Below are 140,133 nucleotides of genomic sequence, written 5' to 3'. Positions count from 1 at the left end.
CCCTATGGTGCCAGGACAGCAAAAAAAAAAACACATGGCATACCATTTTGGAAACTAGACCCCTTGTGGAACGTAACAAGAAATAAAGTGAGCCTTAATACCCCACAGGGGTTTCACGACTTTTGCATACGTAAAAAAAAAAATCACTAAAATGTGTGTTTCCCCCCAAATTTCACATTTTTGCAAGGGTTAATAGCAGAAAATACCCCCCAAAATTTGTAACCACATCTCTTCTGAGAATGGAGGTACCCCATAAGTTGACCTGAAGTGCACTACGGGCGAACTACAATGCTCAGAAGAGAAGGAGTCATATTTGGCTTTTTGAGAGCAAATTTTGCTCGGGGGGCATGTCGCATTTAGGAAGCCCATATGGTGCCAGGACAGCAAAATAACCCCCACATGGCATACCATTTTGGAAACTAGACTCCTTGAGGAACGTAACAAGGCCTAAAATGAGCATTTGCCCCCCACTGGTGTCTGACAGATCTTTGGAACAGTGGGCTGTACAACATTTTTAATTTGCACAGCCCACTCTTCCAAAGATCTGTCAGACACCTGTGGGGTGTAAATTCTCACTGCACCCCTCATTACAGTCCGTGAGGGGTGTAGTTTCCGAAATGGGGTCACATGTGGGGTTTTGTTTTTTTTGCGTTTGTCAAAACCGCTGTAACAATCAGCCACCCCTGTGCAAATCACCTCAAATGTACATGGCGCACTCTCCCTTCTGGGCCTTGTTGTGCGCCCCCAGATCACTTTGCGCCTACATATGGGGTATCTCCGTACTCGGGAGAAATTGCGTTACAAATTTTGGGGGGCTTTTTTCCCCTTTACCTCTTGTGAAAATGAAAAGTATAGGGCAACACCAGCATGTTAGTGTAAAAAGTTTATTTTTTTTACACTAACATGCTGGTGTAGACCCCAACTTCACCTTTTCATAAGGGGTGAAAGGAGAAAAAGACCCCCAAGATTTGTAAGTCAATTTCTCCCGAGTACGGCGATACCCCATATGTGGCCCTAAACTGTTGCCTTGAAATACGACAGGGCTCCGAAGTGAGAGCGCCATGCGCATTTGAGGCCTGAATTAGGGATTTGCAAAGGGGTGGACATAGGGGTATTCTACGCCAGTGATTCCCAAACAGGGTGCCTCCAGCTGTTGCAAAACTCCCAACATGCCTGGACAGTCAACGGCTGTCTGGCAATACTGGGAGTTGTTGTTTTGCAACAGCTGGAGGCTCCATTTTGGAAAGAGTGGCGTACCAGGCGTTTTTCATTTTTATTGGGGAGGGAGGGGGGCTGTGTAGGGGTATGTGTATATGTAGTGTTTTTTTTACTTTTTATTTTATTTTGTGTTAGTGTAGGGTAGTGTAGTGTTTTTAGGGTACAGTCACACGGGCGGGGGATTACAGCGAGTTTGAGCTGCCGCGCAAAATTTGCTGCATCGCAAACTTGCAGCCCGATACTCACTGTAAGCCCCCTGCCCATGTGAATGTATCCTGTACATTCACAGGGGGGGGACCTCCAGCTGTTGCAAAACTACTACTCCCAGCATGCCTGAGAATGTTTGGGAGTTGTGGTTTTGCAACAGCTGGAGGCACACGGGTTGGGAAACACTGAGTTAGGAAACAATGTTTCCCAACCAGTGTGCCTCCAGCTGTTGCAAAACCACAACTCCCAAACATTCTCAGGCATGCTGGGAGTAGTAGTTCGGCAACATCTTTAGAGCCAGATGTTGCCGAACTACAACTCCCAGCATGCTTGGAGTTGTAGTTTTGCAACATCTGGAGGACTACAGTTTGCAGACCACTAATACAGTGGTTCCCAATCTGTGCCCTTCCAGATGTTGCAAAACTACAACTCCCAGTATGCCAAAACTGTCCAGGCATGCTGGGAGTTGTAGTTCTGCAACATCTGAAGGGCCAGATGTTACAGAACTACAACTCCCAGCATGCCTGGACAGTAAGGGCATGCTGAGGATGTGTAGTTTTGCAACATCTGGAAGGGCACAGTGGTCTCCAAACTGTGGACCTCCAGATGTTGCAAAACTGCAACTCCCAGCATGCCCAGACGCCAAGGGCTGTCTGGGCATGCTGGGAGTTGTAGTTTACAGGGTCCTATTACAGCAATGCATGTCGCTTTACGGCGACGTGCATTGCTGTAAAGGGCCCGACCGCGGCTGAAGATCTACTCACCTGTCGCCGCCGCCGCCGTCTTCATCGTCTGGATCCGGGTCTTCAGGGACGAGATAAGTACCGGGGCCGGTCCCCAGCACTCCCCCGTCCCCCGCCGCGTCCTCCGGTCTTCCTCCCGTCCTCTCCGGACTTTCAGGGGCCGGGCAGGACGGGAGGAAGTAACCGCCCTCCCCCCTGCGATTGGTCGGTTAACTAACCGACAGATCGCAGGGGATCGGAGGAGGTGACAGGCTTGCCACCTCGCTCCGATACTTCAGCATGGTCCTGGCTGTCTGTGACAGCCGGGATCATGCGAAATTACCGGGTGGTCGGGTCCCAGAGACCCGATCAGCCCGGTATCGCCGCAGATCGCAAGGGCGATTTCCCTTGCGATTTGCGGCGATCGCCGACATGGGGGGCCTACATGGCCCCCCTTGGCGTTTGCCCTGGATGCCTGCTGAAGGATTTCAGCAGGCACCCGGTTCCGATCTCTGCCCGGCGAGCGGCAGAGACCGGAAAAGGCCATGACGTATGCATACGTCATGGGTCCTTAAGACCCAGGGTGTGATGACGTATGCATACGTCATGGGTCCTGAAGAGGTTAAATGAAAATCTACTATCTGATGATAAAACTTACCTTAAACTTTGTGGGGATCCCACTGAACCTTTTAAAAAAGAACTGTTGACTCTATTGGAAGAGGGGAAAGCCAGATCTATTTTGACCCAAAAATAAGTGGATTATATTTTCGTGCCTGCTCCAATTATTCCTATCTTCCACTCACTACCCAAGCTGCATAAGGACTGATTCACGCCGCCGATGCGTCCGATCGTGGCGGGGATCGGATCTCTTAACGAGCACCTATGCGAGTGGTTGGACTCAGTACTGCAACCTCTGGTTATGCAATGCCCAAGTTATATCAAGGACACTATGCACTGGCTAAAAATCATGGATGAATTCACATGGAGCGATTCTCTGTCGTGGCTTACTTGCGACATTGAATCGCTCTATTCCAGTATTCCGCAAAACCTGGCATTATCAGCTATCTCGGATATACTGATGAGATTTTCTAAATATTCTGTGGATTTGAGACATTACATTATTGAGGTGGTAGATTTTGTGTTAAAACACAATTATTTTATGTTTGGTAACAATTTTTATTTGCAGCGCACGGGTGCTTCAATGGGAGCAAAGTCATCACCAGCTCGGGCTAAGCTTTTTGTTTTTTGGTGGGAGGAGCAGTATATTTTTTCTGACACCAATCCATTTTCCACATGCCTCGCATGGTATGGGAGGTATGTAGACGATGTGGTCATCATTTGGTCGTCCGACCATCTGACCGTTGATGCATTCATGACATATATCAATAATAATAGGTTCAATCTTACGTTTACCCACACATGGTGTAAAAGTGAAACCCCCTTTGTGGATGTCATATTACGTGGCAACCCTGATACAAATAAAATTTAGGTTGATCCTTACAGAAAAAAGATATCAGGCAATACCATCCTAAGGGCGAATTCATGCCATTCCAAACAAACAGTAAGAGCCATACCAGTAGGTGAACTTATACGAATTAAGCGGAACAGTTCTTCCGCCGAGGTGTACCGCAGGGAAGCTGATGCAGCATGCACACGCCTGGCGGCTCGAGGTTACCCTGGATGGCTCTTGAAAAAAGCTCAGTCGAGAGTGGATCCTACGGATCGAAAATCCCTTTTTACAAGTAAGCAACCAACTGAATCCCAAGATTGTCCTACATTTGTCACCACGTACAGTCCAGAATGTAATGACATCAAACGCATTGTAATTAAACACTTACCTTTGCTATCAACAGATCCCACGGTAGGGGAGATTATAAAGTCAGGTGTGAGATTTGCAGCGAGGCGGGCACCTACTCTATCCAATCTCCTTGTTCCCAGTATGGTGGACACGGCTAGTGTTACCACCCAGTGGATTAGCACCAAGGGCTTCCACAAGTGCGGTAAATCGCGGTGTGTGGTATGTCCCTTTGCCGAAAAATGCCAGAAAATAGAAGGTACGGTGGATGGCAAATGCCATGTCATTCACAACTTTATAAACTGTGATAGCACTTTTGTTTTATATAAAATCATGTGCACACAATGTCACTTAACATATGTGGGTTCCACCAAAAGGTCCCTTAAAAAACGCATGCAAGAGCATATTAGACATGCTGCTGGCCCTTTAAGCTCGAACATTTCTAACATATCTAAACATTTTCTAATATGTCATAATTCAGACACCACTTCCCTCAGGTTCTCAGGCATTGAGAAGGTGACCCTAAATAAAAGGGGAGGTGACCATATTCGATCCCTCCACAATAGGGAAATCATGTGGATTTATCTTTTGAATTGCATTCAACCCCATGGTCTAAATAGCAAAACAGATTTAATATTACATTACTGACATGTCTCCGAATAATTTATCTGTGTTTGGTTCCATGTTTTTGTTTTAATCACGTGCACATGTGATGTGGACCTGTCCCTCCCCTTCCTGTGGGAATGGGGAAAATGCCCTGGAGTATATAAGGGTGCCTCATTTGAGGATCTACAGGCTATGAGTAAGGATCGATAGATCAGAAACGCGTCAGCCATGCCATGCCTCTGTTTGTGCAATATTTCATATTTTTCATATGTTCACGGTTTGTCTGCCACCGTGAAGGCTTTTAAGGAAGAACCCTGAATAAAGACGGACGTTTTACTTCTACTTGCTGGCTTTTTTAGTATTTTATTTTAGTTTTATCCACTGTGCCAGGGATGAAAATTATTCCAAAAGAACCTAACTCAACTGTCTATGCTCCCCCGTTGCTCCAATATTGGTGTCCCGTTCTATGTTCGCCGCCTTCTGCTTTTCCTGCAGGTCAGTGAATCACGGTGCGCTCAGTGTCATCATTGTTTCAGCACCAGTTTTACAAATCAGTGTGCCTCCAGTGTTACACCAGTGTTTACAAATAAGTGTGCCTCCAGCTGTTGCAAAACTATAACTTCCAGCATGCCTTGACAGCTAGAGACTGTCCGGGAATGCTGGGAGTTGTAGTTTTGGACCACCTAGAGAGACACTGTTTTGAAAACACTGCCTTAGTCAGTATTTTCCAACCTGGGGACTTCCAGCTGTTGCAAAACTACAACTCCCAGCATTCCCCTGATAGTCTTTAGCTGTCCAGACATGCTGGGAGTTATAGTTCTGCAACAGCTGGAGACACTCAGGTTTGGTAGGTAGGTCCTTAGTCCATTGTTTTCCAACCTGGGTGCCTCCAGCTGTTGAAAAACTCTAACTCCCAGCTTAAGACTGTCCGGGCATGCTGGGAGTTGTAGTTTTGCAACAGCTGGAGGCCCCCAGGTTGGGAAACACTAACTACGGCAGTGTTTTCGAAACATCGTCTCTCCATCTGTTGCAAAACTACAACTCCCAGCATGCTTGGACAGTCTTAAGCTGGAAGTTAGAGTTTTGCAGCAGAAGGTGGCATTTTGGTGGGTAGTTGGGCGCTTAGTCCAGTGTTTCCCAACCTGAGTGCCTCCAGCTGTTGCAAAACTACAACTCCCAGCATGCCCAAACAGCCAAAGCCTGTTTGGAAAACACTGGGCTAAGGGCCTACCTACCAAATGTAACGTGGCCACCCACCTACCAACCAAATATATTACCTACCTAGCAAATGCTTTTCCTGCCTACCTAACAAACGTATACCATACATACTCGAGTATAAGCCGAGTTTTTCAGCAAGATTTTTCGTGCTGAAAACACCCCCCTCGGCTTATACTCGAGTGAACTCTCCGCCCTCAGTGGTCTTCAACCTGCGGACCTCCAGAGGTTTCAAAACTACAACTCCCAGAAAGCCCGGGCAGCCATCGACTGTCCGTGCTTGCTGGGAGTTGTAGTTTTGAAACCTCTGGAGGTCCGCAGGTTGAAGACCACTGCAGCCTTCGACATCATCCAGCTCCTCTCACCCCCTTTAGTTCTGTACTCATCTCCGCTCGGCGCTGGTGCGGTGCTGCAGGACTGTCCGGTGAGGATGTCGTCCGGTGGGATAGTGGTTCCGGGCTGCCATCTTCATCGGGGGGGCCTCTTCTCCGCGCTTCGCGCCCGGAATAGTCACGTTGCCTTGACGACGACGCAGAGGTACGTTCATTACCAACGTCCCTCTGCGTCATCGTCAAGGCAACGCCTCTATTCCGGGCCCGAAGCGCGGAGAAGAGGCCCCCTGGTGAAGATGGCAGCCCGGAACCCCTATCCCACCGGACGACCTCCCCACCGGACAGTCCTGCAGCACCGGACCAGCGCCGAGCGGAGGTGAGTACAGAACTAAAGGGGGTGAGAGGGGGCTGGATGATGTCGAAGGCCGCAGTGGTCTTCAACCTGCGAACCTCCATAGGTTTCAAAACTACAACTCCCAGCAAGCCCGGACAGCCGATGGCTGCCCGGGCTTGCTGGGAGTTGTAGTTTTGAAACATCTGGAGGTCCGCAGGTTGAAGACCACTGTATCAGACATTGACAAGTGGTGATGATGATGACATGTGGTGATGATGACAAGGGGATGATGAAGGGGGGGGTGTGGGATAATGACAAGAGGATGATGACAAGGGGATGATGAAGGCGGGTGGGGATGATGACAAGGGGAGGATGACAAGGGGATGATGAAGGGGCTGTGTGGGATGATGACAAGGGGATGGTGAAGGGGGGTGGGGATGATGACAAGGGGATGATGAAGGGGGGGTGTGGGATGATGACAAGGGGATGATGACAAGGGGATGATGAAGGGGGGGTGTGGGATGATGAAGGGGGATGATGACAGGTGGTGATGATGAAGGGGGGATGATGAAGGGGGGATGATGACAGGGTGATGATGACAGGGTGATGATGATGAGGGTGTTAATGACGGGGGTCTGGATGATGACAGGGGGGATGATGTATTTCCCACCCTAGGCTTATACTCGAGTCAATAACTTTTCCTGGGATTTTGGGGTGAAATTAGGGGCCTCGGCTTATATTCGGGTCGGCTTATACTCGAGTATATACGGTAACCTACCTACCTAGCGGCAAACCTTTTACTTGCCTTCCTACCAACTGAACTTACTACCTGACTAAATAACTTGCAAACTTACTACTTGCCTACCTACTTAGAGAATGTTCTACTTACCTAATTTACTACTTGCAAACGTACTACCTGCTTACCTAGCAAACATATTACCTGGGTGGGGGGAGGGGGGCCAGGCATATTCTTTGCACAGGGGCCATCTGTTGTCTGTGTCCGCCCCTGTGCAGGGAACATTGCGAGAGAAAACCACGGCAAAGTTTAGAGTCCCCATCGAATTTGGACGGCAAAGATAAGCAGAGGCTGGAAGCGGCCACTGCGGAGGAGGTGCAGGAGCTGGCGGAGGAGATGATTGCTGTAGCTATGGTAGAAGCTGTTCTAGCATAACAGTCAGTTGAGACAGCTGATGGCCTTGTTGCGCTATCTGTTGCGACTGCTGGGCGACCACCGTGGTAAGGTCAGCGACAACTGGCAGCGGGACCTCAGCGGGATCCATGGCCAGATCTACTGTCAGGATTCGGCAGGCTGGAGGTGGATCCTCTGTGTCAGAGAGGGATTGGCGTGGACTGTACCGGTGGACCGGTTCTAAGTTGCTACTGGTATCCACCAGAGCCCGCCGCAAAGCGGGATGGTCTTGCAGCGGCAGTAGCAACCAGGTCGTATCCACCGGTAACGGCTCAACCTCTCTGACTGCTGAGATAGGCGCGCTACAAGGGATTAGGCAAGAGCAAGGTCGGACGTAGCAGAAGGTCAGCGCAGGCAGCAAGGATCGTAGTCAGGGGCAACGGCAGGAGGTCTGGAACACTGGCTTGGGACATACAAAGAACGCTTTCACTGGCACAATGGCAACAAGATCCGGCAAGGAAGGGAAGGGGAAGTGAGGTTATATAGGGAAGTGCACAGGTGAATACACTAATTAGAACCAGGCGCCAATCAGCGGCGCACTGGCCCTTTAAATCGCAGAGAGCCGGCGCGCGCGCCCTAGGGAGCGGGGCCGCGCGCGCCGGGACAGTACAGACGGGGAACGCGTCTGGTAAGCGGGCTGGGATGCGTCCCTGCTAGGGACATTATCGCAGCGCATCCCTGCTAGGGACATTATCGCAGCGCTCCCGGTCAGCGGGTCTGACCGGGGCGCTGCGAACAGGAAAACGCTGCGAGCGCTCCGGGGAGGAACGGGGACCCAGAGCGCTCGGCGTAACAACCACCTTGAATCTCGGGGCCCTCATATGCTTCAGGAGACACTCGGGACGTACACCATGTCTGGCTTTAAGCATTACTACGACTGTGGTATTTGGCAAACAGGATGGAATAATAAGACATTTTTCTTGTTCTTGGCAATAATTTAAAGAAAGCACACTAGAAGGAATTATTCTAAGCACAATTTAAGACTATCTAGGTTATGCACATATCTCCACTAGACAATCCTGACTGGAAAAAATAATTTGGAATGGCTTGCATAGCATTAGTGGCAACTGACAAGGAAGGTATTAGAATATGTAGTAGAGTTCACAACATAAGTCGGGCACATGTAAGCATTTTGGTTACTTCTTGGCCCAAGGCCAGGCACAGTTCTTAAACGTTGCAGGAACTTGTAATAGAACATATAGCAGTCCTGGGGCATTAATACCGAATGTCCTACTCAGGCTGGTAGTAAACAAAAGCAGGAACTGAACATATAGGCTTTGACACCAAAAAGGGTAATAGGAACAATACAAGAAAGGCAAATAAGGCACATGAAGGGGTGAGCATTATTGTGTCTCACCTTCCTTCACCATAAACAGCTTGCTTCTTTAATAGGGTGGAGGTTGGGGTTCCCACTCCAGTGGACAACTTTCCTTTTCCCTCTTCATCAAATGGACAAGGAGTCTCTGATGGAGTAACAATACTCTGGATGCAAGAGACCCTTGACATTTGTGAGCCAGAGATATGGGGGCTCACTGTGACCACCACTTGGATGGATGCAGCACCCGCTGCTTGGGCTGCAGATAAAACAGTTGGCGCCCGCTCTCCCGGCCAAACCTTTAGGCAAGGGGGCTGTGGTGCAGTAGCTGGATACCGTAATTTTTCTCGTGGCATTGCAGAAACTGAAGAGGCTGTCGCTGACTTTTCTTTTGCTGGTAAGAGAGCCAGGGCTTCCCTCATGTAATGTAGGAACTGTGGTTCTTCCCTGAAGACCCACTTTGGAAGCGGAGGTGACTTGGGCCTACCAGGGGCTTCTGGCTCTGGTTCCGGTGTAATGGCAGACACCGGTTCCGGACTAGAACAGGGTGAGGCGACAATCTCATCGGTGATGGCGCCCAGGATGATGCAGGAGACCTATCTTCAGGACTGCTGCCTGCCGACAGAGTACCCGATAACCTGCTGCCATCGCTGAAGCGGTCCTTCAGGACGATAGCAAGGGCAGAGAAGACTTCAGCGGCAGCCGCCGCTACTTGCTGTGGGCTTGCTTGATGTAGTTGCTGACATCCATGCTCCATCTTGCTACTCCTCTCCTCACAAGATGAATCTGAAAGGTGGAGTTCTGCTGCAGGCTTTATAGCAGGCTTCCCCAAAATGGCCACCAGGTGGAAGTAAGTAATCCGTGCAGCCTCTTCAACTGTCCCCCGTGCAACAAGAGGGTGGTCCTTTGAGTTCCACTTGAGTTCCAGGCTTTGGCACAGCACCTTGCTTCCCACGCCCAGGGGCGGGGCATTTCATCTGGCGGGAATTCTTTGCACGCTGAGTTAACCTCTGCTGGGGCGGACTGAAATCTGTGGTGCAGCATAAATTCGTTGCACTGCTTGCACATTCTTGAGACATTGAAACACACAATCTTTGGCAATCTTCACAAGATTTTTGGCCATGAATAAGGTGCACCCCCTCTATTTCATAAGCGCTGGTCGACATAGAGCAAAGTCCCGTACACTTTTCTGGCACATGAACTGTCACACGCTTTGTGCAGTTTCTGGACACAGTTCAGACTAGAGGGTTTAGAAGGCACACACCCATATCCTGTTCGTACAAGCCAATAACGGTTGTGGCGGCCAATGGGTGTTAGTAGGACGTACCTTGAATACGTCTTGACGCCAGGGCACCATTTATCCGAACCACGGTCCAAAGGTGAGAAGCAGTCTTCCTGGGCCAGACACGATGAGTCAATAAACACACCAAGGTAAGGTTACCATTGACCTTGACCTAAGCCCCCAACATCAGGAGGAGGCATCTATAGTTAGCACTTTGTGCATACCTCCCAAACATCCCAGATCCGGCGGGACAATCCTGTTTTTGGGGTCATATCCCGACATCTCAGAACGGCCCCCACATGTCCCGTTTTTTTACTTACATACATCGGGCCAATCACTGCAGCGGGACACATTCGGCTACTGGTCACAGCTTTCCTTGGGGGTGTGCTGGGGCCATAGCCACTGCCACTTTAAGAAAGCAATGGCTGTCGTGAAGTAGCATAGCGGGAAGTGCAGCGCACAGGCACGTCGCGTGCTACGTAATCATCCTTCCCCCAGATGTCAGAAAATGCAGGAGCGGTACATCTGGGGGGAGAAGACTGTAAAGAGGTGTCTGGCTGGGCCGGCCACAGCACCCGCTGCAGGTATCTGCAGCTTCTGTGCTCCATTGTTCCTCCAGTCGAGGAACCTACTCTTAGGGCTATGGCCTTTAGAAGTAGGTCCAGACCACGGACTGGATGAGCAGTGGAGCACAGGGAAGTATATTGCTGCCAGGGGGGCAACTATTTTTAAGGGGGTCTGCTAACTCTTGGGGTTATCTATCTCCTGATGGACTGGTACCAATGGGGGGGGGGGTCTATTTACAGGGGGACTCTGTTACCAACAGGGGGAGAATCTATAAACTGGGTTACTGCTACCAACAGGGAGGGGGAATCTATCTACAGGGGGACTGCTAACAATAGGTGGGGGGAACATTTATCTACAGGGGGACTGCTACCAACAGGGGGGGAGATCTATCTACAGGAATTCTGCAACCTACATATATGTACAGGAGAGGCATCTATCTACATGGGGTCTGCTACCTACAGGGGGCGGGGGGGGGGGGATCTATCTTCAGGGGTACTGCTACCTACAGAGGGGGATCTTAATACAGTGGGCTGTTACCTACGGGGGGCAACTCTCTACAGGGGACTGCTACCTACAGAGCAGCTGCTACCTAAAGGGGGGAGGGGTAGGGGGGCAACTATTACAGTAAGGGGATCTATAGGTCTTGAAAAAGTGCAGAGCCTAAAAAAAAAATTTCCTGCAGGTTCTGCAGAGTCTTCTCTGTAAGAAATCATCATGATGGCTTCAGCTAGATGGAGCAGAAAAATAAAAGTGAGCAATGCCAATCAGAGAAGACGTCACCTGATATGATGGTATGTGATCACTTACTGTATATGGTCTGTAGTGGAAACAATGGTTGTTGTCAGTTGTCACCCGTGTCGGAGGTCCTCCTAAACTCTGATGACACACTGAAAACATTATTGCTGTTAAATAGAGATGGGTTGTGGCCGAGGGCACGTGAGGGCATGGCTTGTCCTTCTTTTCTCTCAGCATAAGTTGGGAGGTATGCTTTCTGTGGTTGGGGAATCAGAAACTTCTCCCTAAGATGTCTGTCCATTTGCAGCCACTTGCAACAAGGAAAGGGAGATATTAGCACATATTTATACAGACACTTTTGGCACCTCTTCCACTTTGGATAGGGGATGAGATGCAGAGGCGGCTCTAGACTTTTTGAGGCCTTAGGCAAAAATAAAACTGAGGCCCCCCAAGCGCGATAAAAAAGAAGAAAAAAAATAAAGTAAAAAAAAAAGTTTTTTCCCCCCGCGGGGCTCCCCTACCGAGGTCGACGAGCAAAAAAGAAAAATAAATATAAAAAAAAAAAAGAAAAAAAATTGTTAAAAAGAAACAAAAAACGCAATGCACTATATCTATTTATCAGTGGGTATGTAGTTTAAAGTGCTGCTTTATACAGCAACTCACCAATGACGTCTTCTCTAATTTGTGTCGTTGCCTTCTCTTCTCCATTTGGTCTGGGCCATCCACCCACAAGTCTTCACCGTTAAACCTGCAAAACAAACCTATTAGGCTCTGCACTTTTTTTTTTCCCATGGGTGACAGAGGGGTGTAGAGAGGGGTGTAGAGGAGTGTACATGGATGAAAGAGGGGTGTAGAGGAGTGTACATAGGTGACAGAGGGGTGTAGAGGCGTGTACATGGGTGACAGAGGGGTATAGAGGAGTGTACATGAGTGGCAGAGGGGTATAGAGAAGTGTACATGGGTGACAGAGGGGGTCTAGAGAAATGTAAATGGATGAAAGAGGGGTGTTGAGGAGTGTACATGGATGAAAGAGGGGTGTAGAGGAGTGTACATGGGTGACAGAGGGGTGTAGAGAAGTGTACATGGGTGACAGAAGGGTGTAGAGAAGTGTACATGGATGAAAGAGGGGTGTTGAGAAGTGTACATGGATGAAAGAGGGGTGTAGAGGAGTGTACATGGGTGTCAGAGGGGTATAGAGGAGTGTACATGGGTAACAGAGGAGTGTAGGTGAGTGTATATGGGTGACAGAGGGGTGTGGAGGAGTGTACATGGGTGACAGAGGGGTATAGATGAGTGTACATGGGAGACAGAGGGGTATAGAGGAGTGTACATGGGTGACAGAGGGGTATAGAGAAGTGTACATGGGTGACAGAGGGGTGTAGAGAAGTGTACATGGAAGAAAGAGGGGTGTTGAGGAGTGTACATGGATGAAAGAGGGGTGTAGAGAAGTGTACATGGGTGACAGAGGGGTGTAGAGGGGTGTACAGAGGGGTGTACATGGGTAACAGAGGGGTGAAGAGGAGTGTACATGGGTAACAGAGGGGTGTAGAGGAGTGTACATGGATGAAAGAGGGGTGTAGAAGAGTGTACATGGGTGACAGAGGGGTGTAGAGAGGTGGACAGAGGGGTGTAGAGAGGGGTGTAGATGGGTGACAGAGGGGTGTAGAGGGGTGTACATGGGTGACAGAGGGGTGTAGAGGAGGGTACATGGATGAAAGAGGGGTGTAGAAGAGTGTACATGGGTGACAGAGGGGTGTAGAGAGGTGTACAGAGGGGTGTACATGGGTGACAGAGGGGTGTACATGGGTGACAGAGGGGTGTAGAGGAGGGTACATGGATGAAAGAGGGGTGTAGAAGAGTGTACATGAGTGATAGAGGGTTGTAGAGAGGTGTACAGAGGGGTGTACAGAGGGGTGTACATGGGTGACAGAGGGGTGTAGAGGAGTGTACATAGGTGACAGAGAGGTGTAGAGGAGTCTACATGGGTGGCAGAGGGGTGTAGAGGGGTGTAAATGGGTGACAGGGTGTAGAGGGGTGTACATGGGTGACAGAGGGGTGTAGAGGAGTGTACATGGGTAACAGAGGGGTGTAGAGGAGTGCACATGGGTAACAGAGGGGTGTAGAGGAGTGTACATGGGTAACAGAAGGGTGTAGAGGAGTGTACACAGGTGACAGAGGGGTGTAGAGGAGTGTACATGGGTAACAGAGGGGTGTAGAGAAGTGTATATGGGTAACAGAGGGGTGTAGAGGAGTGAACATGGATGAAAGAGGGGTGTAGAAGAGTGTACATGGGTGACAGAGGGGTGTAGAGGGGTGTACAGAGGAGTGTAGAGATGCGTAGAGGAGTGTACATAGGTGACAGAGGTGTAGAGGGGTGTACATGGGTGACAGAGGGGTGTAGAGGAGTGTACATGGGTAACATAGGGGTGTAGAGGAGTGTACATGGGTAACAGAGGGGTGTAGAGGAGTGTATATGGGTAACAGAGGGGTGCAGAGGAGTGTACATGAATGAAAGAGGGGTGTAGAAGAGTTTACATGGGTGACAGAGGGGTGTAGAGGGGTGTATAGAGGGGTGTAGAGAGGAGTGTAGAGGGATGTAGAGGAGTGTACATGGATGACAGAGGGGTGTACAGAGGAGTGTAGAGGGGCGTAGAGGAGTGTACATAGGTGACAGAGGTGTAGAGGGGTGTAAATGGGTGACAGAGGGGTGTAGAGGAGTGTACATGGGTAACATAGGGGTGTAAAGGAGTGTACATGGGTAACAGAGGGGTGTAGAGGAGTGTACATGGGTAACAGAGGGGTGTAGAGGAGTGTACATGGATGAAAGAGGGGTGTAGAAGAGTGTACATAGGTGACAGAGGGGTGTAGAGAGGTGTATAGAGGGGTGTAGAGAGGAGTGTAGAGGGGTGTAGAGTAGTGTACATGGGTGACAGAGGGGTGTAGAGGGGTGTAGAGAGGAGTGTAGAGGGGTGTAGAGGAGTGTACATGGGTGACAGGGGTGTAGAGGGGTGTACATGGGTGACAGAGGCGTGTACATGGGTGACAGAGGGGTGTAGAGGAGTGTACATGGGTAACAGAGAGGTGTAGAGGAGTGTACATGGGTAACAGAGAGGTGTAGTGGAGTGTACATGGGTAACAGAGGGGTATAGAGGAGTGTACAGAGGGGTGTAGGGAGGTGTACAAGGGTGACAGATGGGTGTAGAAGAGTGAACATGGGTGAAGAGGGCATAGGTGGTGACAGAGGGGTGGACAGGGGTGACAAGATGGTAACAGAGGGGTGGACAGGGGGTGGACATGGGTGACAAGGATGTGGTCAGGGGGGTGGACAATGGAGGGTGAACATGGGTGACAGGGATGGACAGGGGTGACAGAGGGTTGGATGGGGGGGTGGACATGGATGACAGGAGGGTGGACATGGGAGACAGGGGATCAGAGGGGTGGACAAGGGTGACAAGGGGGTAAAAGAGGGACAGGAGTGACAGAAAGGGGTGGACTGGGGTAACAAAGGGGCAGATGGGTGAACAGGAGGGTGGACATGGGTGGCAGGGTAGACTACAGGGGTAGACAGGGGGTAAACATGGGTGACAGGGATGGACAGGGGAGTGAACAAGGCGGACATGGATGACAGGAGGGTGGATATGAGTGACAGGATGATAGGAGGGTGGACATAGGTGAGAGGGGGGGTGGACATGGGTGCAGGGGCGGACACAGACAACAGAGGGCCCCTGTGCAAAGAATATGGCTGGGCCCCCCCCCCCCGTCAAGGTAATATGTTTGCTAGGTAAGCAGGTAGTACGTTTGCAAGTAGTAAATTAGGTAAGTAGAACATTCTATAAGTGGGTAGGCAAGTGGTAAGTTTGCAAGTTATTTAGGCAGGTAGTAAGTTCAGTTGGTAGGAAGGCAAGTAAAAGGTTTGCCGCTAGGTAGGTAGGTTACCGTATACGTTTGTTAGGTAGGCAGGAAAAGCATTTGCTAGGTAGGTAATATATTTGGTTGGTAGGTGGGTGGCCACGTTACATTTGGTAGGTAGGCCCTTAGTGCAGTGTTTTCCAAACAGGCTTTGGCTGTTTGGGCATGCTGGGAGTTGTAGTTTTGCAACAGCTGGAGGCACTCAGGTTGGGAAACACTGGACTAAGGGCCCAACTACCCACCAAAATGCCATCTTCTGCTGCAAAACTCTAACTTCCAGCTTAAGACTGTCCGAGCATGCTGGGAGTTGTAGTTTTGCAACAGATGGAGAGACAATGTTTTGAAAACACTGCCGTAGTTAGTGTTTCCCAACCTGGGGGCCTCCAGCTGTTGCAAAACTACAACTCCCAGCATGCCCGGACAGTCTTAAGCTGGGAGTTAGAGTTTTTCAACAGCTGGAGGCACCCAGGTTGGAAAACAATGGACTAAGGACCTACCTACCAAACCTGAGTGTCTCCAGCTGTTGCAGAACTATAACTCCCAGCATGTCTGGACAGCTAAAGACTGTCAGGGGAATGCTGGGAGTTGTAGTTTTGCAACAGCTGGAAGTCCCCAGGTTGGAAAATACTGACTAAGGCAGTGTTTTCAAAACAGTGTCTCTCCAGGTGGTCCAAAACTACAACTCCCAGCATTCCCGGACAGTCTCTAGCTGTCAAGGCATGCTGGAAGTTATAGTTTTGCAACAGCTGGAGGCACACTTATTTGTAAACACTGGTGTAACACTGGAGGCACACTGATTTGTAAAACTGGTGCTGAAACAATGATGACACTGAGCACACCGTGATTCACTGACCTGCAGGAAAAGCAGAAGGCGGCGAACAGAGAACGGGACACCAATATTGGAGCAACGGGGGAGCATAGACAGTTGATTTAGTTTCTTTTGGAATAATTTTCATCCCTGGCACAGTGGATAAAACTAAAATAAAATACTAAAAAAGCCAGCAAGTAGAAGTAAAACGTCCGTCTTTATTCAGGGTTCTTCCTTAAAAGCCTTCACGGTGGCAGACAAACCGTGAACATATCAAAAATATGAAATATTGCACAAACAGAGGCATGGCATGGCTGACGCGTTTCTGATCTATCGATCCTTACTCATAGCCTGTAGATCCTCAAATGAGGCACCCTTATATACTCCAGGGCATATTCCCACAGGAAGGGGAGGGACAGGTCCACATCACATGTGTGCGTGATTAAAACAAAAACATGGGACCAAACACAAATAATCCCCCGTACCTTCTATTTTCTGGCATTTTTCGGCAAAGGGACATACCACACACCGCGATTTACCGCACTTGTGGAAGCCCTTGGTGCTAATCCACTGGGTGGTAACACTAGCCGTGTCCACCATACTGGGAACAAGGAGATTGGATAGAGTAGGTGCCCGCCTCGCTGCAAATCTGACAGCTGACTTTATAATCTCCCCTACCGTGGGATCTGTTGATAGCAAAGGTAAGTGTTTAATTACAATGCGTTTGATGTCATTAAATTCTGGACTGTACGTGGTGACAAATGTAGGACAATCTTGTGATTCAGTTGGTTGCTTACTTGTAAAAAGGGATTTTCCATCCATAGGATCCACTCTCGACTGAGCTTTTTTCAAGAGCCATCCAGGGTAACCTCGAGCCGCCAGGCGTGTGCATGCTGCATCAGCTTCCCTGCGGTACACCTCGGCGGAAGAACTGTTCCGCTTAATTCGTATAAGTTCACCTACTGGTATGGCTCTTACTGTTTGTTTGGAATGGCATGAATTCGCCCTTAGGATGGTATTGCCTGATATCTTTTTTCTGTAAGGATCAACCTCAATTTTATTTGTATCAGGGTTGCTACGTAATATGACATCCAAAATGGGGGTTTCACTTTTACACCATGTGTGGGTAAACGTAAGATTGAATCGATTATTATTGATATATGTCATGAATGCATCAACGGTCAGATGGTCAGACGACCAAATGATGACCACATCGTCTACATACCTCCCATACCATGCGAGGCATGTGGAAAATGGATTGGTGTCAGAAAAAATATACTGCTCCTCCCACCAAAAAACAAAAAGCTTAGCCCGAGCTGGTGATGACTTTGCTCCCATTGAAGCACCCGTGCGCTGCAAATAAAAATTGTTACCAAACATAAAATAATTGTGTTTTAACACAAAATCTACCACCTCAATAATGTAATGTCTCAAATCCACAGAATATTTAGAAAATCTCATCAGTATATCCGAGATAGCTGATAATGCCAGGTTTTGCGGAATACTGGAATAGAGCGATTCAATGTCGCAAGTAAGCCACGACAGAGAATCGCTCCATGTGAATTCATCCATGATTTTTAGCAAGTGCTTAGTGTCCTTGATATAACTTGGGCATTGCATAACCAGAGGTTGCAGTACTGAGTCCAACCACTCGCATAGGTGCTCGTTAAGGGATCCGATCCCCGCCACAATCGGACGCATCGGCGGCGGGAATCGGTCCTTATGCAGCTTGGGTAGCGAGTGGAAGATAGGATTAATTGGAGCAGGCACGAAAATATAATCCACTTCTTTTTGGGTCAAAATAGATCTGGCTTTCCCCTCTTCCAACAGAGTCAACAGTTCTTTTTTAAAAGGTTCAGTGGGATCCCCACAAAGTTTAAGGTAAGTTTTATCATCAGATAGTAGATTTTCATTTAAATTGATATACATTCCCGTATCCATACATACTACCGAGCCGCCTTTATCGGCAGATCGGATCGTCAAATTTTTGTTTTTCTTTAATTTCTTTATGGCAGCAGCCTCCTTTTTATTCAAATTAGGACATTACTTTTGATTGTAGATTAACCAAATCTTTCATGATAAGGTCCTGGAACCAATCAAAAATTGCTGGTCTGGTCTGTATGGGGTAAAAATTTTGGTTTTTAGTGGAGAAGGTATGTGCAGTATTCACTTCATCACAAATAGATATCCCACTATTTTCAAGGAGACAGAGATCTCTAAAAGCAATTTGTTCTGCTAACGTATGCATTAGTGGTAAATCAGGGTTTATAGAAAGTTGAGGTGGGTCCGATGGTTCATCAGCATTTTGCACAAAAAAATGTTTCTTAACTGTTAAAGTTCTCACAAATTTATTCATATCCATAATTGTCCGATAAACATCAAAATGATGTGTAGGAGAGAAACCCAGTCCTTTCCACAGGACCGAGATTTCTTCATCTGTAATGATTTGTGCAGAAATGTTAATGACTTGAAAATCCTCTTTTATTACTTTTTCCGTTTGTCCTTGTTACGCTCTGAAGCTCTTCTTCCTATGTTTTCTGCCACCGCGCCTTCCTCGTTTTTTGACTGTCTTCTCGCATTGCGATTCTTGTGAGTGTTCACATATTGCGGTTCTGAGTCCCCGCTAGTGTCCGTGGTATCTGAACAATCTGAATTTTCAGTAAACTCCTGGTCAGAAGAACTAAATTCACATGGAGCGATTCTCTGTCGTGGCTTACTTGCGACATTGAATCGCTCTATTCCAGTATTCCGCAAAACCTGGCATTATCAGCTATCTCGGATATACTGATGAGATTTTCTAAATATTCTGTGGATTTGAGACATTTCATTATTGAGGTGGTAGATTTTGTGTTAAAACACAATTATTTTATGTTTGGTAACAATTTTTATTTGCAGCGCACGGGTGCTTCAATGGGAGCAAAGTCATCACCAGCTCGGGCTAACCTTTTTGTTTTTTGGTGGGAGGAGCAGTTTATTTTTTCTGACACCAATCCATTTTCCACAAGCCTCGCATGGTATGGGAGGTATGTAGACGATGTGGTCATCATTTGGTCGTCCGACCATCTGACCGTTGATGCATTCATGACATATATATCAATAATAATCGGTTCAAACTTAAAGGGGTATTCCAGGCAAAAACTTTTTTATATATATCAACTGGCTCCAGAAAGTTAAACAGATTTGTAAATTACTTCTATTAAAAAATCTTAACCCTTTCAGTACTTATGAGCTTCTTAAGTTAAGGTTGTTATTTTCTGTGCTCTCTGATGACACCTGTCTCGGGAAACGCCCAGTTTAGAAGAGGTTTGCTATATGGATTTGCTTCTAAACTGGGCGTTGCCCGAGACAAGTGTCATCAGAGAGGACTTAGACAGAAAAAAACAACCTTAACTTCAGAAGGTCATAAGTACTGAAAGGATAAAGATTTTTTAATAGAAGTAATTTACAAATCTGTTTAACTTTCTGAAGCCAGTTGATATATAAAAAAAAGTTTTGGCCTGGAATACCCTTTTAAGTCACAGGATTCCCTTGGTCCTAGTGGAGTTAAAAGGTCAAAAGATTAAAATATATAAACTAAGAAGACACTGTGAAGTACGGGGATATACTCGGCAGGCCTGGAGAAATATTTTTCCAAAAGATGTTTTTATGTACTTGATGTATTTCTAGGTGTATATTAATATATATATATATATATATATATATATATGTCAAAGAATAAAGCAGCACTCCTAAAGCGTGAGTAGGTGCCTCCAGCTAGGGTCCGTGTCCAGGATTCTGCATACGTAGTTCCAAGGAAAATGCTGTGGCACTCAAGGTATGGTGAAAAAATTAAAACTATTTATTCATCCCAAATGTGCAAAAAGCAACGTTTCAATGGTCTCACACCATCATTATCAAGTGGCTTCATAATGATGGTGTGAGACCATTGAAACGTTGCTCTTTGCACATTTGGGATGAATAACTAGTTTTCATTTTTTCACCATACCTTGAGTGCCACAGCATTTTCCTTGGAACTATATATATATATATATATATATATATATATATATATATACACACACAAATCAAAAAATATGTTGCAGTCTCTTGTAATACCTTTTTTATTGGACTAACAGAATTTTGTAGAGACAAACTTTCAGGATTCCTCCCTTTATCAAGTCCAATAGTCAAGGACTAATGATCAAAGGACTTTATAAATTATCAGGGAGGAATCCCAAAAGTTTGTCTCTACAAAATTCTGTTAGTCCAATAAAAAAGGTATTACAATCTGCATCACTGGACTAATATGGCTACTCACATTTACTATACAGATATACACATACCTGAAGATGGTTTAGAACCCTGTGATGTCACACATGCTTGTGATGATGTCACCGTAAGCTGTACAAGGAGGTGTGCGCCGGCTGCAGTCTCTTCAGTGTGTTTTGCATTCACAACCTGTGGTGCAAAGTGTTTGTTTGAGAGTTTCTATTTGCAATAGAGAATTCAAGATTTTGACCGTTCCTTGTCTGAAGAGAGAACCACAAGGTAAGTCTCAGCCTCTTCTATTCATACATACACAGGGCTTTTTGTTTGATTGTTTGACAGTTTTTTTTATTGCTGTTGCTTTTTTTTTTAGCAAAAAAAAAAACAAGAAATTAATTTCCAAAAGAAATAACAAAAGTTATATTCCTCAGAGCATTGTGACAATACTTGGCTTAGGCATTAAACATAATAAAACGCACAGATAGTATCATGACCAGAGCTTTTTCTTGCAAAACTGCTAAAATGCAATTATGCCCAAAAAAGCCCCCAAGAAAAAGAGTCCTAATTCATGAAGTTCTAAAAGATATAAGTCTATGAGAAAGATTTGGTGGTGTAGTAAAAGAATAACAGAAAGATTAGGGCAGAAATATAATAGTATATAATAGAATTCTGTGTGTACTAACAATAGAAATACTCTGGGTACTCCGAAAGGGAAAATTTTCAAATCAACTAGTGGCAGAAAGTCATATAGGGGACGGATAGATCCCAATGAGATGGGGTAGGTTCATTATTAGTAAATGTATATAGCAGGATAGCCCAATTGTATCTACAGTATGAAGTTCACATGGCCCAGTGACCATACAGCCAAGCCCCTATAATCCGCCATTACTAGGACAGATTCAGGGTTATCAGATATTACTATGACCGGAGAGGTTCAGGTTTATCAGATATTACTAGGACCGGACAGGTTCAGGGTTATTAGATATTACTAGGACCGGACAGGTTCAGGGTTATCAGATATTACTAGGACCGGACAGGTTCAGGGTTATCAGATATTACTAGGACCGGACAGGTTCAGGGTTATCAGATATTACTAGGACTGGACAGAATCAGGGTTGTCAGATATTACTAGGACCGGACAGGTTCAGGGTTATCAGATATTACTAGGACCGGACAGGTTCAGGGTTATCAGATATTACTAGGACCGGACAGGTTCAGGGTTATCAGATATTACTAGGACCGGACAGGTTCAGGGTTATCAGATATTACTAGGACCGGACAGGTTCAGGGTTATCAGATATTACTAGGACCGGACAGGTTCAGGGTTATCAGATATTACTAGGACCGGACAGGTTCAGGGTTATCAGATATTACTAGGACCGGACAGGTTCAGGGTTATCAGAAATTACTAGGACCGGACAGGTTCAGGGTTATCAGACATTGGTAACCTCAGGGAAGACGTCTCCATATAAAACACTTATAGAGAAGCCTCTTCTTCTGAGGCTGCGATGGTCTTAGTGTTATCTTGTGGTTCTGTGCTGGACATTTCTGCTCTGTATGAAGGATCTATTGTATAATGACAGGAATGATGACATGTTGTCTAATGTGTTCACTTATCTCTCTCTCTCTAGTGTTTTCAGGCTCTGACCTGTGACCATAGCCTCTCCACAAGACCCATTGCTGAAGGAGGAGGAAGAAGCAATGGAGGACCATAGTGATATGGATGTAGAAAAGGGCGATATCCCTGAGAGGCAGAACCTGCCATCTCTAAGCGTGATGTCCACCGCACGTTCCATCATCACCGTAGTGATCCTCGCCTTTGTTAATTTGCTCATCTATGCAAATCGCTCCAGCGTGGCGGGGGTGCTGCCTTATATACAGAAAGCATATGACACCAATGCTAGTCTGTCCGGCTTATTGAATACATTGTTCATTGGAAGCTACGTGCTGGTCGCACCAATTGCCGGATATTTGGGCGACCACTGTAATAAGAAATATACTGTTTGCACAGGAGTCATCGTTTGGCTGAGCATGACACTTACCCTGTCATTCATCCCTGACGGGTATTTCCTGCTCTTCCTGCTGACGAGTGGACTGGTTGGGGCCGGAGAGGCGACTTTCTGCACCATCGCCCCCTCCATCATTGCAGACCTTTTTACAAGTGACCAGCGGACCCGCATGCTGAACGTGTTTTACACCGTCATACCTGTAGGCTGCGGACTAGGATACATCATCGGGCCCAAAGTGACTGATGCAGCAAGGGGCGATTGGCACTGGGCGTTTCGGGTCACCCCTGGCCTGGGCCTCATAGCTGTGGCTTTGTTGATTTTGGTCACAAAGGAGCTTCCAAGAACGACTACAAACGGGAAGAAGAACAACAAATCCCAGAAGTTTGCCAAATGGGCGACAGATCTGAAAAAACTATTTAAAAATCGAAGCTTCATGTTAACCACCATGGGATCGACGGCTGTATCCTTCATAGTGGGAGCCATAGGTGTATGGGGTCCGTCATACCTGACCCACGCACGAACACTCCTACAAGAGAAGGACCCTTGCCGTGCTGAACCGTGTGACTATCACGACATCCTAATATTTGGTGTGGTTACAGTCGTTTCCGGTATTCTGGGAGTTGTAGCAGGGACGGAGATAAGTAAAAGATATCGCAAATCCAACCCACGGGCGGACCCGCTTGTGTGTGGATGCGCGATGATGCTCTCCGCCCCTTTTCTTCTGTTGGCATTGACTTTTGGCAACATCAGCCTCGTTGCCACCAACATCTTCATCTTCATCGGAGAGACGCTTCTGTCAGTAAATTTCACCCTCATATCTGACATTATACTAAAAGTAGTAACTCCGTGGAGGAGATCTTCAGCCCTGGCCGTGCAGATGACAATCTATCACCTCCTAGGTGACGCCGGCAGCCCGTACCTCATCGGCTTGATATCTGACACCTACGAACGAGGATATGCCAAATCCCCTCTTCTGAAATACCGCAGCCTGGAGTATGCCCTCATGACCTGCACCATAATGGCAGTCATCGGAGGGGCCTTCTTCATGGCCACGGCCCTATATATAGAGAGGGACGAAAAAGAAGCAGAGATGGAATCAGAACCTCCGTCATCCTCCTCCTCCTCACTGCTTCCTGCCGATGAGGACCGCGCATCAGACTGAGGAAAAGTCATTGCTTACCTTTATCTCGTTTACTTCATTAAAAAAAAATTAAGAAAAAAATAACTGCATTTGTTCTATGTTCCACTTTACCCCTTATTCTCTATGGGTGACAGGGGGGGTGGACATGGGTGACAGGGGGGGTGGACATGGGTGACAGGGGGGGTGGACATGGGTGACAGGGGCGGTGGACAGTGGTGACAGGGGGGTGGACAGTGGTGACAGGGGGGTGGACAGGGGTGACAGGGGGGTGGACAGGGGTGACAGAGGGGGTGTACATGGGTGACAGGGGGGTGGACATGGATGACAGGGGGGTGTACATGGGTGAAAGAGGGGTGGACATGGATGACAGGGGGGTGCACATGGGTGACAGGGGGGTGGTCATGTTATTATGACATTACGGACAGTGTACACACCTGACATCCTAACTGGCCATGGTGTGGGATGAGTATGGACTGGATCGGTGTTTCCCAACTAGGGTGCCTCCAGCTGTTGCAAAACTACAACTCCCAGCATGCCTGGACAGACTTAGGCTGTCCGGGCATGCTGGGAGTTGTGGTTTTGCAACAGCCGGAGGCACCCTGGTTGGGAAACACTGGACTGGATTCTTATATCATTGAGTATATTGCCATATCTACATCCAGAGCTACCAGAGTAACACCACTTAAAGGGCCCCTGATCCTCGATGGGCCAGCAGGGCTCCAAGGGGTCTCCCAACACCACATGAATGGCCATGGGTGACAGGGGGGTAGACATGGGTGACAGGGAGGTAGACAAGGCGGACATGGATGACAGGGGGAGTGGACATGTGTGACGAGGGGGGGCAGAGGGTGGACCTGGGTGACGGTGGGGGGGTTTGGACAGGGTTGAGAAGGGGTAACAGAGGGGTGGAAAGGGTACTGTACCTTAAGCAAGCTGGCCCGCGCAGCTTGCAATTCCACAGCAGTACGGTGCAAATGCAGCTCGCTCTGCCGTTGGGCCCCATTTTCGTCTCACTGCGCTGCAAGGGGGAGGGGGGTGAGGACGCAGGGGGACGCTGTGTGCTCAGTGTGCACGCAGGCTTCCCTTCCCCCCCTGCGCGCAGGCCAGGGCGGGACATTTGAAAAAAATAAAAATAATTCTTGCCAAAATCACTGCTCTAAATAAACGATTTAGGCGGCCGCGAGGCCCCTCTTAGCGCGAGGCCTTAGGCGGCCTCCTAGAGAGCCGCCTCTGATGAGATGCTAGGGGCAGAGTACCCCTTTAAGGCAGGAGCCTGCTCTACCGGTGCCATGACGATGGTTTACCTAACTACATAACTAGATACCTGGCTACCTACATAGCTAGCTACCAGGCTGCCTACCCTCATAGCTAGATACCTGCCTACCTAGCTACCTACCTGCCTACCTACCAACATATTTACCTGACTACCTACTTATTTACCTACCCACTTACGTACCTAGCTACCTACCAACCAACAAACCAATCCTGTACGGGGATTGGTTTATTCTCGGGGGAAGGGGGGGGGGGCACCGTCCTCCAGGCAGCCTTTAACTGGCTCTGATGGAGCCTATCCAATTCCTGCTACATCAGCTAAAGCAAAAAAGCATAAGGCATACACAAGAAACTATACATTATTCTTTAATAATAGCCTATGTTGCACTATTTAAGCAAAATAAAAACATTCCCAGAGTGCATCTTAAAGTAAGTTAAAGGGTACCTCTCATCAAATAAACTTTTGATATATTTTAGATTAATGAATGTTGAATAACTTTCCAATAGCATGTTAATGAAAAATATGCTTCTTTCTATTGTATTTTTCCCGATCAGTCCCGTCAGCAAGCATTTCTGACTCATGCTGGAGTCCTAAACACTCAGAGCTGCCAGCCTGCTTTGTTCACAGCCAAACAGGCGGTGAACAAAGCAGACTGGCAGCTCTGAGTGTTCTCCTTTGTGAACAAAGCAGACTGGCAGCTCGTAGTGTTGAGGACTCCGGCATGAGTCTGAAATGCTTGCTGCCAGGACTGGTAGGGAGACCCCTAGTGGTCATTTCTTCAAAGTGGAAAATGAAATAGAAAGAAGCATATTTTTTAATAACATGCAATTGTAAAGTTATTCTGCATACATTAATCTATAATATATCAAAAGTTTTTTTGATGAGAGGTACCCTTTAAAATGGTACTCAGATGCCAAAAAGTTAAACAGATTAATGAATTACTTCTATTTAAAAAAAATTAATCCTTTCAGTACTTATCAGCTGCTGTATACTCAGAGGAAGTTCTTTTCTTTTAGAATTTATTTTCTGTCTGACCACAGTGCTCTCGGCTGACACCTCTGTCCATGTCAGGAACTGTCCAGAGCAGGATAGGTTTGCTATGGGGATTTTCTCCTACTCTGGACAGTTCCTGACATGGTCAGAGGTGTCAGCAGAGAGCATTGTGGTCAAACTGAAAAAAAAAATGAAAAGAAAAGAACTTCCTCTGGAGCATATAGTAACTGATAAATCTTGGAAGGATTAAGATTTACAAATCAGTTTAGCTTTCTGGTACCAGTTCATTAAAAAAAAAATTTCCCCTGGAGTACCCCTTTAACTTCCAAGTTAGGTTACACAAGTAATAAAAGCATTGTTCCCATGTAAATAATCTTCCAGGTTTGCAGACTTTGAGGATGTTTATTAACATTATTTCAGTTGACAAAACAATATCAATAGCTTGCGAAGATGAAGGCATTTTATTGTGGAGACGTCATCTTCTTCCTTTTCTTTTTTTGTTTATACATCCTGTCTGTAAAATAGAATATATGAAAAGTGAAATAATTTCAATTTTACATATGATTAATATCCCTTTGAAAGTAATTGTATTCAGATTATACAGCAAGGATTCCAAGGTGTATAGATTCCAATTCCCCTAAGCTACTGTTTTAGCCAATGAGAAAGAGTTGCTAACAATTTCTCCAAATGTTGGAAGTCCCCTCCTAAAGGGTATGTGTAATTCTAGAGAAATGTTTTCTGTGCTCTGGAAAAAAATGATGCTTACCCTTCTCACTTTGTTTTGGTAGCGGGGAAGTGAGTTTGCTCTGTTATAATCAGTGGGATGCTAATTTTAGGTAGAGCCAAGGAGCGACTCAAAGTAACTAAACATATATGAGTAGACCCATCTTATGTAGATATGTACCCCATTTGCACAAAAATGTGCTACTTTTTACCGCCAAAAAACTGTGTAAAACGGATGACAAATCCCCCCCGATAGTATACAAAAAGTTTAAAGGAAAACGCTCATACCGTTCAATACACTGCTGGGTGAATTTGAATATTCATGGGCGATGGTCACGTGAAAGCTTGGTAGGCGTAAGTGCTCACATGACCTGCGCCGCATGAGTATTCAAATTCACCTTTAGGGACAAGGTGGACTGCTGAGATTACTGCTTGGAGGGGTATAGCCCCATGTCAACTGGGAGAGGAAGAGGACAGCAAAGGACAGGAAGGCTCTGTTAAAATAAAATTATGCCTTCACTATTAGTATTTTAAGAATAAAGGGCCCCAAATATTAGGTGCCCATAGGCTACTGACACGAGAATCCAGTACTGACCACATCTTTTTCCTTACCAGGTTCAGTCGATTTGATCCCATGAATGTTTGTTTAATGCATCCGAATAAAGAACGCTGGAATAAAAGAACATCTTTTAACATACATACAAAAAGATAATATCCAGTATACCTTTTAACCCCTTAAGGACCAGGCCATTTTACACCTTAGGACCAGAGCGTTTTTTGAACATCTGACCACTGTCACTTTAAACATTAATAGCTCTGGGATGCTTTTACCTATCATTCTGATTCCGAGATTGTTTTTTCGTGACATATTCTACGTTATGTTATTAGTAAAATTTTGTCGATACTTGCATCGTTTCTTAGTGAAAAATTCCAAAATTTGATGAAAAAATTGAAAATTTTGCATTTTTCTAACTATGAAGCTCTCTGCTTGTAAGGAAAATGGATATAGCAAATCATTTTTTTTTTATTCACATATACAATATGTCTACTTTATGTGTGCATCATAAAATGTACGTGTTTTTACTTTTGGAAGACACCAGAGGGCTTCAAAGTTCAGCAGCAATTTTCCAATTTTTCACAAAATTTCCAAAATCACAATTTTTCAGGGACCAGTTCAGGTTTGAAGTGGATTTGAACGGTCTTCATATTAGAAATACCCCACAAATGACCCCATTATAAAAACTGCACCCCCCAAAGTATTCAAAATGACATTCAGTCAGCATTTTAACCCTTTAGGCGTTTCACAGGAATAGCAGCAAAGTGAAGGAGAAAATTCACAATCTTCATTTTTTACACTCGCATGTTCATGTAGACCCAATTTTTGAATTTTTACAAGGGGTAAAAGGAGAACATTTATATTTATATTTGTAGCCCAATGTGTCTCGAGTAAGCACATACCTCATATGCCTATGTAAAGTGTTCGGCGGGCGCAGTAGAGGGCTCAGAAGCGAAAGAGCGACAAGGGGATTTTGGAGAGTACGTTTTTCTGAAATGGTTTTTGGGGGGCATGTTGCATTTAGGAAGCCCCTATGGTGCCAAAACAGGGAAAAAACCACATGGCATACCATTTTGGAAACTAGACCCCTTGAGGAACGTAACAAGGAATAAAGTGAGCCTTAATATCCGACAGGTGTTTCACGACTTTTGCATATGTAAAAAATAATTTTAAAAAATGTCACTAAAATGTGTGTTTCCCCCCAAATTTCACATTTATGCAAGGGTTAATAGCAGAAAATACCTCCAAAATTTGTAACCCCATCTCTTCTGAGTATGGAGGTACCCCATAAGTTGACCTGAAGTGCACTATGGGCAAACTACAATGCTCAGAAGAGAAGGAGTCATATTTGGCTTTTTGAGAGCAAATTTTGCTCAGGGGCATGTCGCATTTAGGAAGCCCCTATGGTGCCAGGACAGCAAAAAATACCCACATGGCATACTATTTTGGAAACTAGACCCCTTGAGGAACGTAACAAGGGGTACAGTGAGCATTTACCCCCCACTGGTGTCTGTCAGATCTTTGGAACAGTGGGCTGTACAAAATTTTTAATTTGCACAGCCCACTGTTCCAAAGATCTGTCAGACACCAGTGGGGGGGGGTAAATTCTCACTGCACCCCTCATTACATTCCGTGAGGGGTGTAGTTTCCGAAATGGGGTCACATGTGGGGTTTTGTTTTTTTTGCGTTTGTCAAAACCGCTGTAACAATCAGCCACCCCTGTGAAAATCACCTCAAATGTACATGACGCACTCTCCCTTCTGGGCCTTGTTGTGTGCCCCCAGAGCACTTTGCGCCCACATATGGGGTATCTCCGTAGTCGGGAGAAACTGCATTACAAATTTTTTCCCTTTTACCTCTTGTCAAAATGAAAAGTATGGGGCAACACCAGCATGTTAGTGTAAAAAATTTATTTTTTTACACTAACATGCTGGTGTAGACCCCAACTTCACCTTTTCATAAGGGGTGAAAGGAGAAAAAGCCCCCCAAAATTTGTTAGGCTATTTCTCCCGAGTACGGCGATACCCCATATGTGACCCTAAACTGTTGCCTTGAAATACGACAGGGCTCCAAAGTGAGAGCGCCATGTGCATTTGAGGCCTGAATTAGGGATTTGCATAGGGGTATTCTACGCCAGTGATTCCCAAACAGGGTGCGTCCAGCTGTTGCAAAACTCCCAGCATGCTTGGACAGTCAACGGCTGTCCGGCAATACTGGGAGTTGTTGTTTTGCAACAGCTGGAGGCTCCATTTTGAAAACAGTGGCGTACCAGCCGTTTTTCATTTTTATTGGGGAGGGGGGCTGTGTAGGGGTATGTGTATATGTAGTGTTTTTTACTTTTTTTATTTTATTTTGTGTTAGTGTAGTGTAGTGTTTTTAGGGTACAGTCACACGAGCGGGGGGTTACAGCAAGTTTCCCGCTGCGAGTTTGAGCTGCCGCGCAAAATTTGCTGCATTGCAAACTTGCAGCCTGATACTCACTGTAAGCCCCCTGCCCATGTGAATGTATCCTGTACATTCACAGGGGGGGGGGGGGGGGGGGACTGTTGCAAAACTACAACTCCCAGCATGCACAGTCTATCAGTGCATGCTGGTAGTTATAGTTTTGCAACAGCTGGAGGCACACGGGTTGGGAAACACTGAGTTAGGAAACAGACAATGTTTCCCAACCAGTGTGCCTCCTGTTGTTGCAAAACTACAACTCCCAGAATTCTCAGGCATGCTGGAAGTAGTAGTTCGGCAACCTCTTTAGAGCCAGATGTTGCCGAACTACAACTCCCAGCATGCTTGGAGTTGTAGTTTTGCAACATCTGGAGGACTACAGTTTGTAGACCACTAATACAGTGGTTCCCAATCTGTGCCCTTCCAGATGTTGCAAAACTACAACTCCCAGTATGCCCAAACTGCCCAGGCATGCTGGGAGTTGTAGTTCTGCAACATCTGAAGGGCCAGATGTTACAGAACTACAACTCCCAGCATGTCTGGACAGTAAGGGCATGCTGAGGATGTGTAGCTTTGCAACATCTGGAAGGGCACAGTGGTCTCCAAACTGTGGACCTCCAGATGTTGCAAAACTACAACTCCCAGCATGCCCAGACGCCAAGGGCTGTCTGGGCATGCTGGGAGTTGTAGTATACAGGGTCCCAATACAGCAATGCATGTCGCTTTACGGCGACGTGCATTGCTGTAAAGGGCCCGACCACGGCTGAAGATCTACTCGCCTGTCGCCGCCGCCGCCGTCTTCATCGCCGGGATCCGGGTTTTCAGGGACAAGGTAAGTACCGGGGCCGGTCCCCAGCACTCCCCCGTCCCCCGCCGCGTCCTCCGGTCTTCCTTCCGTCCTCTCCGGACTTTCAGGGGCCGGGCAGGGCGGGAGGAAGTAACCGCCCCCCCCCCCCCTGCGATTGGTCGGTTAACTAACCGACGGATCGCAGGGGATCGGAGGAGGTGGCAGGCTTGCCACCTCGCTCCTGTGCTTTAGCATGGTCCTGGCTGTCTGTGACAGCCGGGATCATGCGAAATTACCGGGCGGTCGGGTCCCAGAGACCCGATCAGCCCGGTATCGCCGCAGATCGCAAGGGCGATTTCCCTTGCGATTTGCGGCGATCGCCGACATGGGGGGCCTACATGGCCCCCCTCTGCGTTTGCCCTGGATGCCTGCTGAAGGATTTCAGCAGGCATCCAGTCCCGATCTCTGCCCGGCGAGCGGCAGGGACTGGAAAAGGCCATGACGTCGTGGGACGTCATTGGTCCTTAAGGCCCAATGTTTTTTTTTACGTTCACGCCGTTCACCGTACAGGATCATTAACATTTTATTTTAATAGTTTGGACATTTACGCACGCGGCAATACCAAATATGTCTATAAAATTTATTTTTTTACGCTTTTTGGGGGTAAAATAGGAAAAAACGGACGTTTTACTTTTTTATTGGGGAGGGGATTTTTCACTTTTTTTTTACTTTTACATTTTTTTACTTTTTTTTTTACACTTGAATAGTCCCCATAGGGGACTATTCATAGCAATACCATGATTGCTAATACTGATCTGTTCTATGTATAGGACATAGAACAGATCAGTGTTATCGGCTATCTTCTGTTCTGGTCTGCTCGATCTCAGACCAGAGCAGGAGACGCCGGGAGCCGGAGGCAGGAAGGTGAGGGGACCTCCGTGCGGCGTTCTGAATGATCGGATCCCCGCAGCGGCGCTGCGGGTGATCCGATCATTCATTTAAATTGCGCATTGCCGCAGATGCCGGGATCTGTATTGATCCCGGCACCTGAGGGGTTAATGGCGGACGCCCGCGAGATCGCGGGCGTCGGCCATTGCCGGCGGGTCCCTGGCTGCGATCAGCAGCCAGGATCAGCCGTGCATGACACGGGCATCGCTCCGATGCCCGCGGTTATGCACAGGACGTAAATGTACGTCCTGGTGCGTTAAGTACCACCGCACCAGGACGTACATTTACGTCCTGCGTCCTTAAGGGGTTAAGGACTTAAAGTAACACTGTTCAAGAACATAGTCTAACAACCTCACCCCAGTTAACATTATACTCACTCTGCGTATGCTGCGGTTCTTTTGATAAGACAATAACTTCTCATGCTCCATCTCCATCTGCAAAATCAACTTTTGGTCACATGCTGTAGAACAAACAGTAGTAAAGGTAGTGACTTACATCTTAGGTGTATTATTTATTAACCTTAATCCTCTGTATTTCTTCTTTTATCTCAAGAGAAAGATCAAGCTCGCTCTTTTCCTCCAGAGCAGAAAATACCTAAAAAACACATTTGTTATAATGTGAAAATAACCTACAATATATGCAAAGGGATACAAATGTATAAATGTGATGACTGTAAAGTAATCCCCAATCTATGCCACAGTGAAAACATCTGTATTCTATATAAGGAAGCATACACAAGATTAAAGGGGTATTCCAGGAAAAAACTTTTTTTTATATATATATCAACTGGCTCTAGAAAGTTAAACAGATTTGTAAATTACTTCTATTAAAAAATCTTAATCCTTTCAGTACTTATTAGCTTCTGAAGTTAAGGTTGTTCTTTTCTGTCTAAGTAATCTCTGATGACACGTGTCCCGGGAAACGCCCAGTTTAGAAGCAAATTCCCATAGCAAATATCTTCTAAACTGGGCGGTTCCCGATGACACGTGTCATCAGAGATTACTTAGACAGAAAAGAACAACCTAAACTTCAGAAGCTCATAAGTACTGAAAGGATTAAGATTTTTTAATAGGAGTAATTTAGAAATCTGTTTAACTTTCTGGAGCCAGTTGATATATAAAAATATTTTTTTTCCTGGATAACCCCTTTAAAGTGAATATCATCCTACATGATAAAACACATCCATGCTTATTAATGTTCCTGTACTCTAAGGCTTTGTTCACATAAACGTATGGACTTGTAAGCGTAAGGGATAGTGGCTGCTATATAAAACTATATACCTCAGCTATCATCATTCAATAGAGAGGTGGATAACACAATACAAATTCTTTCTATATGCCCTATTTGACATCAGGGGGGAAGTTACTAAGAAACCCTTTATTAGCCAGGGCAGAAAGATGAATGGACACCAAAGAATTATGTCTGTTGTATGGGTTGTCCAGACTGATTTACCTTCATGTCCACAAAATAACAATATACTAAGTACCTGTGTACATAATTGCTCCTTGTATTCTTGCAATGATTCAGAGACTTTAGAAATCCGTCTGTTCTGAAAAGACATATTAGCATAGTAATACATGACTGAATGCTTCATGCAATTAAATGTGGCCCAATTTAGACTTCATTTTGTTTAACTGATATTTAGCTGATCAGCATTTATCTAGATGCCGGCGTCTTTTGATAAATGTCGGCTGATGTTTAAGCGCAGTCAGCATGGCTGCCTGTGCCTGGTTGGGCTGGGGTAGATGCTGTGCAACTTTTGCAAAAGCCACATGTCATAAATGAGTGCATAAACTGTGTGCTTGGAAAACGCCCCCTGGATTTGTCACACAAAAAGCCATATACGTGGAAGAAAGTTGCATAATAAATAATCACGCACATCTATCCACAATGCATGTGTAAAAAACTGTGTTAGATTGTATTTGGTGTTTATAATACTTTCTATAAAAAAATGTTATGCATGCGCCATGTGCATCTGCAGTGACATACCATCTCTGCCAATGCACAAGCATGTGTCACCTACATGTTTGTTTATTATATGTATGTTTTTTTTTTGTGGGGAGTGTGTGACAAAACATTTAACTTTATAGACCCTGGCAATGCCGCTGGTGGGCCTCAGATGCTTATAGGGTTCTATCTGCCTAAGGCTACATGCACACCACGTTTTCCCTACGTTTTGAACCGTATACGGCTGGGGAGAGGGGGCGGAGAGTCGGGGGAGGGGCAACCGCATGCTGCCGTATGCGGTCCCCTATCTAATGTATTTCAATGAGCGACCAGAGTGAAACGCTGCCTCCGGTCGGCTCCGTTTTGCCCCGTATACGGTTTCCCAACCGGACCTACAAACACTGTCGACAGCGTTTGTAGGTCCGGTCGGGAAACCGTATACGGGGCAAAACGGAGCCGACCGGAGGCAGCGTTTCACTCAAGTCGCTCATTGAAATACATTAGATAGGGGACCGCATACGGCAGCATGCGTTTGCCCCGCCCCCGACTCTCCGCCCCCTCTCCCCAGCCGTATACAGTTCAAAACGTAGGGAAAACGTGGTGTGCATGTAGCCTAAGGCACCAGAACACCTTGTTCTGGCTTTGGTAGAGTGCACAGCTCAGTGCGTCACAGCCTCATATATTGCTACCAATTATGCAAAAGCAATGTAAGGACAGAAGAGCCTGAGTGTCATAATAAATCATATTCAAACCTCCAAATCTTTTTTGGAGTGGGAAATATCAGCATCACTGAGGCTAAGATTCCACTTTTTTGAGCCAAAGCCAGAAGTGTATTCAAATGGAATAGGATATATAAAGGAAGGACTTATACTTCTTCTCCCTTATGGATCCACTTCTGGCTTTGGCTCAAAAACTTCAGTGGCAGATATCCAAAAACTGCCAGAAAAAAACCCAAGTAGAAACTTAGCCTCATGGAGTTTTTAATGAAGTAGGAGGTAAATGTATCTTCACTTGGAGTCTAACTAATGCTATACCGACAAGCATGAATACAATGGTCTCATGTCCTTTGGTTTGCAGCAGAGAAGTGTCTGAACATAAACATTTATCTTCCATCACAGTGCATAAAAGATACAGAAACAATTGAGAATGTTCCTATATATGACCTTTTTATTGCAATGAATGCACAGCAACCTCTTTGCTGCAAACAAGGGAATTGGCACATTGAATGTAACGTGTGGTCCTTATATAGAGGGGCAAATCTTTGGTAGGTTGTGTTAGATTCTTTTTCAAAAGTTGTTTCAAACAAATCTATTCATGTCGATCACCACAGTAACATATGCACAAACTTGTTTTTAACCTTCATCTGCTTAAATTCTGTTTTTCAGTATTTTCGCTTACATATATTTTTTACATTGTAGCCTTAAAGGGGTATTCCAGGCCAATTTGTTTATATATGTATATATATATATATATATATATATATATATATATATATATATTTCAACTGGCTCCGGAAACTTAAACAGATTTGTAAATTACTTCTATTAAAAAATCTTAATCCTTCCAATAGTTATAAGCTTCTGAAGTTGAGTTTGTTGTTTTCTGTCTAACTGCTTTCTGATGACTCACGTCCCGGGCAGTGCAGTTCCTATGGGGATATTCTCCCATCATGCACAGCTCCCGGGACGTGACATCATCATTGAGCTGTTAGACAGAAAACTTCAGAAGCTAATAACTATTGGAAGGATTCAAAAATTTTAATAGAAGTAATTTACAAATCTGTTTAGCTTTCGGGAGCCAGTTGATATATATAAAAAAAAAAGGTTTTGCCTGGAATACCCCTTTAAAAGTTTTTTTTTTTTTTTTAATGTTAATAACTTACCAAAAATGTACTGTAGGAGGCAATGGTTTGTTTGCTTTCATGTGGACTGATTCTTAGGCCATGTAGAATTCTTAGTATTTTAACTGCAAGCTCTAATGGTGGGGTATTTCCCTCTTCCCAGGTGCTTATATCATTCCAGATCTGAGTCAACATAGAGATGTAGGAAGTAGAAAATGGCCTAGTATAATTTATAATAGTAGACAATTAATTCAATTATAAATTGAATAACATAACTATTTTTTATTAATAATGATAGCCTTATAAAACTAATGTTTTCAATCCTAAGGATATCGACATTTGATGAGTGGGGTGCTGACTCCGGACACCCTTGCCAATCAGCTACTTGAAGGGGATGGTCACTGTGATTGCAGGTGTGGATCAGCAATTGATCACCAATTCTATTAGCCCTGAAATCATCTGTAATAAACTACAATGTTGCTCAATCACCAGAGAACAAGTGGAGCAGGGCTATATAGGGGGTGCCTGGCAGGGATATGAGGAGGGCAGGAATCCGAGATTTACATAAATCCTTAAAGAGACAGTACATACAAGCACATGACCCCTACAGGGTGTGCTAGAAACAGTCGCCGCCTGTGACAGCACGGTGGAGGAATGCAGCGGGACACGCTGCATGTTTGGTGGCTGCCAACCGCCTACATAACACTTCTCTAGGCAAATTAACTGTGTTATTGTGTTGTAAGGAATGGGACCTGGAGTGATCAGCTGCTGGCCTTGGTGGCCATATTTGGTAAAGGATTGTCTCTGATTTGTAATACCAAACAAAGAATATGAGTGGGGGCTGTTTCTGGAAGACAGTAGACAATTTTTTTTTATCTCATACAACTGATTTAACCTCTTCAGGACCCATGACGTATGCATACGTCTTCACACCCTGGGTCTTAAGGACCCATGACGTATGCATACGTCATGTCTTTTCCTGGTCTCCAGCTCACCCGGCGGAGATCGGAAGCGGATCCCTGCTGAAATCCTTCAGCAGGGATCCAGGGCAAACGCCGAGGGGGGCCATGTATGCCTCCCATGTCGGCGATCGCCGCAAATCGCAAAGGAAATCGCCCTTGCGATCTGCGGCAATACCGGGCTGATCGGGTCTCTGGGACCCGACCGCCCGGTAATTTTGCATGATCCCGGCTGTCACAGACAGCCAGGACCATGCTGAAGACTAGGAGCGAGTTGGCAAACCTGCCACCTCCTCCTATTCCCTGCGATCTGTCGGTTAGTTAACCGACCAATCGCAGGAGGGGGGGCGGTTACTTCCTCTCGTCCTGCCCGGCCCATGAAAGTCCGGAGAGGACGGGAGGAAGACCGGAGGACGCGGCGGGGGACGGGGGAGTGCTGGGGACCGGCCCTGGTACTTACCTCATCCCTGAAGACCCAGATCCCGACGAGGAAGATGGCGGCGGCGGCGACAGGTGAGTAGATCTTCAGCCGCGGTCGGGCCCTTTACAGCAATGCACGTCGCCATAAAGCGACATGCATTGCTGTATTGGGACCCTATATACTACAACTCCCAGCATGCCCAGACAGCCCTTGGCGTCTGGGCATGCTGAGAGTTGCAGTTTTGCAACATCTGGAGGTCCACAGTTTGGAGACCACTGTGCCCTTCCAGATGTTGCAAAACTACACATCCTCAGCATGCCCTTACTGTCCAGGCATGCTGGAAGTTGTAGTTCTGCAACATCTGGCCCTTCAGATGTTGCAGAACTACAACTCCCAGCATGCCTGGACAGTTTTGGCATACTGGGAGTTGTAGTTTTGCAACATCTGGAAGGGCAGAGATTGGGAACCACTGTATTAGTGGTCTGCAAACTGTAGTCCTCCAGATGTTGCAAACTACAACTCCAAGCATGCTGGGAGTTGTAGTTCGGCAACATCTGGCTCTAAAGATGTTGCCGAACTACTACTCCCAGCATGCCTGAGAATGTTTGGGAGTTGTGGTTTTGCAACAACAGGAGGCACACTGGTTGGGAAACATTGTCTGTTTCCTAACTCAGTGTTTCCCAACCCGTGTGCCTCCAGCTGTTGCAAAACTATAACTACCAGCATGCACTGATAGACTGTGCATGCTGGGAGTTGTAGTTTTGCAACAGCTGGAGGTCCCCCCCTTGTGAATGTACAGGGTACATTCACATGGGCAGCGGGCATACAGTGAGGCTGCAGTTTGCGATGCAGCTAATTTTGCGCGGCAGCTCAAACTCGCAGCGGGAAAATCGCTGTAACCCCCCCTGCCCGTGTGACTGTACCCTAAAAACACTACACTAACACAAAATAAAATAAAAAGTAAAAAACAGTACATATACACATACCCCTACACAGCCCCCCTCCCCTCCCCAATAAAAATGAAAAACGTCTGGTACGCCCCTGTTTTCAAAATGGAGCCTCCAGCTGTTGCAAAACAACAACTCCCAGTATTGCCGGACAGCCGTTGACTGTCCAAGCATGCTGGGAGTTTTGCAACAGCTGGAGGCACCCTGTTTGGGAATCACTGGCGTAGAATACCCCTATGTCCACCCCAATGCGAATCCCTAATTCAGGCCTCAAATGCGCATGGCGCTCTCACTTTGGAGCCCTGTCGTATTTCAAGGCAACAGTTTAGGGCCACATATGGGGTATCGCCGTACTCGGGAGAAATTGCCTTACAAATTTTGGGGGGCTTTTTCTCCTTTCACCCCTTATGAAAAGGTGAAATTGGGGTCTACACCAGCATGTTAGTGTAAAAAAATTAATTTTTTACACTAACATGCTGGTGTTGTCCTATACTTTTCATTTTGACAAGAGGTAAAAGGGAAAAAAAGCCCCCCAAAATTTGTAATGCAACTTCTCCCAACTACGGAGATACCCCATATGTGGGCGCAAAGTGCTCTGGGGGCACACAACAAGGCTCAGAAGGGAGAGTGCACCATGTACATTTGAGGTGATTTGCACAGGGGTGGCTGATTGTTACAGCGGTTTTGACAAACGCAAAAAAAAAAACCCCACGTGACCCCATTTCGGAAACTACACCCCTCACGGAATGTAATGAGGGGTGCAGTGAGAATTTACACCCCACTGGTGTCTGACAGATCTTTGGAACAGTGGGCTGCTCAAATTAAAAATTTTGTACAGCCCACTGTTCCAAAGATCTGACAGACACCAGTGGGGGGTAAATGCTCACTGTACCCCTTGTTACGTTCCTCAAGGGGTCTAGTTTCCAAAATGGTATGCCATGTGGGTGTTATTTTGCTGTCCTGGCACCATAGGGGCTTCCTAAATGCGACATGCCCCCCGAGCAAAATTTGCTCTCAAAAAGCCAAATATGACTCCTTCTCTTCTGAGCATTGTAGTTCGCCCGTAGTGCGCTTCAGGTCAACTTATGGGGTACCTCCATACTCGGAAGAGATGGGGTTACAAATTTTGGGGGGTATTTTCTGCTATTAACCCTTGCAAAAATTTGAAATTTGGGGGGGAATCACACATTTTAGTGAAAATTTTTTTTTTTACGTATGCAAAAGTCGTGAAACCCCTGTGGGGTATTAAGGCTCTCTTTATTCCTTGTTATGTTCCTCAAGGGGTCTAGTTTCCAAAATGGTATGGCATGTGGGTATTTTTTGTTGTCCTGGCACCATAGTGGCTTCCTAAATGCGACATGCCCACAAGCAAAATTTGCTCTCAAAAAGCCAAATATGACTCCTTCTCTTCTGAGCATTGTAGTTCGCCCATAGTGCACTTCATGTCAACTTATGGGGTACCTCCATACTCAGAAGAGATGGGGTTACAAATTTTGGGGGCTATTTTCTGCTATTAACCCTTGCAAAAATGTGAAATTTGGGGGGAAGCACACATTTTATTGAATTTTTTTTTTTAATTTTTTACATATGCAAAAGTCGTGAAACACCTGTGGGGTATTAAGGCTCACTTTATTCCTTGTTACGTTCCTCAAGGGGTCTAGTTTCCAAAATGGTATGGCATGTGTTTTTTTTTGCTGTTCTGGCACCATAGGGGCTTCCTAAATGCAACATGCCCCCCAAAAACCATTTCAGAAAAACGTACGCTCCAAAATCCCCTTGTCGCTCCTTCCCTTCTGAGCCCTCTACTGCGCCCGCCGAACACTTTACATAGACATATGAGGTATGTGCTTAGTCGAGAGAAATTGGGCTACAAATAGAAGTATACATTTTCTCCTTTTACCCCTTGTAAAAATTCAAAAATTGGGTCTACAAGAACATGCGAGTGTAAAAAATGGAAATTGTGAATTTTCTCCTTCACTTTGCTGCTATTCCTGTGAAACACCTAAAGGGTTAAAATGCTGTCTGAATGTCATTTTGAATATTTTGGGGGGTGCAGTTTTTATAATGGGGTCATTTGTGGGGTATTTCTAAGATGAAGACCCTTCAAATCCACTTCAAACCTGAACTGGTCCCTGAAAAATTGTGATTTTGGAAATTTTGTGAAAAATTGGAAAATTGATGCTGAACTTTGAAGCCCTCTGATGTCTTCCAAAAGTAAAAACTCGTCAATTTTATGATGCAAATATAAAGTAGACATATTGTATATGTGAATAAAATAAAATAATATTTGGAATATTCATTTTCATTACAAGCAGAGAGCTTCAAAGTTAGAAAAATGCAAAATTGTCAAATTTTTCATAAAATTTTGGGATTTTTCACCAAGAAAGGATGCAAGTTACCAAAAAATTTTACCACTAAGTTAAAGTAGAATATGTCACGAAAAAACAATCTCAGAATCAGAATGATAACTAAAAGCATTCCAGAGTTATTAATGTTTAAAGTGACAGTGGTCAGATGTGCAAAAAAGGGCCGGGTCCTAAGGTGTAAAATGGCTGGGTCCTTAAGGGGTTAAAGGGGTACTCTGGTGCTAAGACATCTTATCCCCTATCCAAAGGATAGGGGATAAGAAGATTGATCGCAGGGGTCCCGCCACTGGGGACCCCCGTGATCTTCCACGCCGCACCCCGGGTCTGATTACTGGCGATCACGGGGATGAAGCATAGTGACATCACAGCTCCGCACCCGTGTGACGTCACGCTCCGCCCCCTCAATGCAAGACTATGGAGGGGGTGGGATAGCTGTCACGCCCCCTCCATAGGCTTGCATTGAGGGGGCGGAGCATGTTGTCACATGGGGGCAGAGCCGTGACATCACTATGCTCCGTCCCTGTGATCACCAGTAATCAGACCCGGAGCGAGCACGCTCTGGGGGCTGATACTAATGGGGTGCGGCATGGAAGAACACGGGGGTCCCCAGCGGCGGGACCCCCTCGATCAGGAATCTTATCCCCTATCCTTTGGATAGGGGATAAGATGTCTTTTTATTCCTAAAAAGAAAAGTCCAAAACATGCCTAACAGCACAAAGTACAGCACCAATGAGAGAAATACTCACTCGCAGTCAAGGCTTTCTTCATCATCACTGTCATTAGTTCCAATGTAGAAATAGGCTAGAGTAAAAGAAAAAAAGATATCTAACACTTAGAATTTAAATATATTATGGCCAACTTGTTCAGTGGAATCTAAATTTACCTACATAAACATCATAAAAATGTTAGTTCATGGTGTTTTCTCACATGCTGTTTTGATGCAGAAGGGAATATAAAAAAAAGTAGAATCATTTTAAGGGATTAATTTATGTTTACTAATTAAAATAGTCTAAGGCTGGTGTAACAAGTGGCAGGTTTTGTTCTGTTTTTTTTTTTTTTGTAGTTTTTTTTTACTAAAACAGTAGTAGATTTAACAGTAAAAGAGAAAATATAAAAGAAGGACTTATACTTCTTCTTTCGCATGGATCCACTTCTGGCTTTGCCTCAAAACTACAGTGGCAGTTATCCAAAAAAAAACAGCTGTGTGGGTGGGGTCACACGCAGCGTATACGCAGCATATTTCACGCAGCGCAAAATCCGATGCACAGTGGAAAATGAAATGTGCTGCATATTCTCCTATAAATAGACACACAGGGCTACCCATGGCAGTGTGTGCAGTGAAGTATGGAGGCAGGGCCAGTGTGCCCACGTGACTTCAACATGTGGGCCCGCCTCCAAACCATACTGCACACACAGGGCTGCTGCTGGGTAGCCCTGTGGGTCTGCCTATGGGAGAATACACGGCATATTTCCACTGCATAGCTGGTTTTGCACAGTGTGAAATATGCTATAATAAGTGTATATGCTGCGTGTCAATATTGAAATACAATTTGTTGAAAAGCCCAAAATATGTACCCTATACATCAAACAAGCAACAAACTGGTATTATCTAATGTCTAAGTTTAGCTCTATGCTGGCCATACACATAAGATAGCTAGCCAAATGTAACTTATTTGGCTGACAGAAATCTTTCCCAATATTTTCCATATACATGCACACTCAGGTCAGCCGAGCATGAGTTTCGTGCTTTGAAAAAGAAGAGGGAAAAAGCTGCTGACAGACACATCTCAAGATGGCTAATCTCCCTAAGAACAAAAGGTTAAGGCAGCTAAAATTCAACATGCCCAATTCCTATTGCCCCAAAATCTGCACCATGCACATGCCATACACATTTGATATGTGTCAACTAAATACACAGATTTCAGTCAGACTGAACATCTAAGTTCAGTCTGACTGAAATCTGTGTATTTAGTTGACACATATCAAATGTGAATGGCCAACTTTAGAAGAATGACCAATGTAACCAATTTCAGGTCTAATATCTTTTTTTTTGTAAATTTGCACGTTTTGTTGGGAGCGATTCTTAAAGTGTAAATGCAACTGCTGATATAATTCACATGTATCTATAAATTAAAAATTGTAACCTTGGTTATAGTAACAGTGATCATGTGGGCAGACCAAAATGTCTGCTTATAGGGAATAGTAGATTGTATATACATTACCACTTGGTGTGTAGTCTGATGAATCTAAGGACATCGTAAACTTGATTACTGGAAAAAGTTCTGTAAAAATAAACAGTCCCAAAAAAATATTACTTGATGCTTTCTGCATACCTGAGTGTATACCTGAAATTGATTCATGTCTAATATAACCTTACTAAAAAAAGAGGAAAAAAAGTGCTGCATTATTAGCATGCAGCAGATTTCGGTGCAGACATTTCTGTGACTCAAAATCAGCTCCATTTGTGATGAGGTTATTTCTGCAAAAATGATAATGATATCTAAAAGTTCCATCCAGACAAATGGGGCACCTGCTGCAGCTTCAGCAAAGCCTGACTGGAACTCTGTTCAAGACTTGGTGTCTCCATCCTAAAGTGAAATTGTTCATCATCCTTTTGGCTTCAAGTTAGCCCCCCAGGCTCTGGTTACAATTTGTACCTCACCATCAAGGGCATCAATCCTTACACCTTCACAGGGAGTGCCATGGGGACCTATTACTAACATCATCACCCCTGCCACTGACCAGACCTGAGGACTACCACCTCCAACATTCATCCAGATATCCCACTGGGCCTCCACACTACATGCTTCCCCACATCCCACATGCCCCTGCTGTTTTGCTGCATATGAATTTGAAGTTGAAATCCAAAATCTCTGATTGTTTTCTCCACCAGAAATGAGCAGATTTGGCTGATGTTTCCCTACTAAGTTTTTACAATGATCTCAAAACAGTCACAGCAAATTCCATTCTAGACTTAAGACAATTCTAGAAACCTGATTCCTATATTACTATGAAAGTGTCACTAAGGCTGGGTTCTCATGTAGCAGCTGCGATGTTACAGAAGCTTCACTGGCAATGCGGTCAGTGCGTTTTCAAATGGACATCAGCTACAAGCATTGTAATTGATAAGGCTCGGTTCCCACCTGGTGGTATTTCAGATATCTGCCACTGCAGTGTTTGAGCCAACAAAAGGAATAGGAAAGATGAAGGAAGGATTTTTACTTCTCTTTCCTCATGGATCCACTTTGGCTAAAAAACTGCAGTATCATTTATCCAATAAACTGCCAAGTGGAAACCCAGGCTAATATCAAACGGTTTACTGCACGACCATCAACAAGTACTCCCATTATAAAAGCTTGCTCTAACTTCTGTAACACTCCCATACATTGTCTTAATGGTTATCCTATGGGAAGGGTACCCTTGTTTTTTTTTGGCTTTTAGTTTAAGAATGACAAACACAAACCCACACCCAACAGTTAAAGGAGAACTACGGGATTGAAAAATGTATCCCCTATCCTAAGGATAGGGGATAAGTTTCAGATCACGGGGGGTCCGATCGCTGGGGCCCCCCGCGATCTCCCGTACGGGGCCCCGGCTCTCTGGTTAGAAAGGGCGCGTTGACCACCGCACGAAGCAGCGGCCGACATGCCCCCTCCATACACTGCTATGGGAGAGCCGGAAATTGCCGAAGGCAGCGCTTCGGCTCTCCCATAGCAGTAAATGGAGGGCGCGTGTCAGCCGCCGCCTCGTGCAGGGGTCGACACGCGCTCTCTATGCAGAGAGCCGCGGCCCCATACGTGAGATCGTGAGGGGCCTCAGTGGTCGGACCCCCCGCGATCTGAAACTTATCCCCTATCCTTAGGATAGGGGATAACATTTTCAATCCCGTAGTTCTTTAAATAAAATTCCTGCGACCTTAAGTGTGCGTTCACATTTCGTAGATCTTGCTGAATCTCCGCTCACGAAATTCAGCGAATTCAGTCTGACAGCCGCCGCCAAAATACTTCAGTGGTAGGACCCCACGGCACTGCACCGTCACCATTGACGGCTATGCAGTGCTCCTGGAACAATTTCAGCGTCTGAATTGTCCGCAGCTGGTAATTGCTCGGTGTGAATGGGTCTCTCGGAAGACCCATTCACACTGGTGTTAAAGTTCACTGTGCGGAATTCTGTGGGAATTACGTAGTGTGAACGCACCCTAACAAAACACTAATGCTTCATCAGTATTTGTAAGCCAAAATTAAGAGTAAGCTAAAACCTAACAAATACATTTTTAGTATTTATAATTTTATTAATACTTTCATATGAAAATAGCTTTCTGCAGGTTATTAAGGCATAGGCTACTCAATCTTTACCTTATGGGGCCTCACAAGCCTGATAAAGTTCAGAATTTCAAATAATGCTCAGTTTACCTATTATTTGTCTCCTGGATCCAGTATAGCATTACGATAAGCACAAAAAAAGTAATTGCTAAACCAAGGATTACAGAAGCCAAAGAAAGGTCAGAGAAGATCACTTTTGTGACAACTGCCTTCATAGTAACCTCACAGACAACTAATGTGGCCACTCTGATGATGTCTGCCTGACAGTATAGGAATCACTGATTTAGGCATAGATCCAACCAACAAAGGAAGACCATAGTAAGAATTAGGGTCCTTTTATATTGGCAGATAAATAGCCCATATGAACAATATATATATAACATATATAAGGCTTGATTGACATTCAGAACTTTTACTTTGCACTATGCAATTATTGGGATTGGTTTGAACTCGTGATCATTTTTCTGCCTTTACCACAGACATCATAGTTCATTGACAGCAAGTTTCCAGGTTACACAGGAAGCTGTTCTGCCGATAAACTACATTTTTAGTGATTTATGGTTTGTTTTCACAGGCCGAAGATCAGGAAAGAATGATCGTAGCAGTATTTGCTCACCTGATCATCAGCATGTGTAAAACAAAGCCTCTACTATGTGTAACTGGAGAATCATTTAATCAATAGAAATTTATTTTAGGTCAGCTTTAGACTGTGAAAACAGTGGTGGCAAAAGAATGTCCAATTGCTCCATTTCCTCTGTCTAACAAAATATCTCACTGATGTTTTGTTCGTTTTTCTGTTCCAATAATTGAAAAGGAAAACAGAAATATAAATGCAGATGTGTACAAAGACTAACACTGTGGCCGAAAATGTGCAGAATGTCCGCCCAGAAAATAGGGCAGACATTGCACACCTTGGCATGATCCAGCGGGCGCTAGGATAGCTTGGAAATACGCCGTCCCATAGACAGCAATGCATTTCCAAGCGGAATCTGTAGAAAGAATAGACAAGGATTTCTGTTGTGTGCACAGTGCAGAAAAATCTCATTGAAAGCGTCCGAATGTCCGAAAAAAAATATTCCTGCGGAATTATGCCTGGACATTCCGCTCTGTGAACATACTCTATGGGGGACATTCATCAAGACCTGTGCTGAGGGATAATTGACCAGTTTTGCATAGCAACTATTTAGATTGCTTCTTTTATTTTTTAGAGGCCTTTTCAAAAATTTAAGAAGCAATCTGATTAGTAGCTATAGGCAACTGGTCCTCTAAACAGGTTTTGATGATTATTCCCTTATGTTCCTGGGGACATAAGGGAATAAACAGTGACAAATATCAGGAGCATTAACAAAGTAACACAAAATTCCCATGGTTGAAAAAAAGAGTCCATCGAATTCAACCATTTCCTAAAGTAACATTCAAGTCTTCACATATTTATATAAGAATTAGCAGATGCACAACTGCCAGACAATACTCATAACATTTATTTTGAGGGGAAATAAAAAGGAAAAATCTAACCCTCCTATTTTAACACTCATGTACTTTGGGTGGAGATTTTGTAACCTCAAAACTATTACAAATGTTACTGTTTTTAAACCTGTGGCTCCCCAGCTCTTGCAAAGCTAGGGGTGATGGGAGATGTAGTTTTGTAATAAAGTCACAGATAATGGAAGACTGATCCAGACGGTTACATGGTGCTTTAAAATATGTCTAAACTGAAAATGTAGATGGTAGTCTCTTACCGTGACTGAAAAGAATGTGATGAAACAGGGCAGCATCCAGCTGACGAAGACCTCTGCTGACTGTCCACCTCGCTCCCACAGAGAAACAGAGCTGTGAATGTTAACAACTGCTTTAGATAACCTGCAAAACCAGGTTAATTTCCATGTAAATACAAGACATGTGAGTCCTGCCCCCACACTGTCTGCTGCACTCTGCAGGGTCATAGCACTGGTGTGAAATCAAGTGACAACTACGGTAGATTTTATATAAACAACTATGCAATCATTCGGACTTGGAATAGATGAATTACGTGTACTTGGATATAATTTATTTCACCTTAAAGGTGACAATGATTCATTATTAAACAATTTTCAATATGTTCCACCAATGACTTACAGAGAAATATGGCTAATCCCCTACAAGTACAGATTTCTAACAGTAGCTGCAACTAATGGGCGCCAAATGAACCCTATTGATTACAAGTAGGTTTCCTCAGGAACCACCATGATGTCCAATGCTTTGAAAGGAAAAATAATGCTGCAGCACTATTGATAGTGACAACATCTACTGAATCTGCAACAGAAGATCATTACAGAGCCTCAGAAGCAGATGTATGTAGAACAATAACACCAAACAACATTTACTTGACAATAGGTCACCGAAACATTACATAAAATGAGCAACACATTGGGGGAGATTTATCAAAACCTGTCCAGAGGAAAAGCTGCTCGACATGGCTTCAGTGTGTCTGCTCGTAGTGACGTATTGCCGCTCCAAGCAGGCACATCTAAAGGCAGCATGTAGCTGTGCTTTAGCAGCAGGTCTGCAGCATAAAATACGCTGTGGACCCGCTCGTCTAAACGTTCCCTTATAGAGAGTTTCGTCTGTGCTTCAAAACAGTAAAATACATTTCGCAATATTCAAGTAACTGACTGTATGCAATTAACATTATGAAGGAATATAGGAACTCATGTAAGGTTTTACTTATAGCACATGACAATGATTATACGTCACTGTTGTTGGAAGATAAAGCATTTACAACATAGGAGCCCAGTGATGTATTAAACATATCTGACAGTATTTACGATCAGTACCTGAGCAGCTGACAACAGATGTCTAGAATATGAACTTTCACACCATCTAATAACATCTTCCCTTATTGGTCATTATGATCTTTGCACTTTGACCTAAACAACTTGATTGCTTATATCAGCTGGGATTACTCTAAACAGGGCAACTTAAGTAGACTTTGTTCCTTCCTTATACACAAATCGCTTAATTAGAAACATAGAAGGTGTCAGCAGATAAGAACCATTTGGCCCATCTAGTCTTCCCAATAATCTGAATCCTATGAATAGTTCCTGGCCCTATCTTATATGAAGGATAGCCTTATGCTTATCCCAAGCATGTTTAACCTCCTTCACTGTATCTGCAGCTACCACTTCTGCAGGAAGGCTATTCCATGCATCCACTACTCTCTCAGTAAAGTAATACTTCCTGATATTACTGCATAAACCTTTGTCCCTCTAATTTAAAGCTATGAAGGAGATTTATCAAGGGAATTAGAAGACTTTTTTGCTTACAAATGTAACACAAAAAGTTGCACTTTGTGCGACTTTTGTGGGTAAGCATTAAGTACCAATCAGCCCTACCTAAGCAATTTTCAATATTCACTTTGCAGTGGTCGAATTTATCAAGTGCGAAGGTTGCACCTGGCAAAAATAAGTCACAAACCCCCTTTAAGTCACAAGCCTAAGCAAGGTCAGACCTGACTTACAAAACTTGCTTTACACAGCATTTTTAAAAAGTCGCACAAAAAGTCGCAACTGCCATCCGCTCACTAGCTGTTGCATTTACAACTTCCAGCATGTCCTCACTGTAAGGGAATGCTTGGAATTGTAGTCTTCCAACAGCTAGCGGGCGGGTGGCAGGGGAGAGGAGCCGGCTGACTCACAGAAATATGGAAATACGGCAATGTTATTTTATATTTGCCTGGTTGGAGCCGCGATCATAAATCCGGCATGAAATATGAAATCAAAGTGCCGTACCTTCACATTTCTGAGAGCCGGCCGGTGGGAGATGCGGGTGGATGGCCGGATAGCCATTTTAACACCAGGGTGCCTCCAGCTGTTGCTGAAATGCAACTCCCATCAGAGGAGTTGTAGTTTAGGAACAGCGAGACTCCAGCTGGTGCTTAAGGCTCGCTGTTGTTAAATTTCAACTCCTATAATTACCAGACAGTCAAAGGCTGTCTGGAAATGATGGGGGGTGTAGTTTAGAGACAGCTGGAGGCTCCCTGTTTGGAAACTCTGCTTTATGGGCGTTCTCCCCAGGGGAGAGCACCATAAATGTACTAACCATTTTAGTGGTTTTATTTTCTTCAGATCCGTGAAGAGGACTACTTTGGATTCGGTGGACTATGACAATGACCCGCGTTATTTTTGTTTCCTATTAATAAAATGGTTAACAAGGGCTTGTGGGGGAGTGTTTTTTGGAATAAAAATTTTTTCAACGTGTTGTTTTTTTTTTCATTTACTTGACAGGCTTTCATTTACTTGACGGTACCCACCGTAACCAAGGGGTGCCAGAGAGATCTGCTACCAACAGGCCCAGGGCATCAAACATGGCGCTCCTGGGCCTAGGCAGTAACAGACTGGCATTATTTTGGCTGGGGGTGGCCAGTAAAAATGGTAACATCTGACTAACATCCGGCTGTTGCATTTTTTTCATAATTAAATAATAAAAAAATGTGTGTGGTGCCCCCTTTTTTAACAACCAAACAGCAACACTCTGACGTTACCAGGGTGCGCAAGGACTAGGCCCAGAAGTACCATTTTTGATGCTTCGAGCCTGTTGGCTCTTTCTGGCTCTTTCTGGCACCTCTGTGGCAGTGTGTACCGGGGTAATATAAGACGGCTTCCACTACTAAGCCTGTAAAGTAAAATTTAAAAAAAACTTTTATTCCAAAAAACACTCAACAAGCCCTCATTAACCATTTTATTAATATTAAACAAAAAAAAAAACGCTGGTCATCGTAGTCCACAGAATTCAAAGTAGTCCTCTACATGGATATGAAATGAGAAGAAAAAAAAAACATCCAAAAATGGGGTAAATAAAATGGCATAAACACATTTTTTGCTTATGTGTGGTAAAAAAAAATGGTATTCCAAAGAGATTTATTGTTTTTTGCTTATGTGCACCAAATTTATTAACCTCCTGTGATAGTATGATACATATATCACACATAAGCAAAACCAAAGCAAAAAATAAATTACTACGGAACTCACTTACCAAAGCAACAATGATAAATGTCCCTCTATGTCCTCTTGTGGTAGTTTTTCTTCTTTTAAATATACTCTCCTGCTTTACTGTGTTGATTTTCTTTAGGTATTTAAAAGTTTCTATCATATCCCCTCTGTCTCTTCTTTCTTCCAAGCCCACGTATGTTACATAGTTTAGCCATTTATTTTGTCTATCTATTCTAAAATTGCAAAGGGAACTGTTAGGTTAATGGATACTGTATATACTGAGATATCTATATAAGCACACTATTATCCTATAAACAAATAAAACAAGAACTGTTTTACAGGTAATTGTTCCAGGTAATAAAAAGCTTCCCATCTTCAATGATGCTTTAGTTGCTAGTTAACCTGTCTACAGTCAAAGCAATTTTGTGTGTTATTAAAGTGATTATAGTTTACAAGAGCCTGTACACCATGAAAATCGGAAGATCAGTGATCTTACATGTTTTATTACTAAACCCATAACAGCTTTGCAGTTTGATGAGAGGCATACATATGTATAATGTGACATAGCAGTGTCAAGCTGTTGTGGAATAGGTGAAAATCCCTGCCCCAGAAAAAATACAAAAAAACTAATGTGAGCATATACTGACTGTTTACGTCACAGAAACTTATTGAGATCGCTATTGGCTATACTGTTTGTGAATTTGTAAAGCGATTTGTATTTAGGCAGTGTAAAGCTTCATGCATAGAACAGTATAATATATCATTACATGAGCTCCAGCTGGCTGCAGAACTGGTTCAGTATTGATTCTGTACTGCTCCATTCATATGCATTTGGTTTATATGACCAAATGCATATATGCATTTGGTTTATATGGTTTTTATTACACCTGTGTGATGTTACCTTGATTCTTCAGGTCAGTATGATTACAATGTTACCCAATTTTATTTTTATTTTTTGTGGTTTACTAAAAATGGTATGCCTTAAACTGCCTTGTTCTTACCCCTATATATTTTTTATTTTTACATCAATAGCGTAGCGTTTTTTCTGGGATGTGAAGTGACCCAAAAAAAAAACGCATTTGTGGTGCATTTTTTTCCGGTTTACGCCACTTACCATGCAGGATAAATTATAATAATGTATTTTTTTTTTGTATTGGAGGGTTTTATTTTTGTAGAATTTTTTTACATTTTTTTTTTTACACTTTTTTGGTCCCTCTAGGGAACTTGTAAAAGCAATCATTTGATTGCTCATAAAGACCAATGCAGTACATATTGGCCCTCATTAAAGGGGTTATCCAGGAAAAAACTTTGTTTTATATATATGACTGTTGAGACCCAATTAGCTCCTAGCAGGCTATAACTACCCCTCCCCCTTATTACAATAATTAATTAAATAATAACTGACACAACAAAAATTTAACTTTTCCGTGGGTGAGAATCGGCCACAGCTTTATTTATAAAATTACTTATATAAATAACAATTTAACTGTAACAATGACACCGATTGGCTTCTTACCAACCCGAGAGGTGCTGCCACACTGTCCTGTGTGGAGGTCTACCCCGGGTTGACCCCGCTTTCACCGTCTTCTTACCGCCAAGCTGTGACTTACAATAAACAAAGATACAAAAAGGGAGGGAGGGAGGGAGGGCAAAACTCCGGGTCCTGGGCAGATTGAGGGGGGAAGGGAGGCACCACAGCTATAAATACCCAGGGGAGGGCCTCTGAAAGCCCGGGAAACTATTAAACCCCTGATTGGTGCACTCCTTCCCCCCCTACCCATGGGACATACCACTGTAGCCACTGGCAAGTTTTACAGGCGGGGGAGGGGGCTAAAAAACCTTGCCTGTACATTTCTTAACCCCTTAACTGCTCACCAGTCAGGGGGCAAGCTAGTTATGCACAGCTTGCCCCTCCAGAGTCTGGAGGGGCAAGCTGTGCATAACTAGCTTGCCCCCTGACTGGTGAGCAGTTAAGGGGTTAAGAAATGTACAGGCAAGGTTTTTTAGCCCCCTCCCCCGCCTGTAAAACTTGCCAGTGGCTACAGTGGTATGTCCCATGGGTAGGGGGGAAGGAGTGCACCAATCAGGGGTTTAATAGTTTCCCGGGCTTTCAGAGGCCCTCCCCTGGGTATTTATAGCTGTGGTGCCTCCCTTCCCCCCTCAATCTGCCCAGGACCCGGAGTTTTGCCCTCCCTCCCTCCCTTTTTGTATCTTTGTTTATTGTAAGTCACAGCTTGGCGGTAAGAAGACGGTGAAAGCGGGGTCAACCCGGGGTAGACCTCCACACAGGACAGTGTGGCAGCACCTCTCGGGTTGGTAAGAAGCCAATCGGTGTCATTGTTACAGTTAAATTGTTATTTATATAAGTAATTTTATAAATAAAGCTGTGGCCGATTCCCACCCACGGAAAAGTTAAATTGTTGTTGTGTCAGTTATTATTTAATTAATTATTGTAATAAGGGGGAGGGGGAGTTATAGCCTGCTATGAGCTAATTGGGTCTTAACAGTCTGGAGTCCAGACTGTTAAGACCCAATTAGCTCCTAGCAGGCTATAACTACCCCTCCCCCTTATTACAATAATTAATTAAATAATAACTGACACAACAACAATTTAACTTTTCCGTGGGTGGGAATCGGCCACAGCTTTATTTATTAAATTACTTATATAAATAACAATTTAACTGTAACAAAGACACCGATTGGCTTCTTACCAACCCGAGAGGTGCTGCCACACTGTCCTGTGTGGAGGTCTACCCCGGGTTGACCCCGCTTTCACCGTCTTCTTACCGCCACGGAGGAGACCAGTTAGCCCTACACTGGGCTCCGACCCCCACCCAAGAGAAACTGGATAGCCAACACCTGGGGCCACCTCAGCCCCCCGGCACACCCAAAACATTTCCTCTCCAGGAAATCCGCCCAACACATTTCCTATCCAGGAAATCCGCTCAACACATTCCCTCTCCAGGAAATCCGCTCAACACATTTCCTCTCCAGGAAATCCGCTCAACACATTTCCTCTCCAGGAAATCCGCTCAACACATTTCCTCTCCAGGAAATCCGCTCAACACATTTCCTCTCCAGGAAATCCGCTCAACACATTTCCTCTCCAGGAAATCCGAGGTACCTGCCACCAGGACCATTTTTTTTAATTTTTTTAATTTTTTTTTTAATTTAATTTTATTTTTTTTAATTTTAAATAACCCGTGTGAACTTCTCTCTCAGACTCCCCCATACACCGAAGAGTGCTGCAGCACTCGCACCACCTTGCGGAAAGCCGCTCTTAAAACAAAAACACACATGGGAAAGATCAAACTGGGCGAAAATAGCAACATAACATGCAGAACGCCCGCGCCCCACGTGCAGCGCTACCCTCTCCGGAAACCCCATCCACCTCCGCCGGCCCCGATACAAAAAGAGAGCAAATCCCGAACTCACAAAACAGTCATGCACGGACCCTCATGGAGCACGAGCTGCGTCTCCCGGATCGCCTAAACAGTCTCGGACCGACGGGCCTTTTTATTTTTATTTTTATTTTTTATTTTTTTCAAACTTTTTCCATGAAACGCAAAAAATAGGCACCCAAAAACACGGACACCCAAGTCCCATGGAAGGAGACGAGGAGAAAGAAAAAGTGCCCCATCCACATAGCCCTGAAAAAAGCTAGCGCAAAATCTCGGATCAGAAAAATTACGCAAAACGACAACCAAAAACCCGACCCGCAGCCGCCACCAAGCGACCCAAAAATGATAGGAAAAAAACGGTCGCCGACAGCAAGGCCACCCACTCGTGGGCCCAGCCCCTAGGTATACACCACCTGCAAAGCAGAAAGAAAATCACCCCCTGCCATGTGCCGTGCGCCAACCGCACCCCACTGGATCGCAGCACAGCGGGAAAGCCAACCAACTTTTTCTTTTTTTTTTTTTTATAGGTGATTCACATTAACAGGTGAAGATCCCAGCATCACATACTCAGAATGTTATTTGGATACACTGAGAACACTGCCCAAATCTCGAAACTCCTAGGAGAGGTGACACAGCAGATAACTTCCGTTATCACATCCTATTAAAACGAAACAGTAAATCAAACATCAGAGCCTTATAAGGTTACATCAAGGGGCATTCCAGGTATGGAAACCAATATTTTTATTTTTTATTTTTTTAAGTTTTTATCCGCCGTCCACAGACCCTCTGGAACCTCCGGGACCCTCCTCGACTGTAGACATCCCGGCCTCCACACCAACACTAACCACTCGCAAGCGCCGTACCGTGAGTGCGACCAAACCGCAGGAACCACCAAAGCGGACCAAGAATTACACCACTCTCCCCAAGGACCCACGGGCCGGCCGCACAAGCAACCCTCCGGAACTACAGCCAGAGAAAATGGGACAAAACGTCAACACCCAATACCGACCACAGGGAGCGTAGCCCTGAAAGAAATCGTAACTCCAAACAGCGAAGCACTAGATGCAACAGGCAGAGCATAGGAAGAAAACACGCCCCCTGATCACTCAAATCACACACCAGAAAAGAAGAAAAGCATCACAAAAGTAGCGCGCAACCAAGCAGAGGGGCCATGCCAACCCACACAGTAACGTTACAAGTCTAAAACATGAGCTGCCGAAGCAAGCACCCAAAGTCCCACAACCAACACCAAGGGAAAAGCTCAAACAAAACCCCAAGCATGGCAGAAACCCACTGCAGCACCACTGGAAAACCAAACACCACACCAACAACCGACCCAACCAGCCACAACAGAGAACAGAGCGAGCTCCCCGTGCGCTGCAATGGGGAACTGAAAGCAGGCCAGTCCACTGCCCAACTCCTGAAAAAAAAAACCCAACCAACCGAAATGTCAGCCCATAGCGTACCAGGGGCACATATGCGGGGGCACAAATACCAGACACCCTCGGTGGCCAGAGACAACCTGCAGGAAAAAACTCCGCCCAGAACCATAATCCATGCGGAACATACAGTAAACCAGCAAGGACCGGAACAGGGGCACCTAGCGAGCCCCGAGGAAACCAAAACAGAGAAAACGCAAACACTCCCCGTACACAGGAAAACTGCAGACCAACGCCACACGGCATGCGGAAGACTACAACAAACCACACCCCAACAAGCGTAGAGCACAGGAGAAACCCCCACTGGAAAAACCACCACAAACAGAAGAACCCACAAGGAAAGACAAACTGAAACCCAAGCAAAACCTACCCACCGCCACATCAGCTAAAGCACCCAGCACGACATACAGGAGTCCCATGCCTACCAGAGATCGGGAGCAAAACAGGAGAAAACATCAGACAATACACTAGGACAAACAGAGCAGTGGAGAGGGACTACAACTAGTGACGGAGAGAAACACCAAACCAAGGGGGGAGAAAACCAAAAGAAACAAAACCGTAACTGGGTGCCACCGATTCAGGATAAGGAACAAGCCTCAGGAGCTAAGTCCACAAAACCCGGTCATCCAGAGCGTAAGGCCAAAAGACCACTCACCTAAGTGAGCACCGCAGAAAATGATACCACACCAAAGCACCCCGTCAAGAAGAGACGTACCCAACTCACAACCAGAGACCAACATAGACATACACCTATATCCGAGACCCAAACCCACCAAACACACAGGAACAAAAGGCGGATACTACCCTGAACAGCCATAAGCACACTGACCGGGGAAGGAGAGGGCACCAACCCAACCTAGCCAGCTGAAGACAACTGGCCTGCCAAAGCCCCAAGAGCAGACACGAAAATAGAGCCACCACTGCCCCCCGCAACAGAACGCTCACTAAGTCCAGAAGATGGAGAAGGCACAAAAGATGGAGGAACCACTTCACCACCGCAGGCGTGGGACAAGGCACGCTGGAGACCACCTGGTTGCGGGTACTCTGCCGCCGCCCGGAATGGCGCCGGGAAACCAGCAGCAGAGGAGAGGTGATGGAGGGTTTGGGGTGCAGTGGCTGCAAGAACCATGCGCCGTGATCTGAAGTTTACAGCGGTACCATTGTCGTGTCAATTAGAGTTGTGATTATTTATTCATTTTTTTATTTTTTTATTTATTTATTTATTTTTTTTATACGTATAAAAAGCGACCAAAATACGCTATATGGGACTGTAGAATATATGTAATTATTAATTTGCGCTTACACCGCAAACCGTGCAATCAAATGAGGATATATAACTTGATAGTTCGGACATTGACGCACGTGGCCTTTGATACCACATGCGTATGTGCATTGAAATCTACATACCGTATATACTCGAGTATAAGCCGAGTTTTTCAGCACGATTTTTCGTGCTGAAAACACCCCCCTCGGCTTATACTCGAGTGAACTCCCCCACCCGCAGTGGTCTTCAACCTGCGGACTTCCAGAGGTTTCAAAACTACAACTCCCAGCAAGCCAGGGCAGCCATCGGCTGTCCGGGCTTGCTGGGAGTTGTAGTTTTGAAACCTCCGGAGGTCCGCAGGTTGAAGACCACTGCGGCCTTCAACATCATCCAGCCCCCTCTCACCCCCTTTAGTTCTGAGTACTCACCTCCGCTCGGCGCTGGTCCGGTCCTGCAGGGCTGTCCGGTAAGGAGGTGGTCCGGTGAGGAGGTGGTCCGGGCTGCTATCTTCACCGGGGAGGCCTCTTCTAAGCGCTTCGGGCCCGGCCTCAGAATAGTCACGTTGCCTTGACAACGACGCAGATGCGTCGTTGTCAAGGCAACGGCTCTATTCCGGGCCGGAAGTGCGGAGAAGAGGCGCCCCCGGTGAAGATAGCAGCCCGGACCACCTCCTCACCGGACCACCTCCTTACCGGACAGCCCTGCAGGACCGGACCAGCGCCGAGCGGAGGTGAGTACTCAGAACTAAAGGGGGTGAGAGGGGGCTGGATGATGTTGAAGGCCGCAGTGGTCTTCAACCTGCGGACCTCCGGAGGTTTCAAAAGTACAACTCCCAGCAAGCCCGGACAGCCGATGGCTGCCCGGGCTTGCTGGGAGTTGTAGTTTTGAAACCTCTGGAGGTCCGCAGGTTGAAGACCACTGAGGGCGAATGATGAGAAGAGGATGATGAAGGGGGGGGGGGATGATGAAGGGGGGTGGGGATGATGAAGGGGGGGGGTGTGGGATGATTACAAGGGGATGATGAAGGGGGGATGTGTGGGATGATAAGGGGATGTGTGGGATGATGACAAGGGGATGATGAAGGGGGGATGTGTGGGATGATAAGGGGATGTGTGGGATGATGACAAGGGGATGATGAAGGGGGGATGTGTGGGATGATGACAAGGGGATGATGAAGGGGGGATGTGTGGGATAAGGGGATGTGTGGGATGATGACAAGGGGATGATGAAGGGGGGATGTGTGGGATAAGGGGATGTGTGGGATGATGACAAGGGGATGATGAAGGGGGGATGTGTGGGATGATGACAAGGGGATGATGAAGGGGGGATGTGTGGGATGATAAGGGGATGTGTGGGATGATGACAAGGGGATGATGAAGGGGGGATGTGTGGGATGATAAGGGGATGTGTGGGATGATGACAAGGGGATGATGAAGGGGGGATGTGTGGGATGATGACAAGGGGATGATGAGGATGTTAATGACGGGTCTGGATGATGACAGGGGGGGATGAGGTATTTCCCACCCTAGGCTTATACTCGAGTCAATAACTTTTCCTGGGATTTTGGGTTGAAATTAGGGGTCTCGGCTTATACTCGGGTCGGCTTATACTCGAGTATATACGGTAGTTTGTACTTTTTCATATCATTGTAATTTATTATTTATAATTTTTTATTTATCTATTTATATATTTATTTATTTATTCATTTATTTATTTATTTATTTTTTTTGTTAATTCATTTATTTATTCATGAATTTTTATTTATTTATTTTTATTTTTTTTTGGCGCGTACGCCATTGAAGGAGTACTGCAATCGAAGATATATTTAAATAGTACGGACATGTACACAAGCAGCGATACTGTATAGGTGCATATGCTTGATGTAATACAGATATTTATATTTTATTTAATTATTTTATTTTATTTATTCAGTTATTTAGTAATTTATTTATTTATTTATTTTTTTATTATTATTATTTTTTTTTTTTTATGTATGGGGGGGGGGAGTAGTGATCCAATGTTTAATGGCAAGGGTTAAATTGATCTTCATAATTTATTTATTTTATTTTTTTTTTATTTATTTATTTATTTATTTTTTTGTGTGTGTGTGTGTGCAATGCTATAGCTCCCATAGGGAGCCACAACACTGCACACACAGTACCTAACACAGATCACTTGCCATGTGTTAACATGGCAATGATCTGGGTCATCGGTGATTGATTGCTCAAGCCTGAATTTCAGGCTTGGAGCAATCAATCCACGAGCGGACGCGCAGGAGGCAGGTAAGTGACCCTCCTGCTGCGTTCCAGCTGATCGGGACATCGCGATTAATCGCGATGGTCCCGATCAGCCCGACTGAGCAGCCGGGACGCCCGTACATACATTCAGATGCGGCGATCAACTTTGATCGCCGCATCCAAAAAGGTAATGCCGGACATCTGCCCGATCGGCGATGTCCGGCATTAGCATGGGTCCTGGTTGCTAATAGCAACCGGGGCCCCGCGGCTATGATGCGCGCTCAACTTGTGAGCGCGCAGCATAGCTAGGGACACGCAAATGGACGTTAATAAACGTCCATTTGCGCAAGCCCGCAAAAAACAGCAGCAGCCACCCAGGGGGCCGCCACCGCAGCGGAGGGGACAGTAACGGGGGAAAGAGGCAAAGCGCGCTCAAAAGGAGCACGCATGAGAAAGGGGCTCGGGCCAGGTAAGAGGATTGAAGAAACGGGCAGAGAAAAGGATGAAAGGAAGGGGCAGGAGATTAGAGGAACGGGCAGGAGATTAACGGAACGGGCAGGAGATTAACGGAATGGGCAGGAGATGAAAGGAACGGGACAGGGAAGGGGATTAAAGGAACGGGCAGGACAGGGGGAAGGAGAGCGGGACTGTGAGAGGTCCGCCAGCCTCCCGAACCCAACGCCAGGGTGCAACAGCCAGGGTGCAACAGGAGGGGAGGCCAGCTCAGCCACAAGCGAGCATGCCAGCCCTCACCCTCCTGCTCCATCCGGGCCATAATATAAGGGGCAGATACATACCAACCGGCAGACAAAACTCCGGGTCCTGGGCAGATTGAGGGGGGAAGGGAGGCACCACAGCTATAAATACCCAGGGGAGGGCCTCTGAAAGCCCGGGAAACTATTAAACCCCTGATTGGTGCACTCCTTCCCCCTTACCCATGGGACATACCACTGTAGCCACTGGCAAGTTTTACAGGCGGGGGAGGGGGCTAAAAAACCTTGCCTGTACATTTCTTAACCCCTTAACTGCTCACCAGTCAGGGGGCAAGCTAGTTATGCACAGCTTGCCCCTCCAATCAACTGGCTCCAGAAAGTTAAACAGATTTGTAAATTACTTTTATTTAAAAAATCTTAATCCTTTCAGTACTTATGAGCTTCTGAAGTTAAGGTTGTTCTTTTCTGTTTAAGTGCTCTCTGATTACACGTGTCTCGGGAACCGCCCAGTTTAGAAGAGGTTTGCTATGGGGATTTGCTTCTAAACTGGACAGTTCCCGAGACAGGTGTCATCAGAGAGCACTTAGACAGAAAAGAACAACCTCAACTTCAGAAGCTCATAAGTACTGAAAGGATTAAGATTTTTTAATAGAAGTAATTTACAAATCTGTTTAACTTTCTGGAGCCAGTTGATATATATATATATATATATATATATATATATATATATATATATATATAAAAGTTTTTCCTGGATAACCCCTTTAACTATTGCAAACCCAACATGTTTTGTCCGGTTGTGTGCCAGATTCTGTCGCATTGTGCCAGAAATTCTGTCTGTGCCAGAATCTGCGCCATAATTGAAAAAACCCCAACTAACAACCCATTTTGCTAAGAAAATCCGAAAAGGGGTGTGGCTGCTGGGGAAATAGGGCGTGGTCTCCGAAAAGGGGCGTGTTCCCGACATTTTCACCAAAAGTCAACATATTTACTAAGGTTTCCACATAAAATGTGGTGGATTTGAGCTGAGGAAAACCCGACAGATCAGAGCATGTGTAAAAAAAAAGCAAAGTGTAGGAAAAGTGGAAAATGTAGGGAAAGTGGAAAATGTAGGGAAACCTTAGTAAATACAGTGGAAAATAAATTGTAGGGAATTAAAACCCACAAAGAAATCTACACTCCACTCTTAGTAAATAAGGGCCATTGTGTATTGAATAGATCTGCACTCTATCCAAGGCAGGGTCTGGCAGAGACATAGGCCTAGCAAAGGCTTTGGACTGCTGTGACAAGGGATCTGCTCCCGGCAATCAACAAGCACCACCAATGTCATTTAGGACAGTCCTTTATAAACAATTAAAGGGGTACTCCTTTGGGGGAAAAAAAATCAAAATCAACTTGTACCAGAAAGTTAAACAGATTTGCAAATTTCTTCTATTTAAAAATCTTAGTCCTTCTAGTACTTATTAGCTGCTGTATTGTAAAATCTGCGCTCCGGCCAGACACGCTGGCCGTGAGCGCTCTCTTTTCATGTCCCCACTGCTGGCGGGACTGGGATTCGCATTGCGGGATGTGCCTGCATGCGAATTCCAGCCCATCATTCACCTCCTTCCTGTCCTCGCAGCCCCGGGCCAGTACTCATTTAATTAAGTGTCTACACCTGCATCTTGTCTTTTAGTATCAGCTCACTCCTTTGTTCCCTGACGGATCTTTGTTGCCTTTGTGTCCTAGAGAAAGCTACTGTGTTTCTGTGTTCCTGATATCTGTGTACCTGATCCTTGTTCCATTACCTAACCCTGCACCTGTGAAACCTGCCCTGACCTACTGCTACCTTGACCTCGACTTGCCAGTTTCCTTTTGTGCCACGCCACATCCCAGCAACCTGTGTGGATGAGTCGTGCCAGGGGTAGCAACCTGGGTGCCGCCTGCCGCAGCAAGACCATTCCACTTTGCGGCAGGCTCTGTTCAGATCAGGATAGGTTTGCTATGGGGATTTTCTCCTTCTCTGGACAGTTCCTAAAATGGACAGAGGGGTCAGCAGAGAGCACTGTAGTCAGACAGAAAAGAAATTCAAAAAGAAAAGAAGTTCCTGTGGAGCATATAGCAGCTGATAAGTACTGGAAGGGTTAAGATTTTTTAATAAAAGTAATTTACAAATCTGTTTAACTTTTTGGCACCAGTTGATAAAAAAAAAAAATTCCACTGGAGTACCCCTTTAACAGTCGGCAGCAGAGATTGCTTAATGCTGGCCATTAGCGGCAGCCATCAGCCCCTTGTTATGGGGTGGGACATTAATTTTTGGTGGGTCTCGGCTGCTATCAGCCAGGGACCCGCCAGTAATGGCGATCGCGCTGATGTCTGCCATTAACACCTCTGATGCCATGATCAATACAGATCATGGCATCTGCGGCAGTGCGGGTGTTAAAATGGATGATCGGATCACCTGCGGCGATCATTCATAATGGCGGATGGAGGTCCCCTCCCCTGCCTCAGTCCATCTCTAGGGGTCTTCTGCTCTGCACTGAGATCGAGCAGACCAGAACAGAAGATCGCTGAGAACACTGATCAGTGCTATGCCCTATGCATAGTACTGAACAGTATTAGCAATCAAATGATTGCTATAAATAGTCCCTTATGGAGACATAAAAAGTGTAAAAAAAGGTTTTCAAAAAAGTTTTCAAAAATGTAAATAAAAAGTGAAAATCCCCTCCTTAATAAAAATGTAAATCATCCTTTTGCCACATTTTACCCCCAAAAAGCATAAAAAAATTTTTATACACATATTTGGTATCACCGCATGCATAAATGTCCGAACTGTCAAAATATAACTATAATGTTTTGCTGCTTTTTTGTCAAATTATATTCCCAAAAACTGTATAAATTTAAATTATATCACATATATGCAAATGTTGTACCGATAAAAACTACAGATCATTGAGCAAAAAATTATTCCTCATACATCCCTGTATACAAAAATATTTGAACGTTATAGGTGGTCAAAATAGGGTAATTTTAAACATACTTTTTCTTGTAAAAAAAAAAAAAAGTAAATTTTTTTAAAAGCAGCACAATATTAGAGAAGTATGTAACCATGGGTATCATTTTAATGGTATTGACCCACAGAATAAAGAAAATAGTTCAATTTTACCTTAAAGTATACAGCATAAAAGTAAAACCCTCCAAAATGTGCCAAATTGCAGTTTTTATTTCAATTTCACCACTCAAATAGTATTTTTTTTGTTTTGCCATACATTTTATGGTAAAATAAAAGATGTCTTTACGAAGTACAATTGGTCACACAACCTGTATCGTGAGTCATCAGGCTCAGAACAAACTTCGGCTCCATGCTGCAGATGACTAGGAGCTGCAGGAGAAATTGCGGGGGTCCCCAGTGGCGAGACCCCCGAGATCAGACATCTTATCCCCTATCCTTGGATAGGGGATAAGATGTCTAGGGGTGGAGTACCCCTTTAAGGCCAAAATTGGCTGTGTCCTTAAAGGGGTACTCCGCTCCTAGACATCTTATCCCCTATCCAAAGGATAGGGGATAAGATGTCAGATCGCCACGGTGCCGCTACTGGGGAGCCCCGGGATCCCTGCTGCGGCACTGCGCTATCATTACAGCACAGAGCGAGTTCGCTCTGCACGTAATGACGCGCAATACAGGGGCCGGAGCATCGTTATGTCACGGCTCCGCCCCTCGTGACATCACGGCCCGCCCCTTTCAATACAAGTCCATGGGAGGGGGCGCGGCGGTCGTCACGCCCCCTGCCATAGACTTGCATTAAGGGGACGGGCCGTGATGTCACGAGGGGCGGAGCCATGACGTCACGCGGCTCCGTCCCCTGTATCGCCCGTCATTACGCACAGAGCGAACTCGCTCTGTGCTGTAATGATAGCGCAGTGCCGCAGCGGCGATCCCTGGGGCTCCCCAGCAGCGGCACCGTGGCGATCTGACATCTTATCCCCTATCCTTTGGATAGGGGATAAGATGTCTAGGGGCGGAGTACCCCTTTAACCCCTTAAGGACACATGACGTTCTCATACGTCTCCATGTCCGAGTCCTTAAGGACACATGACGTATGAGAACGTCATGTGTTTTGCCGGCCCCCCGCAACCATCTGGAGCGGAGCCGGCGCCCGATGCCTGCTGAAATCGATCAGCAGGCATCGGGGCATATCGCCCAGGGGGGTCATGATGACCCCCCATGTCGGCGATCGCGGCGCATCGCTCGTCAATTCAGACGAGCGATGCGCTGCGATTCCGTTCCCCGCCGCTCGCCGGGCGGGGATCGGAGCCGGATGTCTGCTGATTTCTATCAGCAGACATCCTGGCAGTGTGCCGGAGGAGGTCCGGAGGACCTCCTTTACCGGCGATCGCTGCAGGACGCCGGTAACTACTAACCGGCGTTCTGCAGCGGTTCCAGGTCATCAGGGTCACGTGTGACCCTGTGACCTGGATATAGATGGTGACTGGTGGTGTAGTATACACCACCAATCACCATCCATGCTGTACTGGGGGCTGGCATTGTGGCCACCCCCTCAGTACAGTTGTGATTGGGTGGCCAAAGTGGCCACACCAATCACAATGTAATGGGAGGGGATCTGGTGGGCTAGGAGCACGTTGCTCCGTTCTGCCCACCATTCCACAGAGATCTGGTGTGCAGGACGGAGCTCCGTGCTGCCCACCATCCCCTCAGTAAAAAAAAAGTGCCCCTTGCCCCCTTTCTGTGGCCCCTTGGCACAGAAATCCCCAGGGATAGCTTTAGATTAGGTAGGGACAGGTTAGGGTTAAAAAAAAAAAATAGTTTTTAATTTTTTTTTTTTGGCGTACCTCAGTGGGTGTCCGTGGGTCCGTAGCACCTTTAGCTGCGTGACCCCGGCCCTGCTGGGTCGCTGCGGTCTGCCGTCAGCCTTTTTTTTTGGCGCAGATCTTTTTTTTTTTTTTTTTTTCACTAAGCGTGTGTGCGGACCCTCTTAGTTATAAAAGAGCGGTCCGCCACCGTTTGTTAAAGCCCACCCGCCGCTGATCAGTCCCGTAGTACTGATCAGCGTTTTTTTTTGTGGTGCCGGCGCTTTTTTTCGGGTTTTCTAGCGTGTTTTTGCCCCCATAGGCGGTCCGTGCCACCAGTAGCAGGCGTGTACTGTGTGGCCGGACCGTACCTGTGTGTGCGGCGTGCCTCACCGCTGTCAGTGATTTATCACTGATCAGCTTTTTTTTTGTGGTAAAGGCACCTTTTTCGGTTAACGCAGATTTTTTTTTTGCACCCATAGGCGGTCCGTGCCACCAGTAGCAGGCGTGTACTGTGTGGACGGACCGTACCTGTGTGTGCAGCCTGTCCCACCGCTGTCGGTGATTTATCACTGATCAGCGTTTTTTTTTTTTGGTTCAGGCGGGTGCATTTTTTTCGGGGTAAAGCGTTTTTTTATTTATTTTTTCGGGTTTTTTGTGTGGGGGTCTGTGAACAAGCCACCAGCCACTGTCCTGGGCTGAGTGGCTGGACCCCCCACTGACTTCTGCGCCCCCTGCCGCCACAAGCGCTAATCAGTGCGCACACCACTGATTAGATAAACGCTTATTTTTTTGGTGCAGGGTTTTTTTTTGCGCTAGAAGTCCCCCTTTTTTTTAAAAGTCCCCTTTTTATTTTATATTTTTTTCTGTTAGGGCGGGTTAGTTTAGTTAGGTTAGGCTAGGGCGGGTTAGGGAGGTAGTATCGCACCACACCACACGCAGCACACACACCAATAAAGTTTTCCCCCCCACACACACACATACCCGTATCCCCATTAGAGTAGGGAAATGGCCCGCAGAGTGTTTTCGGCGGAGGAGGCATATGACCTAATTGCCTCCGACTCTGAAAGCATCTCAGAGGACGATGAAGACCCCACCTTCCTTATTTCATCGTCCTCCTCATCATCTAGTTCAGATGATGAGCCACCAAGGCGGCGAACTCGCCGCCATGCGGTGCCGCAAACCTCCTCTGTCCTTGAGCCTGTGCCCCATGCTAGTATGAGTCCCCCTGGCGCTCATACTAGTGAAGCCCCCCTGCCAAGGTCACTGGTACCTCGTACCGGAGAACTTGACTGGGCTGAGCCAGCGGACCACGAGCCCGTGATTCCTGAGTTTGTTGGCGACTCAGGAATCAAAATTAACATCGCCGGGTTCACTGAAAAGGACTTTTTCGGTCATTTTTTCAGTGACGACTTTGTTAATTTGATGGTTACACAGACGAATCTGTACGCCCAACAGTTCGTCGCCGCTAACCCGGGCTCACTTTTAGCTAGACCCGGCGGCTGGACTCCAGTCGATGCAGCCGAAATGAGGACCTTTTGGGGCCTTGCGCTGCATATGGGTATAGTTAAAAAACCCTGTGTCAGGCAATATTGGAGTGGGGACGTCTTTTACCAGACACCCCTCTACAGTATGGCCATGACACGTTCCCGGTTCGAGGCCATTCGGAGATGTTTGCATTATGCTGATAATGCGGCATGTCCCCCCCGAACTGATCCCGCGTATGACCGCCTGTATAAAATCAGGCCGGTCATCAATCACTTCGGGGCCAGATTTTGGGAGGCCTATGTCCCGGGGCGGGAGGTCTCTATTGATGAGTCGCTCATCAGCTTCAAGGGGAGACTCAGCTTCCGGCAATACATCCCGACCAAGCGAGCGCGGTATGGCGTGAAGATGTATAAACTTTGCGAGAGTACCTCCGGGTACACTTGCAAGTTTATGGTGTATGAGGGACGAGATTCCCGCATTGAACCCCCAGATTGTTCCCCCACTCTGGGTGTTAGCGGGAAAATCGTTTGGGGCCTTTTGCACCCATTGCTAGATAAAGGTTACCACCTTTACGTGGATAACTTTTATACTAGTATCCCTCTCTTTTCATCCCTCGCCGCCAGATCCACGGTCGCTTGTGGGACAGTCCGGAAGAATCAAAGAGGCCTTCCGCCCCATCATTCCCTACATGCTCCTATCCCCCGGGATGAGTCCCGTGCCTTTTCCCATGAGAACCTGTTGTTGGTCCGGTATAAGGACAAGAGGGATGTCCTTATGCTCACCACAATTCATGGGAATGGCAGCACCCCTGTCCCTGTGCGAGGTACCGCGGGACCGGTCCTCAAGCCCGATTGTATTCTGGACTACAATCGGTATATGGGGGGAGTTGATCTTTCTGATCAAGTCCTCAAGCCATATAATGCCATGCGGAAAACACGCGTATGGTATAAAAAGGTTGCGGTCTACATGGTACAGGTTGCCATGTACAACTCTTTTATACTGTACCAGAACGCTGGCAACACAGGGACATACCTGGAGTACCAAGAGGTAGTTCTAAAGGCCCTCATCTATGGTGATCGCCAAAGAGCGGGTCAGAGCACCTCTGGAACTTTAGGTCCCCGGATCGTCCCCGGCCAACACTTTCCATGTGTGATCCCCAACACTGGAAGGTCGGGACGAACCCAGAAAAGATGCAGAGTGTGTCACAGGAAGGGGAGACGGAGGGACACCACCATTCAGTGTGACACTTGCCCCGATCATCCGGGCCTCTGCATAGGCTGCTTCAGGGAGTATCACACTTCCATGGAGTACTACATTTTCCATCCTTTGCCCTAAATTTCATTCCCCAGAATTCGGCTCCAATGTACCAGTCCAGGGTACATTATCTTCCAAATTTTATACCAAAATACCCTACCCCCAAAAAATCAAACCCAAAACCTCTTTCCCAATGCCCCTCATAATATCTTTGTCCCCCAAAAATGGGTCATGGGACACAGAGTCAACAGCATTGGAGGTTTGCAGTTGCCTCAAATGCGCAACGCTCTCTCTCTCCACCTGAGCGGGTTGCGCATTTGAGGTAACAGAATAGGGACGGTCCCACATATCCCCTTCCCAGAATGATGATTCAGAGTATAGGGTTTGGGGCGGGCATCATTTTTACTTTTGGCTGTACTCTGGGTCATCATTCTGGGAAAATAATTGGCATATCAGTTCTAAAATTGCAATTTTTTTCCCCCCCATAGTACACTTCATCCATTCCTGGAAAATAAATGAAGGGAACACCCGTCTGTTCCAAATCTCCACTTCACCCTATACACCTTCCTTAGAGGGTGTACTGTTTGTAATAGGCTCACATGTGGGTGTTCCTTTCTTGTATTTTCCTCTGAATGTATGTAACTGTTAGGTCCGTAACAAACATCCGCCTCAAATGCAAAGAGTTCTCGCTGAGCTCTGTCGTATTTCCAGGCGACAATTCGGAGTCACATGTTAGTTGTTCCCAGAAAAATGAAGCAGAGTATAGGTTGAAAATTGCAATATTCAAAAGCTACCCTTCATCCATTCCTGGAAAATAAATTTAGGAAACACCTGTGCATTAAAAATGTCCTCTTTACCCCTATACCCATTCCTCAGGGTGGGTACTTTCTGTAATGGTGTCACATGTGGGTGTTTCATTTTTGTATTTTCCTCGGAATGTATGTAACCGTCAGCTACTGATATGCCAAAGGTCACAAATACAAAGTGACCTCTATGACTTCTGAGCCTTGTTGTGCGCCCGTCCAGCACGTTACCCCATATGTGGATGTATTTTTATAGTCAGGGGGAAAAGCCCTCCAAAATGTGTAACCCAATTCCTCATATTACCCCTTGTGAAAATGTTAATAATTGGGTAACCCCAGCATTTTACTGTAAAAAAATCTAATTTTTCAATTTATGGCCCACTTTTCAAAAAACCTGTGAGGTGTAAGTACTCACTGTAACACTGTTACGTTCCCCAAGGGGTCTAGTTTCCAAAATGTATGCCATGTTTTTTTTTTTTTTTTTTACTGTCCTGGCACCATAGGGGCTTCCGAAATGCGGCATGTCCCCAGAGCAAAATTTGTAACTCCTCTTCTGAGACCTGTAGTGCGCCAGCAGAGCACTTTTCACCCCCATATGGGGCGTTTTCTGAATCAGGAGAAATTGGGCTTCAAATTTTGGGGGGTATTTTCTGCTTTAACCCTTTGTAAAAATGTTAAATTTTTGGGAAACCAAGCATTTTTGGTAAAATTTATTCTTTTTTTTTTGCATATGCCAAAGTCGTGAAACCCTTGTGGGGTATTAAGGTTCACTTTACCCCTTGTTACGTTCCCCAAGGGGTCTAGTTTCCAAAATGGTATGCCATGTGTTTTTTTTTTGCTGTCCTGGCACCATAGGGGCTTCCTAAAAGAGGCATGCCCCCAGAGCAAAATTTGCTTCAAAAAAGCCAAATGTGACTCCTTCTCTTCTGGGACCTGTAGTGCGCCAACAGAGCACTTTTCACCCCCATATGGGGTGTTTTCTGAATCGGGAGAAATTGGGCTTCAAATTTTGGGGGGTATTTTCTGCTTTAACCCTTTGTAAAAATGTAAAATTTTTGGGAAACCAAGCATTTTTGGTAAAATGTATTCTTTTTTTTTTGCATATGCCAAAGTCGTGAAACCCCTGTGGGGTATTAAGGTTCACTTTACTCCTTGTTACGTTCCCCAAGGGGTCTAGTTGTTACGCCGAGCGCTCCGGGTCCCCGCTCCTCCCCGGAGCGCTCGCTTCACTCTCCCCGCGGCAGCGCTCCGGTCACGTCCTCTGACCCGGGGCGCTGCGATTCCGCTGCCAGCCGGGATGCGATTCGCGATGCGGGTAGCGCCCGCTCGCGATGCGCACCCCGGCTCCCCTACCTGACTCGCTCTCCGTCTGTTCTGTCCCGGGCGCGCGGCCCCGCTCCCTAGGGCGCGCGCGCGCCGGGTCTCTGCGATTTAAAGGGCCACTGCGCCGCTGATTGGCGCAGTGGTTCCAATTAGCGTTTACACCTGTGCACTTCCCTATATCACCTCACTTCCCCTTCACTCCCTCGCCGGATCTTGTTGCCTTAGTGCCAGTGAAAGCGTTCCTTGTGTGTTCCTTGCCTGTGTTTCCAGACCTTCTGCCGTTGCCCCTGACTACGATCCTTGCTGCCTGCCCCGACCTTCTGCTACGTCCGACCTTGCTTCTGTCTACTCCCTTGTACCGCGCCTATCTTCAGCAGCCAGAGAGGTGAGCCGTTGCTAGTGGATACGACCTGGTCACTACCGCCGCAGCAAGACCATCCCGCTTTGCGGCGGGCTCTGGTGAAAACCAGTAGTGGCTTAGAACCGGTCCACTAGCACGGTCCACGCCAATCCCTCTCTGGCACAGAGGATCCACTACCTGCCAGCCGGCATCGTGACAGTAGATCCGGCCATGGATCCCGCTGAAGTTCCTCTGCCAGTTGTCGCTGACCTCACCACGGTGGTCGCCCAGCAGTCACAACAGATAGCGCAACAAGGCCAACAGCTGTCTCAACTGACCGTTATGCTACAACAGTTACTACCACAGCTTCAGCAGTCATCTCCTCCGCCAGCTCCTGCACCTCCTCCGCAGCGAGTGGCCGCTCCTGGGATACGCTTATCCTTGCCGGATAAATTTGATGGGGACTCTAAGTTTTGCCGTGGCTTTCTTTCCCAATGTTCCCTGCATCTGGAGATGATGTCGGACCTGTTTCCCACTGAAAGGTCTAAGGTGGCTTTCGTAGTCAGCCTTCTGTCCGGAAAAGCCCTGTCATGGGCCACACCGCTCTGGGACCGCAATGACCCCGTCACTGCCTCTGTACACTCCTTCTTCTCGGAAATCCGAAGTGTCTTTGAGGAACCTGCCCGAGCCTCTTCTGCTGAGACTGCCCTGTTGAACCTGGTCCAGGGTAATTCTTCCGTTGGCGAGTATGCCGTACAATTCCGTACTCTTGCTTCAGAATTGTCCTGGAATAATGAGGCCCTCTGCGCGACCTTCAAAAAAGGCCTATCCAGCAACATTAAAGATGTTCTGGCCGCACGAGAAATTCCTGCTAATCTACATGAACTTATTCACCTAGCCACTCGCATTGACATGCGTTTTTCCGAAAGGCGTCAGGAACTCCGCCAAGATATGGACTCTGTTCGCACGAGGCGTTTCTTCTCCTCGGCTCCTCTCTCCTCTGGTCCCCTGCAATCTGTTCCTGTGCCTCCCGCCGTGGAGGCTATGCAGGTCGACCGGTCTCGCCTGACACCTCAAGAGAGGACACGACGCCGTATGGAGAACCTCTGCCTGTACTGTGCTAGTACCGAACACTTCCTGAGAGATTGTCCTATCCGTCCTCCCCGCCTGGAAAGACGTACGCTGACTCCGCACAAAGGTGAGACAGTCCTTGATGTCTACTCAGCTTCTCCACGTCTTACTGTGCCTGTGCGGATGTCTGCCTCTGCCTTCTCCTTCTCTACAGTGGCCTTCTTGGATTCTGGATCTGCAGGAAATTTCATTTTGGCCTCTCTCGTCAACAGGTTCAACATCCCGGTGACCAGTCTCGCCAGACCCCTCTACATCAATTGTGTAAATAATGAAAGATTGGACTGTACCATACGTTTCCGCACGGAGCCCCTTCTTATGAGCATCGGATCTCATCATGAGAGGATTGAACTTTTGGTCCTCCCCAATTGCACCTCGGAAATTCTCCTTGGACTTCCCTGGCTTCAACTTCATTCCCCTACCCTGGATTGGTCCACTGGGGAGATCAAGAGTTGGGGGTCCTCTTGTTCCAAGAACTGTCTAAAACCGGTTCCCAGTAACCCTTGCCGTAACTCTGTGGTTCCTCCAGTAACCGGTCTCCCTAAGGCCTATATGGACTTCGCGGATGTTTTCTGCAAAAAACAAGCTGAGACTCTACCTCCTCACAGGCCTTATGATTGCCCTATCGACCTCCTCCCGGGCACTACTCCACCCCGGGGCAGAATTTATCCTCTCTCTGCCCCAGAGACTCTTGCCATGTCCGAATACGTCCAGGAGAATCTAAAAAAGGGCTTTATCCGTAAATCCTCCTCTCCTGCCGGAGCCGGATTTTTCTTTGTGTCCAAAAAGGATGGCTCCCTACGTCCTTGCATTGACTACCGCGGTCTTAATAAAATCACGGTTAAGAACCGCTACCCCTTACCCCTCATCTCTGAACTCTTTGATCGCCTCCAAGGTGCCCACATCTTCACTAAATTGGACTTAAGAGGCGCCTATAACCTCATCCGCATCAGAGAGGGGGACGAGTGGAAAACGGCATTTAACACCAGAGATGGACACTTTGAGTATCTGGTCATGCCCTTTGGACTGTGCAACGCCCCTGCCGTCTTCCAAGACTTTGTCAATGAAATTTTTCGTGATCTGTTATACTCCTGTGTTGTTGTATATCTGGACGATATCCTAATTTTTTCTGCCAATCTAGAAGAACACCGCCAGCATGTCCGTATGGTTCTTCAGAGACTTCGTGACAACCAACTCTATGCCAAAATTGAGAAATGTCTGTTTGAATGCCAATCTCTTCCTTTTCTAGGATATTTGGTCTCTGGCCAGGGACTACAGATGGATCCAGACAAACTCTCTGCCGTCTTAGATTGGCCACGCCCCTCCGGACTCCGTGCTATCCAACGCTTTTTGGGGTTCGCCAATTATTACAGGCAATTTATTCCACATTTTTCTACCATTGTGGCTCCTATCGTGGCTTTAACCAAAAAAAATGCTGATCCCAAGTCCTGGCCTCCTCAAGCAGAAGACGCCTTTAAACGACTCAAGTCTGCCTTTTCTTCGGCTCCCGTCCTCTCCAGACCTGACCCTTCCAAACCCTTCCTATTGGAGGTTGATGCCTCCTCAGTGGGAGCTGGAGCTGTTCTTCTACAAAAAAATTCTTCCGGGCATGCTGTCACTTGTGGTTTTTTCTCTAGGACCTTCTCTCCAGCGGAGAGGAACTACTCCATCGGGGATCGAGAGCTTCTAGCCATTAAATTAGCACTTGAGGAATGGAGACATCTGCTGAAGGGATCAAGTTCTCCTGTTATTATCTACACCGACCACAAGAACCTCTCCTACCTCCAGTCTGCCCAACGGCTGAATCCTCGCCAGGCCCGGTGGTCTCTGTTCTTTGCCCGATTTAATTTTGAGATTCACTTTCGTCCTGCCGATAAGAACATTAGGGCCGATGCTCTCTCTCGTTCCTCGGATGCCTCAGAAGTTGAACTCTCTCCGCAACACATCATTCCACCTGACTGCCTGATCTCCACTTCTCCTGCCTCCATCAGGCAGACTCCTCCAGGAAAGACCTTTGTTTCTCCTCGCCAACGCCTCGGAATCCTCAAATGGGGTCACTCCTCCCATCTCGCAGGTCATGCGGGTATCAAGAAATCTGTGCAACTCATCTCCCGCTTCTATTGGTGGCCGACTCTGGAGACGGATATTGTGGACTTTGTGCGTGCCTGCACTATCTGTGCCCGGGATAAGACTCCTCGCCAGAAGCCCGCTGGTTTTCTTCATCCTCTGCCTGTCCCCGAACAGCCTTGGTCTCTGATTGGTATGGATTTTATTACTGATTTACCCCCTTCCCGTGGCAACACTGTTATTTGGGTGGTCGTTGATCGATTCTCCAAAATGGCACATTTCATCCCTCTTCCTGGTCTTCCTTCTGCACCTCAGTTGGCTAAACAATTTTTTGTACACATTTTTCGTCTTCACGGATTGCCTACGCAGATTGTCTCGGATAGAGGCGTCCAATTCGTGTCTAAATTCTGGAGGGCTCTCTGTAAACAACTCAAGATTAAATTAAATTTTTCTTCTGCATATCATCCCCAGTCCAATGGACAAGTAGAAAGGATTAACCAGATCTTGGGTGATTATTTGCGACATTTTGTTTCCTCCCGCCAGGATGACTGGGCAGATCTCCTCCCATGGGCCGAATTCTCGTATAACTTCAGGGTCTCTGAGTCTTCCTCCAAATCCCCATTTTTCGTGGTGTACGGCCGTCACCCTCTTCCCCCCCTCCCTACTCCCTTGCCCTCTGGTCTGCCCGCTGTGGATGAAATTTCTCGTGACCTTTCCATCATATGGAGAGAGACCCAAAATTCTCTCTTACAGGCTTCATCACGCATGAAGAAGTTCGCGGATAAGAAAAGAAGAGCTCCCCCCGTTTTTTCCCCTGGAGACAAGGTATGGCTCTCCGCTAAATATGTCCGCTTCCGTGTCCCTAGCTACAAGTTGGGACCACGCTATCTTGGTCCTTTCAAAATTTTGTGTCAAATTAATCCTGTCTCTTATAAACTTCTTCTTCCTCCCTCTCTTCGTATCCCTAATGCCTTTCACGTCTCTCTTCTCAAACCACTCATCCTCAACCGTTTTTCTCCCAAGTCTGTTCCTCCCACTCCTGTTTCCGGCTCCTCGGACATCTTCTCGGTCAAAGAAATTTTAGCTGCCAAAAAGGTCAGAGGAAAAAATTTTTTTTTAGTGGACTGGGAGGGTTGTGGTCCTGAAGAGAGATCCTGGGAACCTGAGGACAACATCCTAGACAAAAGTCTGCTCCTCAGGTTCTCAGGCTCTAAGAAGAGGGGGAGACCCAAGGGGGGGGGTACTGTTACGCCGAGCGCTCCGGGTCCCCGCTCCTCCCCGGAGCGCTCGCTTCACTCTCCCCGCGGCAGCGCTCCGGTCACGTCCTCTGACCCGGGGCGCTGCGATTCCGCTGCCAGCCGGGATGCGATTCGCGATGCGGGTAGCGCCCGCTCGCGATGCGCACCCCGGCTCCCCTACCTGACTCGCTCTCCGTCTGTTCTGTCCCGGGCGCGCGGCCCCGCTCCCTAGGGCGCGCGCGCGCCGGGTCTCTGCGATTTAAAGGGCCACTGCGCCGCTGATTGGCGCAGTGGTTCCAATTAGCGTTTACACCTGTGCACTTCCCTATATCACCTCACTTCCCCTTCACTCCCTCGCCGGATCTTGTTGCCTTAGTGCCAGTGAAAGCGTTCCTTGTGTGTTCCTTGCCTGTGTTTCCAGACCTTCTGCCGTTGCCCCTGACTACGATCCTTGCTGCCTGCCCCGACCTTCTGCTACGTCCGACCTTGCTTCTGTCTACTCCCTTGTACCGCGCCTATCTTCAGCAGCCAGAGAGGTGAGCCGTTGCTAGTGGATACGACCTGGTCACTACCGCCGCAGCAAGACCATCCCGCTTTGCGGCGGGCTCTGGTGAAAACCAGTAGTGGCTTAGAACCGGTCCACTAGCACGGTCCACGCCAATCCCTCTCTGGCACAGAGGATCCACTACCTGCCAGCCGGCATCGTGACACTAGTTTCCAAAATGGTATGCCATGTGTTTTTTTTTTGCTGTCCTGGCACCATAGGGGCTTCCTAAATGAGGCATGCCCCCAGAGCAAAATTTGCTTCAAAAAAGCAAAATGTGACTCCTTCTCTTCTGGGACCTGTAGTGCGCCAACAGAGCACTTTTCACCCCCATATGGGGTGTTTTCTGAATCGGGAGAAATTGGGCTTCAAATTTTGGTGGGTATTTTCTGCTTTAACCCTTTGTAAAAATGAAAAATTTTTGGGAAACCAAGCATTTTTGGTAAAATTTATTTATTTTTTTTTGCATATGCCAAAGTCGTGAAACCCCTGTGGGGTATTAAGGTTCACTTTACCCCTTGTTACATTCCCCAAGGGGTCTAGTTTCCAAAATGGTATGCCATGTGTTTTTTTTTTGCTGTCCTGGCACCATAGGGGCTTCCTAAATGAGGCATGCCCCCAGAGCAAAATTTGCTTCAAAAAAGCCAAATGTGACTCCTTCTCTTCTGGGACCTGTAGTGCGCCAGCAGAGCACTTTTCACCCCCATATGGGGTGTTTTCTGAATCGGGAGAAATTGGGCTTCAAATTTTGGGGGGTATTTTCTGCTTTAACCCTTTGTAAAAATGTAAAATTTTTGGGAAATCAAGCATTTTTGGTAAAATTTATTCTTTTTTTTTTGCATATGCCAAAGTCGTGAAACCCTTGTGGGGTATTAAGGTTCACTTTACCCCTTGTTACGTTCCCCAAGGGGTCTAGTTTCCAAAATGGTATGCCATGTGTTTTTTTTTTGCTGTCCTGGCACCATAGGGGCTTCCTAAAAGAGGCATGCTCCCAGAGCAAAATTTGCTTCAAAAAAGCCAAATGTGACTCCTTCTCTTCTGGGACCTGTAGTGCGCCAGCAGAGCACTTTTCACCCCCATATGGGGTGTTTTCTGAATCGGGAGAAATTGGGCTTCAAATTTTGGTGGGTATTTTCTGCTTTAACCCTTTGTAAAAATGTAAAATTTTTGGGAAACCAAGCATTTTTGGTAAAATTTATTCTTTTTTTTTTGCATATGCCAAAGTCGTGAAACCCCTGTGGGGTATTAAGGTTCACTTTACCCCTTGTTACGTTCCCCAAGGGGTCTAGTTTCCAAAATGGTATGCCATGTGTTTTTTTTTTTGCTGTCCTGGCACCATAGGGGCTTCCTAAATGAGGCATGCCCCCAGAGCAAAATTTGCTTCAAAAAAGCCAAATGTGACTCCTTCTCTTCTGGGACCTGTAGTGCGCCAGCAGAGCACTTTTCACCCCCATATGGGGTGTTTTCTGAATCGGGAGAAATTGGGCTTCAAATTTTGGGGGGTATTTTCTGCTTTAACCCTTTGTAAAAATGTAAAATTTTTTGGGAAATCAAGCATTTTTGGTAAAATTTATTCTTTTTTTTTTTTGCATATGCCAAAGTCGTGAAACCCCTGTGGGGTATTAAGGTTCACTTTACCCCTTGTTACGTTCCCCAAGGGGTCTAGTTTCCAAAATGGTATGCCATGTGTTTTTTTTTTGCTGTCCTGGCACCATAGGGGCTTCCTAAATGAGGCATGCCCCCAGAGCAAAATTTGCTTCAAAAAAGCCAAATGTGACTCCTTCTCTTCTGGAACCTGTAGTGCGCCAGCAGAGCACTTTTCACCCCCATATGGGGTGTTTTCTGAATCGGGAGAAATTGGGCTTCAAATTTTGGGGGGTATTTTCTGCTTTAACCCTTTGTAAAAATGTAAAATTTTTGGGAAATCAAGCATTTTTGGTAAAATGTATTCTTTTTTTTTTGCATATGCCAAAGTCGTGAAACCCCTGTGGGGTATTAAGGTTCACTTTACCCCTTGTTACGTTCCCCAAGGGGTCTAGTTTCCAAAATGGTATGCCATGTGTTTTTTTTTTGCTGTCCTGGCACCATAGGGGCTTCCTAAAAGAGGCATGCCCCCAGAGCAAAATTTGCTTCAAAAAAGTGAAATGTGACTCCTTCTCTTCTGGGACCTGTAGTGCGCCAACAGAGCACTTTTCACCCCCATATGGGGTGTTTTCTGAATCGGGAGAAATTGGGCTTCAAATTTTGGGGGGTATTTTCTGCTTTAACCCTTTGTAAAAATGTCAAATTTTTGGGAAATCAAGCATTTTTGGTAAAATTTATTCTTTTTTTTTTGCATATGCCAAAGTCGTGAAACCCCTGTGGGGTATTAAGGTTCACTTTACCCCTTGTTACGTTCCCCAAGGGGTCTAGTCACCCCATATGGGGTGTTTTCTGAATCGGGAGAAATTGGGCTTCAAATTTTGGGGGGTATTTTCGGATTTAACCCTTTGTAAAAATGTCAAATTTTTGGGAAACCAAGCATTTTAGATATTTTTTTTTTATTTTTTTTTTACATTTGCAAAAGTTGTGAAACCCCTGTGGGGTATTAAGGCTCACTTAATTCCTTGTTACGTTCCTCAAGGGGTCTAGTTTCCAAAATGGTATGGCATGTGGGCAGTTTTAGCTGTTCTGGCACCATAGGGGCTTCCTAAATGCAACATGCCCCCCAAAAACCATTTCAGAAAAATATACTCTCCAAAATCCCCTTGTCGCTCCTTCGCTTCTGAGCCTTCTACTGCGCCCGCCGAACAATTAACATAGACATATGAGGTATGTGCTTACTCGAGAGGAATTGGGCTACAAACACAAGTAAAAATTTTCTCCTTTTACCCCTTGCAAACATAAAAAAATTGGGTCTACAAGAACATGCGAGTGTAAAAAATGAAGATTTTGAATTTTCTCCTTCACTTTGCTGCTATTCCTGTGAAACACCTAAAGGGTTAACACACTTACTGAATGTCATTTTGAATACTTTGGGGGGTGCAGTTTTTATAATGGGGTCATTTATGGTGTATTTCTAATATGAAGACCCTTCAAATCCACTTCAAACCTGAACTGGTCCCTGAAAAATATTGAGTTTGAAAATTTTGTGAAAATTTGGAAAATTGCTGCTGAACTTTGAAGCCCTCTGGTGTCTTCCAAAAGTAAAAACTCGTCAATTTTATGATGCAATCATAAAGTAGACATATTGTATATGTGAATAAAAAATAAATTTATTTTGAATATCCATTTTCCTTACAAGCAGAGAGCTTCAAAGTTAGAAAAATTCAAAATTTTCAATTTTTTCGTCAAATTTTGGGATTTTTCACCAAGAAATGATGCAAGTTACCATAAAATTTTACCACTATGTTAAAGTAGAATATGTCACGAAAAAACAATCTCGGAATCAGAATGATAACTAAAAGAATTCCAGAGTTATTAATGTTTAAAGTGACAGTGGTCAGAATTGCAAAAAACGCTCCGGTCCTTAAGGTATAAAATGGCCTAGTCCTTAAGGGGTTAAGGGGTTCAAAATAAAAAGCAACCATACTCACCTGCTGCTGTTCCTTTGGCTTCCGTCCCCTGTTTAATATATGAATTATAGTTACAAAAATTATTGATAAATAATGCATCCTGCAAAAAAAAATCCTGCAAAAAAAAAAAAAAAAAAAAAACGTTTATTCATGGTTATATCCACAGAAAAAATAAAAACAAAAAAGGTTTAAAGAAGAATTAATAGTAAGTGCAGGTACGTAGACTGTTATCACTGAACTTCAATTCAGTTTTTATTACAAAAGAGTTAACTTTCATCCAGGCTATAAGTAACCAGCTACTATTAGCATTTACTAAATCTCTGCACTGTATAAACATACTTATGGTTTTTTTCCATAGCCATTAGGTTTATTGCATCATTGTTACTTTGATGTTTACTTTTAAACCAAATTACAATGAAACTAAAACTCCTTCACTTTTATGGACCATACAAACAACACTTATCTTGTGATCAGACCAACCAGCTCTACTTTACTTACCTACAATATGGTCTTATGGTGTTCTACACAGCCTGGATAAATGATCAATGCAGATTGTATCTGACCAAAACACCACAAGGTTAGCTCATGGGCTGTAGCATAGAACTAACAAAATGTGTAGGTAAAATGTACATCCAGTCAAGGGTAAATAGGATTGTTAAAGGCTTTTGACATGGCATAGTAGTATGGGTCTGGGTGATCAGACCTGGGAGCGTGGCGTACAGAAAGACTTCCTATTCATCTATCTTCTGTGCTAGTGATTCTCTGTCCCTTTACTCAAAAACTTTTCTCACTAAGCACTCGTTCGTATAGCGGCATTTCTCGAGGGGAATCAGGCAGAAAAGTTCAGCTTGGAAATTGAGTTGCAGCATTGTTTTTAATGGGATTCTGTGCACCGTGCACACTGCAGAATTTCCACGGCGGAAATATCTGGCGCAAAAACTGAAGTTTCTGTCTCCGCAGAAAAAATTGTCATGTCTATTCTTTTGGCGGAATCTGCTCAGAAATGCATTGCCTTCTATGTAGACAGTGCATTCAAGTGGTCCTAGCATATACATGTATGCTCCACCACTGTGTCCATAAAGCATATACATGTATCCTTTGCTGCTGTGTCCATAAAGTACATACATGTATACTGCTGAGTAAACATGAAAGCGCAACTTAGAACCCCTCAGACCATTATAATAAGCGCACTGGTGACTACAAATGTAATGCAGTCATACCTTTATTTTAGTTTCTCCTTCTTTTATTATGTTTTTAAAAAAAAAATTCTGCGGTCATACACAGTAGGATAGGCGTGGTTTGTCTGTGCTGGGACCGCGTGTAGTAAGACACAGCAGTCCACAGCGCATGCGCCCCTGCCTTCTCCGAAGGGCGCACGCCACTGGCATGAATTGACTTGCGAGCGCTCACTCCCTCCATTAGCACGCGCTCACTCCTTTTTATAACCACCGCTTCTTTCCTGCAGCCGGGGACTTGGTTGTTCAGATACTAGAGGCGCTCGCTCAGTCCATTCATGCGCATGCGCTATGGACCATTGTGTCTTACTACACAGCGGTCCCAGCACAGACAAAGAGCATAGGCGTGGCGGCAGCAGGACTTTGCGAACCCCAAGAATCTTCTGATTCATGCCTATCCGACTGTGTATGACTGCAGAATAAAATGATTAAAAACAATATAAAAGAAGGAGAAACTACAATAAAGGTTGTACTGCATTTCATTTGTTGTCACCTGTGCTCTTATTATAGTAGTCTGGGGGGTTCCAAGTTGGTGACAGTTGCGCTTTAACCTCTTTCTGACCCATGAAATACATGGGGGCTATAACACTGCAAAAAAAAAAAAAAAGTGAAAATAAAGTGTTAATAAATGTGATTTAACCCCTTCCCTAATAAAAGTCAGATTCACCCCCCCCCCTTTCCCATAAAAAAAAAGCCTGTGTAATTAAAAATAAATATAGACATGTGAGGTATCGCTGCGTGCGTAAATGTCCAAATATATTGTTATATTGTAATATAATGTTAATTTAACTGCACGGTCAATGGCGTACACGTAAAATAAATTCAAAAGTTCATAATAGCGTATTTTTGGTAACTTTTTATACCATAAAAAAAATGAATAAAAGGCTATCAAAAAGTCAGATCAAAAAATTGTACCGATAAAAACTTCAGATCGCAGCGCAAACAATTAGCCCTCATACCGCCCCATACGCGGTAAAATAAAAAGGTTATAGGGGTCAGAAGATGACAATTTTAACCCCTTAAGGATGCAGCCCTTTTTCACCTTAAGGACTGAGCCCTTTTTCGCAATTCTGACCACCGTCGCTTTACGAATTAATAACGCGAAAATGCTTTTACCAAATATTCTGATTCTGAGATTGTTTTTTCGTGACATATTCTACTTTATTTTGGTGGTAAATTTTCGCCGTTACTTGCATCCTTTTTTGGTGAAAAATCCCCAAATTTAAGCTCTCTGCTTGTAAGGAAAATGGATATTCACAATAAATTTTATTTTTATTCACAAATACAATATGTCTACTTTTTGTTGGCATCATAAAATCAACATATTTTTGCTTTTTGAAAAAATGAGAGGGCTTCAAAGTAGAGCATCAATTTTCAAAAAATGTATGAAAATTGCTAAATCTGAAGGGACAGATGTTGCAGAACTACAACTCCCAGCATGCCTGGGCAGTCCAGGCATGCTGAGAGTTGCAGTTTGGCAACATCTGGAGGGCTACCGTTTGGGCACCACTGTAACAGTGGTCTCCAGACTGTGACCCTCCAGATGTTGCAAAGCACCGGAAAGCTGAACTAATTTATGCAGGAAAAGTGATCAACTGCCGAGCCGAGAAGTTCGTGACTATTCGAATTTACTGTAAGTTCGCTCATCTCTAAAAGTGACCAAAAATATGCAATTTTGGACATTGGAATTTTTTTTTTTATGTGTATGCCATTGACCGCGCAGTATAATTAACACTGTATTTTTATAGTTCGGACATTTATGCACGCGGCGAAACCACATATGTTTATTTACTTTTTTTTATGGGAAAAGGGGGGTGATTCATACTTTTACTAGGGAAGAGGTTAAATCACATTTATTAACAATTTTTTTTTACACTTGTATAGCCCCTATAGGGGACTATAACATGCAATCTTCTGATTGCATACACTGTTCAATACTATGCCATAGCATAGCATTGATCTGTGTTATCTGCACTCCATTGCTCCAGCCTGGATCTCAGGCACGGAGCAGTAGATTGCCGATCGGACGCCGAGGAGGAAGATAGGGACCCTCCTAGTGTGTTCTCACCTCACCAGCGATTCTAATTAGCCCAACTGAGCTGCGGGGAAGCATTTTTTGTTTACATTTTAGACACGGCGATCAACTTTGCATGCCAGGTCTAAGGGGTTAATACTGGACATCAGTAAAACACATATAGATAAAATTCTATGGACCAGATTTATCAAACTGTGTGAGAGAAAAAGTGTTGTGACTTTCCCAGAGCAACCAATCACAGCTCAGCTAACGAGCTGAGGTAAAGTGAAAGCTGAGCTGTGATTGGTTGCTGTGGAATGATCTCTCCTTTTTCTCTCAGTTTGATAAATCTGGGCCTATATGCGCACACACACACACACACACCTCTACTGCCTACTCTATACACCAGCGTTTCCCAACCAGGGTGCAAAACTACAACTTCCAGCATGCCCGGAATGCTGGGAGTTGTAGTTTTGCTATAGCTGGAGGCACCCTGGTTGGGAAACACTGCTCTACACACACAGTTCGCACACTACCGACTGCTCAGTTATTCCTACGCCTTTGCGAACAGGCAGACAACACTTGTGGGTGTGAGCCTGGCTCCTCCCGTCCATGTGGGTGATCACATGATCGTGACGTCATGAAAGGTCCTTTAGCTGTGTAGGATGTAGAGCGTGCAGGCAGGTATATACTTCTCCTGTATATAGTGCTGAGCTCTTGTATTGTCAGGAGGCGGTTACTGATCTGGTATAGCATTGAGGCTGATAAAACAGAGCCATTTCTTTGAAAATAGCGTCATGCAAGTGCTGCCATTGTATGAGTCTATATCAGTGTTTCCCAACCAGGGGGCCTCCAGCTGTTGCAAAACAACAACTCCGAGCATGCTCAAAGGCTGTCATGGCATGCTGGGAGTTGTAGTTTTGCAACAGCTGGAGGAACCCTGGTTGGGAAACACTGGAGTAAATAGTGCAGCAATCTATGTTCATGTATACAGGTGCATATACTGGGATTGTGATATATCCCCATGATGCTATGAGTTCAGGTCATTAGTCCTGCAGTCGGGCCAGGACTTACCGCCATATTAGCGCCAAAGTGCACCCTTAGTATGCCTGTATAAATTCAGAAACCTGACCGACCAGGAGGGAAGTGGGAATTTCCTAAAGGTTATTATGGAAAAGCTGGATCCTGCCGGACAAAATCTCATAATAACGTTATAATTAAGATTTGTTAATAATTCTGTTCTGTTTTGTATCTATTAGGTCATGTTCACACAGAGTATTATCATTGCCTCTTTAATATAGAAGCCTCAATGGCTCCTCTCTGGTCACTATGGAGATTTATCAAAACCTGTGCAGAGGAAAAGTTGCCCATAGCAACCAATCAGATTGCGTTTTTCACTTTTAACAAGGCCTCTGCAAAACGCAGCGATCTGATTGGTTGCTATGGGCAACTTTTCCTTTGCACAGGTGTTGATAAATCTCCCCCTATTGCAGTGGTCTTCAACATGTGGACCTCCAGATGTTGCAAAACTACAACTCCCAGCATGCCCGGACAGCCGTTGGCTGTCCGGGCATGCTGGGATTGTAGTTTTGCAACATCTGGAGGTCCGCAGGTTGGAGACCACTGCCCTATAGGTTTAGCCCCAGAGCGCACACGGTTTTGGCCTGCTTCTTCTAGTTGGGGACTGCCTGCCCTCTATGATGACAATATGTTCTCACCTAATAGATGATATGACAGTAGTTGTATTGATGGGACAAATGTTATGGGGCCATTCTCACCACGGAAGATTATGTCTGCAACTGGCAGAAATTCCTTGGTGCTAGGACCTCATGGACCTGCGCGGTCCCCATTGATGCCAATGCAGTCTGCATGGAATTCCGTCAAAAGAATGAACGTGTTTCCAGAATGTATGTTTTGGAAATCCTGCAGGGTGGACAGTACAGCAGAATCCTGTTGAAAATAATTGTTAATTGATAATAGGGATGTAAGAAAAAATCGATTCTCGCGATAATCGTGATTTTTTCATTTGCCGATACTGAATCGATTCCAAATATTTTTGAATCAATTCTTTTAGGGATGTGGAATTTTTATCTCCTGACGCCCTGAACAGCATGTCCCGGGCATCAGGAGATAAAAGTTCCACATTTGTGGAGCCAGGCAGGCCGGATCTGACACGGCGTCGCTCTGGGTGTATGGAGCGGGCTCCGACTCGTGCCCGCTCCGTACTATGCGACCCCCGGCTGATTTCAGTAGCCGGGGGCCGCCGCTAATAGCCAGCATGCGGCGATCGCCGCGGCTGGCTATTAAAGGAGTACTCCGGTGCACACTTTTCTCATTTTATCCCAGCCTATCACTGGCCGCAGCGATGTCCCGCCTCTGCTGGTGATAGGCTGAAGCTCCGCGTGACGTGCCGGGCTAACAGGAAGTAAGAAGAATACAGCCCGGGGACCGAACACCTGTACCAGAGCTTCGGGGGCTCGTTGGCAGGTAAGAGAAAGTGCGTTTTCTTTTATTTTGCAGCCCGGACGGGATAAAATGAGAAAAGTGGGCGCCGGAGTACTAGATCGCCACTGTCAAAGCTGGCAGTGGCGTCTATTGGGATCTATGAATGCTCCTAGGTGGGCGATGTATCGGGATATATCATGATGTATCGTCACCTAGACGGTATCGCGATATATCGGGATATATCGAATCGCCACACTGGTATCGCGAATCGTATCGCCAAATTCTTGGCGATTCACACCCCTAATTGATAATAGTTGGAATTACAGAGTGGAATTTCTCGGCTTTGAAATTCTGTAGCGTGAATGGACCTATTGTTACTAGGGATCGACCGATATTGATTTTTTTAGGGCCGATACCGATAATCTGTGGAGGTTAAGGCTGATAGCCGATAACTTATACCAATATTCCGGTATAAGTTACCGGCTATTTATCCCCCACCCCCCGCAACGCCTCTGCAGATCATTGATTTAAAGTGGGCGCTTTAAATCAATGAACTGCAGCGGCTTTTGAGGTGCCAGAGACGGACGCTGCCGTCCGCTTCTCTCCCCCTGCCGGTCCTTAGTCCAACCACCACCGCTGCCCCATTGCCTCTCCCATCCCCGGTTTTATAATTACCTGTTCCCGGGGTCCACGCTACTTCTGGCTCCGGCGGCATCCTGAGCTGTCACTGTGCGCACTGACGATGACGTCACGTTGAGGACGTCACTCGTCATTGCACAGCGTAACACAGAACGCCGCAGGAGTCAGAAGTAAGGGAACAGGTAATTATAAAACCGGGGATGGGGGAGGCAATGGGGCAGCGGCGGCGGTGGTTTCTGACCGGGGTGGTGCGGCGTGTGCGGTGCAGGGGGCGGGGAATTATTGGATTATAACGATAACGTCCAAAATCGTGAATATCGGTTGATATTGGCCAAACCAATAATCGGTCGATCCCTAATTGTTACCACACCAACAATTCTTCACTGTGAATGGGTAAGGGTTTATGGATTCAGGGTTAATTTTTTTAATGAAATCAACTGGATTCAGGGTTCATTTTTTTAATGAAATTAACTGGTGCCAGAAAATGAAACAGATTTGTAAATTACTTCTATTAAAAAATCTTAAACCTTCCAGTACTTATTAGCTGCTGAATACTACAGAGGAAATTATTTTCATTTTGAACACATAGCTCTCTGCTGACATCTCTGTCCATTTTAGGAACTGTCCAGAGCAGCATATGTTTACTCTGGACAGTTCTTAAAATGGACAGAGATGTCAGCAGAGAGCACTGTGCTCATGATTCAGCAGACAGCTCTGTGTTCCAAAAAGAAAATAATTTCTTCTGTAGTATTCAGCAGCTAATAAGTACTGGAAGAAGAAATTATTTTCTTTTTGGAACACATAGCTCTCTGCTGAATCATGAGCACAGTGCTCTCTGCTGACATCTCTGTACATTTTAAGAACTGTCCAGAGTAAACATATGCTGCTCTGGACAGTTCCTAAAATGGACAGAGATGTCAGCAGAGAGCTCTGTGTTCATATATCTTGACCAATGGTCTCCAAACTGTGGCTCTCAAGATGTTGCAAAACTACAACTCCAAGCATGCTGGGAGTTGTAGTTTTGCAACATCTGGAGTGCTGCAGTTTGAAGGCCACCGTTTATATGTATTCATTGACTTCTTCTATTAGCAAATCGTATTCAACGCTTTCCCTTTACGTTCTTGCCGATTTTTTTGTTGGGTGAAAAATGGTAGTTGACCATGATTTTTTTTTATTTTGATAAAAAAAATTGCTTAAATTCTATCCAATTTTTTAAATATTACTGGCTATATAAATCGTATTGAATCGTATCACTTTACATTTTGATATGTTTAATTGTACATGATTTGTTTATTCATTTTTACGAATGTGCAGATCCAAACATAAAAAATATACGATTAAAAAAAAAAAATAAAGCAGCCCAAAACGTGTGAAAACATACCACCATATGTCTGACAGATATCATTTTTAGACACATCCAATCTGATTTGTTGGCATGAGATTTCATACAATTTTAGGCCATCTGCTTTAACAATACGACGGATGCAAAAATGATGTGAATGCAGCCTTACCTTTATGTCTCATTATAAGGCTACAGTTTAGAAGCTGTAATACCTACACATAGTGGCCCTCATTTACTAAGAGTGGAGTGTAGGTTTCTTTGTGGGTTTTAATTCCCTAAAATTATTTTCCACGGTATTTACTAAGATTTCCCTACATTTTCCACTTTCCCTACACTTTGCTTTTTTTTTTTTTTTACACATGCTCTGATCTGTAGGGTTTTCCTCAGCAGAAATCCACCACATTTTATGTGGAAACCTTAGTAAATATGTTGGGTTTTTGTGAAAATGTCGGGAACACGCCCCTTTTTGGAGACCACGCCCCCTTTCCTCGGAAGCCATGCCCCCTTTTCGGGTTTTCTTCGCAAAATGGAGAGTTAGTTGGGGTTTTTTCAATTCTGGCGCAAATTCTGCTGCAGATTCTGGTGCAGACAGAATTTCTGGCGCAATGTGACAGAATCTGGCGCACAACCCGACAAAACATGTCTGGTTTGCAATAGTAAATGAGGGCCATTATCTGCACTCTTCTGTGTTCCCAGTTACATGCCATTCATCATCCGCAGGTAACAATGGTGATCCTGAAAGAAGGACTTTGTCCTGGACTAACAGCTGATATTATTACTGTCCTGAGAAAGAACCATGTGAGAACAGGTAAACTATTCCACAATATTATTGACTATAGGGTAAGTGCTCACTTGCTTTTATCAGTCCATTTTTAATTAATATATTTTATTAGTTCTGTTTTGTATGGAAGAGTATTTTATTCTCTTCCAGTGGATCATGTTTTTGCTGCATATACCTAACCTGAAATCTTAAATTGTATTGGAAGAGATGAAACATTGATGGTATCAGTTTGCCAAGCATTTCAAATGTAGTGTCCTAAAAAAGAGGTAGAAGAGCAAAAAACTATGGAAAAAAAAGCTGTTTATTGATGTCTTGCTTGAAAAACAAATGTACTGATTTGTTTTTAGCTACCGTATTTAAGGCAAAAACTTGGTGAACATGTGCTTGTATATTAACCCCTTAACGACGCAGGATCGCGCCGCGATCCCGCATCATATCGCGTCGGTCCCGGCGCTCATCAACGGCCGAGACCTGCGGCTAATACCATACATCGCCGATCGCGGCGATGTGCGGTATTAACCCTTTAGAAGCGGCGGTCAAAGCTGACCGCCGCTTCTAAAGTGAAAGTGAACCGGCTGCTCAGTCGGGCTGTTCGGGACCGCCGATGTGAAATCGCGGCGTCCCGAACAGCTGACAGGACACCGGGAGGGCCCTTACCTGCCTCCTCGGTGTCCGATCGGCGAATGACTGCTCCGTGCCTGAGATCCAGGCAGGAGCAGTCAAGCGCCGATAACACTGATCACAGGCGTGTTAATACACGCCAGTGATCAGCATAGGAGATCAGTGTGTGCAGTGTTATAGGTCCCTATGGGACCTATAACACTGCAAAAAAAATGTAAAAAAAAAAGTGTTAATAAAGGTCATTTAACCCCTTCCCTAATAAAAGTTTGAATCACCCCCCTTTTTCCATAAAAAAAATAAGTGTAAAAAAAAAATTAAAATAAACATATGTGGTATCGCCGCATGCGTAAATGTCCGAACTATAAAAATATATCATTAATTAAACCGCATGGTTAATGGCGTACACGCAAAAAAATTCCAAAGTCCAAAAAAGCGTATTTTAGTCACTTTTTATACCATTAAAAAATGAATAAAAAGTGATCAAAAAGTCCGATCAAAACAAAAATCATACCGATAAAAACTTCAGATCACGGCGCAAAAAATGAGTCCTCATACCGCCCTGTACGTGGAAAAATAAAAAAGCTATAGGGGTCAGAAGATGACATTTTTAAACGTATAAATTTTCCTGCATGTAGTTATGATTTTTTCCAGAAGTGCGACAAAATCAAACCTATATAAGTAGGGTATCATTTTAACCGTATAGACGTACAGAATAATGATAAGGTGTAATTTTTACCGAAATATGCACTGCGTAGAAACGGAAGCCCCCAAAAGTTACAAAATGGAGTTTTTTCTTTGATTTTGTCGCACAATGATTTATTTTTCCGTTTCGCCGTGCATTTTTGGGTAAAATGACTAATGTCACTGGAAAGTAGAATTGGCGACACAAAAAATAAGCCATAATATGGATTTTTAGGTGGCAAATTGAAAGGGTTATGATTTTTAAAAGGTAAGGACGAAAAAAAAACGAAAGTGCAAAAACGGAAAAACCCTGAGTCCTTAAGGGGTTAAACACCCTTATGCTTACGCTGTTGCTGTGCTGCATAATGACGAGTTACGTCCCCAACGCGACGCCGACGGAGCCAGAAGTATCGCGGACCCCCAGGGAACAGGTAATTATAACACCGGGGATGGGGGGAGGCGATGGGGCGGCGGCAGTATGTGGGCAGAGAATGGGGGGGGGGCAACTGTGGTGGTTAGACCCAGGACAGGCAGGGGGAGAGAAGCGGGTGGCGGCGGCGGTCTCTGGTCCGCTTTAAATCATTGATCTGCAACGGCTTGTGCCCCGCCGGGGGGGGTTGAAATAGCTGTTAACTTATACCGGAATATCGGTATAAGTTATCGGCTATCGGCCTGAAAGTTGACAGATTATCGGTATCGGCCCTAAAAAAATTGATATCGGTCGATCCCCAATCTGGAGGGTCCCTAACTGCCGCTGTGTCTTCCAATCTTCTTTTTTCTTCTCCAGCCTACTTATGCAGGCTAGAGAAGCAGAGCGCCGATAACACTGACCAGTGCTGTACTATAGCACAGCATTGTTCAGTGTATGCAATTGAATGATTGCTGGTCATAGTTCCCAATGCGGACTATAAAATTGTGAGTAATACCTACCCTATTTAAATTACTCCTCTTTTCCTGTTTTTCAAATAAGACAATACGTTTTTAGATAACATATGGGGTATCACCGTGTGCATAAAACTTCAAAACCATTAAAATATAATGCTAATGAAAGCACATGAAAAAATAAAATTGCTACCTTTTTTTAGGCCGTTTTCTGGTGTGAGATAAGTTCCCCTCGTAATTTAAGAAAAATGAGATATTCTGCTTTTAACACTGAAATATCCTTTGCAGTGGTTGATTTGGTAGCATCTGATTTAGAGGAGCTGGCAAGGAAATGCTCTCTCTCATATAAGGTAAGACTATATATCATGTTGTATTTCTATCTATTTACCTCCTCAGATTAGTAAGTTAAATGATTTAAGTCTGTGTTAAATCATTGCGGCTAATTGGATGTACCGCAACTACTTACTGCATGTGTTTTGCCGTATTTTCCTTCAAATGACCAAAATTGGAGTGAAAATGAAGCGTTTTATTTGCATAATAGTGATAAAATGTGTCATTTTATATCTCAGGAATGTTATTGAGCCATTGATCTTTAATTGTAATTGTAGTTCACTGTTTTATTTTAGACCCTTGTGGCTGTAAGACGTGTGCTGCTCGCTCAGTACTCAGCTTTTCCCTCAAATGGAGCAGATTTGTATGAAGAGCTGAAAGCATCTACAGCAATCCTTCCCACTGGAAACAAGAAGTAAGAGGATGCATTGTAAAGTAGAAGATTATAATTGTTATAGTATAAAATCCATGCAATTTGTCAGGCTGCGTTCACATCTGTATTGAAGGCTGTGCCACAAATACCGTCATATTTGACAGGAAGAATAGCATTTCATGCAGTGCTATTTTTCCCATCAAAATAACAGACACTATGACGGAACCTAATGGACCCAATTAGAAGTCAGTGGGGTATGCCAGGTGCCAATGATGTCCATAGTGTGACAGATCCATCACATTTTGGTATCTGATTGTCTTGTCCTTTGACTAAACTGAAAAACAGAATATACAACACGGGAGTGCAATAAACCTACTCACTTTACATAGGATTTCATACAGAAACCTTGGAATTATAGGTCTCTTGTCAATCCTAAATGGGAAGGGGGGGGTAGTTGAAGGGATCCACGGTCTTCTCATGTTTCCTATTGTAAATACAAATATATTTCCAGGATGAGGGCACATGTGAAAGTTTGACACTCAGTACTACAAGGATTGTGAGTGGCTTTGTGGCATTTTACCTGTGTGATACAAAAAGATTGTTATAAAATAAAGTGTGGTTCTCTGTACTTAATGAATATGAATCGCTCTACACTGGAAATGTGTGTTTTAGCAACACATTCCTCAGTATTCCCAGTCTAAAGGCCATTCTCGGTATTCATGATGATTGTTTTATGGAAACCGTGTGATGGCAACATGTGAAGGGACAATGTGAATAGACGTTCTGAAAGGTGGAGGAAGTATCACCCCTCTTCACTTAAATGTTGACTGCCAGATATTACCATACTCCTGAATTACCATATTCAGCTAACAAGACATGGTTAAAGGAGGTGAATAGAGAGGAAAGAAAGTGTCTTGGACTGGGAGATAAAGAGTTACTCATGTTTGTCTCTTCTAGAATTCTTGTGTCTGCATTGTAAAATCATCAGATACTCTTCTGTGCTAAGGAAATCTCATTAATACAAAATCAATGTTATGTGTTTTATAGGACAAAAGGACTGTGACATTCATAGCCTGCCCTGTGTGAATGAAGCCTTGGTGCTTGACCTATGTAAGGTTAATTGATCTAATGGGAACAGATCGTTCTCGTGATCAGATGGGGCCTGAGCACTCAGACCCTGACCGATCAAAACTTTTAAAATGTGTACCATATTTCAAGAGTTTTTTTTTTTCCGAATGACTGGTCTTCTGAAAGAATATAGCAACTTTGTAAAATGCATAGTGGACAAATAATCCTTCACAAAATCTGGTCTAGATAAGGAGTTGGTCCTTTGGAGAGTTTTCACTGTTTTTTGTTCCTTTGTTTACAGACTAGACATTCTATTAGATTCAGGATTATATACAGGAGAGGTCACTGAAATTGCAGGAGCACCTGGCAGTGGTAAAACACAGGTTAGTAATGATACATACAGTTTATAGAGACAATGAGAGAGCGCTCCATACTGTAAACCAACAAGGTAATGGGAATCGCATAGTATGGTTTGTGCTTAATCCAGCATGTCGTGTAGCCCATACATAACAATGGCAAAGAGTATCAGGAAAAGTATGATCCTTCTGCAGCCCTCCTTACTTGGTACAATGGATAGATCGTGGACAAGCTTAAAGGTAGAAATGCAGGATTTTCGGGTGTGATAGAAAGAAAAAAATGGGGAAAAGGCTGGGCGCTCCCTTGTGTAGTATTTAAAAGCAAGTAAATGAACACTGCAAATACCCACCACCAACACCCAAGGTGTCGTACTGACCTTTTGTAGGTGTACAATAAGGCAAGTACAACTAATGTTGTGTGGTCTAGGGGTGTCCTAGGGGTGTCTTGAAGCTTGTCCACGATCTATCCATCATACTGTTTATGGCATTTGTGAGTAATACATTCTCACTGGTAAAAAAAAAAAACGATAGAAACCACAAAATCAAAGCAACAATTTAATGTTTGGCACATAAGGAAAACTCCTTTTTCAATGTGATGAAGTGAATAAGTAAAAATGTTTTCTTCTGGCATAATCTTTACGCCCTCTCTCATTTCCCTTCAGACATTCACTTACCGTATATACTCGAGTATAGGCCGAGTTTTTCAGCACGATTTTTCGTGCTGAAAACACCCCCCTCGGCTTATACTCGAGTGAACTCCCCCACCCGCAGTGGTCTTCAACCTGCGGACCTCCAGAGGTTTCAAAACTACAACTCCCAGCAAGCCCGGGCAGCCATCGGCTGTCCGGGCTTGCTGGGAGTTGTAGTTTTGAAACCTCCGGAGGTCCGCAGGTTGAAGACCACTGCGGCCTTCAACATCATCAAGCCCCCTCTCATCCCCTTTAGTTCTGAGTACTCACCTCCGCTTGGCGCTGGTCCGGTCCTGCAGGGCTGTCCGGTGAGGAGGTGGTCCGGTGAGGAGGTGGTCCGGGCTGCTATCTTCACCGGGGAGGCCTCTTCTAAGCGCTTCGGGCCCGGCCTCAGAATAGTCACGTTGCCTTAACAACGACGCAGATGCGTCGTTGTCTAGGCAACGGCTCTATTCCAGGCCGGAAGCGCGGAGAAGAGGCGCCCCCGGTGAAGATAGCAGCCCGGACCACCTCCTCACCGGACCACCTCCTCACCGGACAGCCCTGCAGGACCGGACCAGCGCCGAGCGGAGGTGAGTACTCAGAACTAAAGGGGGTGAGAGGGGGCTGGATGATGTTGAAGGCCGCAGTGGTCTTCAACCTGCGGACCTCCGGAGGTTTCAAAACTACAACTCCCAGCAAGCCCGGACAGCCGATGGCTGCCCGGGCTTGCTGGGAGTTGTAGTTTTGAAACCTCTGGAGGTCCGCATGTTGAAGGCCGCAGTGGTCTTCAACCTGCGGACCTCCGGAGGTTTCAAAACTACAACTCCCAGCAAGCCCGGACAGCCGATGGCTGCCCGGGCTTGCTGGGAGTTGTAGTTTTGAAACCTCTGGAGGTCCGCAGGTTGAAGGCCGCAGTGGTCTTCAACCTGCGGACCTCCGGAGGTTTCAAAACTACAACTCCCAGCAAGCCCGGACAGCCGATGGCTGCCCGGGCTTGCTGGGAGTTGTAGTTTTGAAACCTCTGGAGGTCCGCAGGTTGAAGACCACTGAGGGCGAATGATGAGAAGAGGATGATGAAGGGGGGGGGGGTGTGGGGATGATGAAGGGGGGTGGGGATGATGAAGGGGGGGGGGGGTGTGGGATGATTACAAGGGGATGATGAAGGGGGGATGTGTGGGATGATAAGGGGATGTGTGGGATGATGACAAGGGGATGATGAAGGGGGGATGTGTGGGATGATGACAAGGGGATGATGAAGGGGGGATGTGTGGGATAAGGGGATGTGTGGGATGATGACAAGGGGATGATGAAGGGGGGATGTGTGGGATAAGGGGATGTGTGGGATGATGACAAGGGGATGATGAAGGGGGGATGTGTGGGATGATGACAAGGGGATGATGAAGGGGGGATGTGTGGGATGATAAGGGGATGTGTGGGATGATGACAAGGGGATGATGAAGGGGGGATGTGTGGGATGATGACAAGGGGATGATGAGGATGTTAATGACGGGTCTGGATGATGACAGGGGGGGATGAGGTATTTCCCACCCTAGGCTTATACTCGAGTCAATAACTTTTCCTGGGATTTTGGGTTGAAATTAGGGGTCTCGGCTTATACTCGGGTCGGCTTATACTCGAGTATATACGGTACCTTGTCAATACATTCTCAGCTAAAGCCTTCACTATGTATGGCTACTTTAACCTCTTAAGGACCCAGGACGTACGGGGACGTCCCCGCACCCTGGGCTTTAAGGACCCAGGACATCCCCGTACGTCCTGGCGTTTTCCGGTCCCTGCCGCGCAAATGCCATGCAAATGCCGAGGGGGGTCCCAGGACCCCCGCATGTCGGTGATCGCCGGAGATCGCTTGCGAAATCACGTAAGCGATCTTCGGCAATTCGGGTCATTCGGGTCACTTGTGACCCGATGACCTGGAAATAAATGGTGATCGGCGGTGTACAATTACACCGCCAATCACCTGCCGTTGCTGGGAAGCGGTGACAATACTGTCACCGCCCCAGCAACGCTGCTATTGGCTGGCGATCGTCCAGCCAATAGCAGAGCGTAGAGGGTTTAACGGCTCCTTCCCGCTGCTGCACCCGCTCTTTTCGTTCAGTCAGCAGGTGCAGCAGTGAGAAGAAGCCGTGGATCCCTCCTAAGAGCTCCGGAGCCCCCTCAGGAGCCGTAGAATAGGGACAGCTGATTGCAGGGACAGGTAGGAGTAAATAAGTAAAAAAGTGAAATAAAAGTTAAAAAAAAGTTAAAAAAAAAAATAAAGTACCCCCCCTCCCCCCTAATAGGTCCCCAAGGGTCCTATTAGGGTCTGATCCCTATTAGGGGTCCAGGGAGCTGCGTGCGCCATCCCCTTTTTTTTTTTTTTTGGCCGCAGCTTTTTTTATATAAAAAAAAAAAAATCCCCCCCCCCCGACCCCCTAATAGGTCCCCCAGGGTCCTATTAGGGTCTGATCCCTTACCCCGGGTCCTATTATTATTTTTTCTATCACTGTTATTACACTTTTTACACCAAGCACCACACACTACATACTTCCCCGCCAACCCCCCGCACACACCCCCTCCCCCCCGCCACTGACCCCCGCCACCGTAGAAAAAAGGCGATGGCTCGCCGGGCATTTTCGGCAGCGGAAGCTTACGCTTTTTTAGCCTCCGACTCCGAATCTGCCAGTGAGGACGAGGAAGATCCAACTTTTTTGTGTTCTTCCTCGCCCTCCTCATCATCTAGTAGTGATGATGAGTCCCCTGTACGGCGGCGGAGACGCCGCCAGGCGAGGCCACACACCCCACATGAGAGTGACCCAGTGGCAGACACTAGTACGAGTGGCAATGCCGCTCGTAATAGGAGTCCGGCCCCCCAAACAAGTGCACCGGAGTCCCCTTCCGATGACCCTGTCTGGAGCCCCCCAGAGGGTTATCAGCCACGGATTCTTGACCATGCTGGCTTCACTGATCTGGACTTTTTAAAGTTTTTTTTCAGTGACAGCCTGGACAATCACATGGTGGAGCAAACAAACTTGTATGCCCAGCAGTTCATTGCCCACCACCCCGATTCCTTTTTGGCTAGGTCCAATGAATGGCACGCCATTGATGCAGCGGAAATGAGGACATTTTGGGGCCTCACGCTGCATATGGGCCTGGACAAAAAAACAAGTGTCCGTCATTACTGGAGCGGGGACGTCCTCTATCAGACCCCGCTTTACAGTATGGCGATGACACGGAAGCAGTACGAGGCGATTCGGAAATGCCTGCATTAAGCAGATAATGCTGCATGTCCGCCCCGAGGTGATCCGGCCTATGACCGGCTTTACAAAGTGAGGCCGGTCATCGATCACTTTGGGGCCAAATTTTTGGAGGCCTACGTACCGTTCAGGGACCTCTCGGTAGATGAGTCTCTCATCAGTTTTAAGGGGAGACTCATCTTCCGCCAGTATATTCCCTCGAAGCGGGCGCGGTATGGCGTGAAGCTCTATAAACTCTGCGAGAGTACCTCCGGGTACACTTGCAGGTTTAGAGTATATGAAGGACAAGATTCCAGTATTGAACCCCCAGATTGTTCCCCCACTCTGGGTGTTAGCGGGAAAATCGTTTGGGACCTTATGTTCCCATTGCTGGATAAGGGTTTCCACGTATACGTGGATAACTTTTATACCAGCATCCCTCTGTTCAAATCCCTTTCCGCCAGATCCACGTCTGCTTGTGGGACCGTGCGGAAGAACCAGAGAGGCCTCCCTCTAAATTTTGTTAAGACGCCTATCCCCAAGGGTGAGTCCCGTACCCTGACCCATGATAACCTGTTGTTGGTGAAGTATAAGGATAAGAGGGATGTCCTTATGCTGACCACTTTTCATGGGAACGGCAGCACACCTGTCCCTGTGCGAGGTACCGTGGGACCGGTCCACAAGCCCGATTGTATTCTGGACTACAATCAGTATATGGGTGGAGTTGATCTCTCAGAACAAGTCCTCAAGCCATATAACGCCATGCGGAAAACACTGGCATGGTACAAAAAAGTCTACTTGGTACAGGTTGCCATGTACAACGCTTTTGTACTATCCCAGTACGCTGGCAACACAGGGACATTCCTCCAGTACCAAGAAGAAGTCCTAAGGTTCCTGATCTTTGCTGACCGGGAAAGATCAGGGCGGACTTCCCAAGGGTCTGGAGTTCTAGGCGCCATTATCGTCCCAGGCCAACACTTTCCAGGTGTGATCCCCCACAGTGGAAAGAAGGGGCGATCCCAGAAAAAATGCAGTGTGTGTTACAGGAAGGGGATGTGGAAGGACACCAGGTATCCGTGTGACACTTAAGATAATCCAGGCCTCTGCATAGGCTTCTTCAGGGAGTATCACACTTCCATGGAGCCCTAAATTTTCCCTTTTCATTTGAATTTTCCATAATTTGACCAATGTACCAAGTCCAGAGTACATTCCAAAATATAACCCCCATAAATCACTAAATTGCCCAAAAAAACCTGAAAAAAAAAAAACCTGATAAGATCTCTGGGGGTGTTTTTTCAAAAATGGGTCATAGGTCACTGAGTCACTATCATCGGGAACTTTTTTATGTTGCCTCAAATGCGCAGCGCTCTCTCTCCACCTGAGCGGGTGCGCATTTGAGGCAACAGGTTAGGGACAGCCACACACATCACATTCCCAGAATGATGATTCAGAGCATAGGGTTTGGGGCGGGCATATTTTTTTTGTTTTGGCTATGCTCTGGCTCATCATTCTGGGAATATATCCTGTTTTATTTTTTTTATGATTTATAGTTTTCTGGCCCACTGTACCCCATATTACGAGCCTCTGTACCCCTCCTGTCTACCCCAGTTATGGCCCCTTGTCCCCCATAGTGTTCCCCTATTTTAGGGCTCAGTGCTCAACCCATTAATGCTCCTTGAGGGGGGATCCCATATCCTGGCTGCTATAATAAGCTCAAGGCCCCTGACTCTCCTCCCACTCAAAGACCTGGTGTGCACCCGCGGAGCGAAAATTATCAAAAATTATGGTATGTCCTTATTCCAAAGAAATGTATTTACAAATTTTGGGGGGTCTTTTCTGCTATTAACCCTTGTAAAAATGTAAAATTTTGGGGAAAACCCACATTTTTGTGAAATTTTTTTATTTTTATTTTACATATGCAAAAGTCGTGGGGTATTAAGGCTTACTTTACCCCTTATTACATTCCTCAAGGGGTCTAGTTTCCAAAATGTGATGCCATGTGTTTTTTTTTTGTTGCTGTCCTGGCACCATAGGGGCTTCCTAAATGCGACATGCCCCCCCCCCCCCCATTTCAGCAAAGTTTGCAAATGTGACTCCTTCTCTTCTGAGCATTGTGGTGCTCCTGCAGTGCACTTGACGTCCACTTATGGGGTACCTCCATACTCAGAAGAGATGGGGTTACAAATTTTGTGGGGTATTTTCTGCTATTAACCCTTGCAAAAATGTGAAATTGGGGGGGGAATCACACATTTTAGTGAAAAAAAAAATAAAAAATGTTTACATATGCAAAGGTCGTGAAACCCCTGTTGGGTGTTAAGGCTCACTTAATTCCTTGTTACGTTCCTCAAGGGGTCTAGTTTCCAAAATGGTATGCCATGTGGTTTTTTTTTTTTTTTTGCTGTTCTGGCACCATAGGGGCTTCCTAAATGCAACATGCTCCCCCCCCCCCAAGAAAAATTTGCTCTCAAAAAGCCAAATATGACTCCTTCTCTTCTGAGCATTGTAGTTCGCCTGTAGTGCACTTCAGGTCAACTTATGGGGTACCTCCATATTCAGAAGAGATGGGGTTACAAATTTTGGGGGGGTATTTTCTGCTATTAACCCTTGCAAAAATGTGGAATTTGGGGGGAAACACACATTTTAGTGAAAAAAAATAAATACATTTTTATATATGCAAAAGTCTTGAAACCCCTGTGGGGTATTAAGGCTCACTTAATTCCTTGTTACGTTCCTCAAAGGGTCCAGTTTCCAAAATGGTATGCCATGTGTTTTTTTTTTTTTTTTGCTGTTCTGGCACCATAGGGGCTTCCTAAATGCCACATGCCCTCCTAGCAAAATTTGCTCTCAAAAAGCCAAATATTACTCCTCTTCTGAGCATTGTAGTTCGCCCGTAGTGCACTTCAGGTCCACTTATGGGGTACCGCCATACTCAGAAGAGATGGGGTTACAAATTTTGGGGGGTATTTTCTGCTATTAATCCTGGCAAAAATGTGAAATTTGGTGGGAAACACACATTTTAGTGAAAAAAAAAAGTTTTTTTACATATGCAAAAGTCGTGAAACACCTGTGGGGTATTGAGGCCCACTTAATTCCTTGTTACATTCCCCTAGGGGTCTAGTGTCCAAAATGGTATGGCATGTGTTGTTTTTTTTTGCTGTTCTGGCACCATAGGGGCTTCCTAAATGCAACATGCCCCCCAAATACCTTTTCAGAAAAACGTACTCTCCAAAATCCCCTTGTCGCTCCTTCGCTTCTGAGCCCTCTACTGCACCCACCGAACACTTTACATAGACACATGAGGTATGTGCTTACTCGAGAGAAATTGGGCTACAAATACAAGTATAAATTTTCTCCTTTTACCCCTTGTAAAAATTAAAAAATTGGGTCTACAAGAACATGCGAGTGTAAAAAATGAAGATTGTGAATTTTCTCCTTCACTTTGCTGCTATTCCTGTGAAACACCTAAAGGGTTAAAATGCTGACTGAATGTCATTTTGAATACTTTGGGGGGTGCAGTTTTTATAATGGGGTCATTTGTGGGGTAATATGAAGACCCTTCAAATCCACTTCAAGCCTGAACTGGTCCCTGAAAAATTGTGAGTTTGGAAATTTTGTTAAAAAGTGGAAAATTGCTGCTGAACTTTGAAGCCCTCTGGTGTCTTCCAAAAATAAAAACATGTCAATTTTATGATGCAAACATAAAGTAGACATATTGTATATGTGAATTAAAAAAAATGTATTTGGAATATCCATTTTCCTTACAAGCAGAGAGCTTCAAAGTTAGAAAAATGCTACATTTTAAAATTTTTCATCAAATTTGGGTATTTTTCACCAAGAAAGGACGCAAGTTACCAAAAAATTTTACCACTATGTAAAAATAGAATATGTCACGAAAAAACATTCTCGGAATCAGAATGATAAGTAAAAGCATTCCAGAGTTATTAATGTTTAAAGTGACAGTGGTAAGATGTGCAAAAAATGGCCGGGTCCTAAGGTGTAAAATGGCTGGGTCCTTAAGGGGTTAAAGGGGTACTCCGCCCCTAGGCATCGTATCCCCTATAATGTTATATAATGTTCTGAATGCTGGGGTGCCCACACAGGATCACGGGGGCTCCCAGCAGCCGGACACCCGCAATCAGACATCCTCTTTTCTTTGGATAGAGAGTATTGGTGTCTGAATGGGAAATAGTGGGGAATCCTATTGTTTCATAGTATTAAAGTAACTCAAATTTTGTGGGGATCTAGGGAGCCAAGTGGGCCAACCTTTCAGAATAGGGTAAAAGTGTCAGATCGCAGGGGTCCGACCGCTGGGACCCCCCACAGTCTCCTACCTGGTGCCCCAGCTCTCCTCCTGCACGCAGCAGGGGTTGTCCAGCGCCCTCCATTCATTTCTATAGGAGAGCTGAAGCCCTTTACTCATGTGTCTCCAGCTCTACTATAGAGATGCGTGGAGGGGGTGTGTCAACCACCCATTTGAGCAGGGTATTTAGAAAAACTTCAGACATCTTATAGAGATACGTTAGAGGTTTTAATTACGGCTTGGATGCTAAGACCCCTAACAATAGAAAGAACAGATGGGTATCCTTTTGGGGCTGTCTACTGGCTGTATACTTCTATAGACTTTGTATTTTGTAAGTTGTATTTGAAAAAGTGATTAAGAGATTAAACTAACAAATGGTACCATCATCATTTCAGTATGGCATATGCATTACAAAATAGCATGAGGGGGTGCCTAAAGAATAGAGTTGCCAACTATACAGTGCTAGAGAAATATCACTAGGAATATATGCACGAGAAAGACGACAACAAGATCTAAACAAAGAGCATGCTAATGTGGGGGGAGTCAAAGAGAAGAACTAAGGCCAGAGGGTAAAGTGCAGCTAAAAGTAAACAAATATATATAATGGTTAATTAAGCCATGGCCATATGGGGAGAAGACAATTGAGGCAAGCTATGATTTAGTAAAATATTAGATCACTTTTCATTATTACTTTCTGTGTAATTTCCACTGTCCTTACATGACCTAACATGAACCTTTTATTAGTCATTATAGTTGTATTTTCTTTCCCACAAAATAATTTTATTTTTATTCAATTATTTTAGTTATGTCAGAGCATTGCTGTAAATGTAGCCACCAGTTTACAGCAGAGAGTTTGTTATATAGACACCACTGGGGGGCTCACTGGCACTCGTCTTCTACAGTTAATTCAGTGCAAGACACAACAGGAAGATGAACAGGTAAGCACAGGTAATGTGAATTAGTTTTGTTCAGATGCCCCCCATACCATATTTAGGGTAAATTCACATGTACATAATTCACTGCTGATTTCACACTGCAGATTTTAAGAATAAAATCTTTAATTTATAATTCACTGCGTGAAATCTGCAGTTTATTGTGTAAATACACCCTATTGGGGTATTTTTCATGACCCCCATTTTTTATGCCAATGTAAAGTAACATAAATATTTTTTTAAATGCATTGGAGCAAGATACACCAAATGTATTAAGGGGTCCCATCTTATCCATGTGCACCACACTTTGAAATACACCAGCTAGGAGGTGAAGTGGATTTCTGCCATAACTGACGGCTGTGGATTTCTCCCCATGCCCCTAACCCATACTGACGTGTTTATGTATAATCTTTTTCCTCTGAATTACAGGTTGCATCACTTGAAAGAATTCAGGTGAAGCATGTGTTTGATGCATACAAGCTCTTAGATGTACTCCAAGATCTAAGACACAGTTTTTCTCAGCAGGTATGAAGAGTAAAGATTAATTTGCATAAGATAAGCAGCTTCTAAAGAGACATAGCTTCTCAAGAGTAGCTCCACATTTGCATCTAGTGTGAAAATATAAGCAAGTTGCTCATTAAAGTGTACCTGTCAGTGGTGCGGTTGCCCATAGCAACCAATCAGATTGCTTCTTTCATTTTTAAAGAGACCTGTGAAAAATGAAAGAAGCAATCTGATTGCCATGGACAACTGTACCACTCTTCTTCTACACAGGTTTTGAAAAATCTCCCCCATAATGCTTATATATGTTACCAGGTCATACAGATTCTTTACGTGTCTTTTTGTTCAGCTTCTGTACTTAGCTCACAAATCCCTCTTTTCTGCTGCTTGCTCATTCTGAGTCTGCCCTATTGTGCTGGGTCTCTTCATCCAGTCACTCCAGGCTTTTCTCTAACCCCTCCTCCCTAGTGCTAGTCCTGCCCTCGCTTTCTTGACTGTATTCCAGCCTGTGCTTTAGCTGAGATAAAGATGATGCTGCAGCCGGACAGCATTATGTTCTGGATGGTATGGGAACCCATAGTGGTGTTTTTTTTATAAGCAATGTTTTCTGTAAAAAGGTGCCAAGAAGTACATCATTAAAAAAAATATATAAAAAATATGACAGTGCCCATTAAAACTAATGAAATTACTGGAATCACTTAGATTAGCTGCAGGAGCCATCAAAAGCTGAAGTACAATGACTACACAATGGTCTAGCATTCATGTTGTTACGCCGAGCGCTCCGGGTCCCCGCTCCTCCCCGGAGCGCTCGCAGCGTTCTCCTGTTCGCAGCGCACCGGTCAGACCCGCTGACTGGGAGCGCTGCGATATTGTCCCTAGCCGGGATGCGATTCGTGATGCGGGACGCGCCCGCTCGCGATTCGCATCCCGGCCCGCTTACCAGACTCGTTCTCCGTCTGTTCTGTCCCGGCGCGCGTGGCCCCGCTCCCTAGGGCGCGCGCGCCGGCTCTCTGCGATTTAAAGGGCCGGTGCGCCACTGATTGGCGCCTGGTTCTGAATAGTATGTTCACCTGTGCACTTCCCTATATAACCTCACTTCCCCTTCACTTCCTTGCCGGATCTTGTTGCCACTGTGCCAGTGAAAGTGTTCCTTGTGTGTTCCAAGCCAGTGTTCCAGACCTCTTGCCGTTGCCCCTGACTACGATCCTTGCTGCCTGCCCTGACCTAAAGTTAGTGTATTTCATAATATAGTGTCTGTACCTGTGTATCGCCCCAATATTTATTTTTAACAGCCTACAAAATTACTCATGTCTCGGGATTTCCCAGGTTGCAGACCTGATATCACTAGTCAGGTGATCAGAGGGAGCCTGTCCTGCTTCAATTTTGCAACAGCTGTAGGCCCCCAGGGGGATTTATCAAAACCTGTCTAGAGGATTTATCAAAACCTGTCTGGAGGAAAAGTTGCTGAGTTGTCCATAGCAACCAATCAGATTGCTTCTTTCCTTTTTAACCCCTTAAGGACGAGGGGTTTTGCCATTATTGCATTTTCATTTTTTCCTCATCACCTTCTAAAAATCATAACACTTTAAATTTTGCACATAAAATTCCATATGATGGCTTATTTTTTGCGCCACCAATTCTACTTTGCAGTGACATTAGTCATTTTACCAAAAAATCCACGGCGAAGCGGAAAGAAAATTCATTGTGCAACATTTCTACGCAGTACATTTTTCAGTAAAAATGACACTTTATCTTTATTCTGTAGGTCCATACGGTTAAAATGATACCCTACTTATATAGGTTTGATTCTGTCATACTTTTGAAAAAAATCATAACTACATGCAGGAAAATGTATACGTTAAAAATTCTCATCTTCTGACTAGTGTTGGGCGCGAATATTCCCATTCCGAATTTTCTTCGCGAATATCACAAATTCGCGAATATATTAGCTATATATTCGAAATTGCGAATATTCGCTTTTTTTCCCGCATATGCGAATATTTGCATATTCCTTCTTTTCACTTGTGGGCCAATTAGAATGATGCAAATATACTTGTCAGAGGTTATCAACAACATCCCTAGCAACCAATAGTAAAGTTGCCTGCCCCCTCACTGGTGTCTTCCTCAAATACGCGATTATGTGAAGTTTTTAGAGGTACCATTTTTGTATTGATCGGACTTTTTGATCGCTTTCTATTCATTTTTTCATTATGTAAAAAGTGACCAAAAATACGCTATTTTGGACTTTGGAATTTTTTTGCGCATACGTCATTGACCGTGCGGTTTAATTAACAATATATTTTTAGAATTCAGACATTTCCGCACATGGCAATACCACATATGTTTATTTTTATTTACACTTTTTAAATCTTCCTCCCTAGGGCGCGCGCGCCGGCTCTCTGCGATTTAAAGGGCCGGTGCGCCACTGATTGGCGCCTGGTTCTGAATAGTATGTTCACCTGTGCACTTCCCTATATAACCTCACTTCCCCTTCACTTCCTTGCCGGATCTTGTTGCCATTGTGCCAGTGAAAGTGTTCCTTGTGTGTTCCAAGCCAGTGTTCCAGACCTCTTGCCGTTGCCCCTGACTACGATCCTTGCTGCCTGCCCTGACCTTCTGCTACGTCCGACCTTGCTCTTGCCTAATCCCTTGTACCGCGCCTATCTCAGCAGTCAGAGAGGTTGAGCCGTTGCCGGTGGATACGACCTGGTTGCTACCGCCGCTGCAAGACCATCCCGCTTTGCGGCGGGCTCTGGTGAATACCAGTAGCAACTTAGAACCGGTCCACCGGCACGGTCCACGCCAATCCCTCTCTGACACAGAGGATCCACCTCCAGCCTGCCGAATCCTGACACATGTATTGCCTTCTACAGTTCACAAACACCCAGTGTTACTTTATAAAGGATATTGCATTTCTTGTAATTTTTTAGCTATTGGGACACTAGTAAGTGTATGAATATTTGCTGCAGTTATCCCACAACCATGGAGGCAAAAACCTGTGGCATGTGTTTATAGTTTTTTTTTTTATAATCACTAAAGGTAGTACTTCATCTCATAACTCTGTAAAGTATTTTTAGGTATTGCAAACACTTTGTAAAGTGTAGTACTGTGCCTTGTGAATGTATCTACCACCTTTAGTGTTTTTTTTATGTTTTGTTGAATTACAGCCTGGAAATTTTTCTGGATGGGGGGGTTCTACCATTTCATTTATACAACATGCCTACCAATTTAAAGGTACAAATTGAAGACAAATACAGAGAACCCCGTAGTGCATACGTTTCCATTCCTTGATGGAATGGAGCCACCATTTGCTACAATTACAGATGAAAGTCTCTTGGCCTATGTCTCTACTAGCTGAGCTCATCTTGACATCAGGATTACAGTGGGGCAAAAAAGTATTTAGTCAGCGACCATTTGTGCAAGTTCTCCCACTTAAAAAGATGAGCGAGGCCTGTAATTTTCATCATAGGTATACCTCAACTATGAGAGACATAATGAGAAAAAAATCCATAAAATCAGATTTTTATAGAATTTGCAAATTATGGTGGAAAATAAGTATTTGATCAATAACAACATTTAATCTCAATACTTTGTTATATACCCTTTGTTGGCAATGACAGAGGTCAAACATTTTCTGTAAGTTTTCTCAAGGTTTTCACAAACTGTTGCTGGTATTTTGGCCCATTCCTCCATGCAGATCTCCTCTAGAGCAGTGATGTTTTGGGACTGTCGCTGGGCAACACAGACTTTCAACTCCCTCCAAAGGTTTTCTATGGGGTGGAGATCTGGAGACTGGCTAGGCCACTCCAGGACCTTGAAATGCATCTTACGAAGCCACTCTTTCGTGGCTTCAGGTGGTGTGTTTGGGATCATTGTCATGTTGAAAGACCATCATCTTCAATGCCCTTACTGATGGAAGGAAGTTTTCACTCAAAATCTCACACTACATGGCCCCATTCATTCTTTCCTTTACACAGATCAGTCGTCTTGGTCCCTTAGCAGAAAAACAGCCCCAAAGCATGATGTTTCCTCCCCCATGCTTCATAGTAAGTATGGTGTTCTTTTGATGCAATTCTGCATTCTTTCTCCTCCAAACATGATGAGTTGAGTTTTTACCAAAAAGTTCTACTTTGGTTTCATCTGACCATATGACATTTTCCCAATACTCTTCTGGATCATCCAAATGCTCTCCAGCAAACTTGAGACGGGCCGGACATGTACTGGCCGGACATAGTCAACATTTTTTTTATTTGGCTATGCTACAGGAGCGGTAAAGTTAGTGTATTTCATAATATAGTGTCTGTACCTGTGTATCGCCCCAATATTTATTTTTAACAGCCAAAAAATTACTCATGTCTCGGGATTTCCCAGGTTGCAGACCTGATATCACTAGTCAGGTGATCAGAGGGAGCCTGTCCTGCTTCAATTTTGCAACAGCTGTAGGCCCCCGGGGGGGGGGGGGGGGATTTATCAAAACCTGTCTAGAGGATTTATCAAAACCTGTCTGGAGGAAAAGTTGCTGAGTTGTCCATAGCAACCAATCAGATTGCTTCTTTCCTTTTTAACCCCTTAAGGACGAGGGGTTTTGCCATTTTTGCATTTTCATTTTTTCCTCATCACCTTCTAAAAATCATAACACTTAAAATTTTGCACATAAAATTCCATATGATGGCTTATTTTTTGCGCCACCAATTCTACTTTGCAGTGACATTAGTCATTTTACCAAAAAATCCACGGCGAAGCGGAAAGAAAATTCATTGTGCAACATTTCTACGCAGTACATTTTTCAGTAAAAATGACACTTTATCTTTATTCTGTAGGTCCATACGGTTAAAATGATACCCTACTTATATAGGTTTGATTCTGTCATACTTTTGAAAAAAATCATAACTACATGCAGGAAAATGTATACGTTAAAAATTCTCATCTTCTGACTAGTGTTGGGCGCGAATATTCCCATTCCGAATTTTCTTCGCGAATATCACAAATTCGCAAATATATTAGCTATATATTCGAAATTGCGAATATTCGCTTTTTTTCCCGCATATGCGAATATTTGCATATTCCTTCTTTTCACTTGTGGGCCAATTAAAATGATGCAAATATACTTGTCAGAGGTTATCAACAACATCCATAGCAACCAATAGTAAAGTTGCCTGCCCCCTCACTGGTGTCTTCCTCAAATACGCGATTATGTGAAGTTTTTAGAGGTACCATTTTTGTATTGATCGGACTTTTTGATCGCTTTCTATTCATTTTTTCATTATGTAAAAAGTGACCAAAAATACGCTATTTTGGACTTTGGAATTTTTTTGCGCATACGTCATTGACCGTACGGTTTAATTAACAATATATTTTTAGAATTCGGACATTTCCGCACATGGCAATACCACATATGTTTATTTTTATTTACACTTTTTAAATCTTCCTCCCGTAGGGGGCTATAACACTGCACACACTGATCTTTTACACAGTTCCCTGCAAAGCCATAGCTTTGCATGGATCAGTGTTATAGGCGGTCAATTGCTCAAGCCTGTATCTCAGGCTTGGAGCAATCAAACGCTGATCGGACGCGCCGAAGCAAAGTAAGGGGACCTCCGCTTGCTTCCTAGCTGATCGGGACATCGCGATTTTATCGCGATAGTCCCGATCAGCCCGACTGACCTGCCAGGAAGCTTTCACTTTCATTTTAGACGTGGCGATCAACTTTGATCGCCACGTCTAAAGGGTTAATAGCACATGGCACAACGATCGGTGCCGCACGCTATTAGCCCAGGGTCCCGGCTATCATTGGCCACCGGGACCGGTATGATGCGGGGTCACGGCGTGACCCCGTTTTAAATATCGGGACCGGGCGTGGGGCATACAGGTACGCCCTACGTCCTTAAGAGGTTAACAAGGCCTCTGCAAAATGAAAGAAGCAATCTGATTGGTTGCTATGGGCAACTCAGCAACTTTTCCTCGGGACAGGTTTTGATAAATCTCCCCCTGTGTTTCAATGGGTGGGGTGGCTGATGTGTGGGAGGAAGGAAAGTGACCTCAAACTTTCAAGCATGGAACTGTGGGATGTATAGTTTAGAGAACAAAATCCAACAGGAAATACCCAGTTCTGGCAGGTAATTACTAAAATCACCTTATGGTAGATTACCCCTTTTAATCTATACCTCTCTATACCTTTGTCTTTGACCTGTTTGGAGAGCTCCTTGGTCTTCCTGTTGCATGTTGGTGTTGTAGACTCGGGTCAGTCTGATGCAGGATCATTTCTTTATTAGTAAATATTTAGAGGCAGTTTGGGCACACAAACAAATGCAGTCTTTGTTGCAAAAAAATCACATGTTATGCATATTATCACCAGTAATGTACTATATACTTTACTGCATATAATGGCTGTTCATTCTGAAAGCTATAGTTGCTTTATTTATTCTGTGGGATGGTTAATATGACTGTCTGTCACCCTACAAAGTGCTGTCTATACTTTAGTACAAGTTTTAACTGGATTTCTCCCTCATAGACTGTCATTGTGATCCCTGTTGATAAGAAGCATTTCATATTATATATGTTGGAAGCAGGTCTTTTAATAGTTACTTATGCCATGTAATGATTGTCTAATACAACATGAGTGACAATGCAGGGGATTGTGAGAAAATAATCTTATGTACAAAGTTTTAGAAGCAACAGTGAAAAGCATAGCACACCAGGGCCCGGGTCACATAAACCCACAGTAGTATAGTAGGTACATCAGTGGGAACAGATAATATGTATTTTGTCCCTAAACTACTCGTCATTACCCTAAGGGGATTCAGTAGATAGCCCCTATAGCATAGCCCTATTAATAAAAATCTGCCCTCACTGTTTGATACGTTGCTGGGGCACCCGCCTTAGAAAGGGCGACCCCCGTATCTCAGGACCCTATGCCCTACACTGATACTGCCCTATTGTGTACAGATAATACCATGAAAACATAAGGGGTAAAGTACAGCGCAATTTCGGGTAAAAAGTTAAAGTGCTATTGTGTTCAAAATACAAAACTATGGATATGCAAAAATGCAAACAATCACATCCATAGATATCATGACCTTATTCTCTACACAGCGTTTCACCACTGTAGTGGATCATCAGGAGGGTCTCGCTGAGATGTTCACTTGTCAAATCATGGTTCGGCAGCAGCCATTATAATGTAGTATGTGGAAGCTGTGCCATTGAGCTTTTCCTTGCTCTGCTTGGAATGTGCTCTCCAGTTTAGACGTCTGTCTGTTGGTATGATAACTGACAAAGCTGTGTTTACTTTACATGTATGCGTAAAGAGGGGAAGCAAAGAGACTTGTATCACTCACCACTGATGCAAAGCTGTGTCCTTTATTTCATGCACATCGGTACAGATGGCTAGTAGCAAACAGATGTTACGGCAGGGCAGTAGGTTCTGGGAGGACCGTCCAGAGCGACATCGCTGTTTCACGCCTACACGGCGTTTCTTAAGGCCTGGAATTGATGTCACATCACAGGTAGAGCCTTCTTAAATAGTACATGTATACTAATAACATAGGTGAGTTAAAACCAACAAAAACATAGGTGCATAACATCACACATATAGTATCCAAGTAAAACAATTAGACTAAACTAACAATTAGACTAACCTACAGAAAAGCTGAAAATTCATTGGGCTCATTTAGACCAATAGCAACTGTAGCCTCAGCTGCGCAATCCAGCGAGCTTCTTTTTGTAATAGCGCACGGTGTCTGTTACCTCCTATTTCTAGAGGATCTATTCTTTCCAGACCTGCAAACCTGATAGTTTTTGTGTTTCCTCCATTCCTTCCTTCGTTTATATGTGTAATAATAAATCTGGTAGCTACCTGTTTCGTTCTCACAGATCTTACGTGTTCCCTTACTCTTTCAAATAGCCTGCATTTAGTCTTGCCTATATAATAGTAGCTGCAGGGGCACAGAAGGCAATACACTACAAAAGTAGTTTTACACATTATAAGTTGTTTCTCTTCTACTGTTTTGGGTCCTAATCTGAATATACTCTTACCCAGGTTCAGATCGCACATGGACCAATTCCCACGCTTGAAATTACCTTTCGGTCTTCTCTCTGTTAACCAATCTGTTTTTTTATTTGTTCTTTTTCTCATAATATTTTTGATTAAATCTCAAATAGTTCTATTCCTTTTGAATGTGATTACTGGTTTATTTTCTGCTTTTTTTTTCAGATCTGGGTCTTGTTCTAAAATGAACCAATTTTTTCGTATAGTATTGCTCAGCATGTTATTTATGGGGGAATTACAAAAGGAAAAAATAAACTTCGTTTTTCGGGCCTGTTTTCATTTTATGCAATAGGGTCATGTCTAGGCGCAGCACTGAGTGGTGACCACCACCACCCCAACACCCGTGCCCACAGGGGGAACGACCCAACTGGCAGAGCAGCCCCAATGTCACTCAAACCAGTCCCTGGGCTGCGCCACCCCACAGACGCAGCATCGGGGCAGCAACGGACACCAAACAGCACCACACCAGGGGGAACAAGTGTAAAAAGCTCTCTCACCATGTGCTCCCAGAATGAGACTTTTTTAAGTCTCCTGATTGCTGTACGTATGTTTCATTGTTAGAGTTAAAGTCTGATGAATTGGCTGAGTGATCCCACTATTAAAATAAAAGAGAAACTGAAGTCCCTTCTTAGGAGACATACACAGAAAGGAGTCCTATCTAACATTACAGCAAATAAGCTTTTTCCTGAATCCCAACATCGCCGCCATTGGTATATTTTACCAAAAGTCCACAAGTCACTGAGCCAACCCCCAGGCTGCCCCATAGTGGCCGGGATTGGCTCAGTGACAGAGACTTTGTTAAGTAATCTAGATTGGCTGTTGTCTCCAATTTTGATTACTATACCTACATATCTTAAAGATACATGGGACTTGATTCAGATATTGGAGAACTTTGTTTGGCAAGAAGGTTATCATCTCACCTCCATATATGTTGAAAGCCTGTACACTTGCATCCCCCATGATGTGGGTGTACAGGCACCGTTTGATACTAGCCACCAGAGCCGATGTGCATGAAATAAAGGACACAGCTTTGCATCAGTGGTGAGTGTTCTGTGACTCTTTGCTTCTCCTTATGCAGTGACTGTCACTTTTATACAGCGTGAGCACCACCATATGTATGCTGATCATATATTTAACTGACATCGGGACAATGCAGAAATATAGTCACCGTTGAAACACAGTGCCAGGTTACCCTTTTACAGAATTTGTGTTTACTTTACTTACACAAAATATGTATATATGAATACTTTATTTAATTGCTTTTCTGTTGATCTTTTAGCTGCTAAGATCCGGAGAGACACTGAGACTTGTGGTGGTTGATTCAGCATGTGCTGTGATATACCCACTGTTAGGCGGCAGACAGACAGAAGGTGCCTTTATATTATCTCTTCATTTTAAGAATGCATATGGAGTGTGAAAAAATATTTTACCAAAAACATATTTATTTTTCAATGTAGGAATGGCCATTATGATGTATCTGGCAAGGGAACTACAAACACTTGCTCATGATTTCAGCTTAGCTGTACTAGTAAGTATGGAAAAACATTTCAAGAGCTCAGGAATTATTCTATTTTGTTCAGATCTTACATTTCTGAATCGTTAGACTGAAACTAGATTTCTCTAAATAGAATAACAACAAACATAGAATTTGTGGGAAAGCCCTCATAATCTATTAAATATTTCCTTTAATCGTGGTGCTCATTCTGAGATTTACTTTTGATTGCTGCACGTTGCTTTTTCCAGGTAACTAATCACATTACCAAAGATGGATCAGCAGGTTTTCGACCTGCATTAGGCCGCTCATGGAGCTTTGTGCCCAGCACCCGCATTCAGATACACAGGGATGAGGGGAACAAGCAGAGTGGAAATCGTTTAATGTCATTGGTCAAATCTTCTCGACAGGTGGGAGAATAAATGTTAATATTTGTGTTATATATGTGAGTAACTCGTTTTTACATACATATTGCCTGTCACCCAGGCCCTTAAGTAGTTCCCTGGGCAAGGAACTATACTCACCTAGTCCTGCTGCGCTGGCTGTAATCACGCCCCCTCCACGTGATTGACAGCCCTTGTCACTACTCTGCTCCCTAAGCAGACGGAGCAGAACCAGGATGTGGGCCTTGACTGGGCTGTCAGTCACGATGAGGGTTGTGTGATTACAGCCAATGCAGCGGGCCTAGATGAGTATATCTCCCAGCCCAGGAGACTACTTATGGGGCCAGTGGGGGACACTTTTAAGCCATATATCTTCACTATCCCTGCGGGCAGGAATGTCCCACGGGATGGTAAAAAGAATTTACTATATATAACGCACTGCCACGCATTTTATGTGGTAAAATTTGAAGACTGGTTCACTTAAAGGCCCTTTTACACTGCCAATTATTGGGTGAATGAGTGTTCATAGGAATGTTAGTTCTCTCTAATTGGTCCATGTTAGAGGGCCAACAATCAGTAGACAATCAAGCTGCACATTCTGTAAACTGTAAGTGTGTGCCCATTAATGTTGAATTTAAGGCCAAACAATTTAGTGAGCCTTGTCAAGGCTGAGCAAATGATCAGCCCATCACCCAATCAGTGCATGGGCCGTCTAAAAGAGCCCTTAGGTGAACATATGATATATGAACTTTGTTCTTTGCTGAATATTTGGCATCCTAAACTGTATTAATGCTAATACTCTGACAGTAGAAAGTTAAAGTGTGCCTCCAAAGTTTTTATGACAAACTACTATTGTGCAGGCATTTTAAATTCCTAACTGTAGAGGCCGTTGTCACTGCTTCTCTCCGCCATTTGTAGCTGTGCAATAGGAGAGAACGTTTTCTGCTCTGTCATGATTGTTTAATGAAATGTTACATTATTATGTAAATAAGTGTGGTCATAAAAAAAATAATGCACTTAACTTTAATGCATGCCGATTTGTAATATTGTCTTGCTTTCCAGCCCACTAATCTGCAAGAGGAAATTAAGATAGGATATAATGGAATATTGGAGGAGAACAACATGGGTACCGCTCGTGGATCATGATGTCTTCAGGACCTCCAATACAAATTACTTCTTGAAGCACTGACATGTAAACCGTGTTTGGAAAGATAGATGACATGGAAGTGTATGGGACTATTTAATTATATTTTTGTCTTCTGAAAATTTGTAAATAAATACTTTGTGATCAAAGTTCTGCTCATCCTGCACGGGCCATTACAAGATAAGAATCCTAAGCATACTAACTTTGCAGTATTTAGATCAGGGGTCTCAAACTGACGGCCCTCCGGATGTTTGAGACCCCTGATTTAGATGATACATTAGTGCTTTCATTGTGGCTTATTGCCTAATATGGAGATGGGTTGTAAAGAGAAATAACATGGTTTTATTTTGTTAATAATGGGAAATCCACCTTATGTAGTGTCCACAGGCCAAATACATACAGGGAATGTACTGTACGTGTGGATTAATTGCCTTCATGTGTGTGAGTATGTAGTAGGGGAAATAAGATTGTAAGCTCTAATATTGCAGGTAGCAGTGAAATATACCTGGTGGTTTTAAAAGTCCAACCACATTGGTGCCTTATACCCTGTAGACTACTTTCTGAAAGTTCTATATTATGGTCATTCGTCCATATTTTCTTTATTTGTGCAGAATGTTTGTCATTCTTGTGTGTATGTGTGTCCGCTTTACCTGCACATATCCCAGAATAAAGAAAAAGCATTGAAGAAGTGGTGAGTCGCCTGTACTTTTCTTTGTTTGGATTGTGTTACATGAAGTCTTATTACCTTCACACAAGAGCACCACCACCTATGCACCGCAATCAGACAGGCTTCAGCTGCACATAAAGAGAGTCACAGGAAGTAGGGCTAGCAGTGCCAACACACTTGCTTTCTCTTTATTCCAGTTGATAAAACAAAATGTATTTGTTACAGTATCACTTTTGCTACAGTAAATTTCAACCACTGAAAAGAGCTTGTCCATTATGAAGACCACAGTTCAAAGGAAGGTCTTGTTCAGAAAGAAACTGCCTAATCCTCCAAGTAAGAGCAAGAAAAGGCAAAAAATTCAGACATTGCAATGACTACCACCAGCACTGTCAGACTCTATTAACCATACACATATGGCACACAGCTGTGAGAAACTCAACTTTGCTAATGGACCCTTGGAACAAGTTACCTGTTTTGCTCCACGAATGTTTAGAGGAGCTCTGCTGAGGGTACAGTATGAATCTATTGACAGGTGATGAAACTATACTAGAAGACTTGTATGTAAATGATCAGACTGTGTGTAAGCATAACCCTAATTCCATAACTTTTCCCATTGTACTTCTATCACTTCACTTTGACAGATGCAGATGTGGTCTGAAGAGAAAATTGAGAATGAAAATGAAAGTAAAGGAAATTATTTACAACTTTTTCCCTGACATAGGCAATATTGTGGAAGGCAAGGGAAGCAGTTTTGTCAAAGAACCAAGTGGCGGAAGAAAATGTAAAGAAGGAAGTTTCCTTTGTGGGCCAAGTGGTGGAAGAAGCGATAAAGAAGCACTTTCCTTGGTGAAGCAAGCGATGCCCGGTAATATTAATAGTGTTTTATCATCACCTCCATTGTGGGACACACACAAGCAAGTACCCAGTACTGCTGAACAACTTCTGGATTATGTTAATGACGCAAGTGCCAACACCACCAGCTGTGAAAACAGCAGTCCCTCTTATTGTTGTTGTTCCCATTTCTAGTTACACTGTGTATTCTGGACTCCTCAAAACTTAATCATATTTAAGAAAAGGCCAGTAATGAATTCCACAACTTTGCCCAGGTACTGGTTAAAGTGTTCCTGTGACCAACAAAAACTTTTGATATAATGTAGATAATATCATTATATGTATATTTGTAATATACATTGATTAAAAAATTGTGTATATTTTTCTGTGAAAAAATGCTGTCCCTGCAGCTATTGCCTGTGTGTCTCTATGAGGAGTCCAAATACAGGAAGTGAGGCCAGGACAAGTAGGGCTCTGTGCAGACTCCTGGCTTGTCCTGATGTGTGAGCCAGGGGACGTGTCATAGGGCCTCACTGCACAGAGCCCTGCTTGTCCTAAGTGCACAGAGCCCCGCTTGTCCACCCACACTTTCTGTATTTGGACTCCTCATAGAGACACACCAACAATAGCTGCAGGAACAAAAATATACACATTTTTTAATGAATGTATATTACAAATATACATATAATGGTATGATCTACATTATATGAAATGTTTTTGTGTACGACAGGTACACTTTAAAGAACTTGTGTACATTCACACGTACAGGATCTGCTGCATATTTTCTGCAGATGATTTTGCTCGTCAATCCTGTACTTGTAAACGTACAAGACTCAGTATATCCTCAAGTGCCTACAACCTTTTTTAATTGTTACCTGTTAAAATATCAAAATGTAAAATAAGTTGATGGGAAGTTGTACAAATGGAATGAATCAATAAAACACATTTAACTTGTTTAAATAGTATGTTGTGATTTCATTTCCTAGGAAAGTGTTCATTTAAATTGTTTTTGAGGAACTTTACTTTACTGCACGCTATCTTCTACTGTATTTATCTCTGTTCCCACCTGCCCTGCAACTCGTGTTAGCCATACACTGTGCTGTTTACCTCTTTAACCACTGAACCTAACTTCTGCCCAATTATGCAGTATATCCCCTGTACCCGCCCTCCACTTTATATAACCCCCTAAATCTTACACTGCTATCTACTTTATAGAAACCATGCACCTTCCTTAGACCTGCTTATACTGTATACCCCCTACACAATTGACTCCCATCTGGTCACCCTGCCAAGGGTGACGTGACACTCCAGTTAAAAACATTGTTATTTTTTTTAATTCCCGCCCCGGACACTCATTACATGTGCACAACAGCCTGTGCACCTGTGACTCACTCATGGCTCCACAGGGGGAAGAGACATCTGTGTTGTGCAGTACACACGCTCAGTGATGGGGATGCTGCCACTCCTTTCTCTGGGTATCCTCCTCTGGGCGGTGTAGGGCAGCTCTGGCCTCCAGATCCTCCCCAGTATGAAGGTGCATGGACCCCCAGCATGAAGATGTGTATGATGAGAAGGAGCAAGTGCAATGCTGCTGGGCCTGGTCCAAGAACCACAGTACCCTGTTTAGCTTCAGGTACTGCTCCCCTCCCCACATATCTGGATAGATGTAACCTACCCCCATACTCCTCTAGAGCCCTGTCACCCATGTTCATCCCCTGGGATTGCTCCCAGTTCTGAACTCAATTGGCAGACTCTGAAACAACCTCTGAACTGTCCCTGCCTGCACTATGGTTGCTTGCAGTCTTTGAATGGGGAGTGCTTCCTGTGATGATCTCAATTGGCAAAAAGGAAGAGAGAGACCGGTGTATGGAGGGTCACAATATCCAATAAATTCCTATAGATCATCCAAAGATGACCCAAAAACACACCAGAGTACTCTCACCTTTTTAGATCTTCAAATTTCCTTGGATCCGAGTGGCAGCATCCAAACGGAGATATGTCGAAAACCAACGTCAACGAATAGCTTTCTCTAGTGGAATAGTCATCATCCTGTCCCCCTTAAAAGTGGAATCCCTATTGGACAGTACTTAAGAGCAAAAAGACATTGCTCTACACAGGAAGCCTTTTTAAGGGAGAGTAAGTTACTGTACCAGAGATTCATAGCAAGGGGCTATCCAAAGAAGGTGCTCCATAGGGCCTTCGCTCGAGCCAGGGATACTCCTAGAAGTGATCTTTTGAAATCAGATAGATCTAGGATTGGACCTGAGAACAAAAGGGTCAGGTGTATTGGCACCTTTGACAATAACACCTGTCAAGTAACAAGTATACTTAAAAGATTCTGGCCAATCCTACTCGCAGATAATGATCTGAAGGAGGTGTTAACGCCATATCCAGCTATTACATATAGACGTGGGACTAACATCAGAGAACATGTGGTCAAGAGTTACTTCTCAGAAGGAACAACAGATACCTGGCTAAGGTCGGATCCTTCCCTTGTGGCAATTGTTCTTTCTGCCATATGATGCCGAAATGCAAGGAATTCAGTAATCCGATCGATGGACGTGTTTACGTATTGAGAGAATTTATCAATTGTCAGACAATGGGGGTTATCTATGTTGCACAGTGCAATTGCCCTATGATTTATGTGGGCAAAACGGTGCAACAGTTGAGAAGACATGTGTCCAAACACGTCAGCACTATACGTACGGGGGCAGACACCCCTCTAGCTAGACATTTTGCCACCCTTCATAGGGGTGATTGGTCTAGCCTACGGTTTATTGGCATTGCCAAACCTCGGCTAGGACCCAGACGTGGAGACCTGGACAAGAAGCTTTAACGTGAGGAGGCTTAGTGGATCCACAGATTGGGATCGATGTCTCCAAGAGGTTTAAATGAAGGTTTCACCTTCAGTGCATTTATTTGAAAAATAAGTTACTGCCATTTAATATTATTGCATCAGTGATTAAACACAATGGACTAAAGCACCGTGCCGAATTAATATAGTAAAAGAGGGGTTTATAGAACATCTACACCTGGTTATCAATTTTAGCATGGTATATCAGATATTGGTGTTAAGATTCATTCCCTTAGAGGTATGGAATTAAGATAATGTAGGATTATTATTCTCCACGTCCAAGTCACTAAAATAAAAATAATATATAAAAAAATTCCTCCTTGTTTAATTATCCCTTATATCTACCATTACAGGAACCTTTCACACTCACCCAGGTATTTCTATTATTTATCTTCTATATTGCAGAGGTTCAGATTGATCAATGTTTATATGTAATTTGATTATTACCTGAATGTCCATATGGATATTGGAGATCTAATACTTACCTAATGATAGATGTATATAATTGGTTAACTGTTGATCCTCTGCCTAGTAATAGTAGTGATATTACAAGCCACTATTGTTGAATCTTATTAGCTCGCGCAGTTGGCTGTGCGCAGCCGGAGACACATAGTGGTTATGCAGTAATATGTAATCGACCGCACGGCTCGTGCGGACTAGAGCCAGATAGTACGTCATCGGAGGCGGAGAACATGAAGAACGGGTGAGTGTATGTTTACTAACAAGCGCCTAGCAACAACGCAGGCGCAGCAGTGTGTTGAGACGGGATCTTCTTCTAACAGTACGCGCAGACTTACTTCGCGCAGCACGTCAGGAAGGGATCTCTGCTTTCAATAGGTGAGCGATACTGTCAATCATGGCTAGGTCTGTCCTGATTGGCAAGTGAAGGTGGATAGATACAATTGTATAGTATTGGGAATGATGTATCTTACACTAATTGGTCCTTGCTAAAATCCACCATCAGTTCAGTTGGTGGATTGGTACAGCAACCTTTGGTGTATACAATCCCCTTCCTGTGATGTCACAGGGGAGGTTTTAAAACCCCTAGGATCGGCGTTTTTTAACCAGTGCCCGCTTGCCTCTTGATAAAGCTGGTGGTCCAGCGAAACATGTCGAGGGGGGCAGTGTGAAAGATTTTAATATAGGTTACCATCTGTCCAAGTATCCAGTTTAGGGGTGTTCTGCAGGCACCGCTATCTGGTGTGATTTATATCAAACATTGAACCAGTTGGTCATTTCATATCTATTAGGAAAGTGGATTACAGTGGCTCCTAGTATTATAATACAATTTGTGTGCGTACAATACAATAAAGATTGCACTTTTAACTCACGTCTTTAGGGTGTATGGGAAGAATGGGTCATTTTTGGGTCATCTTTGGATGATCTATAGGAATTTATTGGATCTCAATTGGCAGACACTGAAACGACTTCTAAACTCTCCCTTCCTACAGTGATGCGGGCTTGAGGTCAATGGATTTCTCCTGTGCTGATCTGTATTGTCAGTAATGCAGATTAGTGGCCACACAGTGTCTGCTCTCTTTCTAGCCAGAGCAAATATGGGCTTGAGGTGAATGGATTCGCTGCTGTAAAGATCTGTATTGTCAGTAACTGTGATTAGTGCACACATATTCTCTGCTCTCTCAGCAAAACGGGAAATTCCCATCTTCAGCAATGGCTGCCGAATATATAAGGCTTGTAAGTAGGAGAGATGGGCACCACCCATAAATAGCGACTATTTGGGTGCAAACCAGTTGCTGTAATATTATAACCGAAAAAAAGAAAAGACCAAGCTAGCAACTATAAAATGATGCACACCAAAAAATTATATAGCAAAATATGCATGTAAAAAAAATATTCCTTTATTCATGATTCCAAATATACAAGAAACGAGAATACACAAACATAAAGGAATATTTGTTTACATGCAAATTTTGCTAGATATTTTTTGGTGTGCATCATTTTATAGAATATATAAGACTGTGACATCACAGGGCTGGCTGGCTGTTTATAGGCTGCATGCCGCCATGTGATTAAGGGTGATCCCTCCTACCCGTCTTCCCAGACTTTCTTGCCCCATGTCCTCACCCGTGTAGCCACCATTTCAACCCCCCCCCGGCGCGCACAAAATGCAGTGAATAAAGCGATTTGTTACCACAAAGTGCGAGGAAATTCTGATTAGTTCAGAATCAAATTTTTCATGAAATACGAAACAAATTCGACTTCATCAGCCGATCTCTCATCTCCTCCATTGTGTGTTTGTGGGGAGGTCTGGAGGCATTGTATTTGTGTGTGTGTGTGTGGGGGGGGGGGGGGTGTACTGGAGGAGGTGTTTTTTGTGTGATTCTTCCATGACAAGCTACCTGGGGGGGGGGGGGGGTTATAAATAGAGGGGGCAAACTACCTGTAGGGGGCAAGATACTTCAGTGGGAAACCTACATACTCTTGTAGGGGGCAAGATACTTCAGTGGGAAACCTACATACTCCTCCCCACCTGCCATACCCATCTCCACAAACCCCCTTATATACCCACTTTACAGTGTGTGATGCTAAATGGCAGAGCCTAAAATGTTTGTGATGCTGGTTCTGCAGTGAAGAGTTGTGGCTAGAAGAAATAGTCATGATGGCCCAGGCCAGATCAAGAAGTAAAGGGGAAGTGGACCACTTCAGTCAGAGAAGATGTTCTCTATGAGTCCCTGACTATAGCAGCACTATAATCTACATAGCCAACAGATATGGTAGGTATTGTGCATTGCTTTTCTTTCAGCATAAATAATTTGGTAGAGGTGCCCTGTGAAAAATTGTGTTCCCAAGGGGTGCCCTGAGCCGAAAAAGGTTGGGAAACACTGGCATACACTGGCTTACTCATGGCTGCTGTGCAGTCTGGCTTCATTTTATGGGTATTTAAATAAATAATTATGAGAAGTGCTTTTTTTTTTTTTTCTTTTTCACTTTAGCCCCTGCCCCCAAAATGTTTGTGCTTGTCTTTGGGGGTCACTATCCTGCTGATTCTCTTCAATCAGTGACTGTTCGACCAGGACCTGCTCTGTATCTGCTAGATGGCGCCATTAGGGATATTTCTATGTGCACTCCCAGGAGAACTGCTGCGAAACTCTGGGAGTACGTGTAGCTCATGTTGTAAACTGCTGCTATAGAGGATATAAGTGCCAGAGAGCTATAGGATCAGTGGCTTTTATACAGTACGCATAAAAGTAGATCTCATTATCTTTGCAGGAGCCTTACTATAGGTGCATCCCATATACAGTAAATTTCTTTTGGGGTTGCATCATAGTGGAAGAGGGTTATAAGAGAAGCAGCTGATATCATTGACACATAAAGGTATAAATGTTTCTGTATTTTACTGCCATCTGATGGCCAACTGCTGCGATGGCAGACGGAATGTCAAAGTAAATGTATAACCTAGATCACCTCGATTTTTATTTATTAGAGCCAGATATTAAAATATGTTCTTTTTTTCAACGTGTTTTCTATTTTCTGTCAATGTGCAAGAGTAAATGGTCTGATTCTATCTTACCTATATACTGGTGTCACTTTTCACTGTAATCCTATCTGTTATGATAAGGTGGGCACTGCTGGAAAGTTACCTGTACCTGTAGCTTTTATGAGGCCGTGTGGTCAGATTGAAAACAGCAAGATTTCAAGATTATTTTATAATGCAGATAGTATCATTAAAATTAAATGATAAAAAAATTATAAACAAAAAAATTGAATCAAAGCATTACTGTCATTACTTGTCAAAAGTTGTTTATTGCACCAGGTCTAATTCCTGAGACCTGCTACGATCATGAGTTATTAGCCAGAGAAGTGGGTGGGAGTGCCTTCCACTGGCCGGCGGGGAAGTCTATGCAGAGAGAGAGTACGGATCTCTTGGCTGGCCTGAGAGCGGAGCTTAAAGAGGCACTGTCATTATGAAAAACTTTGTATAGTTTGTAGTACTACTGATAAGATGACTTTTTTAAAATATACATTTTTTTTTATTTTATTTTTTTTAAAGTCAATTTTAGTAATAAAATCAAAAATGAAAATAGCCACCACTAGGGGGTCATCTGTCTTTATGCAGACAGACTACTCTGTATTTTGCAGAATACTGAATACCAGCCATAAAGTGTTTTGGTATCCAGTATAGGAGATCACCATTGCACCACTACAGCCTTCAGCTGTTGTAGTTTTGGAACAGCTGGTGATACAATGTTTGTAAAAATCTGTTTTAGAGCTGTGTATTCTGGGAGTTGTAGTTTTGCAACAGCTAAAGGCAACACTGCTCTAACACAGTGCTTTATAAACACTGCAACTCCAGCTGTTGCATTGCAAAACTACAACTCCCAGCATGCTTGAACAGCCAAAGCTTTCTCTGACTCCTGAATGACAAAGAAACTGATCAGACATTCAGGAGTCTGTGTAAGCTGAATGACACATATATTGACAGCTATGTTGATTAGCATCCAGCTTTACTAGGAACAGATAGAAAATCTATGCATGAAAACTACTGTGCAGTGATTTGCAGACTGCCCAGAGAGGAAAGGGTTACAGAGTGCAATGATTTGAGTCACCCACAATAAGGGAGAGAGATGGACATGCCCCCTCTAGAAGGCAAGAACACAAAGCAAGTGAGCAACATATAAATGCTATTTGTTTGGGAAATATAGGTCCTAGACACATAAAAAGAATATATATATATGATTGGGCAGGGGCGGACACAGACAACAGAGGGCCCCTGTGCAAAGAATATGCCTGCCCCCCCCCCCACCCAGGTAATATGTTTGTTAGGTAAGCAGGTAGTACGTTTGCAAGTAGTAAATTAGGTAAGTAGAACATTCTCTAAGTAGGTAGGAGAGTAGTAAGTTTGCAAGTTATTTAGGCAGGTAGTAAGTTCAGTTGGTAGGAAGGCAAGTAAAAGGTTTGCCGCTAGGTAGGTAGGTTACCGTATATACTCGAGTATAAGCCGAGGCCCCTAATTTCACCCCAAAATCCCAGGAAAAGTTATTGACTCGAGTATAAGCCTAGGGTGGGAAATACATCATCCCCCCTATCATCATCCAGACCCCCGTCATTAACACCCTCATCATCATCACCCTGTCATCATCCCCCCTTCATCATCACCGCCTGTCATCATCCCCCCTTCATCATCCCACACCCCCCTTCATCATCCCCTTGTCATCATCCCACACCCCCTTCATCATCCCCTTGTCATCATCCCCACCCCCCTTCACCATCCCCTTGTCATCATCCCACACACCCCCTTCATCATCCCCTTGTCATCATCCCCACCCCCCTTCATCATCCCCTTGTCATCATCCTCTTGTCATCATCCCACCCCCCTTCATCATCCCCCTGTCATTATACCCCCCTTCATCACCCCCTTGTCATAATCCCACCCCCCCCCTTCATCATCCCCTTGTCATCATCACCACAATGTCATCATCATCACCGCTTGTCAATGTCTGATACAGTGGTCTTCAACCTGCGGACCTCCAGATGTTTCAAAACTACAACTCCCAGCAAGCCCGGGCAGCCATCGGCTGTCCGGGCTTGCTGAGAGTTGTAGTTTTGAAACCTCTGGAGGTCCGCAGGTTGAAGACCACTGCGGCCTTTGACATCATCCAGCCCCCTCTCACCCCCTTTAGTTCTGTACTCACCTCCGCTCGGCGCTGGTCCGGTGCTGCAGGACTGTCCGGTGGGGAGGTCGTCCGGTGGGATAGTGGTTCCGGGCTGCCATCTTCACCAGGGGGCCTCTTCTCCGCGCTTCGGGCCCGGAATAGAGGCGTTGCCTTGACGATGATGCAGAGGGACGTTGGTAATGAACGTACCTCTGCGTCGTCGTCAAGGCAACGTGACTATTCCGGGCCCGAAGCGCGGAGAAGAGGCCCCCCGATGAAGATGGCAGCCCGGAACCACTATCCCACCGGACGACATCCCCACCGGACAGTCCTGCAGCACCGGACCAGCGCCGAGCGGAGAGGAGTACAGAACTAAAGGGGGTGAGAGGGGCTGGATGATGTCGAAGGCCGCAGTGGTCTTCAACCTGCGGACCTCCAGAGGTTTCAAAACTACAACTCCCAGCAAGCCCGGACAGCCGATGGCTGCCCAGGCTTGCTGGGAGTTATAGTTTTGAAACCTCTGGAGGTCCGCAGGTTGAAGATCACTAAGGGCGGAGAGTTCACTCGAGTATAAGCCGAGGGGGGTGTTTTCAGCACGAAAAATCGTGCTGAAAAACTCGGCTTATACTCGAGTATATACGGTCTACGTTTGTTAGGTAGGCAGGAAAAGCATTTGCTAGGTAGGTAATATATTTGGTTGGTAGGTGGGTGGCCACGTTACATTTGGTAGGTAGGCCCTTAGTCCAGTGTTTTCCAAACAGGCTTTGGCTGTTTGGGCATGCTGGGAGTTGTAGTTTTGCAACAGCTGGAGGCACTCAGGTTGGGATACACTGGACTAAGGGCCCAACTACCCACCGAAATGCCACCTTCTGCTGCAAAACTCTAACTTCCAACTTAAGACTGTCCGAGCATGCTGGGAGTTGTAGTTTTGCAACAGATGGAGAGACAATGTTTTGAAAACACTGCCGTAGTTAGTGTTTCCCAACCTGGGGGCCTCCAGCTGTTGCAAAACTACAACTCCCAGCATGCCCGGACAGTCTTAAGCTGGGAGTTAGAGTTTTTCAACAGCTGGAGGCACCCAGGTTGGAAAACAATGGACTAAGGACCTATCTACCAAACCTGAGTGTCTCCAGCTGTTGCAGAACTATAACTCCCAGCATGTCTGGACAGCTAAAGACTGTCAGGGGAATGCTGGGAGTTGTAGTTTTGCAACAGCTGGAAGTCCCCAGGTTGGAAAATACTGACTAAGGCAGTGTTTTCAAAACAGTGTCTCTCCAAGTGGTCCAAAACTACAACTCCCAGCATTCCCGGACAGTCTCTAGCTGTCAAGGCATGCTGGAAGTTATAGTTTTGCAACAGCTGGAGGCACACTTATTTGTAAACACTGGTGTAACACTGGAGGCACACTGATTTGTAAAACTGGTGCTGAAACAATGATGACACTGAGCGCACCGTGATTCACTGACCTGCAGGAAAAGCAGAAGGCGGCGAACAGAGAACGGGACACCAATATTGGAGCAACGGGGGAGCATAGACAGTTGAGTTAGTTTCTTTTGGAATAATTTTCATCCCTGGCACAGTGGATAAAACTAAAATAAAATACTAAAAAAAGCCAGCAAGTAGAAGTAAAACGTCCGTCTTTATTCAGGGTTCTTCCTTAAAAGCCTTCATGGTGGCAGACAAACCGTGAACATATCAAAAATATGAAATATTGCACAAACAGAGGGGGGTCCCAAGCATGGCTGACGCGTTTCTGATCTATCGATCCTTACTCATAGCCTGTAGATCCTCAAATGAGGCACCCTTATATACTCCAGGGCATTTTCCCCATTCCCACAGGAAGGGGAGGGACAGGTCCACATCACATGTGCACGTGATTAAAACAAAAACATGGGACCAAACACAGATAAATTATTCGGAGACATATCAGTAATGTAATATTAAATCTGTTTTGCTATTTAGACCATGGGGTTGAATGCAATTCAAAAGATAAATCCACATGATTTCCCTATTGTGGAGGGATCGAATATGGTCACCTCCCCTTTTATTTAGGTTCACCTTCTCAATGCCTGAGAACCTGAGGGAAGTGGTGTCTGAATTATGACATATTAGAAAATGTTTAGATATGTTAGAAATGTTCGAGCTTAAAGGGCCAGCAGCATGTCTAATGTGCTCTTGCATGCGTTTTTTAAGGGACCTTTTGGTGGAACCCACATATGTTAAGTGACATTGTGTGCACATGATTTTATATAAAACAAAAGTGCTATCACAGTTTAGAAAGTTGTGAATGACATGGCATTTGCCATCCACCGTACCTTCTATTTTCTGGCATTTTTCGGCAAAGGGACATACCACACACCGCGATTTACCGCACTTGTGGAAGCCCTTGGTACTAATCCACAGGGTGGTAACACTAGCCGTGTCCACCATACTGAGAACAAGGAGATTGGATAGAGTAGGTGCCCGCCTCGCTGCAAATCTCACACCTGACTTTATAATCTCCCCTACATTGGGATCTGTTGGTAGCAAAGGTAAGTGTTTAATTACAATGCGTTTGATGTCATTAAATTCTGGACTGTACGTGGTGACAAATGTAGGACAATCTTGTGATTCAGTTGGTTTCTTACTTGTAAAAAGGGATTTTCGATCCATAGGATCCACTCTCGATCGAGCTTTTTTCAAGAGCCATCCAGGGTAACCTCGAGCCGCCAGGCGTGTGCATACTGCATCAGCTTCCCTGCGGTACACCTCGGCGGAAGAACTGTTCCGCTTAATTCGTATAAGTTCACCTACTGGTATGGCTCTTACTGTTTGTTTGGAATGGCATGAATTCACCCTTCGGATGGTATTGCCTGATATCTTTTTTCTGTAAGGATCAACCTCAATTTTATTTGTATCAGTTTTGCCACGTAATATGACATCCAAAAAGGGGGTTTCCCTTTTACACCATGTGTGGGTAAACGTAAGATTGAACCGATTATTATTGATATATGTCATGAATGCATCAACGGTCAGATGGTCAGACGACCAAATGATGACCACATCATCTACATACCTCCCATACCATGCGAGGCATGTGGAAAATGGATTGGTGTCAGAAAAAATATACTGCTCCTCCCACCAAAAAACAAAAAGCTTAGCCCGAGCTGGTGATGACTTTGCTCCCATTGAAGCACCCGTGCGCTGCAAATAAAAATTGTTACCAAACATAAAATAATTGTGTTTTAACACAAAATCTACCACCTCAATAATGTAATGTCTCAAATCCACAGAATATTTAGAAAATCTCATCAGTATATCCGAGATAGCTGATAATGCCAGGTTTTGCGGAATACTGGAATAGAGCGATTCAATGTCGCAAGTAAGCCACGACAGAGAATCGCTCCATGTGAATTCATCCATGATTTTTAGCCAGTGCTTAGTGTCCTTGATATAACTTGGGCATTGTATAACCAGAGGTTGCAGTACTGAGTCCAACCACTCGCATAGGTGCTCGTTAAGGGATCCGATCCCCGCCACGATTGGACGCATCGGCGGCGGGAATCGGTCCTTATGCAGCTTGGGTAGCGAGTGGAAGATAGGAATAATTGGAGCAGGCACGAAAATATAATCCACTTCTTTTTGGGTCAAAATAGATCTGGCTTTCCCCTCTTCCAACAGAGTCAACAGTTCTTTTTTAAAAGGTTCAGTGGGATCCCCACAAAGTTTAAGGTAAGTTTTATCATCAGATAGTAGATTTTCATTTAAATTGATATACAGTCCCTTTATCGGCGGATCGGATCGTCAAATTTTAGTTTTTCTTTAATTTCTTTATGGCAGCAGCCTCCTTTTTATTCAAATTAGGACATTACTTTTGATTGTAGATTAACCAATTCTTTCATGATAAGGTCCTGGAACCAATAAAAAATTGCTGGTCTGGTCTGTATGGGGTAAAAATTTTGGTTTTTAGTGGAGAAGGTATGTGCAGTATTCACTTCATCACAAATTGATATCCCACTATTTTCAAGGAGACAGAGATCTCTAAAAGCAATTTGTTCTGCTAACGTATGCATTAGTGGTAAATCAGGGTTTATAGAAAGTTGAGGTGGGTCCGATGGTTCATCAGCATTTTCCACAAAAAAATGTTTCTTAACTGTTAAAGTTCTCACAAATTTATTCATATCCAAAATTGTCCGATAAACATCAAAATGATGTGTAGGAGAGAAACCCAGTCCTTTCCACAGGACCGAGGTTTCTTCATCTGTAATGATTTGTGCAGAAATGTTAATGACTTGAAAATCCTCTTTTATTACTTTTTCCGTTTGTCCTTGTTACGCTCCGAAGCTCTTCTTCCTATGTTTTCTGCCACCGCGCCTTCCTCGTTTTTTGACTGTCTTCTCACATTGCGATTCTTGTGAGTGTTCACATATTGCGGTTCTGAGTCCCCGCTAGTGTCCGTGGTATCTGAACAATCTGAATTTTCAGTAAACTCCTGGTCAGAAGAACTAAATTCACATGGAGCGATTCTCTGTCGTGGCTTACTTGCGACATTGAATCGCTCTATTCCAGTATTCCGCAAAACCTGGCATTATCAGCTATCTCGGATATACTGATGAGATTTTCTAAATATTCTGTGGATTTGAGACATTACATTATTGAGGTGGTAGATTTTGTGTTAAAACACAATTATTTTATGTTTGGTAACAATTTTTATTTGCAGCGCACGGGTGCTTCAATGGGAGCAAAGTCATCACCAGCTCGGGCTAAGCTTTTTGTTTTTTGGTGGGAGGAGCAGTTAATTTTTTCTGACACCAATCCATTTTCCACATGCCTCGCATGGTATGGGAGGTATGTAGACGATGTGGTCATCATTTGGTCGTCTGACCATCTGACCGTTGATGCATTCATGACATATATCAATAATAATCGGTTCAATCTTAAAGGGGTATTCCAGGCAAAAACTTTTTTATATATATCAACTGGCTCCAGAAAGTTAAACAGATTTGTAAATTACTTCTATTAAAAAATCTTAACCCTTTCAGTACTTATGAGCTTCTGAAGTTAAGGTTGTTATTTTCTGTCTAAGTGCTCTCTGATGACACCTGTCTCGGGAAACGCCCAGTTTAGAAGAGGTTTGCTATATGGATTTGCTTCTAAACTGGGCGTTGCCCGAGACAGGTGTCATCAGAGAGGACTTAGACAGAAAAAAACAACCTTAACTTCAGAAGGTCATAAGTACTAAAAGGATTACGATTTTTTAATAGAAGTAATTTACAAATCTGTTTAACTTTCTGAAGCCAGTTGATATATAAAAAAAAGTTTTGGCCTGGAATACCCTTTTAAGTCACAGGATGCCCTTGGTCCTAGTGGGGTTAAAAGGTCAAAATATTAAAATATATAAACTAAGAAGACACTGTGAAGTACGGGGATATACTCGGCAGGCCTGGAGAAATATTTTTCTAAAAGATGTTTTTATGTACTTGATGTATTTCTAGGTGTATATTAATAAATATATAAATATATATATATATATATATATATATATATATATATATATATATATATATATGTCAAAGAAGAAAGCAGCACTCCTAAAGCGTGAGTAGGTGCCTCCAGCTAGGATCCGTGTCCAGGATCCTGCATACGTAGTTCCAAGGAAAATGCTGTGGCACTCAAGGTATGGTGAAAAAATGAAAACTATTTATTCATCCCAAATGTGCAAAGAGCAACGTTTCAATGGTCTCACACCATCATTATCAAGTGGCTTAATGTGTGAGACCATTGAAACGTTGCTCTTTGCACGTTTGGGATGAATAAATAGTTTTCATTTTTTCACCATACCTTGAGTGCCACAGCATTTTCATTGGAACTATATATATATATATATATATATATATATATATATATATATATATGTATATATACACACAAATCAAAAAATATGTTGCAGTCTCTTGTAATACCTTTTTTATTGGACTAACAGAATTTTGTAGAGACAAGCTTTCAGGATTCCTCCCTTTATCAAGTCCAATAGTCAAGGACTAATGATCAAAGGACTTTATAAATTATCAGGGAGCAATCCCAAAAGTTTGTCTCTACAAAATTCTGTTAGTCCAATAAAAAAGGTATTACAATCTGCATCACTGGACTAATATGGCTACTCACATTTACTATACAGATATACACATACCTGAAGATGGTTTAGAACCCTGTGATGTCACACATGCTTGTGATGATGTCACCGTAAGCTGTACAAGGAGGTGCGCGCCGGCTGCAGTCTCTTCAGTGTGTTTTGCATTCACAACCTGTGGTGCAAAGTGTTTGAGAGAGAGTTTCTATTTGCGATAGAGAATTCAAGATTTTGACCGTTCCTTGTCTGAAGAGAGAACCACAAGGTAAGTCTCAGCCTCTTCTATTCATACATACACAGGGCTTTTTGTTTGACAGTTTTTTTTTTATTGCTGTTGCTTTTTTTTTTTAGCAAAAAAAAAACAAGAAATTAATTTCCAAAAGAAATAACAAAAGTTATATTTCTCATAGCATGGTGACAATACTTGGCTTAGGCATTAAACATAATAAAACGCACAGATAGTATCATGACCAGAGCTTTTTCTTGCAAAACTGCTAAAATGCAATTATGCCTAAAAAAGCCCCCAAGAAAAAGAGTCCTAATTCATGAAGTTCTAAAAGATATAAGTCTATGAGAAAGATTTGGTGGTGTAGTAAAAGAATAACAGAAAGATTAGGGCAGAAATATAATAGTATATAATAGAATTCTGTGTGTACTAACAATAGAAATACTCTGGGTACTCCGAAAGGGAAAATTTTCAAATCAACTAGTGGCAGAAAGTCATATAGGGGAGGGATAGATCCCAATGAGGTGGGGTAGGTTCATTATTAGTAAATGTATATAGCAGGATAGCCCAATTGTATCTGCAGTATGAAGTTCACATGGCCCAGTGACCATACAGCCAAGCCCTTATAATCCGCCATTACTAGGACAGATTCAGGGTTATCAGATATTACTATGACCGGAGAGGTTCAGGGTTATCAGATATTACTAGGACCGGACAGGTTCAGGGTTATCAGATATTACTAGGACTGGACAGGTTCAGGGTTATCAGATATTACTAGGACCGGACAGGTTTAGGGTTATCAGTTATTACTAGGACCGGACAGGTTCAGGGTTATCAGATATTACTAGGACCGGACAGGTTCAGGGTTATCAGACATTGTAACCTCAGGGAAGACGTCTCCATAAAAAACACTTATAGAGAAGCGTCTTCTTCTGAGGCTGCGATGGTCTTAGTGTTATCTTGTGGTTCTGTGCTGGACATTTCTGCTCTGTATGAAGGATCTATTGTATAATGACAGGAATGATGACATGTTGTCTAATGTGTTCACTTATCTCTCTCTCTCTCTAGCGTTTTCAGGCTCTGACCTGTTACCATGGCCTCTCCACAAGACCCATTGCTGAAGGAGGAGGAAGAAGCAATGGAGGACCATAGTGATATGGATGTAGAAAAGGGCGATATCCCTGAGAGGCAGAACCTGCCATCTCTAAGCGTGATGTCCACCGCACGTTCCATCATCACCGTAGTGATCCTCGCCTTTGTTAATTTGCTCATCTATGCAAATCGCTCCAGCGTGGCGGGGGTGCTGCCTTATATACAGAAAGCATATGACACCAATGCTAGTCTGTCCGGCTTATTGAATACATTGTTCATTGGAAGCTACGTGCTGGTCGCACCAATTGCCGGATATTTGGGCGACCACTGTAATAAGAAATATACTGTTTGCACAGGAGTCATCGTTTGGCTGAGCATGACACTTACCCTGTCATTCATCCCTGACGGGTATTTCCTGCTCTTCCTGCTGACGAGTGGACTGGTTGGAGCCGGAGAGGCGACTTTCTGCACCATCGCCCCCTCCATCATTGCAGACCTTTTTACAAGTGACCAGCGGACCCGCATGCTGAACGTGTTTTACTCCGTCATACCTGTAGGCTGCGGACTAGGATACATCATCGGGCCCAAAGTGACTGATGCAGCAAGGGGCGATTGGCACTGGGCGTTTCGGGTCACCCCTGGCCTGGGCCTCATAGCTGTGGCTTTGTTGATTTTGGTCACAAAGGAGCTTCCAAGAACGACTACAAACGGGAAGAAGAACAACAAATCCCAGAAGTTTGCCAAATGGGCGACAGATCTGAAAAAACTATTTAAAAATCGAAGCTTCATGTTAACCACCATGGGATCGACGGCTGTATCCTTCATAGTGGGAGCCATAGGTGTATGGGGTCCGTCATACCTGACCCACGCACGAACACTCCTACAAGAGAAGGACCCTTGCCGTGCTGAACGGTGTGACTATCACGACATCTTAATATTTGGTGTGGTTACAGTCGTTTCCGGCATTCTGGGAGTTGTAGTAGGGACGGAGATAAGTAAAAGATATCGCAAATCCAACCCACGGGCGGACCCGCTTGTGTGTGGATGCGCGATGATGCTCTCCGCCCCTTTTCTTCTGTTGGCATTGACTTTTGGCAACATCAGCCTCGTTGCCACCAACATCTTCATCTTCATCGGAGAGACGCTTCTGTCAGTAAATTTCACCCTCATATCTGACATTATACTAAAAGTAGTAACTCCGTGGAGGAGATCTTCAGCCCTGGCCGTGCAGATGACAATCTATCACTTCCTAGGTGACGCCGGCAGCCCGTACCTCATCGGCTTGATATCTGACACCTACGAACGAGGATATGCCAAATCCCCTCTTCTGAAATACCGCAGCCTGGAGTATGCCCTCATGACCTGCACCATAATGGCAGTCATCGGAGGGGCCTTCTTCATGGCCACGGCCCTATATATAGAGAGGGACGAAAAAGAAGCAGAGATGGAATCAGAACCTCCGTCATCCTCCTCCTCACTGCTTCCTGCCGATGAGGACCGCGCTTCAGACTGAGGAAAAGTCATTGCTTACCTTTATCTCGTTTACTTCATTAAAAAAAAATTAAGAAAAAAATAACTGCATTTGTTCTATGTTGCACTTTACCCCTTATTCTCTACCCAGGGTCGGACACAGACAGCAGAGGGCCCTTGTGCAAATAATGTGCCTGTCCCCCCCCCCCCCCCCCAAAACATCAATTGTTCAGCACCCCCCCTGCATTTGTCACTTACTCAGGTGGACCCCCATATGTCACTTGCTGTATAAGTTTCTAATTATTTATTAAGGCCTCCCATATGCCGCAGCTCGTTCAAGCCCCCCACATTAGGTAGCATAGATTCCCAACATTAGGTAGCATAGATTCCCCACATTAGGTAGCATAGTTTCCTCACATTAGGTAGCATAGTTTCCCCATATTAGGTAGCATAGATTCCCTACATTAGGTAGCAGTTTCCCCACATTAGGTAGCATAGTTCGCCCACATTAGGTAGCATAGTTTCCCCACATTAGGTAGCATAGTTTCCCTACAATAGGTAGCACAGATTCTCCACATTAGGTAACATAGTTTCCCCACATTAGGTAGCATAGTTTCCCCATATTAGGTAGCACAGATTCCCCACATTAGGTAACATAGTTTCCCCACATTAGGTAGCATAGTTTCCCCACATTAGGTAGCACAGATTCCCCACATCAGGTAACATAGTTTCCCCACATTAGGTAACATAGTTTCCCCACATTAGGTAGCATAGTTTGCCCCCATTAGGTAGCACAGATTCCCCACATTAGGTAACATAGTTTCCCCACATTAGGTAGCATAGTTTCCCCACATTAGGTAGCACAGATTCCCCACATTAGGTAACATAGTTTCCCCACATTAGGTAGCATAGCTTCCCCACATTAGGTAGCATACTTTCCCCATATTAGGTAGCATAGTTTCCCCACATTAGGTAGCACAGATTCCCCACATTAGGTAACATAGTTTTCCCACATTAGGTAGCATAGATTCCTCACATTAGGTAGCATAGATTCCTCACATTAGGTAGCCATAGCCCCCCCCCCCCCAAACACACAGACAGACACAGACACACACAGAGACACACTTACCTGCCCTGCACAGCGCTTCTCCTCTCCGGCAGCGGCCTGACGAGTGACGTCACTGACGTCCTCCTGAGCGGGTCTGCAGAAGTACGTAACTTGTGCGACGTCCCTCGTCAGACCCCGGTCGGCCGGAGGCAGACTCACTGTCTAAAGTGCCCGCTGCGCTATTATACCCCGCAGCTGCTTTAGAACAGTGAGCAGCGGCGGCGCCAACCCTACCATGAACCTACTAGGCACAAAAAAAAACAGGGGGCAGCAAAATGCCGCCCCTGAAAAGTGCCACCTGGGACTTATGGTCCCACCGGGTCCCATGGTAGGGCCGACCAGAGGCGGCTCTAGACTTTGTGAGGCCTTAGGCGAAACTTGAACATGAGGCCCTGCTTTATTTTCTGCTGAAATTACATGGTGGTCCGGCTGTGAGATGGTTATACTGTGACATCACTGTGTATTATCCCTGTACTGTGACATCACTGTGTATTATCTCTGTACTGTTCCATCACTCTGTGTATTATCGCTGTAATGTGACATCACTGTGTATTAACTCTGTACTGTGCCATCACTGTGTATTATCCCTGTACTGTGACGTCACTGTGTATTATCTCTGTACTGTGCCATCACTCTGTGTATTATTCCTGTACTGTGACATCACTGTGTGTATTATCCCTGTACTGTGACATCACTGTGTATTATCCCTGTACTGTGACATCACTGTGTATTGTCCCTGTACTGTGACATCACTGTGTGTGTTTTATGCCTGTAATGTGACATCACTGTGTATTATCCCTGCACTGTGACATCACTCTGTATATTATCCCTGTACTGTGACATCACTCTGTATATTATCCCTGTACTGTGACATCACTGTGTGTATTATCCCTGTACTGTGACATCACTGTGTATTATCCCTGTACTGTGACATCACTGTGTATTATCTCTGTACTGTGATATCACTGTGTATTATCCCTGTACTGTGACATCACTCTGTATATTATCCCTGTACTGTGACATCACTCTGTATATTATCCCTGTACTGTGACATCACTGTGTATTATTCCTGTACTGTGACATCACTGTGTATTATTCCTGTACTGTGACATCACTGTGTATTATTCCTGTACTGTGACATGACTGTGTATTATTCCTGTACTGTGACATCACTGTGTGTATTATCTCTGTACTGTGACATCACTGTGTATTATCCCTGTACTGTGACGTCACTGTGTATTATCCCTGTACTGTGACGTCACTGTGTATTATCCCTGTACTATGACATCACTGTGTATATTATCCCTCCCTGTACTGTGACATCACTGTGTGTATTATCTCTGTACTGTGACATCACTGTTTATTATCCCTGTACTGTGACATCGCTGTGTGTATTATCTCTGTACTGTGACATCACTGTGTATTATCCCTGTATTGTGACATCACTGTGTGTATTATCTCTGTACTGTGACATCACTGTGTGTATTATCCCTGTACTGTGACATCACTGTGTATTATCCCTGTACTGTGACATCACTGTGTATTATCCCTGTACTGTGACATCACTGTGTGTATTATCCCTGTACTGTGACATCACTGTGTATTATCCCTGTACTGTGACATCACTGTGTATTATCCCTGTACTGTGACATCACTGTGTATATTATCCCTGTACTGTGACATCACTGTGTATATTATCCCTGTACTGTGACATCACTGTGTGTATTATCCCTGTACTGTGACATCACTGTGTATATTATCCCTGTACTGTGACATCACTGTGTGTATTATCCCTGTACTGTGACCTCACTGTGTGTATTATCCCTGTACTGTGACATCACTGTGTGTATTATCTCTGTACTGTGACATCACTGTGTGTATTATCCCTGTACTGTGACATCACTGTGTATTATTCCTGTACTGTGACATCACTGTGTGTATTATCTCTGTACTGTCACATCACTGTGTATTATCCCTGTACTGTGACATCACTGTGTATTTTCCCTGTACTGTGACGTCACTGTGTATTATCCCTGTACTATGACAACACTGTGTATATTATCCCTCCCTGTACTGTGACATCACTGTGTGTATTATCTCTGTACTGTGAAATCACTGTGTATTATCCCTGTACTGTGACATCACTGTGTGTATTATCTCTGTACTGTGACATCACTGTGTGTATTATCTCTGTACTGTGACATCATTGTGTGTATTATCCCTGTACTGTGACATCACTGTGTATTATCCCTGTACTGTGACATCACTGTGTATATTATCCCTGTACTGTGACATCACTGTGTATATTATCCCTGTACTGTGACATTACTGTGTGTATTATCCCTGTACTGTGACATCACTGTGTGTATTATCCCTGTACTGTGACATCACTGTGTATATTATCTCTGAACTATAACATCACTGTGTGTTATCTCTACTGCAACATCACTGTTGATACTTACACTGCACTGTGACATCACTGTATATATTATGCCTGTATACCCTAATGCCACTGTACATATTTACCTTGCACTGCGAGTGACAATACAGGGTTAATATGCACAGTGACATCACAGTTCAGAGTCAATATAAACAGTAATGTCTCTGTACAGGGACAATAAACAGTTTTGCCACTACAGGGTTAATAAACGCAGTGTTGTCACAGTAGAGGGTAACTATACAGTGATGTCATTGTACCGGGAAAATATACACAGTGAAGTCAGCATTCAAGAATAATAAACTGTGATGTCACTACAGGGTTGTTATACACAGTGACATCAAAATTCCAGGATGAAGCACAGTGATGTCACAGTTTATTATGAAGCACAGTGATGTCACAGTTTATTATGAAGCACAGTGATGTCACAGTTTATTATGAAGCACAGTGATGTCACAGTTTATGATGAAGCACAGTGATGTCACAGTTTATGATGAAGCACAGTGATGTCACAGTTTATTATGAAGCACAGTGATGTCACAGTTTATTATGAAGCACAGTGATGTCACAGTGTATTATGAAGCACAGTGATGTCACAGTTTATTATGAAGCACAGTGATGTCACAGTTTATTATGAAGCACAGTGATGTCACAGTTTATTATGAAGCACAGTGATGTCACAGTTTATTATGAAGCACAGTGATGTCACAGTTTACTATGAAGCACAGTGATGTCACAGTTTACGATGAAGCTCAGTGATGTCAGTTTATTATGAAGCACAGTGATGTCACAGTCTATTATGAAGCACAGTGATGTCACAGTCTATTATGAAGCACAGTGATGTCACAGTTTATGATGAAGCACAGTGATGTCACAGTTTATGATGAAGCACAGTGATGTCACAGTTTATTATGAAGCACAGTGATGTCACAGTTTATTATGAAGCACAGTGATGTCACAGTTTATTATGAAGCACAGTGATGTCACAGTTTATTATGAAGCACAGTGATGTCACAGTTAATCATGAAGCACAGTGATGTCACAGTTTATCATGAAGCACAGTGATGTCACAGTTTATCATGAAGCACAGTGATGTCACAGTTTATCATGAAGCACAGTGATGTCACAGTTTATTATGAAGCACAGTGATGTCACAGTTTATGAAAAAGCAGTGATGTCACAGTTTATGATGAAGCACAGTGATGTCACAGTTTATTATGAAGCACAGTGATGTCACAGTTTATTATGAAGCACAGTGATGTCACAGTTTACTATGAAGCACAGTGATGTCACAGTTTATGATGAAGCTCAGTGATGTCAGTTTATTATGAAGCACAGTGATGTCACAGTCTATTATGAAGCACAGTGATGTCACAGTTTATTATGAAGCACAGTGATGTCACAGTTTATTATGAAGCACAGTGATGTCACAGTTTATGATGAAGCACAGTGATGTCACAGTTTATTATGAAGCACAGTGATGTCACAGTTTATTATGAAGCACAGTGATGTCACAGTTTATAATGAAGCACAGTGATGTCACAGTTTATCATGAAGCACAGTGATGTCACAGTTTATCATGAAGCACAGTGATGTCACAGTTTATCATGAAGCACAGTGATGTCACAGTTTATCATGAAGCACAGTGATGTCACAGTTTATCATGAAGCACAGTGATGTCACAGTTTATCATGAAGCACAGTGATGTCACAGTTTATCATGAAGCACAGTGATGTCACAGTTTATTATGAAGCACAGTGATGTCACAGTTTATTATGAAGCACAGTGATGTCACAGTTTATTATGAAGCACAGTGATGTCACAGTTTATTATGAAGCACAGTGATGTCACAGTTTATTATGAAGCACAGTGATGTCACAGTTTATTATGAAGCACAGTGATGTCACAGTTTATGATGAAGCACAGTGATGTCACAGTTTATTATGAAGCACAGTGATGTCACAGTTTATTATGATGCCCAGTGATGTCACAGTTTATTATGAAGCACAGTGATGTCACAGTTTATTATGAAGCACAGTGATGTCACAGTTTATTATGAAGCACAGTGATGTCACAGTTTATGATGAAGCACAGTGATGTCACAGTTTATTATGAAGCACAGTGATGTCACAGTTTATTATGAAGCACAGTGATGTCACAGTTTATCATGAAGCACAGTGATGTCACAGTTTATTATGAAGCACAGTGATGTCACAGTTTATTATGAAGCACAGTGATGTCACAGTTTATTATGAAGCACAGTGATGTCAGTTTATTATGAAGCACAGTGATGTCACAGTTTATTATGAAGCACAGTGATGTCACAGTTTATTATGAAGCACATTGATGTCACAGTTTATTATGAAGCACAGTGATGTCACAGTTTATTATGAAGCACAGTGATGTCACAGTTTATTATGAAGCACAGTGATGTCACAGTTTATTATGAAGCACAGTGATGTCACAGTTTATTATGAAGCACAGTGATGTCACAGTTTATTATGAAGCACAGTGATGTCACAGTTTATTATGAAGCACAGTGATGTCACAGTTTATTATGAAGCACAGTGATGTCACAGAGAGTACAGAATGTACAACTGTACGTATGAGGAAGATGGTGGGATGCTATCGAAACCTCACACACACATGGGGGAATAAAACACTTTGTTTTTGCACCTTATCTGGGAGTGCCGCTGGATCTTTAGTTTTGTAGATAGATAGATAGATAGATGATATATAGATAGATAGATAGATACATAGATAGATATGAGATGTGAATTGAAAATAAATTTTTGGCAGCACACGTAGGAGAAAAGGGGGTACACGCTGGATAACCCTGTCCCAGGTCCAAAGTAGTTATGCAAAAAAGCAGCGGCACACCAATTTCCAAGTGAAAAGAATGAATGGCTTTTATTTCAACCAAACATCTATAGGAGCGACGTTTGGCCTGTGTGACACAGGCGAAAAGTCGCTCCTATAGATGTTTGGTTGAAATAAAAGCCATTCATTCTTTTCACTTGGAAATTGGTGTGCCGCTGCTTTTTTGCATAGATATGAGATGTGAGATGGATAGATAGATATTAGATAGATAGATAGATATGAGATAGATAGATAGATCAGTGTATCCCAACCAGGGGGCCTCTAGCTATTCCAAAACGACAACTCCCAGCATGTCTTTGGCTTTATGAGCATACTGGGAGTTGTAGTTTTGCAACAGCTGGAGGCCCCCTGGTTGGGAAACACTGCTCTATCTATCTATCAATCATCTATCTATCCATCTATCTCCTATCTATCTATCTATCTATATCATATCTATCTATCATCTATCTATCTATATCATATCTATAATCTATCTATCAATCATCTATTAATCTATCTTTCTATCTATCTCATATCTATCTATATATCATCTATCTATCTCTCATATCTATCTATCTTTCATCTATCTCTCATCTATCTGAGATAGATATGAGATAGATAGATAAATAGAAAGAGAGATAGATAGATACATAAATAGATGGATATAGATAGATGGATAGATAGATAGATATGAGATAGATAGATAGATAGGAGATAGATAGATAGATAGATAGGAGATAGATGGATAGATAGATAGATAGATAGATAGATATGAGATAGATAGATAGATAGGAGATAGATAGATAGATAAATAGGAGATAGATGGATAGATAGATAGATATGAGATAGAAATGAGATAGATAGATATGAGATAGATAGATAGGAGATAGATGGATAGATAGATAAAAAAAAAAACTCCAGAAGAGCAGCACAACAAAATGAAGAAAACCAATGCAATGGTGCACGCTGGGTGCGGACCTTGGTGAGAGCTTCACTTGTACTAGAAAAAAGCAAGAGACCAGCAGCTCACAGAAAAATTACTGCAAAAAAGGTGGAGATTTATTGCATTATCCCAGTGTACAAAAGAAGCGACGTTTCAGAGACCTCTCGTCGCCGTTCTCAAGGAGCTTGTATACTGGGATAATGCGATAAATCTCCACCTTTTTTGCACTAATTTTTCTGTGTGCTGCTGGTCTCTTGATTTTTTATTTTTTTTGGATAGATAGATAATAGATAGATGATTGATAAAGATCAGTGTTTCCCAACTAGGGGGGCCTCCAGCTGTTGCAAAACTACAACTCCCAGTATGCTCATAAAGCCAAAGGAATGCTGGGAGTTGTAGTTTTACAACAGCTGGAGGCCCCCTGGTTGGGAAACTGATCTATCTATCTATATCATATAAATGTATCTATATCATATCCATCTATCTATATCATATCCATCTATCTGTCTATCATCTATCTATATATCTATCTGTCTATATCATATCTATCTATCATCTATCTATCTATATCATATCTATGTATCTATCATCTATCTATCCATCTATTTATGTATCTTTCTATATATCATCTCTCTATCTATATATCATCTATTTATCTATCTTTCTATCTATCTCATATCCATCTATATATATATGTATGCATGTATATATACATATATATATATATATATATATATATATATATATATATATATGTATCTCTCTATATATCATCCATCTACCTATCTATCTCTCATATCTATTTATCTATCTATCTCTCATCTATCTGAGTTAGATAGATAGATAGATAGATAGATAGATATGAGATAGATAGATATGAGATAGATAGATAGATATGAGATAGATAGATATGAGATAGATAGATAGATCGATAGATAGATATGAGATGAGATAGATAGATAGATATGAGATAGATAGATAGATGCATAAATAGATGGATATAGATAGATGGATGGATGGATAGATATGAGATAGATAGATAGATAGGAGATAGATATATAATAGATTGATAGATAGATAGATAGATAGACAGATAGATAGATAGATCAGTGTTTCCCAACCTGGGGGCCTCCAGCTGTTGCAAAACTACAACTCCCAGTATGCTCATTAAGCCAAAGGAATGCTGGGAGTTGTAGTTTTGCAACAGCTGGAGGCCCCCTGGTTGGGAAACTGATCTATCTATCTATATCATGTAAATGTATCTATATCATATCCATCTATCTTATATCATATCCATCTATCTCCTATCTATCTATCTATCTATCTGTCTATATCATATCTATCTATCATCTATCTATCTATATCATATCTATGTATCTATCATCTATCTATCGATCTGTCTATCATCTATCTATCCATCTATTTATGTCTCTTTCTATATATCATCTCTCTATCTATATATCATCTATTTATCTATCTTTCTATCTATCTCATATCTATATATATACATATATATATATATATATATATATATATATATGTATCTATCTATATATCATCCATCTACCTATCTATCTCTCATATCTATTTACCTATCTATCTCTCATCTATCTGAGTTAGATAGATAGATAGATAGATATGAGATAGATAGATAGATATGAGATAGATAGAGATAGATAGATAGATAGATATGAGATAGATAGATAGATATGAGATAGATAGATAGATAGATATGAGATAGATAGATAGATATGAGATAGATAGATAGATAGATATGAGATAGATAGATAGATAGATATGAGGATAGATAGATAGATGCATATAGATAGATGGATATAGATGGAAATAGATGGATATAGATGGATGGATGGATAGATATGAGATAGATAGATAGATAGATAGATAGATAGATAGGAGATAGATAGATAGATCAGTGTTTTCCAACCTGGGGGCCTCCAGCTGTTGCAAAACTACAACTCCCAGTATGCTCATAAAGCCAAAGGAATGCTGGGAGTTGTAGTTTTGCAACAGCTGGAGGCCCCCTGGTTGGGAAACACTGAACTACCTCCCACTGTCTCCTACAACTTTCCCCCTCTCCCCCAAGCAAGTTACTTACTTTAAAAGGGCAGCATCAGCAGTGGGCACTGGGCAGGTAAGTCTTCCCTACTGGTGGTGTCCGGGCCTGTATACACACAGTGGTCCTGCTCCACAAGGTCCAGCAGCAGCATACAGGGGAGTGAGAGAGGGGGAGGAGCTTCCTGTCTGCTCTTCCCAGTCTGCATAGCGCGGCCCCTGCGTGGTGACAGGGCTGCTGGCTGAAGATTTATTTAAAAAAAGGATGCCGGAGTAGATGGCTCCGGGGGGCGGGGGGTGCAGCGGGGGCTCGGGCCCCTTACTGGTGGCCATGAGAGCTGCTAGTGACCTACTAGGGGGGGGGGCAATCATGATGTAGGGGGGGCCGTGGCCCCCTTAACCCCCCCCAGAGATGCCACTGGCTGCAGGGGTGGTTGAACGCAGCGTCCATCCGGGTGCTGTGAAACTTGCTGTGGTCGGGGAGTATGCGGTGGTATGTGGCCTAATGCTCGCCTCTGGGGCCGGACCTGGAGAGAGCAGCGGGCCCCCTCTCACGCTGGGCCCCTGTGCAGCTGAACCGGCTGCACAGGCGATATGTCCTCCCCTGTGATTGGGATTAGGTACTGAGTAACATATCACTTTTTAATTTTTTTTTGCACTATGATGGGTACATTTTAAGGAACTTTTACACATTTGTTTGCTCGTACTCTAATATGTCAAAGTAATGCTTGATTAAAGTGAATTGAGTGGCCCAAGAAGCAGCTGTGCATGTTTTTTATTGGAACATATCTTAACCCAGGGCAGAGTGGTAGATTTGTAGAATTGTATTAGCCCTAATGTTAACCTGTTGGGGACAAAGGGCGTATGCATACGCCCTTGCGTCCTGGTACTTAAGGACGAAGGGCATATCCATGTCACCCCGGGGACCGGACCGGGGTGACTGCTGATATCAATCAGCAGGCACCCAGCGCAAATGCCGAGGGGGGTCATCAGACCCCCCCCCATGTCGGCGATCGGCGCAAATCGCAAGTGAATTCACACTTGCGATTTGCGCCGATTCTGGGTCATTACGGGTCTATGGTGACCCGGAATATAAAGGGGATCGCAGTTGTCTAAGACACCTATGATCCCCCTGAAGGGATAGGAGTGAGGTGGCAGGGGTGCCACCCCTCCTATCCCTGCTATTGGTGGTCTAGACGCGACCACCAATAGCAGATCGGGGGCGGGGGGGTTTACTTTCGTTTTCCCCGTCCTGCCCACCCACAATAGGCGGGGCAGAACGGGGAAAACGAAGAGGACCGGCGCCGAAGATCCACTTACCCCTCCGGAGGCAGCGGAGCGACAGTGATCGGCGTGCGGCAGAAGAGGACGGCTCCCTGGATCCGACGGAAGCCGGTAAGTTGCCAACATCTGGGGGGTTACAGTCTGAGACCATTATACAGTGGTCTCTAACCTGTAGCCCTCCAGATGTTGCAAAACTACAACTCCCAACATGCCCAGACAGCTCTTTGCTGTCTGGGCATGCTGGGATTTGTAGTTTTGCAACATCTGGAGGGTCACAGTTTGGAGATCACTGGGCAGTGGTCTATAAACTGTAGCCCTCCAGATGTTGCAAAACTGCAAATCCCAGCATGCCCAAACAACTGTCTCGGCATGCTGGGAGTTGTAGTTGCGTACCTCC

The 140,133-nt window shown here is 44.4% G+C and overlaps 3 protein-coding genes across 4 annotated transcripts; 2 read left to right on the top strand and 1 right to left on the bottom strand.

Annotated features, from left to right (window-relative positions):
- Nucleotides 1–26,215: 26,215 nt before the first annotated feature.
- LOC130355902 (uncharacterized) lies at nt 26,216–80,550 on the bottom strand. The gene is made up of 12 exons (XM_056556728.1): nt 80,508–80,550; nt 76,723–76,750; nt 49,164–49,353; nt 45,893–45,983; nt 42,054–42,113; nt 40,578–40,632; nt 35,181–35,358; nt 32,838–32,900; nt 31,871–31,945; nt 31,729–31,785; nt 27,231–27,287; nt 26,216–26,409 (listed from the first exon to the last, which is right to left on the bottom strand). Exons 3-12 carry the CDS (start codon nt 49,278–49,280, stop codon nt 26,371–26,373), a joined length of 792 nt encoding a protein of 263 aa, XP_056412703.1. The 5' UTR covers nt 49,281–49,353; nt 76,723–76,750; nt 80,508–80,550; the 3' UTR covers nt 26,216–26,370.
- On the top strand, nt 80,330–112,602 carry RAD51D (RAD51 paralog D). Of its 2 annotated transcripts, XR_008888693.1 has the most exons (12): nt 80,330–80,634; nt 85,097–85,184; nt 87,630–87,691; nt 87,968–88,086; nt 89,414–89,495; nt 98,476–98,610; nt 99,034–99,129; nt 108,429–108,519; nt 108,607–108,677; nt 108,893–109,051; nt 110,087–111,367; nt 111,477–112,602. XR_008888693.1 is itself a non-coding variant. In XM_056556727.1 (11 exons), exons 2-11 carry the CDS (start codon nt 85,103–85,105, stop codon nt 110,168–110,170), a joined length of 981 nt encoding a protein of 326 aa, XP_056412702.1. In that variant the 5' UTR covers nt 80,330–80,634; nt 85,097–85,102; the 3' UTR covers nt 110,171–112,602. The 2 variants fall into 2 exon arrangements, 1 of the variants encoding a protein (XP_056412702.1); XM_056556727.1 differs by having other exon boundaries at nt 110,087–112,602.
- A 13,757-nt stretch (nt 112,603–126,359) lies between these two features.
- On the top strand, nt 126,360–129,092 carry LOC130355900 (protein spinster homolog 1-like). Its single transcript, XM_056556725.1, has 2 exons — nt 126,360–126,509; nt 127,539–129,092. Exon 2 carries the CDS (start codon nt 127,564–127,566, stop codon nt 129,073–129,075), a length of 1,512 nt encoding a protein of 503 aa, XP_056412700.1. The 5' UTR covers nt 126,360–126,509; nt 127,539–127,563; the 3' UTR covers nt 129,076–129,092.
- The last annotated feature ends 11,041 nt before the right edge of the window (nt 129,093–140,133 follow it).

The sequence above is a fragment of the Hyla sarda genome, chromosome 2 (assembly GCF_029499605.1).
Source record: "Hyla sarda isolate aHylSar1 chromosome 2, aHylSar1.hap1, whole genome shotgun sequence".
Lineage (NCBI taxonomy): Eukaryota > Metazoa > Chordata > Amphibia > Anura > Hylidae > Hyla > Hyla sarda.
Note: the sequence above shows the minus strand (reverse complement) of the source record. Positions and strands in the feature narration are given on the sequence as shown.

Coding starts and splice junctions, on each gene's coding strand:
- LOC130355902 (XM_056556728.1), bottom strand. CDS start 49,280: ATGATAGAAACTTTTAAATACCTAAAGAAAATCAACACAGTAAAGCAG. Junction 31,786..31,870: donor AAGAAATACAGAGGATTAAG/GTTAATAAATAA, acceptor TTGATTTTGCAG/ATGGAGATGGAGCATGAGAA. Junction 26,410..27,230: donor GATCAAATCGACTGAACCTG/GTAAGGAAAAAG, acceptor TCTATTTTACAG/ACAGGATGTATAAACAAAAA.
- RAD51D (XM_056556727.1), top strand. CDS start 85,103: ATGGTGATCCTGAAAGAAGGACTTTGTCCTGGACTAACAGCTGATATT. Junction 85,185..87,629: donor AAAGAACCATGTGAGAACAG/GTAAACTATTCC, acceptor TATCCTTTGCAG/TGGTTGATTTGGTAGCATCT. Junction 89,496..98,475: donor CTGGCAGTGGTAAAACACAG/GTTAGTAATGAT, acceptor CAATTATTTTAG/TTATGTCAGAGCATTGCTGT.
- LOC130355900 (XM_056556725.1), top strand. CDS start 127,564: ATGGCCTCTCCACAAGACCCATTGCTGAAGGAGGAGGAAGAAGCAATG.